We start from the raw sequence: 107,147 nt of genomic DNA, 5'->3' as shown, positions 1-107,147 counted from the left end.
GGATGCCTGTATTAAAGTGTGGAACTCAGTAAGCCACTCTGCTCCCCTGTGGTGCTGGCAAGGTGAGTACCAAGAGATCCTGCTGGGCCTGCGGTGGTGTTGGTATGAGGCCCCTGCAGAGAGGAATGGGTCGGAAGAGGAAAGAAGTTCGGAGCTCTGAGCCCTGGCAACTGGAAGAACTTAAATGTGAAGCTGATGTGTCCCTGTGTATGACCATCTGGAAGAGAACATTAGGCCTGCTGCAGGGGTCCTCAGTTCATTAACATGCAGGATAGCACATTGGTAACTCTCACAGTCAACTCCCAACATGCATCCATCTTGCATTTATCTTACAGGACCAGCTGTTGGAACATTGACTGAATGCAGTAGTTCTCAGTCAAACCTTGTAACTACACTGTTTCAAACAACTGCTTGACACTCATTTTCTTACCTTCTGTTGGAATGTTGAGTTCCCAAACAGCAGTTGTCGGAGATGGAACAGTTTTTTCTGTGTGGAATTTCTGCAAAGTATACATTTTTCATATAATCTTTAATAGTGCCGTGCTTCAGCTCTTTAAACAAAAAAAAAGTTGCACTGATATTCTTCTGTACTGCCCTCAAATCCAGTAAAGTCCAAAAATAAACCAGTGGTACAGAATTCAAGCCAAGTCCTGGCAGGTTGTGGTCAAAATGTTGCATAAACGCTCTCAGAAAATGAATATGATGCGGTTTGATTTGACTCTATGAAAGATCCTCGCTGCTCTCTCGACACCTTCCATGCTCTCCCACTTCTCTTTACCCGGCGTGTAACTGAAGTTCTTTTCATGACGAGGATCATAAATTAAACATTGCCTGGGCTTCCCTTGTGTGTGTGTGTGTGTGTGTGTGTGTGTGTGTGTGTGTGTGTGTGTGTATGCGTGCGTGTGTGTGTGTGTGTGTGTGTGTGTGTGTGTGTGTGTGTGTGTGTGTGTGTGTGTGTATGCATGTGTGCGTGTGTTAGTGTAAAAATAGCTTGGTTTGGTGCACAGTGTGATGCCCGTGCACAGCCCCCTGTCTTTAATGAAGTGTTGCCATAAAAAGTGCTCGGATCCTAGTCAGAATCTGTGGCAATGGTGTTCTGACTTTCTCAAACTCCCCAAGTGGCTCTGAGCTCATTTGGTTATACAAGTGCTCACAATTACCCAGAGATTTGGACGCAAGGACATGGGATATTTCCATATCCCCGACGGATGTTATCTTAATTACACTGAAGTGCTTGACTTTGTGCTGTGGATTTACATGTTTTTCTTCTTCTGTGGATGCAAAGGGGGATTCTCAGAAGATTCCTCTATTGTACTGAATCTCTTATTTATTGAGGCCCCTGGTGTCAGACAAAACATCTGGTAACATATATGGGAACGCATGCTCCCTCCCTCTGAAATATCTGTCTGCAAACCTACGAGGCATAGATATATTTTGACATGTAAAGCACAGCGACAGACAAAATTCAGATGAGATAGACGAGAATGAAAAATGAATATCTCTCCTCCCTCTCGGAATATGAAACACTATTTTTAGATTTCAAATTCTGTGCATCATCAGAAGAAACTAGAGCCATTTCCAATCAGCTTCATTGTGAGATCCTAATTATATTTGATTGAGAGAAAAAGAGATTACACATTGAAACAGGCGAGTGAATCTACTCTACAAACATAAATGCATAAACACAGCTGATTAATTTCAGTGATAATGTGGGAGGAGGCAGCAGGTGTCAGGATACAGATGCTTTTTCTCTGCAGGATGCTTCCTGAAAACAAATGTTTCGTGTGTCATTGCAAGTGAAATGTGGCACAGCAGGATGTACTCCTGATGTGAGAAAGTCTGTTTGGATTCATGTAACTCCTCAAGCCTCATTCCGCTTTAAGTTTTGGGGGTAATGGTGTGCATACTGTACCCCGTGATGAGTGACAGGTGGGAGTGAAAACCCCTTTGCAATTTAGAAAAAAAAAATCCCCTGAATGTTTCGTGAATGTTAAGGCACAAATTGACTTCAACATTCTTCGCAAATGCCACCAGCCTTACACATTTGGACACATCATGGCAGTTTATCTAAAGCCAGGAGCAATTATTAGAGCCGGGTGGATTTGCAACTCCTGCGGGCAGGAGCTTAATACTCCACACTGAGAAGTGGACCCTGTGGTGTTGTTTATAGTTTTGTTAACAGAAGATACGTCTTTTCTTTTTTTCTTTGAAATCACACAGGTTTCATCCGCGTTCCTGTAAACAATTACCATTTGTTAGCTATCATACCTGAGCAATAGATTCATCTTGAGCAGTAATTTGAACAGCTGGGACAGTTTATTCATAATAACCTAATATAAACAGGGCTATTTAGTAATTAATGAATTTCCCCTCATGGGTATATTTGTTATACAAGTTACCGGTTGAGTTAAATGGATCACATGCAGGAATGGTTCCAACTATAACAAGGACATGCAATAGCTCAGGGCCCCCAATTGACCCTGGGTTGAGGATGATATGCAGGGAAATCAGCTGTAGTAAAATAAAAGCTTTCCTTTTCAAATACATTTTGGCAATTTGGTGCTCAAAACTGGAAGTTGAACTTTTAACTCTATTCAGAGGGAAAATATTAGGCTGGTAGGATCCGCTGGGCTAAATACGAAAAATGAAACAGTTTTTTTTTAATTTTTTTATTTGAATTCTGGGAAATAGCGATGTTCATTTGACTAACTTTCTACATAATTAAACAAATGGTCCATCACTTAGATTTGGGTTTGTTACAGTGGGCGTCACATGAAAATCAATGCTCTTCCCACCATCAACTGAACTGGATTATTAATTCAGCTTGAGTAACTCCAGGCTCATGCACTACGCTGCACTGAGAACAAAACTCAATCTTCAGGCTACTACGTTTCCAGCACGTGCAAAATGCATTTAGAAATCAGTGTAAGCAGCAATCGTGTATCCATCCCTGCAGGTCAACAGCCAGAGAAGAGAAGGGGCAGCAGACAACTGCAGCGTGGATGCTTCATCTTCACTCCTCTCCCCCACACACTGCTCTCATTAAAAGGTATGTGACTAGCCCACTAATTTCTTAAAGTGATACTTCACCAAAAAAAAAAAAGGAGAAAGACTTTGAAGTAATAAAAAAAAAGGTGTCTTTATCTTATAAAGATGGTTCCCACCTACATCACTTCTTTGTGACTCCAGAATGCTGGAAGAGCAAGCCATGTATATTTAGCTTGAAGCCAGTGGCAAATGATGGCTAACAACTGTTACAGCAACAAAACAACAGTAAAACTATTTAAAAAAAACCCTTGTTCACAAACCCTCCAGTGCATCTTCTGGCTTAATCCACATCTTTCTTTGCCGTGTGCTCAATAATTCACACACACTTTGATTTGTACTGAGAACAGATTGTTACGCTTCCTGTTTGACACTTGAGGAAATCTTTTCTTTTTCCTATCATTCAGAACACTTTTCACGGTTCATAGGCAATGATGGCCACAAATATGAGTCAAATATTACCCCGAGATCATCCCAAGCCAATTGGGCAGGTTTAGTGACACATGTCTTCTCCTTTTTTATATTTCTGGCAGAATAAACACAATGAAGGAGGTTTGCTGCTCTCCAGTGGTTGTTCATAACTCTATTTAACAGCTAGCCAAAAGCCAAATCCTTGAGAGTCCAAGTTTATTTGGAGACTACTGCATAATCTCTCTCTCTCTCTCTCTCTCTCTCTCTCTCTCTCTCTCTCTCTCTGTCTCTCTCTCCAGGGAGGACCCCTCACTCTAATCAAGCCCCCCAGAGTGCTGGCTTGGATGACGCCCCTGTTGTCGCCCAAAGCACGGCTGCAAACGTCCCGGCGGTCCGTTAAGTCACCAGAAACACGGCAAAAACCGGATATCCGGTTTCTTTTCGCAGTTGTTTTTTTTCTCTCCAAAATGACACGCCGCGTCTGTGCAATAGAAGTATTAGGGTACTCAATAAAAAAGGGGAAAAAGTGCGATAATAAGCACGAAATGACTTCAGTAATTGGGGTGTTATTCCCATGCATTTTGATGGGACCACGTTGCCCCCTCCAATCCCGCCGCTCCATCTCTCTCTCTCTCTCTCTCTCTCTCTCTCTCTCTCTCTCTCTCTCTCTCCCCCCCAATCTCTCTTTCTTAAATTGACATTGGTCTGGCTCGAAACATGATAACAGAAAAGCTTTCCTGCGCTCCGCGTTGTCGGGCTCTCCTCATCCCCGACTACTTGAAACTCAAATAAGCAGCCGTACGGAGGAAAAAGGATCGGACAGTATCCTGTCAGCGGGTGCTCAGAGGGAATAACAAGAGACCTTTTCCACCGCACACACACTTGTATGTGCTCTTGCGCATCGTAGATCTCAGAAAGTGCTCGCGTTCAACTGGTGAAAGTTAACATGTATATGCACGTTTTGATACGCGCAAGCCTGGGATTTGTAGGTTTCTGCCTGGTCGCCTTTGTCCAACAGTCCGCTTCAGGAAGTAAAACCACTCAAGGTAAGTTTTCAAACACTACTGTTGATCGGGAATGAGCTGCTATTTTTTTATTTTTATTTTTTTTTATTTTTTTTTTACGTGCCTGCTAATTAATTTGTTTGTTAATGCAAAGCTTACAACGACTGCTTTCCAAGAAGATCAAGATCTAAATTCATTTAAATGTGTTGGATGAGAGGTTTTTCTTAAATTTATTAAGCGTGTTTTAAGTTTAGACACTTTAATTCAGTAAATATTCTCACTGTCGGTGCCTTCACTAATTTTACAGTCGTAATTATTTACTCGTGTCGTAAAATCGCAGTTTCACTTATCTCTGAGCACTTAGTGAGACAGAAAAAGAAGGAAATACGTGTGAAATTTAGTTTTTTTGTTGTTGCTGCTATCAGAAAAAACCCCAGTTGTCTTTGATCTTCAAACAGCATCAGTAGTGTGAACAGTTATGTTTCATAGCTACTCCTGCAGCTAATTGTAGTGAGACTACCAGGAGGTATTTGTCACAGTCCAGACAAGTATTTGACACCAGCCTGTAACACACACATGAGGAGTCTCTGTCTGTCAGACACTGCAGCTACAGAACCATCCTGCCCAGCCGGCTGCCCTCTTGCTCTCCTCTCTTGTGAGAAATTATTCAGAGCAGACAAGGGCGGCCTGAATCAAAAAAGCTCTGGCACCTTACAGGAGCAAGAAAGGCACAGTGTTACTCACTCTATTTCGGATCCACTCAGCCCTCTCTTGCAGGTTTTCATCACTTAATTTTCCCACAATACAAATGCCAAGCCGGAGCTGCCAGAAGTATTTGCATGCAAAGACACATCATGGTTTCTGTGTGAGTGTTGATTGTGGTTGGTGATGTTTCGCACACACAAAAAGACATCTCTCGGGCGGTCGACAAGGCAAAAAGAGAAAGGGGGTGGGTGACTATTTTGCATCCTGGGTGGTCTGCCCCCACTTGTGGGAAAACTCAATATTTACATTTTGCAATTAGAACTACTTTTTTCTCACTTTATTTTCCACAACATCGATTACACACTTACTTGCAGTGTGGAATGCTTCTGTATGGGAGTTGGTCTATAATGGCATGCACCTGTTTGTTGGTCTCCAAGTGAAACGGCGTGGACGACCACTTGATAGGCTGCTCTTCCAGTTCCTGTTTAGCAGTGCAAGGAGAGAAACTCGACAGTGACATGTTGGTTTGTGAGAATATTTTGGGCTGAACTGAAAATAAATATTGTGTTTGATGTTGGTGGCAACTCCCTTCCACCGACAAGCAGAAAAGCTGGGACATTGTTGAAAAAAAAATAGGGAAACATGAACAATGACTTTGAAATATGTACAATTTGTCTGCTCAATACTTATTGAATGCAGATGTTACTGACAAGCGTCTTTGTCTTTCATCAGTGTCAGTCTAATCATGGCACTGTGTTTCATTGAGCAGTGGAAAGAGTGGTGGAATGAGGGAGGAGAGACTTGAGGATGTGCTGGAGAGAATGACAAAGAAGGGAAAATGAGACTGGGGAAACAGGAGAGATTAAGGGTGCAGAGGCAGAGAGGGAGAGAGGAGGTTTCTTAGAGAGGGAGCAGCGACAAGCAAGGAAAAGACAAGGAGAGGAAAGAGGGGAGCCATAGACGTCATGGCAAATCACTTTCCCTCGAACAGAGTCAGGAGCTCCTCGCTAATGCAGCGGCACCAAGGCAACGGTTGGTGTGGGGCTGACATGTTGCTGTGGTTGGCTGTGTTGGTGTAACCTCTGCTCCGGGGCCTGGGGGTCTAAAGACACAGGGCTGCTTGAGCAGGGAGGAAGGCCAGATCCAGGCCTGGACACACTGTGGGAACCAAGCAGCCTTGGCAATATGAGGCCCAAGTGACGGGGAGGCTTACCTAGAGATGCTGCCTGCCACTCCACTGAGTGAGATGGAGGGAAGAAACACCCCCTACCCCCAACACTCACTCACCCCTTTCCTTTTTCACCAAACTCCTGCTTTGTTTGCTTTGTCCTCGCTTCCTTTCCTTTGCACTTAATGAAGTAGCTGTGCTTTTTTCTCTGTCAGCCATAAGCAACGGCCGCATTACACCCAGAAACCTCCCTGTCAGCCAATGCGCTATTTATATTTTGCATCAAAAAAAGATGTGCACAGCTCCCCCTGGCCCCTTTTGACACTTTCTCCAGTCCTGTCCAGCCCACATTTGTTACAAGAAAGAAAGCTGCATATGCTGCAGGTCTGTGAAAGCTTGCAAGTGTCAATGTATGTGTGTGCATTTACGTGTAATTGGGACAGTGAGAGAGAGTGTGAGCTGTATCTGAGGTAATTTAGACAGCTCCTTGAAGCTTTATGCGAAGCCACATGAGGAATTTTAAATGAAGCTTTTATTTTTGCCTATCCGTTTAGCCTTCAATTTCTCAGAGTGCTTGCTATTTAGCTTGAAGAAAAGAAGCTATGGCAGGTGAAAGACTGTGGCACCGTCCTCTGTGAACATGGCGAGTCATTTCACTCGAACACTTTGACATCACTTTGGTATTCTTCTTTCATCACATCTTCTCTCGTCTGACTGTGTGGTTTTTGCACTGCCCCTGAGTCCCGACAAGCTCCTGCAGTGGTATTTGTTGAGCTGTTAAACTTTCTCCCTCTGAGACTAGATGTACCTTAAAACAAGCAGACGCAAAAGTCTCTATTTGCCTGCCAAGTTAGCGGAGTACCATTTTTGGCTAAGTAATTTTTAACAGTCTGAGAACCTAAGGTGTGCACAGGTATACTAGACAAAGTTGACTTCATCTGCCTTCACTGCCATGCTATCTGGCTTTCAGGAGTTAAGGGCATTGTGTGTCTGGTGTGACATGTCACCCTCTTTATTTCTCCTAACTATTACCTCTCGCTATAATCTGCCCAATTAAATCAGATGAGCTCATAACCTGTAAATGCCCTTTATCCTAAACAAAACGTACTCTCTTGTCATGATAAGAGCTGAGCTTGTCTCAGTCTGTCTTTTCTGTCTCTGCAGCAGGCATGCAGTGTCTGAGGCAGGTTGTGCCTCGGGGTAGCCCTCGGTCACTCGCTGATGAATGGGTGGAGGGGATCAATCCAGCTTCACTTTACCACTCAGCACACACACTCACAAAGCATCTGCCTGACAAGTGGTGCTCCAATACCACTGTACATGTTGTTACAGAGCAGCCGAGAGAGCAGAGAGATTATTATCTTGGCATTACTTGAGTGGTGAAAACACTTGATAACAATTCTGTCCATGAGCAATGCGGTATGAATCACAAAAACGACTTTGATCCATGGGTGTGTTGTGAGGACAAGTGAATGTGTATGACTGCGATGAGTGATTTTAGACTGGATATTAATGATTGCACTTAGGAGACAGAAGTGCTTTCACTTCCCAAAATGAGACAGAGAATCCTTTAAACATGGGTTTCAGGTTTATTGCACCTACCTTTTTCCTACTGTCATAGCGTCAGTACGGCCAAGCTGATACACGCTTTTGGTTCAGTTCTAAACGAGGCAGACTGAGCACCATATTTACAGGCACAAACTGCGACCCGACGCCTTCGTTCTGGACAGTTGCTCACTTTCATCCTGGCTGCTGGAATGTAAAACCTAGACATTTTCCTCTCTGCAACAGAGTGTCAAAGATCCTGACCTAAAAAAGTCTTACTTGAGGTCTTGAAGTTAGAATTTCACTTAGCGCACTTTCCAAGTGATTAACATTTAATCAATTGCAAACCTTGGTAATTTTACTTTTTTCTCTTGTAATGAGTAGCATGTTTACTAGAATCTCTTTCGTACATTCACGAGTTTGGAAAACAAAACCAATGTGATCTTTTACTAATGAAGATCAAGTTTTATTTGGTATGTTCAATAAAAATGTTTTTCAGCAGTAATATTGAGTAACATATAACCTTCCTGCATTAATATCATATATACATGTATGTATGTATGTATGTGTATATATATATATATATATATGTATGTATATATATATATGTATGTATATATATGTATGTATATATATATATGTGTATATATGTGTATGTATATATGTATATATATGTATGTGTATATATATGTGTATACATGTATGTATATATGTATGTATATATATGTATATATGTATATATATGTATGTATATATGTATGTATATATATGATCTATCTATCTATCTATCTGTCTATCTGTCTATCTATCTATCTATATGTGTGTATACATACATACATACATAAATAGATAAGCTAGTTGATGTTACTTACTTAAAGTTAATTGAAGCTCTTTGATTGGTATGAACTGACTTGACATGAATTAACAGCAACTTAAACATGAGGACAGTAGCCCCCACTCTCCCACACCACTTCACAATATCATCGAAGCAACAGAAATTACGTACTGTGCTTTTAAATCTGGTTCATGTTTCAGTAGGAAGTCTGTCCGTGATTTTGTGTGCGTGCGCGTGAGTCTGATTGTCATCTTTGCTTTGTCCTGTTCAACACATTTTGTATGCAGTGTGAATGCTAGGTGACAGCCAAACAAAACATTAACCTATGGACACGACAGATTTCCTGTTGCTCCCAGGGGAACTCACCAACTGTAAAGATCTCTCTGTCATTGTACATTTTTTTCCCTTTCCCTGCATATAAAATCACTTTTTCAGCAGCTAGCAAAGCCCCTGTGACCACTATCTGACACCATATTTTGAATGATTGCAGGGTTGACAAAGCTGTAGATTTTGTGTGTGACAGAGGGAGGAAAAAATGTAATTTCAATCCCTCAAAACTTTGCTGAGAACATCAGGACACTGGTGTGCACAACACCAATGACCAGTGGTAAAAATCCCCCCACGGCCTAGAGTGAGGAGAGCAGAAACTCTCCACACTCGCTTGTTTGTTTGTTGAGCTTTAATCTGAACAATATGTTCCAAATGAATCCTGTGATGCTTTTCTCAGCTCTGGCATTGCGGTAAAAATGAGAAGACTTTCTCCTGCTCCCATCTCTTCCTCTGCTTCACCCTGTCAGTGGCCTTTGTTCTCAGTGCAGATGCGGAGCCGTGTTGACAACATCACTGTTAGTTTCGGGGGAGGATCGAGTTCGTGTTGATGTCCCTCCAGTCTTAGACTCACCTCTTCAGATCCTTCTGTAGTGATGGCTTACTGAGGAACCTCTGTGCCACCCCTAAGCAAGCTGCAGGAGCTCTTAGATTATTAATCCTCCAACCCCCCAACCACTGAACCCACATTTGTGTTTCTATTCCATGACTCACTGACTGGGGATGCACTAATTTTTCTAGAAGATGTCCCTGTCATCATAGTGTCTGACCCATGGCTGAAGCAACACCGTCCTTCCTCCTTCTTCACCCTTTCCCCTGATCTCTTCTGTGACCTCTCAGAATAATGGGGCTGCATCTCTCTTTGAGAGTTTTGGGGGTGGGGGGGTGGGGGGGTATGGTGGTGTTCAGGGAGGGACGTCATTAGGCTAGTCTGTAGTGGTCATCCTTGTTGGAAGGGGGTTGGGGGTCAGAGAGAGCCTTGTTTACAGACTGCGTGTGTTTACATTCCTGATGGTGAGCTCCAGCTTTAGAGACTGTTGGAAGTGAAAGGAAATGCTCTTATTCTGCTTAGTAATGGAAAAATCCAACCCAATATATCAAGGAATCCAAGCCAAGTTATTTATTTGGTGGGTTCTGGCCAGTGCATTCTGGATAGAAAGGGGATGACTTCACAGATGAATTTGATATTTCCCCAATGGACAGAGGCATGGGAAAAACCATTGAACCCTGTCGTCATATTTAATTGCCCCGAGCGAACTAGAGATTTATATTTTTTGCCAACTGCTCTTGGCACTGTACTGTGATTCATTTCAAATATCGGTGGCTAATTGTTCTTTTGTTTTAAGGCATTTCACTGTCAATCGTATGAGCTGCCTACACCATTTCCCCCAGTAATCACAGTATCTGGTAACTCTGTTCTACTGCCGGTTGGCATTTGCTGTATTCTTAAGCTATTTTTACTGCGATTTTTATGACATTCCTGAACTGCTGCAAGAGATACGTCTCTGAGAATTTGAATGAAAAAAGAACACATTGATTAGAAAACCCAGACAGTTATATTCCTTGCATAAGTCAGTAGTCTAGAAAAATTGGAGTAACTGAAAATTAAGATAAGCTTTTGAAAAGATCTTCTATTTTTTTTAATATATAATGTCAACACAATATTTTTTAATCATAGGAGTATATTTATAGTTGTTAGACGTGTCACGATGCTGCACCCGTTAATTACTGGGCCCACTCAAAATATAGTCTATAATTCAGGTGATTATACACAAACAAGTCTTCCGAGACTGTGTTTGTTGGGGGCAGACTGATAATTTGATGAGTGAATATGGAAAAAAATGACAAGGAAGCCTGACATCTCTGTCATTAATCATGTCTGTGATTGTATAACTCGTCCTTAGTTTTCATAAATAATGAACTCTGATGATAATTATTTAAACAATTGTATCATGAGAACTTTGCTAAAACAAATAATCACTTTGTAGCCAACACTATTTGATTGTTTCAATTTTAAATTAGGCAAAAGTATCTTTAATTGCTTCCAGTTTTTCCACATATGATGATTTAATGACTATTTTCTTCTGTGTATGTGACTTCAAGACTGCTCATTATGAGATTAAGGCTCTGTAAAATGAAATAATATTAAAAAAAATGTTAAAATATTTGTTAGCTGCTGCTCCAAGTCAAATCAAACATCTGAAAAGATTTGGGGCGCAATACATTTGATTTTGTGTGTTTTCTGTGCCCATAATTTTCTCTGACATGTTTGTCTCCTGTCATCGAAAAGTAAAACTTGTCACTCTTTATATTTTCTCTTCCAATGTTCTTTAGCCTGACGGAAGAATTGTGCAAACAGACATTAAACTCTCTGTCCATGTGAGGGAAATGTTTGCATTCAGCGATGGTGCTGTCTTACAGCTTTTAAATGAACCACATTGCCAATTCTAGCCCACTGAACTTCACATTTCTGAGCATTGGTTGCTAATGCCTCCCTCAGAACTTAAACAGAGTCCCATTCACTTTATAACTCAGTTTGACAGGAAACAACTAAAAATATCACACTTGTGCTGTAATTGCTATGTTGCCATCTTTATAGTTGTTACTGTATCTGGCTAAAGCGACCACCAATGAATGTAATTGCTGTGTACTGAGGGGAGAGTGTCATGTCAGTTAGCTGTGGTTATATAAATATAAGGTGTACAGCTGGACTAAGTGCCACCCTTCCCACATAAAAAAATATGCTGCATGCAGGTCATTAAAGAGGACACATGCTAAGAAGTGAAAAATCCTTTTTAATGGAACAAATTAATTTCTTGTCATTCTTGGTCTTAATGGTAAATGATTACAAGTTATGCTCAATTATTCAGTGTGGTATGTATTAAACCTCTGACACTTTGTGTGTCATGTCACTCTCTGCACTCTCTTAGTATTACTCTATGATTCACTTAATTACTGTAATAAGTGTTTTCCTTCTGGAGGTGGTCCGGAGGTCTGTGAGTCATAGTCTATTAAGGCCTCACATACTAAAGAAAAAGCAGAGCACCAGATGCTCGGTCTATGGTCAGAATCAAAGAGAGTGGCCACTACTTATCTATGTGCAGAAAGGTTTTTATAAATGACTCAAAATGAGCCCACCTAGTCTTTACTCTGTCGTTTCCGAATCAACTGGTCATAAAGGTGTAAGCAAAGCAGACGTCCAAGTCAAATTGATCTTATTAAGATAATTTCAGGTCACAACAGAAGTTATCTCAGATAAAGCAGGTCAACCTTGTCTTACACGGAGAACCTGTCTTTGATATGAAGCCACTTTGAGTAGAACCACACTCTGGGTTGGCAACCATCTGCTTTGACTGGTTGGGTAACATGAGGAGGAAAGAAAGGAGGAAAGGGAGCGATAAACTGGGAAAGGACAGGAGGAAAGCAATCACAGCACAAGTTTAACATTGAGATGTTGTAATATTGATAATAGTCATTAAAAAAAAAAAACAACCTGAGGCTTCAAAACATGACGTTGACATCAAATTTGTTCTGTCCACCTCTTATGTGGTGTTTGATCTAGACTGAAAAGCCCCCGGGCAGAGATATCTACTGAAAAAGTTGACATTAATAGTATTTCGGATAGAAGAAAGCTGAACAAGAACTTGGAGGTGCGGTGTTGCTGTCACTGTTTACATCTGTTTTGTTTTATTAGAATTTAAGAGAGGGAAGATGGTAACAATGACTCTTTTGTTGCATTCCATAATCTCAGACTTCTCAAAAATGGAAATTATGGTTGAATGGTCTGTGACATAGTCAGAGGTGTTGAATGAAAGAACAATTATAGCAATTATACCTCTTTTATGTGATTTGATTTGTGAAACAAGAACACGCAGAAATTGAAATTAAGATACGAAAAACACAAGTCGTGACGGTCATTATCCGCTGCAAAAATAAACAGATAAAACACAACAACATACTAATCCCAGTGCTTTGGGTATAAAGAAGGGAAAAGCACAGATATGAATGTCTTTCTGCTTGTTACCATGATATTTCTCTGCTAAAACTGAGCTGGCATGTTCTTGTTCATTTTCCCTTCATGGTTAGTGGACACAGGCAGGTCAGGAAAAGGTGTTTGAAGTTGTGATCATGGTTTTTGAAAGCACAGGATCAGTCAGTGGTCATCATTCCTAAACATTTAGAGTGTGTGAAGGATGAGTGTAAATATCCCCATTGGAAGCAGTTGATATTTTTATTCACAACTTTTAGAGGCTTGCTGGACAGCCAACAGTGTGTCCCTTCATTAGCTCAAGGGAATCTGGACAGGAGGGGGGCAAGATGCTAAATTTTGTGTTAATGTTGCATTTCATCAAAACCAATTTTTTGGGGGGAGGGTTAGCTACTCTGTTTGCTTGCACAGTTTAAAAATCCACAAAATTTTATCAGCTTGCTGCAATAATGTGACAGCCAACCATTGTTCCTGCCCTTTCAAAAACATTGTCCTTGCTTCATCTCACTACTCCAGATTTAAGTGCATCAAATTGCCTTTTATTAATTAAAAAAGTTCAAAATATTAATGCAACACATTTCAGTTCGCTGAAGTAGTATCCTTTGTGAGTTCAAAGATCCTCTCCAAAATTGCGAGCATATTTTTTTCTATGATTAGTCAATGCTTCTCAACCTCAGAGATGATCTATCTATTTCACAGGTGCAGAGTCTCACCAGTGCTGATTTGAAAGCCATGATTAAAAGTTTAGCGTATGATAAAATTTCACCAAGTCCTCTGGATCTGTGGCATTTGAGCAGGCGTCGTGTAAAGCGACATCTTGATTTCCTACAGCTGTAAATGTACATGTACGTCATGATTGGAGAGGCACAGATGAATCCTGTTGTCTCCTCTATCATGCGTGTTGGCGAGCTGATGGAAATGTCGGTGGAGTTGCCCGTGTAGCTGTCAGTCGGAGGAGGCATATGTCATGGACATGAGACAGAGCTGAGGATCATTCAAGGAGACGTGGTTGCAGTTTGATACCAAGACAAGGCTCTGTGTTCATTTTGTGCTTTTCTCCTTTGACATAAAATCATTTTTTCTACAGTGCTTGGCCTTATGTTGTTAGGTTGTGCGCACAGTTCCTAGATGATGCAGACATCTTTGTTCAATGGTTAACCAATTCTATATACATCAAATGATTACATTTTGAACATTGAACACTGCCCCCTGTCTATCATAATATTGGTGGTTTTATGATAGTATTTTTTGGGGGGTTGTCTGTAATTGTAACTGTATTTGTTGCATATTGTTGATTTCTTGTACCAGCTTTATTTTGGTTAGAATGTTTGAACCAAAAATACACAAAATGTTTTTAAAGCTTAAGTGTTACATTTATATTTCTGTACAGTGTGCAAAAAAGGCTCCCAGTGAAGCCTAGATAAGACTTGTTACTCTGTGTTCATACAGTGCAGCCATTCAGACTCTGCTGCTCTGTACCTAAAGTAATTATCTGGACCTTAACCCCATCCTGCTCAACCGCAACCCTAAGTATAGTGTAAGCGTGGTGCTGAGATGGATAATTACAATACTTGTTCCTTTGTAATCATACGCAGCATGACAAACACTCTGATCCCAAGAACACCTTGTTTTGGTGTTGAACCCAGCACCCTTCCTCTCCTCCAAGAATTTTTTTTTTTCTGAAAGTGTTTGTGGAATAAGAGTGCTTTGTCTCCAATGTGGAACCATAAATGTCCAACTGCTGCACCAATGCTTTTTGTATTGCAAAACAAAGCGACCACTTTATCTTTTTCACTGACTGAAAGCACCACTTGGTCTACTACTTACTATTTAATCCTGTAGTTGGCTGCAGGCAGCTACACCTATGGGTGTCCCAGCTCCTCTCAGTCTATTTCTGTATCTGAAGGAAAGGTGATGGGTTGGGGGGTGGGGGTGGGATTTGGGGTGGGGGTGGGCAGGTTTGGGGCAAAGCAAACAGCAAGGGTCTCAACAGTCAAAGTAAACATTACCCTATGTTTGAACTACACACCTTCGGTCCTACAATTCTCCCACACACTCACGCTCTCCCTTCTGAGTCTTATTCCTGCTAACACCCCCTCCAGTCAGCCCAGCTAAATACACCGCTTATCCCAGGGCCTTCTCATAAATCAGGGAGGAAAAGCACCTCTGACAAGGTCTCACCTCCACGACCAGCAGCCCTCAGCCGGCAGCTCTGACTTTCATGTGGGACTACTTTGTAATAAAACCAAATCCCAAACGGACTAATGGCTTTTCAGAGTAACTTTCCTAACAACCACTTGTGAAGATGTTAGGATCTTTTATCCAGCAAATTTTGTACGATTATGATACATCCCATGTATAAGTCTTAGCTTTGTCACCCTCCTACCTTCACCCTGTAGGATGAAAAACCTGCTTTACCGAGTCGAGCATGCAACAATGCATTTTGGGATTTAGAGGTTTAACACATGGCAAAGTTTAAAGTTTTATTGAGCATACAATAGACCACGAAGTGAATTGGTTTCAGGGGAGAGAAAACATGCTTCGTTATTGTACAACTTCATCCAACAAAAAGATTGTATTCAGAATTCCGAGAATGTCAGCGGGTTTAAACACAGTCTCGAGCTATTTGTGGCTTTAATATGTTAAAGTGCATGAACCAGAGGAGAGCTAGAGCAGCTTCATCCAAAATGATGCATTCCCTAGAGGAAACTATTTAAACATTTGGGCTTTGCCCAACATCCCTTTCTTCTTTAGTATTTTTGTTTTGACTTTGTTTATTCATCCTTGTCCTGAAGCGTTGGCTTCATCCTCCACTGGCCTAACTTGTTCCCAACAACTGTGATTCCTCAACACAAAAGAATGAAAGAAACTCAATGAAAAACACAATCTTTTCATCTTGGGCATGAGTCAATTACCAGAGCAGCATAACTGAACATGCTGCATTTCTTGCTCCAGACTGAGCGATGGATGTATTGACTCTGACATGTTTATTTCCATGGCAAAGGCATGTTGGATTTCCAGCAAGACCAGCACATGTAACTTTTGTTGTTCATGTGTCCACTGGAAGGCTCTGTTTTTTGGGTGGATTTTTAAAACAATAATCAAGATCCCATTGTAGTTTGTGGTTTTCTATTTATTCTAATTTGTGCAGCCCACACACCAAATGTGATGTGTGTGGTGTTATATATACAGATGGGCGACAAGTTAAAGGAAAAGCCAACACATCCGTACACTCTTTCCATTCTGTGCATTCTGACAAAGTATATTCTCTTGTTTAATGTTGAGATGTAAAGAGCGCTTTCAGACCAAAATCATCCTTAAGTGTTCATTTGAGCTCAAATCTGGTGACTGCAAAGGTAAAAAAACAAAAAAACAAAAACATGATTTGGATGCACACTCATCAATTTATCATAAATGGGTTCATTGTCAGCTTTTTTCCTTCAATCATTTATCAAGTTTTTCCTTTAATTTGTCACTCATGTCTGTTTGTGTCCCAGTTACATTCCAGCTTATTGTTAATGTTTTTCATTGTCAGCAAACAGCACAATGGAAGTTAGATTATTTTCCAAATGTTGATATTCATTGTTAGTGACATTTTGGCTTGTTCCTGGTGTTTCTTTCTGCTACATTTGTCAAAAGCTGTAATGAAGAAAGACATAGTTGAAGTGCACATTTCATGGTTTTCATTAGATGGAGGGTGACTTTTTTTTTTTTGGATGATTAAACAGGTTTAGGATTTACATGATTTCGCTAGTTTCACTAAATGTTTTTTGGTTTTATATAAAAAAACATAAATACATTAGTGAGACGTTGAGTCGTGTAAAATGTCACTGATATTATTTAGGCTACTTAAGCAGGCAAGTCAATTGAAGAAATGTCACAGTTATACAAGCTAACCTTTCGGCTAATGTCTGATGCAGTCAGTCTTTAAATTAAAATTGTAGTTTCTGTCTTTGGAAATGTGTGAAATGTGTGAGTGTGAGCTTGAATTTGTGAGTGTGAGACCTTGCAGACTGGAAGATAAGTGAAGTGATGCTTGAGATGATAACATTAATAACAAGAAGACAAAAAAAAATGATCATTTTTGGGGAGTTTCTGTCATAATGAATGCTGTCAGGGATATGCAAAATTGCCTAGGGAGGGAAAAATAACAGCTCTTGATATCTGTTTAATTACATGACAATAAGGTTGAAAGATGAAGTATTTAGCCTTACACATACAGTATAAATACATTTAAGGATGAAAAGATACATATTTTTTGTTGTTTTTTTTAGATTTTTTTTTTAGGGTTTCTACTTTATCTGAAAGGACAGGAGAGGCAAGGGAGGGCGAAGGGATGCAGTCAGATTTTTGAAACATGGGATACACTCTACCGCAGGGGACCTACCAGGGCACCAAGATAAAATGTGTTTTTCAAACATAACCAGACAAATTGTTTGACAGTGCTTCAGGGTAGAGTTGTTTAGATACAATAATTTCCCCTCCTGATAGAGAATCTGATCACTAACGGGATACAAGCGTGTTAAAAACAACAAGAACATACACACACACACTTATATACACACACACACACACACATATATATATATACACATACATACATACATACATACATACATACATACAGCCATTTTCTACTGCTTATACCGTTAATGGTTGAAGGGGGGCTGGAGCCTATCCCAGCAACTTTCAGGTGTGAGGCAGGGTTCACCCTGGACAGGTCACCAGTCCATCGCAGGGCCAACACACATAGACAAACAACAATTCACACTCACAGCCACACCTACGGTTAATTTAGAGTATCAATCAGCCTACTCCCCATTTGCATGTCTTTGGACTGGGGAGGAAGCCAGAGTACCCGGTTCATGCCCTGGGTCTTTCTCCGGGTACTCCAGCTTCCTCCCACAGTCCAAAGACATCAAGAGAGGACGAGGCTGATTGATACTCTAAATTGACCGTAGGTGTGGCTGTGAGTGTGAATGGTTGTCTGTCTCTATGTGTTGGGGACTGGTGACCTATATGTATGTATCTAACCCCTATAACATCATTGTTGTATGACTTGGCTCTGGTTAAACCTTTCATATATCTTTTTAGAAGAAGAATTAATTTCTCAAATGGAATATTATTTAGCTGGGATAGGCTCCAGCCCCCCGACCTTTAACAGGAATAAGCGGAAGAAAATGGATGGAAGGATGGAATATTAGTTAGAGATAACTAGAAGCTCGAGCTAACTGGGAGGTAGCAGGGTCTTGCTTCAGTTAATAAATATCGGATCAGTTCCCAGACAAGCACTCTCTTGTACTAAACCTAATTTTTTCAGCCACCATCTGAGGCATTTCTGATACCAGCATTGGAATCAAAGAACTTTACTTCAAAGTAGAATGTTTTTCTTGCAGAGGTTGACCTTGCATAGCCAACATAGAAAGAGTTGGTCAAATCCATGCCAAAATGTGTCCTCATCTTTGGGTGTGATTGAGGAGCATAAACACAGACAGAACCCTCCTATATGAGAACAATAACTGCCGAGACTTGGCAGAAACCTGACAATAAGAATGATATTTTGTTGTGATTAATAACCTCTTCTATTGAAAAACACTTCCTCTTAGGGCTGTTCTTTTCCTGGAAGACAGCTGACCAAAGACCGAGGCTTCTTATTGTTCTCACATAATATAAATCAATAAGGGACTGGAGAGCTCCTGCATTACTAAATGGCCTTTTGGAAACTTGGCAAGAGAGGAGCCACAACTGGCTCAAGTGCTTGCTGAATTCCATGTTGCACAGAAACTAAAATGTTATTCAGAGAGAAATCTTTGGGCGGACGATGAATACATCTTTCCGAGCATTTGGAACCTATATTAAGCATTTATTGTAATTTTTCCTGAAACTATGCAATTAATCTGTTACCACAAAAATAAGAGGTGACTCAATAATGAAAGTAATTTCTCGTTGGGTCCCATCAAACTGCAGCAGAATAAACAATGGACACTTCATGTAGCATCAGCTTCTCAGAGGAGTTTAGAGTTAATAACTATTGTGTTGATTCAACCATATTCACAACAAAGTCTTTGAAATGCTCGAAGCAGTAAAACGTTATGATCTAGATTTTCCATGTAACGTTATCATGTATTCACCATCATCAATGCCATCACATCCACAGCAGACTTCATGTTCTGAAGGAATAGATAGATATAGGCAATATGCTAAGATCAAAGGTTTAGGTTGCAGGTCATTTCCCAGTGGGATCAGCCGGCTCCTGCAGAGGGTTTGTGATAAGGTGGATATTGGAAGCTATGTAAACCTTATTAAGCTGCCCTTCCCCTGTATGCAGGGGGGTAATCCTAAACACCTGGGCTAGTTAACTAGGATTTGATGGGATTAGGGGCTCCACAAAGTCAGACTTGATCATGCATCTGGGTAAATCCATTTCCATGCTTATCTTTTCACATTCTCTCCCGTCAAAATACAACCGGCAGACAACACTTTTACACTGAACTGTTTAACCTCTAACTGTATCAGTTATTTAGAGCCCTGGATCATATATTCGACTGGCTAGTTTTCTGTCCTCTCGTGGGATTAAATTTCAATTGAGTGTTAAATAATGAAGGTTGCTCGTCGAGAGATTTTTTAAAGAATTTATTAGATTAATTTCTGTGGCCCTGTCAGTAGAGATATCAGTTACTTCTATTTCACAGACGTTTTAAAGGAAAAGTTCACCCAAAAATAAAAGTTCAGTCATTATCTACTCTCTCTCATGCTTGAGGTGAAGTTTTGAAATTCGCTAAACTCTACAGACATTTCAACGAAAAGTTGTAGAAATAATCTCATAAACAACTGAAGTGAATGGTGACAAATTTTCAATCGGGAAAAAAAAAAAAACAAAAAGCGATGATAGAACCAAAAAAAGGCCTCCGTACGGCTCGTCACCATTCGCAGCTGCTTTTCCTGTGATAATCCAGCAGACCTTCCATTGGTGTGAGTGAGTAATGACTGAATCATCTTTTTTTTTTTAACCACAGTGCAGAGTACAAAAATAAGACGTGAAATTATTATAAATATTTACAACTCACAGCACTTACTCAGCACTTTAAATGAATTACATTCCAAGCTCTAGTGCACATTATTAGATTATCTTTAACATGATGGACTAAGATGTGAACAGGGAAAGTGTTTTGTTTACCTCTCCTTTAGCCAATAGCTGATAGCAGAAGGATAACAGAGTATACGGAGAGACAGACTGTGACATACAGGTCATTGGCTGGACCTGGAGTGTTGTTTTTAGGCATTCAAATTGTTATCGATATTCAAGATATGCATGAATGCAATAATGGCATGGATCTGAACTCGTGCCTTTATCTTTATTCTGTTTGAAAACTTTCCAGGGTCTGAGATATTTCTCCAGCTTTGAGAGACGCGTGTCCAGTTTAATGAACAAGAGTGCATTTACTCTTACTTTAACCTCACAGATATGGCAGCATGATTCATATTTATTTTGACTTTTCTTCTCATATCCAGTGTTTTTACTTGGAACAGTCAAAGTCAATTATGCTTGACGTTTCAGGAAAACCTTATTATTTGTGGTGTAAATGCGACACCATCATCAAGAGTGTTTTAGCTCCATCAACTCTCTCCTCTTTTCTTCTTTCTAGACGTGGATGAGTGTGCAGAGGCGCTTGACAACTGCAGCATCGATGCCATCTGCCAGAACACCCTCAAGTCATACAAATGCATCTGCAAGTCAGGCTATAAAGGGGATGGCAAACATTGTGAAGGTAAAAGATACTCCTTGATATATGCACTCATTTTCACCTGTGGTTTGGAGGTGAGGGTTCTTACACTAGGGTTAAGTAAATGACTCATTGATTTGCATTAAACGTAGGCCAAGGGGCCAAGGAGAGGTTTGATAAGAGCTTGTGTGTTACTCAGCACATCTCATTAGTTACAAACTCTCTACAAGAGGGAGGAGAGAAGAGGGAGGACAGTGGATGGAGGAAGGGGAACACCAGGTGCAGAGTGCTTCTTTGTGACAAGATGAAATGAAGCAATAAATTTCCTACACGTTCGAGAGAATTAAGATAGCAGCTGAAATGGCGATGAGTGGCCCCGCCAAGTAGTAAGGGTTTTCCACTGCTGAGGCCTTGTAGAATGTTCAACATAGGCTTTTGCCTAAAGCCTCTAGATCGGTATATCCCACTATTTTTTATTAGTACTGTTACAAAACCATACTTCAAAATGTCAATTTTTCCCTTTGCTATTATTATTCTTTCATAGACTTGACTGAGTGTTTTTCATGGCCTTCTGCCTGTAGGCCATAAAAGTTTGGCTTTTTGAATCAATTGTGAAATATGTGTCAAGGTTTGCTCCTAGAGGCGGACATATTTGTAAAGCAAAATTAAATATGATTCCATAAAATAAGAAAAGTAGCCAGTGGCCAGATTTGTGGTATGCTGTATCTTGCTGTATGCTGAATGGAGTCATGCTCCCAAATTTTCAAAGTGCGGTTTTTCTAGAGGCTGGCAAGAAAATCATGTTTATGTTTGTCGTGCCCTTTGACTGGATACTCTTTGAGTTTTATAAAGTGCATACGCTTGCCCAGGTCTTTAATTTGTCAACAAAAATCTTCGAGATACAAGAGGACACAAATGGACAGAGAGGACATGAAAAGCACTGAATCGAGACAAATTCAAAGCCACTGGAAGAGAATCACTTCTGTGTTAGCATGTTGTGGTCGTTGTAGGCTTGGAGAGGAATAAGAAAGTGATGGGTGATGCTGCATGGTGCTTTGGGAATGACAGAGATGTGTGGGAAGAGCAGTTGCAGGGAGCAGAGAGTGTCTCTTTGTTTCTGTCCCATCCCTCTGCTGTCAGGTCCAATTAAGACCTGACTCGGGCAGCCTCTAAGAGCAGCTGAACGACTAGCATCATAGGACCTAAATGGGCCAGTAAGTGCTGAGTGGATGTGCACTGCTTTCTCAATCCATCGTGTCTTGGTCTCCTCAGTGGGGGCCCCTCAACCATCATCATAACTCTATCAGACACCACCACTCAGACTGTCATACCAATCTGCAATATTATTTATAATTCTATGCGCTCTCATTTATATGCCAGTTTCTTTGTTTTAGCTACGAGAGTTTTTTGATAGATACATTTAAGTTTCTGAATATATACATTGATGGAACTTTAATCATAGGTGATTTTGAAATGAATAGTTTGTATTTTGAGGATGCTCTGTCATTAAACCCTCTTCATCTGTCAGGAATTCTTCCTTTCAGAGTTTTTGTATCAAGAGTGGTAATGACTGTGCCGCCAATACTGCAATTTGTTTTTGATTGACATGTTTGAACTTTTTATACTTTTAAAATGTGGTCAATGTATCCAAATAATGTAAACATCTGTCTTGACATCTGTGTGAAACTGGCTGAATATCTTGATATATTTTTCTCTCTTCTCTGAAGTATAATATTTAATGCTGCTACATTAGGTTATACTGATGTTTGAGAAAACGTTAACTGTCATCTTGAAATAACAGCATTAACTTGGAATCTTGAGTTAACTTTAATAAATTGTTATCATGAGAAAACATTCGGAGATAAAGAGTTAATTGGCACATGATTCCCCATTTTAAAACTTTCGATACTGTTTATATTTAAACACAACAGTTACAATTTTAACATAAGAAACTTGATATAGATGTGATTCCAAAAAAGGAATTAAAAAACAATTCCAGGGGCGTTTTAGCCTATAAAGTTCATCTGAAGGTGCAGTTCAGCTTCAGGTTTTTAATGAACAGCAACACAGTGCTGCCTCTGTGCACTCCCCCCCCCCCACCCCCCCCCCTTGCATTCACACACATCACCACATAATGCATCGGTGAAAACAACGTGTGTGTTGACTTCATTTATTCTGACCAGAGGTGGACGAGCTGATGAACGCCTGGTAGGAGAAAGTAACTTTCCTCATCTATTAATTTCTCGCTGCAAACATTTCGTTAGACTCACTTGTCGAAGTTGTTGAGTGAGACCTAACAAATGTATATCATTTCTAAGGCAAAATCATAATTTTGCGTGGTGAATAAAAAATGCCATTTGAGATTATGAATGATATTGAAGGAAATGTTAGGACAAATTAGAAAATGGTGATCCGGCAGTATACTGACCATCATTTCCACTTTTTCCCATATTGTAAAGACTTAAAATACTTTTCCTATTTGTACATTTTCCATATGTTATCATAAACTTGATACCGTTAAAACAAAAAATCCAAACTTTTACTTTTCTTCTTCATCACAGGTTTGACCTCATGATATTTCAAAACTGAATAGACAGATTTTGATGAAATTTATAGGAAATAAAATGCTGCTCTAGACCATTGGCAGGGTATAGCTAATAGCAGTATTTTTGGAAATTTCAAAGACAAATTTCGATCACATTCCTTGGCAATTCAAAATCTGGAAGAACTATTTTTGGTGGTTGGAAATAAAATTTATCAATAGATTTTGATACCATATCCACGGAGCCTCCTCGGCGGAGGAATGCGCTCTCTGGGTGCTTTCTAAATTTCCACTGTTTCTGAAATTGGAGCAAGGAGGAGGAGGAAAGAAGGACTGTTTCAATGACGAATAGCAGCACACTATGCCAGACAGTTCCAAGGTGTGTTCTCCGAATGCTGGGAAGAAGTCTATACTCTGGCCTGTAGCTTTTGAAGGTCTTGACTTGGCAGGAACCTTCTTACCAAGGAAATATCATTGCCATTGAGAAACACCCATAATTCTCTTGGTTATGGTTGAAAGGTTTAAATGTCCGGCATTGGACAAAAGACTGTTTCAGAGACTGTTTCAGAGTTCCTGCACATCCTGCCAATAATAAAATTCCAAAGGGAAGAAGCAATCTCTTTATTTGAATGGTCAAATTGTAGGATATTAAAAATGGCATAAAATCAATTACAGGCTTCCAAAACAAAACAGCATTTTATACCGTTGAGATACAAAAGTTACATTAAAAACAGGTGAAGCAACTTAATTACTGCATGTTTTGTCCCATCCCCATTTACCTTATTAGTGCTCTTACAACAACAGAACAGAAGAGGTATTCTATGTTCTCTAAAAGTGTATGCAGTAGCCTTAAAAAAACACCAATTTTAGGCCACTGTTTCCATTTTCAATAATACACAGTAACTAACTGGATCTGGATTGCTTCAAGTTTTCTGAGAGCCTTGTGTTTGTTCGTTTGTTTATTTTTCCACCAGATGTTGATGAGTGTGCAACTGAATACAACGGTGGTTGTGTCCACGAATGCATCAACATCCCAGGAAATTACAGGTGCACATGCTACGATGGCTTCAGACTGGCGCACGATGGGCATAATTGTCTAGGTAAGTGTGCATGCGTGTGTACGTGTGGAGGGATAAATGGAATTTTTATTGCCTATTGGAGGCCTTTTCAGGGATAAACACTTGCAGTTCCCTGAGTCTTCGTGGGTACCAAAGACCAGCTCTAATGCAGCAAAATGTAATTTCTGAGTTCTTGGTTAAGGTAAGGGTGAGGCATCAATTGGTCAGGGTTTGAGTTAGGCTGTATGAATGAATATGAAGTCAATGGAAAGTCCCAACAAGGATATCTGTGAAAACCACTGTGTGTGCGTGTGTGTGTGTGTGTGTGTGTGTGTGTGTGTGTGTGTGTGTAAAACTGAACTTTTTCTCTCCACTTTCAGCAGCTGACTTGTCCTTTCCTTCATTATGCAGGACAACGTTGTTATATAAGGGTCTTTTGTCAGGAGAACATATACATTAACCTGTATGTGTCAAATTTCTTACTCAGCCTGACCTAACCCATGCGGGTGCATAAATTCATCACTCTGCAAGTCTAATCTCACATCATAGATGGTAATATATGTTTCATGGTTGAAATGAGCTCTTATTAGACCGCTACATGAGATATTAGCTATTTCCTCATTTCACATAGCAAGTATTCTCCAAATCTGTTTTCGCACAAGAAAAAAAGGTTTTTCTTTTTTATACCCAGTCTGACAAAAAAGAGATGAATTTATGAAGTGCATGACCCTGAGCTGGGAGCTCTTGAGTGAGCCGTAAGTATACTGTACTTTCCCATGGTTTAATATTTCACCAGTGTGCTATTCAAATTAGCCTCACCAAGAAATAAATACGCTCAAAAGGTTAAGACACAGCTCTTCTTGCTAAACAATGGCATCACCCCTGGCTCTTTCTACCCACCCATTTTACATTCCTTTGTTTTTGTTTTGAAACCCCCAAGTCAGACCCTTAAAAATCATCTCCTTTCTGGTTACAACCTCAGGATGTTTCATTTCACTTGACTTGCTGTAGGGGAAAGTAACCTGCATCTTGCTACAGTGGATCTCCTATTCAGGTGAAGTGATGACAGAATAACTTATCAGCACTCAACGATTACTCTGTGTGCATGCGGGCACACAAGGCAACACATCCACATCAATCCCACATTTACTTGATGAGCTGCATGTAACGCTGGGATTAAGGCAGACTGGAATGGAAAACACACATCTTTGATCGATAGTAAACCTGTTCTGACTTGACGATCAGACGTCATATCTTCCCCTCTGCTCTCCTCGCTTTTATTTTTTGCTCATGCAGTTGTATCTACAGCTTATTTTCCAAGCCATTTAGCAAACTGCGTTCAGCTCCCGACTTGTGTGCAGGTGTGTAATTGGGTTTGAGTGGCTGCTGCTATTATATCAGACACAGTTGCATCCGTCAATCCTTTTGATGTAATTTTTCATAGTGAGGTAGGAGCAATCAAACGCAGAGAGAGCATTTACTTTTTCTCTGCTGCTGTGTTTAAGTTTTATATATTAAAGATGATAAAAACTTAAGGTTTAGAAAGATTAGGAATTCTATTATTTCTGTGAATGTGTTGATCAGTCTTTTTTTTTTTATCTCAACATAGAAAATGTCATGGCATAAAGAGGACCCACTGAAGGGTTTCTGACAATTATAAATCCAAGCCTTTCCTTGAGACATGAAAGGAATCTAAAAACTTCTTTTTCTGGAGAATTCTAAGAGAATAATCCTCAGCACAAACATAAGAGAAAGGGAGGAAGAGGTATAGCTGAGGTTTCATGTTTAAGGCCCCAACTTCCTCTTTCAGGTTTAAGCTCCTTTTTGGGCCCCTGAGAAAAGATTAGTCCCCCTTGGCCCCGGAGTAGAGAACCTAAGCAGCTGGCTTCCAGACAAGGTCAGACCCTAAGAGCCCTTAAAGACCAGATGTGCCCGGGGCTGCAGAGCAGGAGACATTCACTTGATCCTCAAAAGTTCACATTGAGTTCAGTGTGAGATCTTTAACGTGCTTCTCATTGGGTTTTTTTTTTTTAAATTGACAAATCTCCAGCAATTTAGTTTAACCCTGCTGCTTTTCATGTTCACACCAGAGAAAAACCCCAGTGGTGTCCATACGTTCCTCTTAGGCCTTTTAGTTAAACACAAGCGTGTGTGACTGTCAGATCAGGGTCTTCTTTTTGCGTGTGCGCACACAAACCTGTCAGTGTATTCATTTACCATGGCACGTGCCACGCGACTCCTTGTAATTGGATGTGTTGCCAGCATAATGACATTGGGCGGTGGCAGAAGGCGGCAGACCGTGAAGCAGAACGCTGCCTTGTGTGTCTCAATGGGAACGCTCTGGTTTCTGAGGTCTCCCCCATCTGCCCTAAACCTCACAAAGATGTCAGGAAGTCAGCAAGGTGGAAGCAATGTAATATCACAGCACACTGCTCCTGTCCGTGCAGAGGAGATGTCACTCACTTTATAATTTACCCCCACAGTGATCTATTGTACCCATTCAAACCTCATGCTGAAGAGAGGTAGTGTGGCGTACAAGAACCTGATTACATCTTTTATAACCGTTGTGACTACTTTCCTGCAGAGGTGAGGGATGGTAGTTAATCACCACATGGCAAAGCTGTAAAGGATTTTTAGTCTTAGGAAAAACAGAGGAATCAATGTCAATTTAATCCAAAACACACATCCTCTTTACAATGAAAACCAGATGCAGGAAGGCTATTAGTTCCCCACTGTAGCACCACCGTCCCCACATTTATGACCTATGCGTTTTGGTTGAGGTCCTTCAGAAACCCAAGTATCCTCTTATCATTACTGTTTTTTTTAACTCTCTTGTAGCTTAAACATCTGCACAAATATGTGCACAACCACAAATCACAACATTTCACTCCTATGAGGAACTAAAAAATGACGATATTCTTTTTGTTCCCATAAAAAAAACAACAACAACAAAAAAAACGGTATGCCACAATTGCATGCAGCCTGAGTGACTCACTAGGAAAAACAAAGGCAGGCTTGACATAGATGTTACAGATGTTCGACAGCGCAACCATCCTGAAAAGATAATCTTCTATCATTGGATTGTTTACTGATATTCTCTGCTGTGCCAGTCAGGACATGTTGCTCCTTGTCGCCAAAGAACTGAGGTGAGCATGGTGGGACTCCATGCTACATACGCACACACACACACATACACACGCTGGTAATTTTCCTTTGATTTCTATTGACATGTTGCTCTTTGACGCCAAAGAACGGAGGTGACCATGGTGGGACTCCATGCTCCGCACGCACGCACACTGGTCATTTTCCTTTGATTTCTATTGACCAGCACTGATTCGGTTTGTATTGATTCAGCAGAGCACAATTCCCTGCACAATCAATAGGGAAATGAATGGCCTTTTATACTTTAACCTCCCCCAAAGACACAACATGATCGTTGCTGATCATGTTGTGTCTTAGTGTCTAAGTCATTACAGCTTCAAAATCGGGATTTGAAGAGCAAATAGAAAAGGTCCCACCAGTTAACAACATATAATATTTTTCTAATGGTTGTGATTGTAATAATTGCATAATTTTGTTCTTATGCCAATCACATTGAGAGTGTCCCTCAAAGTCTTTGTAGATGACAGGCTCATCTTTTCAGTCCCTGTCTCATCTTGTGTCTCAGCTCTTGTACTCCTCTGAGACCATGTTGCAAGGTTGGCTAATCAAACAGAAGCTTCCAAGCTGATGTATTATTGACCAGCATCAGACGGGAAAAGTAGTCATCAAAGAATGTTCCGAGGACCTGATCCGTAGCCTTTGCTATCCTCTGAAATTAATTTTCTTGAAGTGCTTTCGACCAAATCTCAAAACTAAAACAGTGAGTCTTAAACAAGTCCTAATGCATTCTTTACAAAGGAAAAAAATTTTTTTTTTCAGTTCAGGTCCATTAAAACTCTTATTAGTTTGATGTTGAATTTAACAGAGACAATTTTTAGAAGTCTGACACACTTGAATGCGGCGGGGAGGATTTAGTTTGCTGCTCATGGAACTTCATTTGTGCTGACTGATTGATTCAAGGTGAATCTGTATCCAGGGAAATTAAGTTTGCTTGCTAAATACTTTTTGTACAAAAAAATTGGGATTTTGGAGATAATCAAAATTTTCGTATTATTAAGCTTAAAAAAGGTAGGGTTTTCTTTTTAATATTTGCATTTCAAATCAGTTTTGTAACTGTGCACCAGCAAGCTTAATTTATTTCTTTGAGTTTTGCTGACACTTTTTTGATCACTATCCACTAAAAGTGTAAGTGTTTTGGAGATTTTTTTTCAAGGTGAGTAAAAAGTTGTCAAATTTTCCAAACCTCTGCACTGCACACCCTTCAAAGCACTGATGCTATGTAGCCTCATGAAATATTCACATGATATTAATCACAAATGTCTAGCAACACCAACATTCAGTGTGCCTGCACAAATCCTTGCAGTGAGAGCCTCAAGCAAAATGTGGGACATATATTTTATTCTTAGTGGAAAATGAATATTTCAACATAGTTATGAAAGAGATGAAGATCTGGATAAACAATACAAAAAAAACATTTGGTTAGGGTTAAAGAAAGTCATGATTAAGGTTTACATGTACAAAAAAAATGACTTATTACTGCAAATCTGATTATACACACTTAAACATGGACAGACTCTGAGTTCTTCTGCGTTGCATAATATCAATGGGAGCACAGCAGGGTGTTTTGTTTCTTTCCACCTGTTTCACTGCCTCAGTTTGTGCTGTGGGGAATCTGCAGGGCCTTGGTCTCCCAGCCTTGGGTTCTGAGAAGTTTTCTATGGCGGTATTACCGGGGCACTTATTGTCCCCGGATGTTCAATATGCCACATACATGATCAGATCCTCTGCTTGATGTATTTTAATACAAGATCACTGATAGACACAGATTTGAGGTTGCAGTTTCTGTCATATATGCACGGAGGACCATGTTTTCTTGTAATGAGGGAAAAATAGACCAGCGGTAAATAAATAAATTGATAGAATACATTTTTAAAGATGACAGATCTACTGAGTTGTCATGTACTTCACATGCTGATCTCCATAACTAACGTGGTCAGTGTAGCTGACATTGTCTACTGATTGCAACGACCATCCCTACACTCATGGCCTTAGCCTGGATAAGGTGCATTTGTCTCCTACCGTTAACTCCTAAACAGGTTGGATGGAGTAAATTAACTCTTCTCCCATCATATCCAGGGGGGGGGTTCAGGAATGTGCCAACACAGTTGGAGCTTAGCTCTAACCTTCCTCCCTTCCCTGCTGCAAATGCAAACACCCTGTTCTATCCCTAGTGAGCAGTCACTTTGCTTTTGTTGTGACATGCGTAGATCGGGTTTGGACAAGAGTCTCTCCGCAGCTCAGAGGAGAGGAGCAGGAGTGATGAGTTAAAGGATGGTTTTGAGATTGGTGCATTAGCTGTCTCCTGAAGACTAAATCAACAAACACTCTCTCACTTCTCTCAGAATTGTTTAGCCCCATCCGCCATGAAATGAACAATTCCAGCTGAGCCCACTGGCAGTAGGGCTTTAGGGACACTCAAGCCTGAGATTGGGTTTAGGGATGTAAGTGCCTAACAGCTTGGGAGCCATCATTGTGAGGACCTCTTGTCTTCTTGGGACAGAGCTATCCACCTAAACTCATGGGGTTACGTTCTTCAAACACTTCCAGGTCGATCACAGCTTATCTATTTAATGCAGGGTGCTTACATCCGTGTGTATTCCTCTATCTAAACGTAAAGATACCGGAACATAATTTTTGGCATAGAAACTTGTATGACCTTGGGGGAAAATGTAGCATAGTGGCTTGGGTTTAGCCTGAGCACTTTGTAACGTGCCATCCCCCAACCCCCCCATGCATATCCAGCCTATTTGTGTCATCATTTCAAAATAAAGTGGTAATAAATAACGTGTTTTTTTATCATGAGAATTAGTCACATTTCTAATTTGTCATGTAATGTGTAAAATCCTGTCATCCAATTTACTGAATTATTCATTCTGAGGGAATGGTGGGTATCCCTTATTGTAGATTTTATTTAGGAAAGAACTCAGCCAGAGATTGGATGTTAAACTAAGTCTGCCTACACTGACATGCACTTTATCAGGTACGTTTGTAATGGGACCCATGACAGCAACTCTGCCATAAACTCTGCCTTTACATGAGTTTTATTGAAGTTATTGTGCAGTGGTGGATTACATTACATTTAAAGTTGTTTCTAATATTTTGGCCACCTCAACAACAGTATTGCCAAAACTGAATATCCATAAGGTTTGAAAAGGAGAAATCATTCACTGTATTGGATTGAGCAGGTGTACCTAATGAAGTGGCCATTGAGTGTATTTACTGTAGCAAATTGGTTACATGGGAGACAGGCCAAAAGTCAAAAAGTCTGAGTTTAATCAAAGCTGTAATAGTTCTGTTTATGTAAAAACAAAAAAACACAACCCTCACTGCTGATTTAAGAATGAAATACCACAGCAAATAAAGGTTTTATTCATAGTTGCCAAGCAGACAGGAAGCACTGGAACTAATAAATTAGTCAAAGCCAAATAGTATAAGTATCTTCATACATCGACTTCCAGTTTGCAAAAGTCACTTACACCTCTATGATTTAAGAGTGTCTGTTCTGTAGATCACAACTTCCTGCAACATTTCAATTTATACAAGCTCTGCTGACATTTGTAAAACTAAAGCTGAGTGTTAGCACTCCGCTGTCCTCTCTGGCAGGGTTCAAACCTGCCGTTGTGGTCACTGTGTAGTCCCGTGAGTGAGGAAATATGCTGTATCACCGAACTGCAGGTGGGGTAGAAAAAAAAAATCTTCTGATCTTGTTTCTGGTAAGAAGGGATCTTGTGTTTGGAGTTTGCAGTGTTTGCACCACTCCGACTTCAATGATGCCCAGTCAAGCTTCAGTGGTGCCTGTTCATCCACCACAGTCGGCCCCTGAAGTCCCCCAGCGTTTTTGCTGCCTGTCACTGCACATGGCTCCGATTTGCTGCCTTATTAAAGAGTGTTTGCCTCCTCAGCTCCTGTAAATGAAATGCCCAAAGAGGCCAGTGTCCTTCCACTCACCTCCTTGTCTCTGGTCTGTCTAGACCACAGAGACAGTTCTGTCTGCTCCAGACAGAAGCCAAGCAGTGGGATGGATGCATAGACAGCTTTGATGACAGACAGCAGTTGTTTTTCACTCACCCCCAGTAAAATCTCTGGGTCAGTAATAAATGCCCTCGATGCCGCTGAACCTTTAAGAAAAGGAGAGTAAAGGAGTTTCTCCAAAATAAAGATTCAGGAGTTTCTGTAAGGCAACCGCCATGTTTACATGGCTCTAAGCTCTGCGCAAGGCCAAATGTTATATATACAGTCAAGGCTATCTGAGAAACCAGCGGACATGGCCTCCGCAAACACAACCAATCTCTTAATCTCTTTCTGTTTGAACCTTCCTTTTCCCCCTGTTTCCCCGAATGAAGCAGGGATAGGGCAGAGACATGTCTCATTTTTTTCAGAATTGAGGCAGCCCTTTTAACTTGATTAAGACATTTTTTCCATCCTCTCAAGAGAATTTTTAAAAAATGTTTTAAGACCAAATAACATGAGCACTTCTCCTGGCCATGCCAGAACCCCTTTCCGCTTGGAAATATTTGCTTTGGACGCCAGCCTTGCCCAGCACACAACACAGGCAATTATGGGAGCTATTTTAAACAGGAGAGATCTACTGACAGGCGACGCCTCATTTGGTGGGATGAAGGAATCAGGAAATGAAACCTTCATTGATGCGCTGAGGGTATGGAAAGAGAATTCCCTCAGGCCCTTTGAGGCTGGTTGCATATCTCATTGGCATTTTGTTCATGCACTAGGGACTGTTGTATTTGTGTAGCCTAAACATGCTTGAATTTTCATGGAGAAAGAGAGACTACGGGTGCCCCCTGTGAGTTTGGGAGTTTTGGATTTTCAGTGCCTGCTAACAGATTATCTGCAAAGGTGCAGCTGCAGGTTGCTGGGAGCTGGTCTCTCTGTTGCTTCTACTTTCATGAGACCATGAGGTCAACACCAAAGCAGCCACACAGTTGAATGAATGCCTGCCCAACTACTTCTAAGTTGTCCTCCTTTTACTCTGAATTAAAGTTTACATGTTCAGTTTGCTTGGCAGTATTTTCTGCGAGGAGTGCGCTAGCTTCACCTGCCTACGGAGTGATGCTTTTCTCATTGACCTCAACTGACATGACTCATTGTTTTTAGAGGAAAGAGGTGGAATGTAAGAATGAGACAGCAGACTTGGCAAACCGATGAGGGTCATGAGTGCTACCTGCTACTGACCTACTTATCAATCCCTGAGGCTTTCTGTCTAGGCAGGTGCCACTTTCTGCACACTATGTGGGTGTTTATGCCGTTTTCTTTTTTTTTTTTTGCATCTACATTTCTGTGTGGAAAAAGAAGATGGAGTGAAGTTAAATTTCTAACTCTGCTGAGCTGAGAATTCCCCAGAAAGGAAACTTAACCTAGAGGCCTTCTCAGACTGGACAAATAGACAGCAAATTAGTTTCGCATGACGGTTTATTAAAAAAAAGCCTTGTGTATACAACAGATTATTGATGCATCGAGCAGAGGGATGGATAAGGTTCCAGCATGGTTGGTAGTGAGGGACAGAGCTCAGGTCTCCGGGGGTGAAGAGAATATGGAGTGTCACCTCAAGAGCTACTCATGTCAGAGGATGCCACTGAGCCCTGCTGCCACAAGACAAATAAAACCAACAAAACTGAAATTGTGTAAGCTGTTTCATTTTGATAATAGACAAATATAGTAAAAGATGAATAGATTTTCCTCTCCTGTTCATTTTCTCCTTTTTGAAAGTGGCATTTGAAGTTAGAGAAAAAATGTTCTGTACCATTTGGACAGCTGGGAGAGCAACTATTCATTATCAGTGGAAATGAACTCAGCAACTCTCAGTTGGGGCCATTTCCCTGAAACAGAGAGAGCGAGAGAGAGAGCGAGAGAGAGGACTAGCACAGCAACATCTTTCTAAATTCTTTGTGTGCACTTGATGTGGATTAACATGGTTGCTTGTCACCCTCCTGCACCCCCCTCTATGTCTCATACTCCCCCCCCCCCACCATTGTCCCCACCTCCTTCCTCCCACTAACTGCATTCCTCACACCATGGGGCTGACAGACACTCGTCATCAGCAGGTACTCTGACCCAGGTGGATCAGGTTTCTCACTAGCCAGGGGCTTGTGCTGCATGTGCATTTTTATGGCTTATGCTTGCTCAGTTGGAGGTTTTTAGTGTGACTCTGGTGTGCTGCCATGCCAGATAACCATTAGCACTGACTCGACCTCCACACACAGCTTAAAATAAGCTCCTTTGGCTTCTTATAATGTCCAAAGACATTACTTTTGTGCTGTGCATTTTCCTTTTGTATGACATTTGCACAGTTGTGAGTTTATCCTAAATATTTTTTAAATCAGAAGATTTTTATAAATTAATTTGAAAATGTCATTAATTTGTATCAGGGTGAAAAGGGACACTTAAGAGTACATGGTGAATCAAATGAAAATAAACGATGGAGGGAATATTGGGCTTTATAATTTTTAAATTCTGAAATCTGAAATGAATTTTTAACAAAACATAAATGCAGTAAGTTGGTTAGTGTTTCCAGCTCAACATCCATCCATCGTCATCTTCCACTTATTCCTACACATTAAGGGTCGCGGGGGGGCTGGAGCCTATCCCAGCGTCAACGGGTGAGAGGCAGGGTACACCCTGGACAGGTCGCCAGTCCATCGCAGGGCCAACATAGAGAGACGAACAACCATTCACACTCACATTCATACCTACGGTCAATTTAGAGTATCCAATCAGCCTAGTCCCCAATTGCATGACTTTGGATGGTGGGAGGAAGCCGGAGTACCCGGAGAGAACCCATGCAGACACGGGGAGAACATGCAAACTCCACACAGAAAGATCCCATGCCCGAGCCGGGACTCGAACCCGGAACCTTCTTGCTGTGAGGCCACAGTGCTGACCACTGCACCACCGTGCAGCCCTCCAGCTCAACATATTCACTGAAATATCTACAGAACCTATAAAATGAGATTTTGCTGGATGAATTATGAGAACTTTGATCATCACTAAACCTTCCATCTAGCCTTAGCAGTACAGTATATCAAAATTTCTATTTGTTGTTCCGCCAAGGTCCATATAAAGGTCAGGGCTGAAGGAACTGAGGGAAGATGTATGTTAATGTTTACATAAATTAACATTCTTCTTTTTTTTACACCCGATCATTTATCAACTGTCAAGCAAATTTATATATCACAAATAAAAGGAAATGAGGGTCATGTAGTTCGTATTGGACAAGTGATAATATTACATTCTGGTGCATAGACCTTTTTTGACAATATCAGTGAAGTACAGTGGCAGGAACAGCCATTAGAGTTAAGGATTTTCTATGCTAGAACTTAATTGAAAAAGGGGTTTCCATCTCCTGTTTCACATATTTACTTTTTCAAAAAAAAAAAAATCAAAAAACACCTTGGGCAAACATAAAACCATTTCTAATTATATAGTTGAAAATATGCATCAAAATAAATAGACAGAAAGCTTATGGAACTAAGCGGAGGGAGGCTTCTTGAACTCTTCTTGCTTACTGAAAAGCCATGACTGCTATCACCTCAGTTTTGATGCAGCGTTATTATGCTATTAGCACTGTTTCCCTCCTGAACAACCTGGTTTCACTAATCATTCCGGTCTTGGAGGTCATGGAGTGAAATGCGTGAGTGTGAGCGTGAGTGAGGTAGTTCAATGGTGTGAAAATATAACATGCTTGTTAGAGGTAAGTTTCCCACTAACCTCAGCTCTAATTGGATTTTGTGCTAATTAGTAAATGTTAGCATGCTAATACCATAATAAAACAAAATGAATATGCTTTGTTACATACTACTACGTCATATGAACGTCATTTTACAGTGTGGGTTCAATACAAGTTTGTTTGTATCATCTCTGCTTGATTCTGATTTACAGGTGTCTGCTTGGTTCTGATTTGATCCAGAAAAACAATCCCCCTGACACTCTTTAATCGATGTAGTATTTGCTCTGTCTTGAAGTGATTTCATTAATTATGCCTTATGCGTCTGTGTCTTGGCAGATGTGGATGAGTGTTCCGAAGGAAACGGAGGATGCCAACAGATTTGTGTCAACATGATGGGCAGCTATGAATGTCGCTGCAGAGAAGGATTCCTTCTGAGTGACAACCAGCATACCTGTATCCAAAGGCCTAAAGGTTTCTTACGCATGCACATACACACACATGCAGTTGATTTTTTTTTTTATATATAACATTCACATGTTCAGGCACATGCATTTCTGTATTATAAGAAGGTTAAATTGAGAGTGGGGATTGGTCCTAAATGGTCAAAAAGAAAGTGGAGGAAAGGTAAGTTTCTCCAGTTTGCAGGGGACAATGAAGAGTGGAATAAATCGCTTGTTGTTTTCCTCCCACACTTTCAAATTGATCCAATCTAGTGCTTGCCAGCATTTTAAGGCATCGGTGGTATGAGAATGGCCTGCGGGGTGCTGTGAGCAGAGAAAACAATTAAAGGTGTTTTCTGGGTAAGACACACCTCTTGTTTACAGAATGGACATCAGACAGGAGACTATGAAGACACAGAAGCACTGCATAAATACACAGAACATATTATAACATCATAGCTGCGTTAGGCAAGTTGTCAGACAAATATCTCTTTTAACATATTGTGTTAAAGGGAATTTCAACCTTAGCACAGCAACTGTAGCTCGAAACAGGTCTGCTCCGGTTTGTTTAAAATCATATCACAACTGATAAATGTCAGTGTCTTTGCTTTTCTATTTTTGAAAGCTGTAGTTTTAAAATAAAGAAGTACATGACAATTTCTGTTTATATCACTAAAATTTAGGAGTGTTCAGAGTTTTGTTTGTGACATTTTTGTAACATTTTGTACCATTTTCACACAACAAAACAAAACAGATTGTTGTTTTTTTAATCCTTTTTATTTGGACTGTTGTAAATTGTTCTGGTTTCTTGTAAATTGTTCTGTTCTTTCCATGGCTTGTGCCAAAGACAATTTTGATGGTAGCGTAAATAAATAATTTGCTTGACTTAGTTAATGACGAAGGTAATGTTCATGAGGAACCTCATTATCATCCTCACGTACACAGAACAGTCCAAACTTCAATTCCTCATGTGCTCTTTAAAGTGAAAATCTGGGTTCCACTCAGTTTTTGGTTTGGTGAAACAATAATGCTCCTGAATTGTGCATGTACATGAACACACACACACACACACACACACGCGCACACACACACACACACACACACACATATATATATATATATATTATATATATATATATATATATATATATATATATATATATATATATAATATATATATATATACACACATATATATATACATATACATATACATATACATATATATATATATATATATATATATATATATATATATCAGTTTTTTTGTTGTTGTGTGAAAATAGTATAAAAATGTAACAAATTCTTAGCGGCCTAAAACCTTTTTTCGACCTCTAACATCAAATGATGTAAGCATTTTCCCTTTGATATGACTCAACATACAAGGCAGTCGAAGTAGTTCAGTCATCAGCATCCCCAAATAAGTTTATGAGACATTTAGGAAGATGCTGACATGCCAGGGGTTTTTAGTGCTGGTGGCAAATGACAAAATGTTCAAAACAGTAACAAGTATTCCTGTAAGCCTGACCTATTTAATCATACCTGACTTAGTTGTTAGAGTACACAGAGCAGTGTGCACTGTAAGAAAGTCATTCGTGGAGTGTTCCTACTACAGAAGGCACTCAGCGTGGAAAGATCAGCTCCCTCGCCCAGTCAACTGCCCATGTGGATGTTGGAAATGAAATGATGTTAGTGCTGGCTCATATGTTCAGTGTTCATCAGAAACTAAAAAATGTCCTTCTGCAGAAGAATGTCAGTGTATTAGTCAGCACAGAACAATTAATAAAGTGTATTTTTTTTTAAGTGAAGGTCACAAGTCAAAACAAACTGCGCTGATTTCTTGGCAAAGACATTCAGATAGAAATTAAAGCAAACATCTGCAGCTAAAGATGAAGGTCGTGGGAATTTTTAATCCAAAACATAAATATAGAAAAGTTTGTTGCCAGTGCTGTTTTGTGTTGTGCTATTGCTCTGCTGTTTGTCATCCTGAACATGTCTCGCAGCTCACGTGACCTCTGTTGCTTGTTCGGACTTAAACAACAGCGAGAATAAACAGCTGTTTGACAATCACAAAATACATTTATCAGAGGAGTAATTATCTTGCAGTCTACAGGTTCCTCAGCTCCACCAGTTTGGGCAGGGATTGTTTATCTCTCTTTTTATTTTGTACTATAACCATTTGTGGTGCAAGTCTTTAGACTCTGATGTTCTAAAGTCCGCTGGATTGTGAACAGAGCATCTTGGAAGTCTGGTTTATGAGATCAGTCTGGCCTGGTGAACTGTCAATGTTTACATTTCATAAACGCAATGTTATTTGAGTGGAATGAAAAGCTGGATCATGTGTTTCAAAGGGCTACTACTATATCAGTGGTGTCAGAAGCCGAGTGTGAGCACCAGACTTGTCTCACCAAGTTCCTCAGTTTCTTTCTTTTCTTGATAAATGCCCTCAGTTCCTGTTTGTCTTCCATTTTCCTATTAATTTTAACTTTATTGCCTCCAGATGAGACCCATTTGGATCTAGAGATTACGGCTGCCATAAATCTACAAACATCCTTCACTCATCTTACTGTATAGCTGCGCTGTCTCTCTGACTCGCAGACAAAATCATCTGCTTATTATTCAACATGTCAAATAGTCAGCGGCTTCAGCTATGATGCTTTAGCTTCCCCTCAAGTGTCAGTTTTGGACATGCACATTCACTTGAAATAACAGTGCATGCAGTTCAAATAAAATAAAACAGTCTTCAGAAATGATTATGTTTTATGATGTGTGAACACTACGGTTGAGGTCTGGTTAGGTTTAGGCACAAGCATTTGGTTAGGGTTAGGAAAACATTGTGGCTTCTGTTGTAATTATTACTTCCTTAACATTACAAGATTTTTTTGTTGTATAATAACTTGTAATATCAGTGGAAATGTCAATCTCAGGCTTAGAAACAGAAAATGAGCACTAGCCATATGTTACAAAATCTTCTTAAAAACATTGTCTACATATCCAAAACGGATGCCTGATGGGTTCCTTCCTACAGTGTCATTTTGAGGGGAAGTGCCACTGACCAAGCATAAGTATTTGACAATTTGGGAGTGAGAACGAGTTATATTATTACTGCTTTTATTGGAACAGTGTGAGACTGAAGCAAAATGGAAGTGGTGAGGAAGTGGCTGTGCTTGGTTATTGGGCAATAACCCTAGCAGAATTGTTGCAAATATCAATGCCCCTGCAACTTAAATATTTTGCCGCTCAGGATTTAAAAAAAAAAAAAAAATTGAGAAAATGAAAACAGATCCAATCTCCCAGCCAAGTCTGTTTGAATTCAACTTGCCATCCATTCTGCTAGGTCTCCTCTTAAGCAGTAAAGCCTGGGGTGCAGTTTGCTCATGAGCTTTATTGTTCTCATTAAAAAGACATCAGCTTTCCTTTTTTTTTTTCTTTGAAAGATCAGGTATTCCTGTGGCATATTCTGTAGGTTTTTCTGGGGACAGTGGCGAGCTGGTCACTGCAGTGCCTGGCGCTACCAGTCTGTTTCCCCTGCTGTTAGCCAGCCCTTGTTAGCATTGAGCCCATGCCAATTAGGCAGCAGGGGTCTGCTAGCCTCTCAGCTAATGACAAGGTTGCTGCTGGCCTGTCTCTTATTAGAGTTGCCCCTGGCCCCCCTGAACACAAATAACTCCAGCCAAATGAAGGCTCCATCGTCTAGCTGGCCAAAATGTAACAGTTCATTTATTCTCTCCAAACATTTCTCCCAGTGAAGGAATAAAGCCTTTGAAAGGCCAGCCAAGGTGCTTAGTGGTTGATAGGAATGCCATTTAGGTCAAGAAAGGTTCCACTGCTTTGTATTTGATTTATTGTTTCTTTTATATAGGAGGATAACAGGAACCTTACAACTCATATGTGCGTGAGACAGGATCCAGCACATTGGAATTCTGGAATTTCAGACACAGTCAACCCACACATCCATCATATTTGTTCTGTGCATTTCTGAATATCCAGAAGGGCAATTACTGAAAGTGTGCGCTGATGGGTTGTTACGTAAGTCACGTACAGTTACTAATCTATTCCGTCATTGAAATACTCTGTACAATTGATCTAAAAGTTGAATCATGAGCTTTTTGGAATTCCAAGTTAAACAAGTTAAAGGAGACATTTTGACAACAAGTTGAGACCCCTGGATCAAATTTCCTGTCTATCAATACGACTTAAGGATGGCTCCCATTTTATGGTAAGATGAGAAATAACAGAATGGGGTGTGAAAGTTCACACCAGCTGATGGTTAACTTGCAAAGTATCTTAAACTAATCCCAGAGTTTGATGACATTATCCCAGAAGCTTGACTGTCACCCGTAACTCTCTGAAGAAACCCAGAATAAGAGAATAATGATAATAAGCCACTGCATGCCCATTCGCAATGAACAGCAAGCATAGTTTGCAGTCGAGGCAGATATCTATCATGCAAAATAATTAACTTTATGTGAAACAATTAAACTGAAAAGTGACAAAAATGTAGTCAAATCCTAACCCCCCCCCCCCCCACCACCACCACCAGTTTCTTTGATCAGACAAATCCCTGTGACATTAAATTACTTCAGGCCTGTACGTGTTGACATTTTTAATTAGAGAAGCTCATTAAAAACACGTTTTTTATTGCAGGTGAAGAAAACCCTTGATCCACTGCTATTTGCATACAGGTCTGGCGGTGGTGTAGGGGATGCTGCAACCGCACTACTAAACCTTTTTTTTATTAACACCTGGAGGAGACAAAGGCTTTTTATATTATCCCAAAACAGAAAAAGCAGGAAAAAACAAATGTTTGGGTTTTTTCTTAATCTTATAGCTCGGATATTGGACGTAGTACCCCCCAGTAAGTGTCATCAAGGCTGTTGTCTCTTTCTATTCCTTTACATCTTTTTTAAGATATTAGCAGATTTATTGATGATTCTGTGATTGTAAGTCATGGATGTCTGTCTCCCGATTTTATGTTTTGGATTGATGAGTTTTCTCTCCCCAGTTAAATGAGAAAATCAAGCCCTGCCCTTCTTGACCCTCCTTTACTACCCAGTGTCAAAGATGCAGACAAATGTGATAAATACACAGGTTTTATTAACACATATTTTTGGATCTCATGTTGCTTCCGTGACTAAAAAGGTTCAACTGCCGCTTTTATTCCCAAGGAACATGTTCTTCTTTTCTTTTATGACAAGATTTTCTCTCTTAGAAGTTTGATAGAATCAGTTCTGCGTTGTTGCTTGCTACGGTAACCTGACTCTGGTATGTTAGCCTCATCAAGGCTCAAGGAAGAGTCAGACCCAGATAAATGATCTTTATAATAGGCAGATGTTCAGAAATGCTACTTCCCCTCTGCAGTACCAAGATCAACCCTTTCAGAGAGTTTGACCTGTTAACCTCAGTTTGTCAGTTTATACTGTTTCCTTTGTCCCTGTTTACCTTCATTTCTTTAAATGGCAGATCATATTTTACTGTTGTGCGGGGATTGTTTTTCTGCACAGACTGCTCAATTGACTTCTGATCCTTGGGGTCTCAGAAATCACTCTTATTTCCTGTTGTTGATGTAGTCCATGAGCGTTTCATCTACTTTGTATGATTTGCGTGTGTGTGTGTTTTTTTTATATCCTGCCTGCAATCCAGTTTTGGGAGAACTGGATTGTAAAGATGCTGAGCGTTGATGATTGTGGGCTGTTGCAATAGTATTACTGAACTGTGGTTACCAAAGCAACATTTTTATGCAAACTTTACCATTGTTCTATATCACCTGGCTGTACAAGCAGTGTTCCCTGTAAATGTGGTCTTTCAAGGAATCATTTACTTTGTCAACCAAATCCTCTCCTCATGATTACAATGTTCATTAGGCTCCTAAGGGGTTCATTACACTTTATGCAGTTAATCTCTTTCTCTCACTCAAAATGAAATACAATATGATCATGTTAGATATATTGACCTATACACATATGCCTGCATGCACATACCTCAGTGCTTTAATTTCAGTCCTGCTCGAGGCACATTGAGAAATGTTTTGCCATGACATTTACATTCAGACCGTGGCATATCAACTTCAGGAAATGTGTTTTCTCTGCTGCTCAGAATGGCAGCAGTTGCAAGGAATTTTTCAATAAATGTAATGAAATTCCATATATAAATTGTTACATCATATGCTCCTTTAGTTTTGCTTTGCAGCCACAACATTTTGTCTGTTTGAAATCAGACACAGGGTCATTGAACTCTTTTATTGTTTAATTTATCATAATTCAATAAAATAACCTCGAAGTAATGTGCTGCTTTAGGGCCAGTCTTCATCATTCCAGTCACACAAGTATTGCACAACTGAATATGTACTATTTCTGATAGGGTTTTCATTGGTTTTATGTATGTTTGTGTGAAAAGGGAGAGCTTTGCCAGTGCTTTTTGTCCTACTGTGCAGGACCCAACTTGGTTCTTACATGTGTCCCAGTTGGTTCTTAGCAGGCATGCTAGCCTGTCTGTGCATTTGCCACAAAACTGTTTTTACAAGTGCAGAAGTCACTGGTCCATTGCTCTGCAGCCCAACCGTATAACCAGGCTCTTTTCCTATTCTAGGGAAGTGGAGCGAAGGGAACGCCTCGTGCTCTCTTTGCAACCTATTAAGTCTCTCCAGTCAGTCCAGCATCTCACACATAGGACACTTTCCTGTCCCTCATGTATGTCACCGTCCACCTTCCTTCTTTCCCCTGCTTTCTCTCCCTCTTTCCTACATTATCTTCCCATCATCATCCCTTTATGTCCAGACTTTCACAGGCCCCATGCCCCTAACCCCATTGCCCCCATCCTTGAACAAATATACATCAGTGGCTTGGGCTTTAGCAAATGTTGGCTGCTGAGCCACTGAATTCTCCGTACCTCATTTGAGACGGGCATCCCTTTGGCTTGCGGGTTTGTTGAAGGCCATCTCTAAGCTGGCCTGCCCAACGTTTTGCTGTGGACTGCCTCAGTGCCAGTGGGGTTTTTCCACTAACACTTTGCTGTCATGGCTATAACCAGACAGCCAGACTGAGCTCTGTGCAGATATATGCCATCTTCAGCTATGTCTCTGTTAGATTCTAGAAATGTGACTCCGTAATAACATTCTGCTCTATCTATTATATTTCTCTATTTAAGAGAGCTAGCCCCCTTTGTTTGCAAGGGCATGTAGAGGAGCTTGTGCTCTGCAGTGTTTGCCTGTACCTTGTTCTGTCGAGAGGATGCTGGCTCCTTGGGGACTGCACAGTGAGGTGACCCTGATAGAATGGGAGGAGGAGTGAAGGGGAGAGTGGCACATCCTCAGCAGGTGCGGCACAAATGTCTGACACAGATGGGCATACTCACAAAACAAGTATACATTATGCAGATAAACCTGTGGTGATCCATCCAATATATATATATATATATATATATATATATATATATATATATATATATATATATATATATATATATATATATATATATATATATATATATATATATATATATATATATATATATATACACACACACACACACAAGGATGTGAACACACATGGAGTTCCTACAAATGCGCATACAGTAAATTGCACACTGTGACTCTCAAGAGGATTTCATGAAAAACTCTAAATGTGGGTCTGAGTCCCTTTTACTTCTGCTACTCACAGTCCTAAAAATGCAAAGCTGCTACCTGCTGCTACTCTGTCTCTTTTTTCTTTTTTTCTTTTTTTTTAAAGGGAGAGATTAAAGAGTCCATAGCAAATTAGTGTCAGGGCTTAACAAATCACTTGCACAACTGTGCCCTGTTGATCGTATTGTAACGCCTGGCTGTCATATTGGTTGAGGTTGACAAAACACAGTAAGGAAAGGATCTGCATTTAATTTGGGCTTATTTTGGCAGATACCATTCAACTAAAATATGCCTGATTTTTTTTCCTGATTAGGATCCTCAGAATCAGCTCAGAGCTTCTCAAAAATATTTTGGAAGACAGCATATTATAACAGCAAGAGCTTTGTTGCAGTCTCAGGAGCCTATATCATTATACAAAATGTGAAATACATCCATCCAGAATGCTCTCGGCAGTCTTTTCCATTCTCTCTGGTTGTTTATGCTTTCAGTTGCCTCTCTCTGAATAAGGAGAAGTGAAATGAGCTGCTTCAACAAGGTCTTTTGGAGCTGGAGAAAATCGCACAACACACCAAACAGTAGCGCATGGAGGGATTCTCTCTGCGCTCTATGATGAGTGTTGGTGAGGATGAGTTACTTCCTTGACCGGCTGGCTGCCCTGTTGCTCTGTCTGACCATCTGCGTCGCAGCTCAGCCCAACCCAATCCGATTCAGCTCCTTTCCCATTCTCCTTTCCATGTGCTGACATTTTTATCCCCCTATTAAAACTTTTAAGGGCCCATTATCTAAGAGGAAGGAATGTTGCTTTAATAGTGTGGTGGTTCCATGCTTAGGCCCCTTCTTTTCACTTTGTAACCAACCGACACTAGCTAGCTGCTTAATGTTCTGCTATCAGCGTCAAAAAGCAAGGACAGTCTCTCTTCTGAGACATTTGACAGCAGCTCAGTTTGGACCATGAGTCCTCTTTTCACTTCCCCAAGCACTCAGAGCAGACTATAAACTCTTGGCATGCTTTCCACTACTTCAGCCTCATTGTTTCAGTCTCTGCACTACATGCTTCTCAGGTTTAACAGCTTGCAGTGCTGTGTTGAGAATTGTGGCCTGCTCGGATCTTTTGTTCCTGGATCACAGGAGTCTGCATCTTAGCTGGAGCACCCATGTTAACTTTTATTCTCTTGCACAGTTCCTGATGTGACGTTAAATTGCTGCTCCTTTGTTTACTGTTGTTTGTTGTCTTGGTGGGTTCAGAAGGCAAGCTGAACAGAGACTATGCTGTAGCTTCTGTGTATAATTTGTAGCCCAGCAGAGACTCTTTTCATGATATAGATTTTGTACTGTGTCAGAAAATAGGTTTTCAGTAAACTGTTTACAATGTTTCAAGAGCTGTTCGGGTTCTGAGAGAGCAGGAAAAAAGCTAATTTGTAGACCTTGCTCAAAAGCTATTTGGTTTAAATTGCGAGGAACTGCCTGAGATAGTGATTTGAGCCCCAGTCAATCTCTGCACACGGCTATCCGTTTAGACTGACTTGCCCTCAGGAGTTGCCATCATCAGTAAATCCTTATGTACCTTCACCTTTTTTCTGTTTTCTGACCTGCTGGCTTTCAGAAAGACAGCAGTGTGTTGTCAACTGGACTTAATGTCCTGCCGGGTATGAGACTGATCTCACATATAAAATCAAGGACATGAACACCGTTTGTGTTTCAAGATGTGTAAAGAGAACTCCCTTTATCCAGAGGAAAACTGATGTATTTCTTAAGTAAGAATAGAAAATATAAGGTCAGAATATATATGGCATTTTCATCAAGATCAAACTGAGGATCTGCTGAAGTAAGTGTATTGCTTTTCTTGATGATTAATTCTGACATTAAAATCAAAGTGACCTTAATTTCTGGCAACAAATGTATCTCATCAATCTTGGCATGCAATTAAAGAAGGCAATTATCGTCTGTAGTGTTATGCAATCAAATTTAAGCAGGAAATGCATGAATTCTTTTTCTTTTCTGTCCATTGTTTGATGCAGAGATTAATATCTGTGTCATGGCTTAATGATAAATATGCAGTTGGAGAAGGTTAACTCACTGATGCCTTCTTCTAAAGCTTACTAATTAATGCTGTGCTCAAAAAAGGAAAGAAAAAAGTTTTCTAGAGTGGGCTTTCTAAACAAACAATATAACAATGTAGAGCTGCTCGTAGGCAGATTTGGACAGAGCCACATTAGTTGTTTCTGTCCGTATTGAGTCTTTGCGAAACTAAGTGGCTGCTGGCTACAGTTTCATGTGCAAGTGGTACTATACTCTCAACATTTAGTCCCCCAAAATATCAAACATAGTCAGTAATACATGCAGTTGCCTACACAAAGGGAAACAAAGAATTTATTGGCTTCTAGAAACACCATCACCCCTTCATGTTGGGTACAGAGGTCATGACCTGTCCTGGGGATAAAGTCGTGGTTACTGTGCAAGACGAACCACTCCTACTTGTTTTCTGGGTTAATTGCGGTGTTCTCTTGCAGGAGTTTGGATGACTTCTGGAAGGTGTTGACCTCTGCAAAAACCCGCTTTGACACATAGTTTGTTCCTCAGTAGATCTGAAAGGCTCTTTCTCTAGTCCAAGACTTTGGACTCTATGTTCTGTCCATTGCTTTGCCTATAAAGTAGCCTGTGATACTTTTTATTAGTTTCTACATATAGAGTTGTGTTTTATGGGTCAGCAGATTGTTTTAGTGGATTGTGGTGCATATCTTAAGGTGTTTTTTGGGGGGGATTTTTTTATTATTATTTCTTCCTTTCACTTTCCCATCCACATCCACATTAAAGGATGTTATTCTTTCTGCTTCCCACCATTTAGTAATGATAAAAACCGAAGGTCTCTGGCAGCCAGTTAGAGGGAACTGCCCACTGTGTATGATAGCTGGGCCTAGCCTGGAGAAAAGGGCCATTGTGTCAACACTTTGACTTTTATTGGTCCTCAGAGAGATGAAGGCCTAGGTTCTGGCCCCAGACCGACATGCTATTGATGGATTGGTCTGTAGCATTCAGGTAGAGGGGCTGCATGAAAATGAAGGGGGAGTGGGGTGAGTTTTGGGATGCATAATAGAACCTCAGTAAGTAATCTTTAGTCCAGTGGGGTTACTTAGGTGGGAATTCAATCCTCTATTAAATTCATAGATGCCTTCTCTTTGCTCTGGCCTCGATAGACACAAAGCAACCTCTGAATTCCACATCCTACGTAAATATCCACATGACTCACTATGAAATTTGCAGTACTCTAAAGCAACTTCTCTGTTGATGCTTATTCATGGTCACTTCACTCAAGCCTGCTGTGCTTTTCCTCTTTTTGCCTCAAGAGCAGTTTTCTCTGTACTGAATCCTTGTGTCGCTGCAGTTAGTGTCTGATAGCTGTCTGCAAGAACTACAGAAGCTCAACAGTAAAGGCTGAGAGGATTTTATGACCTTGTGACACTTCTTGACAGACTCCGTGATGGAAGATGTTTAACCACGGGTCAGGATTGTCTATCTCTCTTTGCCTTTTTAGCTCCTTGAAAAGACTCAAAACAGATTTCTGACATCAGTTGTGAGTGGAAATGTAGGTTAAGTTTTTGGCAAACCATGCGGAAAACAAGAGGGCATAATTAAAGGAGTTTATGGTGGCAGGAGTTAAAGTACATAAATAAGTAATTAAGGGTGGAATGATTTGAAAGCGTGTTCCTGTCAAACTGAGATTGTTTTGTAGCCCTTGAGCTCCAGCTAAATAGAAACTATATGACAAATGCTCAACTACAGAGAAAAATGCACATATGAGATTCATCAGGTGTCGACAGCTTTGCATACACGTGCAAGTTATTCAAATTACTGTGAAAAGTTGGCTTATTATGAAAGTTAGACCTCCAAACACCCTTCAGAGCGACAGCAGATTTAATGAGACAATAATGGAGATGTCTTCTTGTTCACTGACTCCCTGTTCACCAGAAGAGGAGGAAAAGGAGAAGAAATCTGTTTGGTTTTTAATGAGCCAGGGAACTGGGGTTTGTCACTGCATCTGTACCAGTGATGGTGGTTCAGCAAGAATAAGTCAAATATGAGTCTTGCCCCGGCAAACGCAGCTGTCTTCATTACAGCGAAGAGCTAAGCAGAGGGAGGTGTAATAATTCATGGCATGAGGGTCTCAAGTCATGTGGATTCATGCTGCGTGCCTGTTGTACCCAGTCATCAAGCATTTATACATCACACATGCCTCATTTTTTGACTATGAATAGTTAAGTTGTGAATAATGAAAGGCAACTTTTCAACAATGTCTTAGTTAAGTGTTTTTTGGGGGGGGGTTCTGTCAAATTCTTACTGAAGTGCTTCAACCTTGATGACTCGTGAAATTGTACACTGATGCCCTTGTTTTGGTTTCTTTTGATCTCCATCTCTTCAGGGAGAATTTAACCATGGCTTTTTTTCTTCCTCTTTCTTTTCTTTATGGGGATTACCTCAATTAAAATTACAAGTTTATGGGATCAGCTCCTGCTGGGAGTTTTATCCTTTCTGTTGGCCGCCTCTTTTTTATAGCCTCAAACAAGTGAGCATGTTCCAACAAGTGCTTGAATCTTTGTAAAGGGGTGCTGGGCATGTCAGTCACCAACAGTAGGCATATTTGTGATTGATGGCAAGAATGCGTGACAGGCATTTGAACATTTTTGCTCCACTAACCATCTCGGTGATAACTAATTTAAACCATAGTTTAACTTGGTTGAAAAAAAGTGATCTTACGTGTTAAAGATACAAACTCCAATTTTGTTTTTGTTTTTTGCTCATCGACAGTGCGACCGGAAGGAACAAAGGAGGGACCCACCTGCATGGACAAGAATCATGGCTGTGCTCACATCTGTAGAGAAACGCAGAAAGGTGGCATCTCCTGTGAATGTCGACCTGGATTCCAGCTCACCCGTAACATGAAGGACTGCAAATGTAAGTCATAAGTCACAGCTCCCTTGCATGAAAGACAATCAGACACACACTCACACTGAGGAAGGAAAACCAGTATGAGGATTTATAGGCTCCTCATGAAAAGGTGATTGGTGTTGGAAACCTGCCAGTGATGGATAATTGCACCCATTCCACAAATGCCTTTCAACAAATTTAAAGTCGGCTTCTGACATTTACATTTCAGAACAGTGACTAATCTTCTGAATAGTTCTCGTAAAGAAAAACATGTTTATCAAATAAGGAATGATCATTTACACAACCAGGACAAGTATGGAGGTTACTCGAAGGGGACTCTTTTGATGGACAGCGCACACTTCCTGTTGCCGTGCAACGGAGATCATCCTGTCAGGGCTGGGGCCAGGGCTGATGGGGGATTTGTCTGTGTTTGGATAAGGATTGGAGAAGTGTTATTCTATAGTTTTTCTGTGACAGCCCAGGAAAAGGGCAAAAGGCGCTGGGATGGTAGGGTGCAGACAGCACGGCGGTGGACGCCTTGGTTCGCTGGTGTTCTTTTTCACTCTGTCATCACAGGTGTTTTAAAAGTGCCAAGGTTAATGCTCCCGTCACCCGCTAGCGCAGAAATGGATTTGCATTTAGAGATTTGCAAAGACACAAATACATGAAGCAGAAATTTTCTTCTCGTATTTTGGGGGGGGGGGGGGGGGGGGCATAACTCGTGTGGTATTTAAGAAATGTTGTAACTCGTTCACTTTATCTCAGTCTACTCTGCAGTATGACTGAACTGCATTCTCCAAAGCGTAATGTATATGATTCTCTCCCTGGTTTGCCAGGGATGTATTCAAAACTACTCGTTTACAAATCGATTGGTCAGTTAAGAGGGGGAATTTTTATCTCCAGCCTATGTGTAACATCCACCATTTTACTCTGCCTTCGTTTTCGACTTTTCAAGATTGGAGGACGCAGCAGCAAACTCTTGTTGCCCCACAAAGTCTGCTGTAGTGACCAGGACAGTCAGCCGCAAAGCAGGTCTGGAAGAAAAGGTTCAGTAATTTTGTAGATGTGGGTCACAAACAGACAGCACACAGCACAGCGGGACCTGCTGTGACTGATGTGGCTGACAGCAGGGAGAGGAGCAGCCTCAGGCAGCTGTATGAGGCCGGCAGCGCCAGCTGTTCACTGTTCAAATCACACAGATGAAATGTCGATTGCACAGGACTAATATTAGCAGGAGTTCTATGTTTTTGAAATATTGCTGGTATCATGAAGTGGAATTTTTATTCAACCAATTATGGAAACTCCTGATGCACACAAAATTAGGATTGCAGATGATTTCTGCTATTATTTGTAACTGTTCACTAAAAAAAAAAAAAAAAAGATCAGAATTTCTCACGTTTGTCCAGCCACTAGTCCCATGCTAAGCAAGGCTAAAAAAAATGTAATACATTTTCAAAATTCTAAAATTTGAAACCAAATGATATGTTCAACAAGGAATTCAAAGGGTAAATGGATGATTTGTATACGGTACGTTTCCTGGCACTCAAAGCGCTTTTGCACACACATACTGCTGGTGGAGGTGAATGCAATGGGCCAACCTACTCACCAGGAGCAGTTTGGTGTCAGTATCTTGCAACAAGGTCACTAGGGGAAGTGAGGATTCAACTAGCCACTAGAAAGCCACTGTACTTCAGCGCCATGCTGCAAATTTAAACACTGAGCGAGAAACACTCTGTGAGCATATATCCACCAAGCAGGCTACATGAAGGTAGAGTACATAAACATATAGTACCATCAAAATTCAAAAATATGTCACAAAGGAATTTAATCTATATTCCCCTAAATCCAGACATACTGCTATTATCTGTGCATATCCCGCCAATAGCCTACTACCTAATCCATGCCATGTCCAAACATTAATCACTTGATTCTTTTAATATTACTGTCTTTCCACCAAATTACATTTGAATCTATCCCTTACTTTTTGAGACATCCAGCAATAAGCAGACATGCCAGTGATGATTGTACCTCCTCAGCAGGTATGCAATCTGCAAGGCGGCGAAATAATGGATTAGTCCTGGAAGACTTTTGAGAGGAGGCTGATGTCTCCTTATGTAAGAAATATCAGAGTCAACCAGCCAACCAAAGGACTACAACACTATTCTCTTTTTTTGAAATGGTAAAATATCCAAAAACTACTCAGTAAAAGAGTTTTCTGTTAATTTTGTTCCCTTTTGTTAGTGACGTGTAACTATGGAAATGGGGGTTGCCAGCACATCTGTGAAGAGACGGACCATGGCCCCAAGTGTTCGTGTCACATGAAGTTTGTCCTGCACACCGATGGAAAGACTTGTGTAGGTGAGTCATCTCACCCCGACACAACTACCGTGGGCTAGAAATAATGGTTTCTTGAAAGAGGAAATGGAGAATAACAAATTATTAACTCAGTACCCAATTTCTGACTTTAATTAAGATTTGGAATAAGGTTTATTGGTATAAAATGCAAGTTGAAATGCAGGCCTTGTTACAGTAGCTGTAAGCCTTTTTCTCTTGATCTGTGACATACAAGGACAAAAGGCTGCCATCCACTGTGTTTTCCCCTCTGCTGCTGCTCCAGTAACCTCTCAGTCCCTTGCTTCTGCTTTGGCTTTTCCTCCTCCTCCTCCTCCTACTGTTCACTGGATACTGTGCAGCATCTCCCCCTATCCTTCACTGTTTTCCCCAGCCATGACACACTCCCTCTATTAGCTCTTGGGTCAATTCTTCTACTGCTTCCCTTTGGGGATTAACTCACACACCTGACCTAACCTTCCACTGGCATTTATCAGTGTTTGCCTCAGTTGACTTAAGTTGAGTAAAAATCATTCAGCTACTCGGGCATATTGAACCATTCTGAAGGGCAGTTTTCCATCAGATGGGACCTGCAGGCACAGAGGAGTCAAAGCACAGGTCCTGGTAAATGTGGGTGGATTGTGTTTAGCCATGCGGAATCGTGCATTTCATTGACAGTCATGGAACATTAACAGATAAGTTAGTCAGGTGTAATTTTGACTATAACTGAAGAGAGGCCTTTGTGATATCAGTTTATCCTCAATATTTTCTACACACATCAATTCAGGCAGTACGCTGTAGTGTCACTGAGCTGGTGTTATGATGGATGGGATGTTGTTTCTTCGTCAGGAGCACAAACATAATAATAGAATTAGAGGCTACAGCTGCAGAGCAGACTGATGAGGTGCTTGCATGGTTTTGGTGGCTGTTAAGTTTGAGAGCTTGGTTTGGGTCGCGGCTGATTACCTCAGTGTTTCTGGTTCCTCTTTTATTACCGCAGAGCTGATGAGAGCCAGACCTATGTCAAGATCTGGTCAGCTAACCTGTCATTATTGCTGTACCCTGCTAGACCAAGGGGATGCCACAAAGTTGACCACAACCAAATTATATGTCTTAGCCAGTCTTATCCCAAAGGCAGAGCAAATGTACAGATGGTGTTCCAGTTTAGGAAGCAGTCAGCTAGTTAAAATATCTGATTTCTGCCACAGAGTCTGGGACTCTCTCTCCCAGACAGTCGATTAGTTAATAAAACCTCAATAAAACAAACAATCTGCCAAATTAACAATTGATGAGCCAGTGAGTGACAAGAGTGTTTGCACCGCTACTTTGGTCAAGAACTTTAACAGCTTGGAATTTCCACCTTGTTCTGTTGGAAAATAATTAAAAATAAATATTACTTCATACAGATTTGACAAAAGCTTCAAGGACAGTGCAAGATATTTCATCTTGGTTTATTTCAGGACATAAAATAAATGGCACCAAGAAGTTGCATTCTTATGTTGTTTCAAATAGATGCACATCGCAAACAAGGTAAAAATGTCTCACTGGTATTTTTGTGCACTGTGTGCGTGCAGTGATAGTTCTGGGTAACTGATGCAGGAAGATTTGTAAAATACACTCCTGATCAGCTTCACTGTACATTTGGAAAAATCTCTCCTTATTGAATCCTAAAGGAACATCATAGCATATGATAACTGAACCGCTTTTACCTCGTCAGTGGTCGTTATTCTGGTGGGGTCTTTCAGTATTCTGTTGCTTCACTGTTTAATCCATCTTGTTGGATTTTTCATATGCATTCTGCCACATTTTCATTCATTTTGTGGTGTCTCCACATCCATTTTATAATCATAAACCATATGCTGCTCTGCCTGGAAGTGTTGGTTCTTCATCCTCTCTATCTCGCCTCTGTTGATACTGGCCATTCTTTATGTGGGAATTCAAATTCAGCTGGATTTGTAGATAGGTGGCTCACATGGGCCGTTCTCTCTTTCATACAAACACTCAAGCAGACACATGCTCGTTGAGATATTTGTTCAGTCGCCTGTTCAAACGCATGTTTGACTGAAACGTCAAAGTCAGGTTTATTTTTGCATAAAATGTCTGTGTATCAAGTTAGAAGTTAGTTCAAATATCAGAAAGGAACAGCAGCCATCATGTGGGAGTGTTCTCACTGTTAGTGCAGCAAATCATAAACATTCACAAATAGCAGGCAGATGCAGGCCTGCTCAGGAGTTCAGTCATCTAAAGAGTTGGCCGCCATATGACACACACACACACACACACACACACACACAAACACACACACACACACTCAAACACTATGAATCACAGAAAGACACAGCTAGAAAGAGAGACATATTTTCTAATACAAGCAGAAAGTGACACGAACAACCACATAAAGATAAAGTACATTTCCAGTATGTGTGCATCACATGCACATAAACACATGTCACTTATGCACGACTCCATCCACAACATAAACACCACTGCAGTTCACATTAATGCTGGCGCGTTCAAATTTACCTCACACTGGCCTTTCCCTTTATTGCTTTGAACAGTTTTTTTTCTGGGTGTTGGGTGTTGCCACTGGGACATGCTGCTCGACGTTGGCAAACTGCATGTGTGGGGGTTTCTTGATCATCCGCTCTTTCTACTGGGATCTCAAAAGAACTCGAGTCCTGTGGTCATCAGGAAGATTCAGTTCAAGCTTGAATAAACATAATCATTACAAATACAGTAGTATACATCAACTATGGTTGAGTCTGCTTGATGTGGTAGTAATCTTAATAAAACCCACTGCTCCTTTTGACACACCTACACAATACAAGGCAATTAATTAATTAATTTATCTAAAAAAAAATAGTCTAAAAGTAATTTAACAGTTAGTACAGTTGTCCTCATATTTTGTCAACTCTGATTCAGTTTGAAACAGGATGGACAAAATATAAAGGAACACCTAATAGTTCAATAGCACCACAATTACAGCATCCATTTAGATAAATCAGCACTTCTCTTGAACAGTTTCAATAAAAAACAAATAGGTTCATCCTAATAAAGGCAGGATTTGTTGTATAACTGTTATTTTATACTTTATACCACACCGTTAAGTGCATTCAATGTTGTGGCTGATCAGTATAGATTGATTCAATGGCTTTATGTCATAACATACCTTTGAAGTGGAGAATCGGTAATTTTAGTGATGTAATTTTGTATTATTTGTTTGAGCAGAGAGAGAAAATCATATCTTATCACCAGGTTTGAACTTGATCTTAAAGAGCCACCAGGTAGATGTTTTGCCATATAAAATAGTTGGACAGGTAATGGTGGATACATCCACGTAAGGTGCCAACCTACTCATCAGGAGCAATTCAGGGTTGAGTGTCTATATCCAGGACACTTAAACAGTCTCCAGGTGAGCTGAGGATCCAATAAGCCACCCTTTAATAACTACAACCCCTGCTGCCCCTGATAGCTAGACTGGCTGCTTGTTAAATAGCATCCTAAAGAACTTCCTTCATGGCATCATTCAAAACTGCTATCTCCTGAACTTTGAGTACACCTGTATTCTTATCTTTTCAGTAACATGGGCTAGAGAGTTGCTAGAGAGTCACTGAAAAAACTGCTCATCCATTTATTTCAAATTCGGCACTGCACTTCCCTAGATTGCAAGGAGAACACACTCACCTGGTCTGAAGTGGATCAGATGAATGGTTGTCAAGCAATGATGCACACATACACATACAAACGTATTCAGTATAGTAGTGAATCAAAAGTTGCTTTCTTACAGTGAAATAGATATACTATATAAATATACTTTCTGAAAAAGTCATGGCTCCAGATAAATTGCAAAGCAGGGCCCCTGACAGTATTTAGAGTCTTCACAACATTAATTCTGAAATGATCTAACTATAAAAGACACCATAAAGCACAGCCATGAATCTGGTTGTCCCTGTCTTTCAGCTTGCAGCACTAACCACCACTCGCTCTCTCTGTCCAGGCTCGCAGCACTAACTAGCAAAAAGCTCATACACAAACAGCAACAACACTGTCTGCATTGTGTGTGTTTATTTGCACGTATGCATGTTGCGAGGTAACACTTTTGCCTTGACATGTCACCCCTCTAATTTCAAACGAGGCGCTGTCATCATTACAGATATGGAAGATATAATAACCTCGGCCTTTGTTCAGTTGTTGTTTTTTCATTTGCTACAGCATAATGTCATTCTGTCATGTCATTGTAACCTCCTGCATTAAATGGACAATGATGTTTTACTCAGGCGAGATCATCCATTCTTAGATTGTTTTGTGAAGCTCAGATGATTTGCACAAAACAGGAATGCTGCAAGTGTATGGAGAACTAAAGTGGTGTTTCTACAATGTGTGCGTGTGTGTGGGTGTGGGTGTGCGTTTGCATGCAGGGGAGAGGAGTGTCCAGTCCCAGGCAGCCCCACAGCTGTTCCCCAATGGTAAATATGTGTTCCTCTGACTCCTCTCTCTGGGGGTCTGTGGGTGTGGGGAGTAGAGGAAGCTAACCTAGCAGACACTGATCAGGCCCTTCCATTCCCAACAGGGGCATCATCCTTCTGACCTTTGACCTCTCACTCCCACCCCTCACCTTCCTCTTCCTTCTGTGAATGCCCTCTCAATAACAACTGCTGCCTGTGTCCGACCACACCTTTTCAAAACACAGCTGCAAACAAGGTTCTTCGAGTACATAGATAAATAAAACCAAAAAAGAAATCCTCCTATTTGTTTGATCTGGGATGAATTAGCATGTGGAAGGAAAATCCCATCAATTTAACTGTGACGGCTTTTAAGATACAGGCCAATGACTTTGGTTTTATTTATGTTTTGATTTGTGTGATATGAGTGAAATTAGGCTTGTACTGTTGAAACACTCGGCCGTAGTGTTCCCTAAACTCCATCTTCACGGCCTATTAGCTCTGGTGAGGGGTCCATGATTCATCGCTGCAGCAGCAAAGATAAAACGTCTGAATAAGTACAGATGAAGTAGTAGTAGTAATACTCAAGTGCAAACATTTTCTTACTGAAATGTAGTAAAAGTGGTCATTAAACAAAATGACTCATTGCTGAGAATTGTTTCGTCACGTGTTAGATTATTATGCATTATTATTATTATTTTCATTATTTCATTTCATTTCCTGAGTCCCATTGAGAGTAAGAATCTATTTTTTGTGGGCTATCTGGCCAAGACAGTCAGCACACTATCAGACAAAATACATTTAACAAGGACTGAAATTTGGAATAAAAGAGCAGCCTGAAAACGTTGGATCCTGTGGACCCCGCCGACAGCTTTATTTTAAATTTAAAGGCATTAGAGAAAAAGAAGAGATATATTTTTACAGCTACAATATTGTTCCTTTTGACTGCCATCAACCCTCTGGCAAACAATGATGTGAAAAGTGATATTAAACTTAGTTTCATAAATGTGTGCTCATTTAAAGGTAGTGCTATGAGGAGGGTCTCCAAAACAATTTAGGATGTATTTTTGATGGTGATGTCTTTTCTTACATAAAAGGGGGAATAAATAGCTACAAAAACAAAAGAAGAAAAAAAAAAGTATATGAACATCTGCTGTTAGATAAATTGTTATTTTAAACATTGGTGTCCGCATCAATCTTTCAGCATCGGTTCTAGAGTCTATATACACCTGGCTACTTTCCACCCCTGAATAAACACAGACTCTCTTTTAACTTTCTTTGTCATGCACATTTAAGCACATTCCCTAAAATGGAGAAATGATTAATTGCAAAGAGATGTTTGTTGTTCCAGTTCAACCAAAAGCAATTAGCTTCACTACATTTGCATCAAATGGGTGATGTCGCACAACTGGGGAGGAAAAAAATATTGAAACTTTGCATATGTATTTTTTTCTGTCATATCAAAATAGCCCAATTACAAGGACCAGTTGTAATGCAATAGATGATGAAAAAGATACCAGAGAAAATAAAATGATAAACCTGTGAAGATGCATCAAACCTTGATAGATCAAAGAGATCTACGATGTAATTATATTGTATAAGAGAGTGAGGCTCGAGGGAGGAGGTTCTATCTCAGAGGAGTAGCTTGTTCAAGGAGAGAAACGCAACAATGGGGTGTTGAGTTAGTAAATTTTACTACTGTATCCTCAAGAACAAGAGCTACAATTTAAATGTCTGACCTATTTCAGGATTTTTGTGTCCTAGTTTCTGATAGTTTTCCACAAAAATAGAGACATTAGGAGGAAGAGGCATATTTTATCACATCTGTATTTCCTCTTAATGGAGAACTATGAAAACAACAGTGGAGATGGCTGAAGGTTACGCGAGAGTTTTCATTCTGGCGGTCCAATACATCATTGTAAACGAAGCGTGATCATTTTAAAGAATATGCACTGAAAGATCTAATTATAGATGCAAAACAGTGCATTTTTAAGTTTTTAAAGATTGCGTCCTCCCTCGCATGCCTCTCGGTGGTTTGATCCACCATCCCCCAACACACACTAGCTCGTGGACTTTGGGCTTGTTTTTCTGCCCTGTCTTCTGTCTCACTTGCACTATGTACGTCCATGTAAGTAGAAATGCCTTAGAAATTATCTTTAAAAGTGCTGTTGATGAATCAATTGCCAAACGTGGTCCCCTCCGTCCCCCTGCTCCCCCCTTCCCAAAATACAGTACTGTGGGTCAATTAGTGAGACATTCAAATAATAAATGCTCAGTTTGTGGAGTTCCTTTTGCTACTTCGTTAACAATGCAGGTGTTTAATTGGCCGAAATACAGAAGTGTCATCCTTGAGGCTTGCAAATATGGAATCATGGTCACAGATTAAAACAATAAAATGTGTTTTCAGCAACGCCTTTACTTGAAGTTTCATTAACTTTTATTTTTTTGGTGGGCTGTTAGTTTCTTCAACTTCATTTGAGTCAAAAAGAAAAATTCATGGCGTAGCCTACTGATGAATATTACTGGAAGGGGATACAATTTGTTTATTTAACAGAATAAAACACACAATTAAGGAACCAGACTACATTTTGTTTGTTCTGATACTTGAATCTTGTAGGCTCCTTGTTCAGTATACAGCATCAATGCACCTGTCAGCTGTGTGTATGGCATTAGGGGATCTAGTACCCACAGTGAAAATCATCTTAAAATGATTATGATTTTCTTTAAATAAATATTAGACATGTTTATGATACAATATCGTTCATTGAATGACATAAAATATAAATAAAATAAATATAAAATATTCATAAAATATGAAAGACATGCTGAATTGATCATGTTATTTTTCTAATTCTATTGTTTGAAATATGTTTGTACATCCCTCATGTTGTTGAACTATCAATTATCCAATATATTTAACATCCAAAAGTTATTCCTCTCTATGCATTTGAAATAACTCAGCGTTCTCTGTATTCCCATTAGGAATATCCCCTTTTTACAGCAGCCATTCTGAGATGTCATGGGATAAGATTAATCAATTATGGTCCCATTCCATTAGGTGTAGGTGTATCATTGAGGGCAACCTTCCCATTTCAGTGAGCCAGTTTGCACATTGATAGGCCACACCTAAATGGAACAGGGCCATCATTTTCGATCAAAAATGTGTTAACCATGATTTAACGTTCTAGAATGGCTTCTTTTTCAACACTGAAATACCATAGTATCCTGTTTTGGTTGTGGTTTTCTTCGACAGTTGCACCCTGAGAAAAAACACTAGCAGGTTATATTTTCTTACTTGTGAGTTATTGAGAGAGCATTCACCTCTTGCGCCTTCTGAGTAACTACAGTGGCACGTTTGTTGTTTGGTCAAGAAAATACAACTTTTTCTCTCTCAAAAAAATTTTTTTTTCACAAAAGCCATTTTTGTCCAGTGAACTGCACACTGGAAACCTTGTGCCATATTCTAAATTCCACCCACCCCTTTTGACGTATTTTCTTTGCGGTCATTGTAAATTGCCGATGACAAGTTGCATCGAGGTTGTTTGTCAACGCTTTTGATGCACAGTGAGTCAAGAAGTGCCGCAGCTGGAAATCCTGTGGCTTCTGTCAAAAGGAGGGTGCATACTATCTGAACCTCATTGCATGAAACCTATACTGTAGAGGCTCAGCATTAGACCAAACACCCTACACATCATATTGGAGAATATTTACAAAAATCTTCCCACTGTCAATTGCGGGTCCCAACCTGGTACACTGTAGATGTGGCTGGTCTGCTTCCAAAACACACAAACCCCAACACATACCAGAGTGTGTGTCTCTCCCCTGTCTTCACAAAACCATAATGACAGAAATATTTCTTTGCTCTCTTAACACATGATCATTACAGCTTGGTGAGATGGCTGTCTAAGCGTTTTGGAGGCATGTCCTGACACTGTCTTATCGTCTTGTCTGCCAACTGTCTCTGCTCACACTTGGCAATTATGTGAACCCGCAGTGCTGCACTCTCGAGCCTGGGGTTGGGGCTGGGGTATTAACTGGAAGGCCTGCTCTGCCCAACTCTGTCGTGTTGAGCTTTCATTCTCTAGCAGAGGATCAGAAGCAGAACCACTGTGCTCTATTGACTACGGGAGCAGACAAAATAATGGGAACACATCAATCACAGAGAGGATTGAAACTCTTTACACATGTTGATCAGCACAGCATTTTAGCCTGAAAGTAGTTGTCAGCTATTACAGGCTGAATGTATTTGCAAATATTTGATGTAACTGATGTAAAATGATATCCAAAAGTGCAAAATGATTCAGAGGTGTCCATTCTATTGTAAAAAAAAATCAATGCAAACGATGTTTACATGTGGTCTTTCTCTCCAAAACGCATCCTTCATTCCTAACAAACATCTTGAATGTATTTCCTGTGTGTGTGTGTAACAGTGTAAAACCAGTGGCCCACTTGCTCACACACACGTGTGTGTGTGTGTGTGTCTTTGTGCATCAACTTTGCTCCATCGCACTTCTGTTTGTCATAAACAGCAAAGGGTACGTTTCAAGTTATTCAGGGTAACAGTCTCATAAGGTGCACACACAAAAACAAATGACAAAAGGGAACATCAGAGAATTGTTACGCAATCTAAGGCAACCCCCTTTTTTAGCTGGAGTTTTTATAGTGTTGATTTAGTTGTTTTCAAGTCCAAGCCCTTTTGAAGCCCCCTGTGTATTAATGGGTACCTGAAATCTGTCCCAGTATATCAATGCATCATGTTCGGCCTCAAGCTGCAACATTCAGTGGATTGTTATCATCCGTTGTCTATGAAACCACTATAAAACAGTAAATTACATCGCTGTTAGCACCTGTTTTGCTTTGATACCTAATTTCAGGTTTTTATTTGGACGAAAGAGTGTAAGAAAGTTTCATTATTGCTGCTGCAGGCAGTGCAGTTTTAGATTTAAGTGAAGAGGATTAGGTGTTTCCCCAAAGGGATCGTCATTCGCTGTAAAAGCTAGTGCAGCTGCATTTTGGCTTTAGTGCCACATGTTAGCAACTATCTTCCTGCCAGTGGGAAGTCTTCTTCCAGCCCAGCTGTGCTGACTCCTCCAGCAGCATCCCACAGCTCATCAGACATAAATGATGAGCTTATGGATGACCTGTTGCCTTAGAGCAAGTTAACATGATTGTTCTAGGTCAATACTTTTTATTTATTTGCTCTTTGTTCTCAAGTGTTTGAGGCTTTCTATGAAGCTGCCAAAAACTATCAGGGCGCACACTAGTCTCTCTATAGTCAGAACAAGTGTTGTTTAAAATGAAATCCTTGTGATAAATTTGTCACTGAAAACTGTCCCAGAAAAGACCAAGCTATCTTATCTTGACTGACTACCTCTCTTTTTTTAAAAATCAGTCCAGCCAACACAGGGGCCAGGTAGCTGAAATTGCTTTTTTATCCCCAAAATGCCCAGAAGGTTTTTGTCAAAACAGGAAAAAAATTGTAGTTTTGTCCACACCTGTCTGGAAGTCAAACCTGGGTGCCCCTGATGGAGGAGAGGTAGATGTCCTACAATACAAGAGACCTTGAGCAATGAAACCTGTGAAAGCCTATGTTTGGCTGTGTTACTCTTCTATCTCTTTCACTTCTTCACAAGCGTCTCTTCAAATCACTGTTAATCTCATTCAGCTGCTGCATCTATACCCTGTTTTCTATCATCTTCATTTCTGTATGCTGTGAGCTTCTTTTTGTTTCTGGTCGACACAAAAAGAGTGCTGCTAACATGGGGCCTTCTAATTGTTCTATCACACCACCGTCTGTGCATGTATCAGTGTGTATGAGAAGGTAGCATCAACAGGCTATTATTTTGTCTCACTATGTGTGCCTGTTTCCCTGCAGAGACCTGTGCAGTGAACAATGGTGGCTGTGATAGCACATGTCATGATTCAGTGACAGGAGTACGCTGCAGCTGTCCTGTTGGCTTCACTCTGCAGCCTGATCGCAAGACCTGCAAAGGTAAAGCATCATCTACACTCCCAGGCAGCGTTCACTCGGCACCTTTCCAGCTGTTGCCAAATTAATCTCCCATTTGTCGCATTGCCAGGAACACTGAAGCTTCCCTTTCCACCTGGATCTCACAGGAACTATCATCAGTTTCTTTGTGTGGTTCCCACCCTCTGTGTTCACACCCTTTCAAACCTGCTAGTTAGATTTTCTCCCTACTGTTTTGCAGGTGCCCCTGCTCCTGTTCTGTTTCCTTGTCCCAAATTTCACACTATAATCTGCTTTTCAGCATCATATTTTGTGTAATATCATATCATGCCACCAGTTTTTCCACTGCCATGATTCTGTCTTCAACTGAACCAACCTACTATCGCAGGTTTTATATATATCAACTCTTGTTAAAACTACAAACTTGAGAGTGAAATTATATCAGACGACTGAGCGGTAGGTCGGGAAAATGAGCACCCTCACTTTCCAGAAAAGTGGGATAGAAATATGTCTGCTTCCTAAGGCTTGCAATATTACACTAACAATTTGGTTAAAAGTACATTGGCTGTTATGAGTTTGGTTTGAGAGGAAACAAGAGGAAACTAAGCTCAGGCGGCTCTGGTGCAGTAAGACTGGCTCACTGTGAGCCAGGCACCTCTGAAGTGGGTTGACAGAGACGGAGCAAGGAAGGGATTATTTTATTCAATTTTTGATGCATGTATTTAAACAGATGATGAAGACTCCCCCTGGAGACTAACGCCTCATTTGTGATGATGACTCAGAATTAATCAGAATCACTGCCAAACTTGCCAAGGCAGAGCACCATCAAAAGCGGGAATGAACACATGATATATCGATTGGATATTGGCGGCAGAAAAAAGAGCTATGTAATCGGAGGGAGATGGATAATGATGATTTACAGGCCTCACTGCCTTGAGGTTTCACTGTGTGAGAGCTGCATCCCATTATGGCCTCACGCAAACTGATTTGAGCCATTCTGAGGGCTAGTAAAGAAATCATTGAAGCTCATTTCCAGTTTATGCAAGACTGTAGCCAGAAGTTTGTACGATTATTTTGTGCTTTTTATCCACCACATTGTTTCTTTCTGAAAGACATGTCATAGGCTTTTGTTAAGCTGTTGCAGTCAATATTTATAATATATTTGAAGATTATCATGCTCTGTCAGCTCATTGTTGGGCTTTAGTGCAGCACGATGTTGTTGTTTTGGTCCACGTTGCTTTTCAGCAAGTATGCTCTGAAAAGCTGCTTAAACGGCACCAATAGCTGACAGACAAAGTTGAGAAGTATCTGATGAGCATATTGAAGACTTTATCAACCTAAGAGCCAGCTATTTCAATCACGTATCAGTAGAGACCAAAAAACAAAACTAAAGGGAGAATTCATGTTGGAGCATGGACTGCACAAGAGGGTTGCTTCATGAAAAATAGTAATCAGAAGGAGATGGTAAAAGAGGTTAAGAAAATGTCAGTGTAGTGTTCAAAGCTTATTTACAATTCCCCCGATTTGCAGAGGAAATCACATATTTCAGTGCCCTTTTCATCTTGAGCGAGTGATTTGACTTGTCCACTTTATGATGATTTTCGGCCCCCAGACATTGACGAGTGTCGTCTCAACAATGGGGGGTGTGATCATGTGTGTCGAAACACAGTGGGCAGCTTCGAGTGCAGCTGCAAGAAAGGCTACAAGCTGCTGACCAATGAGAGAACCTGCCAAGGTAGGTAACCTATTTATTGATTCACCCTTTGCCACCTAAATAAATCATCTTTTTCATCAGAACTTCCTCAAAGTTTAGATTTTAATGCATTTTTTAATTGAGGGAAAGTTGCACAAGAAATAAAGTACGCAATGGTTGAACACATAAATCAAGCCACCACAGAAACATCTGATGAAAGAAGACAGGGAGGCCAGAACTGCGAAGCCTCATTCCAAGTGGAAAAACACATGCTATTTTTCTTTCTCGCTTCTTTGTTGATGTGGTTAATCAATATTGCAGGCTGGTGCACATCAATGTCATGCGTTTGCGTTAGAATTGCTGCACTGAATCATACCACTCCACACACAAACATCATATGTGGTAAATAAAATAAATAACGTCTTTCTGCCACTTCCTTGTCACTTCAAATCTATTTTTGATGGGATGCCTTGCTCTCGTTATTTGGTGCCAAACACCAAATTCACCCCGCCCCCCAAAATAACAGAGATAAGTGAGAAAATGTGGACAGTGCATGTAGGAATGTAAATCACAGCTTGTTTTCTTTGGCACCATGCTTTAACCAACTGAGCCATGTGCTGTGTGGGAGCACGGGGGCAACTTTGGAACAATGTTTTCCTTGTTTAGTGCTGTGTGTTTTGTCTGAAGAGGAGCATTGTGATAAAGCTGAGTGAGGTGATGCCAGGCTCACACACACACGCACGCACACGCACGCACACTGCGCTACTGAGTCACCTGTCTGCTCCTTATCCTCTCCTTTCATTCCTTTCATTTTTCCCACCCGTGGAATAAGAGCCCAGCAAAACGAAGCTCTCAGTTGAGGTTCTATATGATTTGTCTTCTGATTGGCCCGGCTGCTGCTGCGATCCTTGGTGTTTTACCTCTGGTATTAGTATGCACATATATAATTTAAGAAGTGCTCTGGAGATTTATGGCACCAATGTACTACATCAAAATTACTTCATGGATGGTTGAATAGCTTCAGTACCCCCCCCCCCCCCCCCCACACACACACACACACACACCTTTCAGTGTTAGAACTGAACTCAATGATTTCTTTACAAAAAAATCCAACATTCACCCCCAGTTTGGACTTCTGTTGAGCTCTTTTTCATTCGCTTTTCATCACAGCTGGAAAATAACTAGCTCTTTGGCGAGTTGCCTTCCAACATGGTCAGATAATACGCCAAAGAATGATTTATTTTCCAGCATAAGTCGGCCCTTGGTGTTCCATAAAGTTGCACAAGAGACAGATTTGAGAATTGAACAGTCAAAATCAGCAGCAGTAGCTGAGATATCTCAACATTTATCCCTTCATTCTGGATCCCCTTGCACACAATCCAGCTAGATAGCGTCTTTTATGAGTTCGTCCTACCTAGCAAATGCCCACATCTTTCATATTTTAAGTATATAATAAAGGGATTGTGTAAAATTCAAAATAATCTAAATTACATTAGAATGACACACATCAGGGTTTTCTTATTAATGCTCCTCCAGAAGACATCTGTTTTCACATCAGCAAATATTCATGTATAAAAGGATCATCATGTGTTAAATCTGCTGGAGCCCTTTTAAATTTACCAGATTTAACAATGATCTTTCAGAATCCTGAATTTGTTTGTATAATTTTTTTTTTTTTTTTTTTTTTTTTGCTGGTGCTCGATGGTTTGCTTTTGTCTTTAATGACATCATTTACAACTAAATAGTCTCACTTATTAATTTTGCCATCTCCTTTGGGTGTTTTGACGCGTAGACAGAACTCAAGGGTTATCTTGGTTTAAATAGTCATGGTGTTTCCCCGCTGTCAGTCGACCGTGGTCCGTAATACAGGATGGGGCATGACTGCTGAACCCTTGCCAGCATTCCTAAACCCTCAACACCCTCTAAAGTCTCCCTCTCAAGTCTCTTTCTCCCTCTTAATCCATATGAGGGCAGCTGGGGACATGTTCATCAGATCTCTGGGGAAAAAATCTATTGTAGAACTTGTCTCAGTTCTGTAGAACCACAGTGACCTTTTCTTTTGTTCAAATTTAATTTTCCTCCCTATGTTTTTTTTCATTTTGAGAACGAGTGAAGGCTAAAGTTCTTACGTCCAGGTTAGTTTAGTGCAGCAATTGAGCAAATTAGACAGACCAAAGAAAGCAAGAAACACTGATAATGTGAAAGATGAAACATTTTGAATAAATCTTTTTGGGGTCTGTTACGTACTGGGTGAGCTTGTCTTGCAAATAGACATTGACTGACTTAAAAAGATATTTACAATTGCAAAAATACATAAAGTGTGACCAATCCTTGTTGTCAGTCACGTCTGCATCTGTAATATGATAATACAAGAGCATACCTATGACAGTTCTCATTGTATCATTATTAGGTGCTATATTTTTTTCATCAAAACCCGGATAGTTCAATGCATTTACACGTAGAAGGAACCCACATTGTGTAAAGAGTCCGTCCATCCACCACATCTTGTGATTTCCATCTTCCACTCTCAGCACAAGGACTCTCTCACCTCATCTCTCCTGCAAGTACATCTAATCATGATGTAGTCTTGCCCAACTCCTGCAAACTTCCCCTCAGCTGACTGATAAATATGGGTTGTAGGAGTCACGGATGTCTTCACACTTATACTCTGCAGCATGGCACAACACAAAATGACATAATGATAACCTGTAGATGCACTTCTGGCATCATTTATTGCAACAATTTTTGAGGATGAAGTTAGTTGCCACACCTAATTTACGAAAAGGGGCTAACCTACAAGTGTGATGAGCAAAGTTTATGATGCCTAAAGCAACTGCTACTGCAATGCGCCGAACAGTTTGTTTCCATTGATTTTATGAACCACCTGGGGTTACATTAGCCAAGGCTGTATGAGTTTGTTGTTTTTATAAAGGTTGCACTCTGTGTATTTGCTCTCAATTTTGACCTCCCATGGAACCAGTATATCATAATCTGAAAGATTTTATTTGATAAACCGAAGTAGTTGTCCATTCACCTCTTGGTAATAAGAGTTGGTCCATGTCTAAGTAACATACAGTTTATCTCTGAAAGATTCTGCCCAGTAGGAGTATGGGAATGTTTTGTGCAGTGCTATAAATCCATGCAAACATTTCAGTCTGTCTTCTCGGTATCTTCAAGGTAACCCATTATTTAAGTGAACTCCTGTAATTGCTGTAAAATACCTGCGTCATCTGTTTGATGCTGGCTGGCGCTGCCTCATAAGCCAGAGGAGGTTCAGATGTTGCAGATGAAAGCATGTTATTCCTGGGAAAATCCTGGGAATGTTGCTTAAATTAGCCAATTATACATCCAGCAAGGATGTAACACATTCCGGTTTTCTCCCAACATGTGCTGCCAGGGCTTGACACAGATTATTGCTAACATTAAAGGAAACCTTGATGGTAAGAAAACTAAAATGTCATCCACCTCTTGTAGTTTCACATATCAATCCATATATCTTTGAGGATGTGACATTTAAGTGACTTATCAGGATGTATATGTAAGAGAGCAGAACAAAGATAAGAGAGAGATAGAGGCTACTGACAGGCAGGAAGGAGCTGTGCAATGTGGATTCACAGGTGTGACAAGACTGCCAGGGTCAGACGACCAGAGATGAAAGAGCTATCATCTTATCAAGATTCATACGCAGACTTGTCAGGTGTGACATTGGGTGCAGGACTGGGCACACGCCCTTTTATGACTGGCCCATCAGTAACAAATGGTTCTCAAATGTCTTTTTAATCATGATCTTTTGTCACATTATGTTCACTTCGACAACGTATGTCTAGAAGTAACAAAATGCCATTTCTTTCTATTCTCTTTCAAAATCCAAACATTTTTTTCTCCTCAAATCAAAATATGATGCATTGTTAAAAGAATGGATTTAGGCTACGTAATTGATCTAAATTTAATCAAGGTAATTAGCTATATTGTTTAAAAATCATAGAACCCTACATGGCATCAACCAATGATATCATGATAGCCACCTGTAATTAATCAATCTTTCATAATTTATAATTAATGTACATGTGTGGAGACTCAGTCGTAGCTCAAGCAAAAATGGCACGTTGGTGTGTTTTGGCTATTTTTGGGGTTAATTTTTTTTTTATCAATTTTTAAGAAATCCCATAAATATATTCCATCGGCACCTCATCTAGTGCCATGTTATTACACAGCCAGCTTTCAGCATTCCAGTCAGATTCTATTGTTCCCAGCCTTTCTCTCCTGTTTCACTCTGAAACGCATAATGAATCACCAGTTACATACTTGTCAACTTTAAACTTTAAACTTTATTTCTACTTCATAAAATATCTACCTCTCTGTCCATCATATCTTTTGCTAAAGAGACAAATATCCTTAGGTCACTGTGTTGTGTGAGGTGTGAATCATTGAATGTTGACTCACATGTCACAGTATCAAGGTTATTCAGCAGTAAACAGAAAACTAGCAAATTAAAAAAAAAAATTATATATATATATATATATATATATATATATATACATATATATATATATATATATATATATATATATATATATATATATATAAAATATTGTGGTACACAAGAATTCTGTGTAAGAATTAATTTGATCCTCAACTGTCTGTGCCACTAACCATCACCATTGCCACATAAGAGTCTTGAAATTTTAGATTAGGAACCTTGCAAGTATGTACTTGGAAGGTACTTTAACGTTAATCTTAGTAATGTTATGTCTTAGTTATGCAACACTGTGCTGGCTTTAAAAAAATAAAATTAGCAATTGATATCTTCTCTGCCCTCCGGAAACTGAAATCAAACAGACACAATGTTCAAACCATATCATCTAAACAAAGTTCTCTTCAAAATGTTTTGCTAAATGAATGGATGCCAATCCATAACAGAAATAAACATGATGGAGAAAATGTTTCATAATAACACAATTTGAGTAAAATACCGATATGTGCCTCTGGTAATAGATACAACCTGTCAGGGGTAAATAAACAGCTGTCACTGAAAAGGGGTTTTATAAAGTACTTAAAAAATGTCATCAACCACAGTCACAATTATCACCACAGCCTGTCAGTCTTTTTTATTGTATCGAGACAACCAGTTGGAAACTGTTAAAGAAAGGCAAAACTCCTGTTGCCAAAATTACTTTAGCCCACCCAAAATTGGAATCCTGGCTGCACGCCTGGGACATGTTTATCTAAGTGGAATGATCACTGGCTTTAATAATGGTATTTTAACAGATTATATTCAAATGACGTCAAAATAAAAGGGAGCAGTTCCACGTTGGGTTTCTAACAATCCTTGGTCACTTGTGGTAGTGTGGGGGAGAAAAGTGAATGTGATTGGCAGGCTCTACTTGGAAATAAAAAACAGCACTTCAGCTCCTGTTATCACAGAAAGAGCCAGCTTTCTTTTGACTCCCGCTGTGGCCGCTCGTTATTTCGAAAAATGCTTTGAAAATTCCATTTCACTGCATCAAAATGGATGTAAGACTGGATGAAAACATGGATGACTGTAAGAGCAGGTCAATCACTGTACCAATCACCAACACAAGATTTTTTTCTCTTCAGAAGACACCCCTTATGTTGTTGTGACTTGTGATTTGAAACTATTAAAATTTATGACAAACAATGAAAACAATACAAAACATAACAAGTTGAGAATGTGCTATTGTAGAACAACAATTCGGCTTGAAAAGCTTTTGTTGCGACTGTTTTGAGGGGTTTCTAACAGCGTGTCTTTCCATCTATACAGATATTGATGAGTGCTCTTTCGACCGTGCCTGTGACCATTTCTGTGTCAACTCTGCCGGCAGTTTCCAGTGTCTTTGTCACAAAGGCTACGTTCTCTACGGCCTGGCACACTGTGGAGGTGAGCCGATACTTCTGTCCTCCCACGTCTTGTCTCCTCAAATAAATCTGTCCATCACTCTTGCTTCACATCCCACACCTCTGTACAAACCCTCCATTAGTTTCTGTAATGTTTTCACAGGAACACGCTAGAGAAAGATTACCTTATCCATGTTGATAAAACATTTTAACACCCTTAACAGGTTATGTCTGTTAAATGTTATTTTGATGTCATTAAAGGATTATTTTAATGTTACTGAGGATTTTTATATACGATCAAGTTTTAAAACTTCAGTGTATACATTATGGGCAAGATGGCCCTAAAACAGTTGTTATTGTGTTGAAAATACTGATATGAGGAAGGACCACTATGAAAACTTGTTGATGTGATGAAATCCATGTGGTAAACTGTGTGAACATTGCCTGCCCTAACAGGAGTGTGTTGAATGTAAGAATTGAGTGTAAAGTTATTGCTCGTCTTCACACTGGCTTACTCATTAATCTGGATGTTACAGCATCTGAAATATCAACACTGAAAAAGTCCCCACATGTAACTGCATCCTAAAAGAAAAACTTGATGTAACTAAATGCTCACTTTGATGGATTACCTATCTCCAGCCAAGTTTAAGTCTCTGCAAGTTGATTTCCAAATGGACTGAAATGAGCTGAAACAGGTGGCTGCCTGGAAGGCAGGAAATCAATCTAAAAACTTGTGCTACACTTGGCAGCAATGTAAAGTGCAGATGATTTGTGCTGTAGTTAATGGACTAAAACATAAAAAATGTGTTCTGCTCCTTCAAAGTGGAGTATGACCATGTCCAAACATTAGCAGGTACCTACTGTACTCTGGTGCAGGACAGATAGCAGAAACAGCCTTTGGTGTCAGGAGGAGGTGTGTTGGGGTGCGTTAGATCTGCCCAGCAGGCAGCGAGAGGCCTGCCAGAGCACATCAGGGTGTTGCGGCGACCCTTTGATTGAGTGCGTATCGCCAGTTAGAATCTGCTGCCGTCTACAGTGCCCCAGGGCCTCACAGTAGTTGCAGAGAGACAGCATATGCACTCAAAATACATACATCTCCAATGATTTGTTCTTTTTTTCTGTCGTTTGACAGGTCTACTGATCAGGATGTTGCAAGAGAATGTAGAGTAAGAAATGTTACTGACAATAGAGAGCAGTATCATATAAATGTAGGGGATCATTGGGTCTGCACAAACACAACAGTGCAGAAGTTACACCTTTGAATAAAGTAAAAAAGATGGAATGCGTAACATATTACTGCAACATGCTTGGTTCAAACCTGGAAAGGGACCTTACATTTCACACATTTCTCCTGTATCCCCCCATCTTTTCTCTATCTCTGTGGTGACTGTATAATACAGGAAAATGTCAACGTGAAAAAGTAAAACAGGCAAAATATTGAAGTTTCTAGTAATGATTGTGCCACATACTGGAGGAGCACCATGAATGTTTTTTTCTGCAAACCTTAAATTTATGCAGAAAAATTGACCCATCAAAGACTTCCATCTTTGTGAAGTTCATTTGATACTATCATGATATTTCACCCCTGATAAGGATTAAAAGGAAGAAAACTGCCCTCTTGGAGAGTTGTCCTGTCCTTTTTTTTATCAACAATTATGACGGTCTGCATTCATTTTCTCCCTCTGCATTGCTGTTGTTTCACATGTCGGTGGTGCAACCATTTACACGTTAGGGTGACGTTTCGGTAATCAGCTGTCTGGTTAAGAAGCGTGTTGTGGCACGCTCTATGATCCAAGAATATGATTGGGTGTTAATGAGCAACTGTGGGTGAAAGCACGGTGTTTTTTCCTGCAACAATGTCTTTCTTTTTGTGCTTTTATGGGGGGGAGGTGGGGTTGCATTTATTTAATTAAATGATACAATCTATTTTCTATCGAGCAAATTTCACATTGCTTTTGATAATGTGGCTGTCATTTACAGTATATGTACCTCTACAGCTATAGGCTGTGATGTTTTTACTTTTTAATCAGATATAAGGTTTAACATGTCATCCTCCCTTGTACAGTAGGGTTGTTTACTGTGTTTTGTGTAATTCTCTAGGTTCACAGGATCCATTTCACGCATAGGCAGTTGTATTGCCTGGCAGTTCAGGGAATAAAAGCACCAGAATTGGATTTGTAAGGCTTTTACTCACATGATGGACTGTGATCAGGCCACACTGAGCTGCTGAGAGGAGGAAAGACGGTCAGGCATAAATGAGTCTCAATACTATTGTTGAGAGGCCGGTGATGAATGATTTCCCCTCGCTTTTCATCGGTGCTGTCGGAACTATTAGATAACCCCAGAGATTTATGGTCATCCCTGTTGTACTTTCTCACTCCTGGCTATAACCAAGATTAAGTTATTCCCTATGTGGTTTATCAACTGAAATATAGCAACCAAGCAATCCAGAAAGCTGTGCCCAGTGTTAAACAATAGACTCACACCAAACAAAGTCAGTCAGGTCAGTGACCTGCTGTCAAGCATTGTGCCGAGGCATGTCAGCATTCCTCCCAAGTGAGAGTATATCCAGTCATTCTCCTTCTGAGCAAGCAAAACAATCTGCTCTTTTTTGCTTATCTGTAGCAAAATAGTCTGAAAGCAGTTGTGACTACGGACTCCCTGAGTATTTTCAAAGTGTGCCTCATTTCATACAACCAGCAGAAATGCGTCCTTCTATTGAGAAAATATGTGGGCACACAAAAAGTCCTCTAGATCTGAAGCTCTTCAAGTGGCACTAAGATGATTTCCAAATAGAAGTAGCCTGTTCCATGAGTAGATCTTAAGATAGTGTATGAAGTGTAAAATCAATTTAAATTGGGATGTGATTAAACAGGGCTTTTAGTCTGTGTGCTAAATACATTTTATGGCTCAACTACCTCCGGGAATAGAGGGAGTCACAAGTCTATAGCACCTTTATTTTGTAGTTTGGGGGCTGAAATACTTTGGAATCCTTGCCTCAGATAATGCCCATCTAGGATTTTAAAAGTCTACTTTTTTCGATATTGGTGAATTCAAGAGAGGATTACGCATGCTAATTCTGAAGAATAAGCACGCACATCATTGAAATTTAAAGATCTTTGAAGTCAGTCTCTTTGACATAGTCAACTGTTTCTAAATGTCAATTTGTCATTTATCGTTCCGTCCTTTTCACTCTTTATTCTGCTACATAAGAGCATGCAAAGACTCAGCCTAAAGGGATCTGCAGAAAGGTCAGCGTAGATCTTTTTGATTATATTTCAAGTATGGGAAGAACAAAGAAGTCAAAACAACAGTTGCTGGCGGATGAGCTCCTCTTCCATCAGATATTCATTAGAGTCCTTTGTCCTTTAAATTGAATGCTTTGATGCAGAGGATAAGCAGCACATCTCTCTCAACATTTCCAAGCAGCTCTGGGCTACACATTGGCAGGGCGCTGCTGATGAAGTCATCATCTTCATCTGGGAGTTCAGAGGCACACAGACTGTTTTTATTCCGGGTGAATAATTGAATGAGACAACGAGGAGCATTTCATATCAGCAGGCCAGATCATCAATCACTGCCATTATCTGCATCTCTTTCCCGGTGTCTCCACCACTCGTCTGCAGCCGGCCCTATCCTCAGCTCGAGCCGCTAAACTCATTTTCTGTCTGGCGTCAACGGCAGCCAGGCTGCATCTGCTTCTTTGATGCGTTTAGTGGTTTTTAGCTCAGCGTTTGTTTGAAAAGGTGATTATAATTGACTGCCAACCACAAGTCGGCTTCAGTGAAGACCAAAGATGTTTTTACCATGATATCGAATGTGGCGACATCAGAAGAAATAATCACTTTTGTTTACACTTAAACACGTTTTTCTCTCTTCAGTTTGTTGGAATGAATTACAGTGACCTCCTTATTGACAGCTGTACTATTTTTTTTTCAAATAATTTAAATATGACTGCCAGTTTGCTTTTTTGCTCACATACTGTTTTAGTGTGACATTGACAAGGCATGCATGTGAATGAAGTGCTGCTTTTGCCTACCCACTTAATGTCTACATGTAAACATATCTATTTACAGATATTGATGAATGCAGTATAAATCGAGGAGGTTGTAAATATGGCTGCATTAACACTCTGGGGAGCTATGAGTGTACCTGTCCACCTGGGTACAAGCTGCACTGGAACAAGAAAGACTGTATTGGTATGTAGCAGCACTGCCTCCCTGTGGTAAACACTCTAACATGCATGCAAACCCTCTCACATTTTGTGCTGCTGCTGATTTCTCTCTCTGTGTTTTTAAGAATATATGACTTTAATTTTCTTTCAGAGCTGGTGAAATGTCCTGCTGGGCTGGTTGCACCAAAAGCGACTCTGACCTGTAGTAAGATGGGCAAGAAAGAGAGCTGCTCTCTCACCTGTGCCTCCAAGGCACACTATCTGGCGGGTATGTTGCACCCAAGAAATCACGAAACACCAGAAAGGAGTAAATAGATTCAGAGTTATCAACATGTTCCTTTCTTATTTTATTTTAGAATCTGATAACAGCTACTCGGTAAGCTGTGGTATCCCCATTCTCCGAGGCAAGTCCCCAGCCAGGCTCAACTCCAGCAGTAGTCAGAGCTGCATAGGTGCCACTCTTCAGATTGTTTTGAACAATCCAATATTTTAGTCACAACTGCACAGATGTGTGTGTGTGTGTTCGCTGTGATAGCACTGTGATGTGTGTTCCTACTCACTGCTGTTTTTCTGTAGAGACTTTGGCCCCTCCAGTGAAACAGACAGCTTCTTTCAAGATCAAAAATGCCAAATGCCACCTGCACCCGAAATTAACTGGCCGGACAGAGGACAGGGGGCGGACTCTAGGACCAGGTGAGTCTTAATCTTTGTGAGTTGCTATACACATACAAAAAAATATACAGTTATTATTATGATTTATACACTTTGCTCCATTCCATTCCAAAAATTGAAGGAGGCGGGCAGCCCTGCAGTAACTGCCTGGTGACGTTTGTCAATCTCAAATGTGACTCCTCCAAGAAAGCTAAAGGGCGGCGTGCTCGCAACCCCTCGAACAAAGAGGTAACACGCATCACTCTGGAGCTGGAGGCTGAGGTCAAACCCGGAGACACCACAGGTCAGGCGGCAATGTGTTTATTTTAACTGTACATGCAACACAAAGCTGTCATACTTTAAATTATTCATTTCATGTATTTATTCATAACCAGGGAGTTGCAATCTCAGCTGCCTCAGACAGCGTATGGAGAAGCAGGTTAAGACTTACATTAAAGCCTTGAAGAAGTCCATCAACCAGGAACGATTCTTGATCCGAGTTGCTGGTTTGGAATACGAGGTGGCCCAAAAACTTCCCCAGGCTGCTCCCATTCAGGAGAACTGTGGTCCTGGCTGGGAGAGGGACAGTGGCCGATGTGGTAAGACTAGAGAACTTGACCAGGAGTATTTGTTTCACTACGTTGCTGATAAGACAGAATGTAGAATTAATTTTTGTGCAATACAAGGTGATGTGAGCTGAAAGTTTTACGTCATCTGTAATTTCCAGAAATCAGTGCACAAAGGTATATACAGTATGTTGCAGCATGTATGTAATTTTTATACATCTATTGAGTTGTGCTAACTGAATGATTGTGTGCTTGTCCCTGACTGGAGCTGTTGTGGATGTTTTCTCAGTCAGATGCTTGCCGGGGTCCTACTACCACGGTGAGCAGGAGCGATGTGTCCAATGTCCACCTGGCACCTTCCAAGAGAGAGAGGGGCAGCTGGCCTGTGACCTCTGCCCGGGCAGCGATGGCCACGGACCTGTCGGGGCACGAAATATCTCCTCTTGTGCAGGTAGCCAAGCTCAAAGTTCCTGGGACTATTTTGAACATACATATTCCAGGTCCAGGGAAGCGCTGCTATGCTTTAATCTGCTCTCTGTGATCCACTAATGAAATCCAGGCCAGTGTCCCACGGGGTACTTCTCCAGTGATGGCTTCAAACCTTGTCAGCCGTGCCCTCAGGGAACGTACCAGCCAGATTTGGGACGGACGCTGTGCTTTCCGTGTGGGGGAGGACTGAGCACCAAGCGAGAGGGTGCAAGCTCCTTCCATGACTGTGAAGTCAAAGGTTTGCTTCTGCTCTTTATTTACAGAGAGTGGAGGAAGCATCAATAATCTGCAGCACCTCACCCACTTTATGTGTCCTTGTTTGTACGCTGTAGTTCAGTGCTCTCCAGGTCATTACTACAATACCACAGTGCACAGGTGTATCCGCTGCCCTGTGGGGACCTATCAGACAGAGTTCAGACAGAACTACTGTATTTCCTGTCCTGGAAACACCACCACTGACTTTGATGGGGCCACCAGTGTTTCTCAGTGCAAGAGTGAGTATGTAAATGACTCTTTGAGGTTTTCACATGTCTTAAACATGGGTGGAATCTAATTAGTTTTGTTTGTGTACGTCTAGACAGGCAATGTGGTGGTGAGATGGGCGAGTTCATGGGCTACATTGAGTCACCCAACTATCCCGGTAATTACCCGGCTAATGTGGAGTGTATTTGGAACATCAACCCACCCAGCAAGCGCAAGATCTTGATTGTGGTGCCGGAAATTTTCCTGCCCTCCGAGGATGAGTGTGGAGATGTGTTGGTTATGAGGAAGAACTGTGAGTGTTTCTTTTCCTGGAGATTCACTGTTTTATACACACAGTATCTAATTGAAGTATATGGAGCAGTTCTCAAAACACGATTCATCATTGTCCATTTTGTTCCCCTACAAGGGTCTGCTACATCCATCACCACCTACGAGACATGTCAGACGTACGAGCGGCCTATCGCCTTCACAGCTCGCTCCAGACGTCTCTGGATTAACTTTAAATCCAATGAGGCAAACAGTGCCAGGGGCTTTCAGATCCCCTACGTTACTTATGATGGTATGTAAAGTACTCATTAATAACGTCAAAAATGATATTTTGTACACTGAAAAACTGTGGATGTTTCATGACTCAGGGCTAAAAATGTAACAAGAACCATGAACCAAGAATTATCCTTATTATACCACTCAAAGCCTATTTTTAGTTATTTAGATGGTACATTTCCAGCTTGACGTTCAGTAAGATTGTGCCATTTTTGTTTCTCTAAATTCAGAGGACTACGAACAGCTTGTCGAGGATATCGTGCGGGATGGGAGGCTCTATGCTTCAGAAAACCATCAAGAAATCCTCAAGGTTAGCACTTTTCTTTTTTCTTATTCTGTTCATTATTGGCTTAATTTAATTTTTGGCTCTTAAGACCACCTGGGAGAGGTTATTCAATTAAAGATTAAAGTTGCATGGCATTGTTTTGCTAAACAAGGCTGTTGCTAACAAACATTGTGTGAGTCAGATGTTGCATTAATGTTGGAAAAATGTATTAATGATGTGATGTCATAAGCATGGATTCCAGCATTTTATATTTGCTTCAAATCTGATTCAAACTCTTATTAAGGACCAAATATGTGTTTGGAGATGAAAAGTTTACATCTGTGTGTTTTTCACCACAGGATAAAAAACTGATTAAGACTCTTTTTGATGTGCTGGCTCACCCAAACAACTACTTTAAGTACACTACTCGGGAGTCCAACGAGATGCTTCCACGCTCCTTCATACGTCTCATAAGCAGCAAAGTCTCTGCTTTCCTGCGACCATACAAGTAAACGTCACACATTGCTGAAGCACCGGATCGTGACCCCCCCCGGCATCCCCCTCCACCCTACAGGCTACATCCCGCAACTCTCACAGGACTTAAAAATAAACGCAAAACATACCAGTATGTTTACCCTCTCTTAATTTCCATAGGCTTTCTACAGCAAACATGATGCAGACCTGAGAGATACTGAACATTTATGTTTTTTTTGGGGGGGGGGGGGGGGATTATTGTGTTTTTTTGTTTTGTTTTGTTTTGTTTTTTGGTCAGTTTCAATTCAGCACAGGTCTGCAATCCCGAGCTCAAGCATTTAGTTGGGATGTAGAGTATGTGAGTGGGTTTGGCTTCTATTGTGTTGTGCAACGAAACCAGAAACAATAGAAATGCCTATTTCACAGTAGGAGTGACGTTTTGTGTGCGGATTGAGCTTGATAGAGCTTGTTATTGTAATTCCTTAAATGACTGGTCTGAATTCCAGCTCCAACTCCTACCATTAAGTATGACTGTAAGTGTTGTGTAAGTGTTGTGCAACCCTGGTTCCATCTTATGTGTCTGTGTGCTGTCCTCCAGGAGGAGCGGTTGGTTAATTCATGTCGCAGCTGTGTTCCAGGTCATTCAAAGCCTGACTGTATTGAGCTCTTAGAGCAGTTTCCAGGAGTTTTACTGTTAAAACAGTTGATCTGTCTAGACTGCGCCACCGTTTTCCAACCTTTTGATAATTTATGTTGCTTCTCATCAAGGCAACTTACAAAGCAAATACAAAAAGGTGATTAATCATTCCAGGAACACAGTCGACATTTAGAAAATGAATAACAAACTAGTAAATGGGAGAGCCACAGAAATGAGATAATGTGATGTTTAGTGGAACATGTCTGTCTCTGAGCGTGATAGAGAGTAAAATGTCTTTGAGGGACATTATGTTTGCTGCTTCTTGTAAAAGGTCACTTTAATTCTTCAATCTCATATTGTCTTTCTGATGTACTCGACACACTAATAGTCTATAGGTTTAAAAATGAAAAGGAAGCTGAGAATCTGAAATACTTTAGTTCTTACACACAGTAATCTCACATTGCCTGTCTGTGGACTACAAGTTTTATTGTGTTTTTAATTTCAATCTTGTAAATAGTGAAAATAATTAGACGAGGGTTGAATTCCTTAATCCTAATTTGTTTATGCAGGACCCCAGAATCACTTCTACCCCAGATGTCCCACCCATCTCAAATCCAAAGACACCCAATACCCCAACTCACATTTTGGTCTGTCCCAATGAAGACAGCTCTTCCAAAGACTGCCCAAAAGAGGGCGGGTCACATTGTTTTGTGCACTAGATTTAGAACCCATCATTCTACCCTTATAGTACAAGTGCAATGAATTGAAATATCACACCCCATTGTGACCCACAACAAATCTTGTGAAGTGTTGGGCTGCAGCACTGTTGACTCGTTGTATTATATATGTATCACTCGCTATGAGCAGAAGATTTGGTGTCAACGTGTAACTGCTCTTTTCCTGAGTGATTCTGAAACTTAGTGTCAAAATGTAATGAAAACTGAGTACTTTGTGCGTAGAAATATTCTTTGTGATTTCAAAACAATGACCACAACAGGGTAAAATAATTTAACTTTGATTAAAAATAATCTAACTTCGGTTCATGATAGGATTTTATAGTTTTGTGAATTAAGCCTTTTGGCCTTCTTGCTGAGACTTAGATAAGAGTCATACTTCTCATGTTGAAATGTGGTGCCACAGCCTGCAGGTGGTTAGCTTACAATGATAACAGGAAACAGGGGAACTGTTAACCTGGCTGTTTAAACCTACCTAAAGTGTTATTTCACCTTAAACCACATTTTTTTTTCCTTTTAAGTAATTACAATATGTGCCCTGAGCTTTCAAAGATGTCTTTTCTTCCTGTATTAGCTACTTCTTTGAATCTCCAGAAAGCAGAAAGAGTTGAAAAAAGATCTTTAGTTTGTAGCTATCCAAGTCTTCTTTATCCAGTCAGGATCAACAAACACTTTGATTTGAGCTAAAAACAAACTATAACCCTTTTGACGCTTATTCATGGTTGCGCAACCATCCGGTGCATTTAATTGAACCAGCTCGCTCACGATGGTTCACACTTGTTCATGGGAGCGTCGAACCAGAGGTGATATAGTGTGCTATTTGCTACATTAAGTGCTTGTGGATTATCGGGTAAACATTTGGAATAGGTAGACATGGATTATACCAGATGACATGACAGAGTTTATAAACTGACATTCGGGGGCAGTGATGCTCTTGTTTCTTGTTGGTGGCTATACAGCACCATTAGCTTCAAGCTAATTACATGTGGCTCGCTCTTTCTGTATTTTGGAGTCATTTTTGTGTGAGCTCTAGATGCCTATTTATAAGTACTTAAGCAAAAATACACTTTTTTGGGTATGTGTTACTCCAAGCTCATTTACCTTCTTTTTTGAGAGTTGGAAAGAACATTGATAAGATAAATGTCTGAATGATAAATATGATGCTGCCAGCAGTTGATTAGCTTAGCATGAAGACTGGAAATAGGGGAAAATAGGCTAACCTAGCTGTTTTAAACCTACTTAATACAGGTATAAAAGCACGTTTGGTTATTTAGCTCCTAAGTGATACTTCACTAGTTGCCAAGTGAGATGGTAAATAAGCGTATTTCACAATGATTTACAAGTAGTTATCACTTCTACTGCAGCCATGCAGTCTTATGCGTTGAGACATGACTGCATGGTCAGCAGGCCAGTGATAATCCCAACTGTATATTCAACCTTAAAAAAAAAAAAAAAAAAAATCATTGAATTGATCCTTGCTGTTTGATGTGTTTATTAATTTTTTGGGGAAGAATTTTTTCTCCCTATTTATGTAAAATAAGTTTTGTTTTGTTTTTTTAAGAAAAAAAAAAGTTGGATGATACTCTTAATTCACATACCATCAAGAATCTTTACATACCCAAAATTCGGGATAACAAAAAAGGGATTTTTGACCACATTGTCAAACTTGAGGGTGATGCTGGGCCATGTCAAGAAGAATTCACTTGCAGTCACCAATAATTCACATAAACTCTCACTGGCCACTTCACTAGGTGCAACCGTGCATGCAGACCTAACCAATAAAACACGAATTGTAGCTTTCATTTTAGATAATTATACATTTTTCAGGAGGTTTATAATTTTACTATATTTTTGATTTTATAGTGGTGGTGGTGTGCATAATGTAAGGTATGCAAAGGTGACTCATTTTTTGCCCCTCTCAAATTAATATTAAATGCGATGGCCAAAGTATTTGAAACTCAATATACTGCAATACAGCTCGATATTCCTGCAAACTACAGCCTCAGTATAAACATGGATAAATTGAAATCTGACAGTCAGAATTTAAAAAAGTCTTTGAAAAGACAGATTTTATTGTATAATGGCTCACATTACCTAATGAAGTGGTAGGTGAGTGTTTATCTCCATGTAGATTCCCACTTGCCTCGCGTCCCTTATTCTCCCACACCCCCTCCCACAGAGTCAGCTTCTGTCCTGCAACCTGATAATTCTTTTGTTTGTCTGAATTGTTGCCTTTTAAAACGAGAGTTTGCTATGATGTATCAGAGTTGATAATGATATTTGCACTTGAATTGTTATTGCTCATGTAAATGTCTGGATTTTGTATTGTCTTTTTAAAATGAATGGAATTGGTGTTCTTATTTTCTTGTAGCTTGTTTGTTCATGAAATGCTCACTCACAGTTTAGTCTATAGAGATGATACACGACATTATCAACTGTAAAGACAAATGTACAGAGGTGAATGAAACAAGTTTGTACTTGTTCTTGCCCAAAAACACTTATTGAAATAAACATACTGTACTTCAGCTTCATTTCAAAAACATTTTAATGTCTGTAATGATGTTATGTTTGTAATGTTTTATGAGGAAATGATAGATAGCTTATTAAAAAAAAAAACAGGTTTTAAAACGTAATCTTCAGAGGCCATTTTTCCCCATCCTGCACTGGCTTCTGTTGAATGGTCTTAACTGCTTAGATTGAATCGTTTCACTCTTCAGATGACAGATTTCCTCCAGCGGTTAGAGCGAAATGCTGAAAGAAAGATGAGATCATCATTCAGAACTGTTGTATAAAAATATTAGTCAAATTACAGAGCCCGCTGACAAAGAAAAGTTGCCAGAGAGCAAAATTAATTATTATTCTTATTGTCATTAGCAGTAGTAGTTTTTGTCAGAGGATAAAACTTGTTTCAACAATTCAGTTTGTGGACACAAGATATAACTTTTCTGCCCAAGCATGGATTAATTTTTGGCCAGAAGATACACCTTGTTCCCACAATTTTAATTTGTACAAATTAGTTTGATGTAATATGAATTTGTATTTCATGGCCACTCCGATATATATTTCTTTCAACAGTCACTGGAGAGCTTTGTATCAAGTCAAACATTTGTAGTATACTTACATTTCCTTGTGCATCGGGGAAGACCAGGGAACCATTGGCCATGATCACCACAGGTAATGGTGCTCGGACCCATCAGTGCATAACCATGATTACACTCGATGGATATTGCGTCCCTGTACTGATACAGCTTGGTCTGAGATCCCACCCAGGAGGCGAAGGGCACACTTGGAGCTGGGCATGTCAGTTCTGTGGAGAAAGGAGAGGTTTGTCCCATTCCATTCATGACAAAGTTTAAATAAAGTTATATTGAGATTAGTGTGTCCTGACCTTTGCACTCAGGAGGGGTGCTCCACATCCTGTCCTTTGTGCACCATATCGCCTCATTTCCAATAAGGGTTCCGACACGACACTCATAGAGAACTATGCTCCCGTATGTGTAAGGTGGCTCATGTTGGCCCTTTATCTCTGCATTTATCACCTTTGGAGGCTCTTCACACACCTCAGCTGAAATAGATACAAAAGTTTTTTTGTACAACTAAAGAAGGAAAATTGAAAGCCAATAATGTCTTGTCGCTAGTTCACCTTCGCAAACAGGAACATGTCCATCCCAGCCATTACTCATGCAGTTCCTGGTTGCCCGACCAAAAAGATTGAACCTGGTGACATTTAAAGTCATGTTTAGTAATAGGAAGTAAAAACCTTAAAGTAGCTTGTAGCAGGAAAGTGTAATAATTGTTAATAATAATCTTAATCTTGGTGGCACGGTGGTGCAGTGGTTAACACTGTCGCCTCACAGCAAGAAGGTTCTGGGTTCGAGCCCTGGCTCAAGTACGGGATCTTTCTGTGTGGAGTCCCCCCTGCCTCTCACCCGAGAGCTGCTGGGATAGGCTCCACCCCCCCCCCCCCCCCGTGACCCTTAACAGGATAAGGGGTAGAAAATGGATGGATGGATGGATCTTACCCTTCATTACAGACAGCTGTGGCAGTATCTCCAAACTCTACTCCAGTATACATAAACTGTCCATTGAGGATCTCCCCCGCAGAGCCACACAGTTTACCTTTCAAGAATGAAAACGAAGGAAGTTAGTGTAACATTTGGAGAAAATAATGTCCTTTTTTAATGTTCAGTGGAAAGAAGGCAACACAATGCACTTCACCTGAGCTCAATTTATAAATTAAGCATTCTGTGCGGTTACATCAATATAACTGATTCATTTAGGTCAGTTTTAAAGGACCTCAGACATGTAAATTTATAAAGCATTAAACAAACACTTGCCTGGCAAGGTTTATAAAAGTTCTTACGTTCACATCTTAGCAGCAGTGGCGTCCATTTTCCATTGATACACCTGCGATATCTGCTGCCACCTGCTTGTGTGTATCCAACATCACACACGTAGTGAACTCTCTCACCAGATGCAAAATTTGTCCTCTTGATGTACTTGCCAGCAAGTTTGCTGTTCAAGTTGTTGATGTCTACCGGCGCATTACAGCCAACTGTTGAACAGATGGGGAGAAAATTATGTGTTTGAGCTGAATATTCAAATGTAATAATCCAGTAAAGTTAAACACTCACCCGTTTTATCAGGCAAAGGTGGATTTTTATTATCAGGTGAGTGCTTGCACTGTGGTAGTTTGGGTTGCCACTGACCAGCAGGGCTGCAAGTGATGTGCTGAGCCCCTTCCAGCTGGAAACCAGGGCTGCAGGTGAGGCTCACGTTCTCTCCCACACGATACGCAGAAACATTATTAGAGCTCTTCACAGAGTGGGCCACTTTAGGGGCAGAGCAGGTGGGTTCGCCCTCTGCAGAGATCAAAATAGCTGTTGCAGGAACTATAAATGGGAAAATATATGGTGTGTGTAATTTTTAGATATTATATATCCATCCACCCATTTTCTTCCGCTTATCCTGTTAAGGGTTGCAGGCGGGCTGGAGCCTATCCCAGCAGCTTACGGGCAAGAGGCGGGGTTCACCCTGGACAGGTCGCCAGTCCATCGCAGGGCCAACATACAGAGACGAACAACCATTCACACTCACAGCCACACCTACAGTCAATTTAGAGTATCAATCAGCCTCGTCCTCTCTTGATGTCTTTGGACTGTGGGAGGAAGCTGGAGTACCAGAGAGAACACACACAGGAACAGGGAGAACAAGCAGACTCCACAGAGAGAGAGAGATCCCTTGCTCGAGCTGGGGCCCGAACCCTGAACCTTCTAGCAGTGAGGTGACAGTGCTAATCACTGCACCATCGTCCCACCCCTAAATGTTATATAGTTTAGCCTATTTTAGATGATTTAAGTGCAGTGAAATTCTGAAAAATGAATATTTTCACAAATTATTCCCAAAAAACAGATTTCAAATTCTGTAGGTGTGGCTGTGAGTGTGAATGGTTGTCTGTCTAGGCTCCACCCCCCCACGTGACCCTCAACAGGACAAGTGGAAGAAAATGGATGGGATGGGTGGATGGATGGATGAATGAATGGGATGGGTGGATGGATGGATGAATTAGATACAAAATGAATGTCTAGGAAGTATATTTACTTTAAACCCTACAATTTTTTTGTCATTTGAATGTGTACATAAGTGTACTTCATGATACAGATATAAAATGGAACATTACAAAATTTTTAAAACAAGTTTTTTTTGCCATTGCACAAAACTGATATATATTTCTGATATGTAAATAACCAAGGTAGACAACCATGCTTGGGTGGAATTGTCTTGTCTGTATTTCACAATGTTAATTATTTTCATATATTTTTATATTTGATGCAAATTTTAATTTAATGAAGTGTAACAGTACTCAGTATTTCACAGCAATGAAACAAAACAAAAATTAAAAAAACAAACAAATTTGTGACTGATGCTGCTTTGCTAAAGTTTCCCACCTTCACAAGAAGGGAAATCACCAGTCCAGCCAGACCTCTTGCAAATCATGTAGTTGAGTCCTTTCAGAGTGTATCTGTAACATGGTGAAACTTAAGTTTAGTGCATAGTTCTTTTTAGGCTTTAGATATATTCCTACAAGTTCAACTTACCCCTCGTTACAAACTGCATAAACCTTTTCCCCAAGGTAGGAGTTCCCTTCATAATGGAAGAATCCATGAGGCAGATCCCCGGCATTACCACATGATATCTCTGTTGGAATGGAGATAGTAACTAGCCAATCAGGGCAGGAATCAGACGCGTAATGCGATTAACAGGGTGGAAAAAAATGATACGCATTTTGAAAAGTTGCAAAACAAGACACAAAAAGCCATTGCAAAGCCTCACCAACATCCACGATTCAACACAAGAATCTGGGAGGGGTCCTCTGGGAGATGAGTCACAGACAAACTAAGAATTGTCTTAAATTCTGAGTACTTCTCCTGCTGCTGCTGCTGCTGCTGCTGCTGCTGCTGCTGCTACGAAGTCTGAGGTAGCAGTGATCCTGGAGCGTAACAGCTGCTGTTGCTGCTGCTGCGTGGTGTCCTTGAGGGGGTTACGCTCCAGGATCACTGCTACCTCAGACTTCATAATAACACCCAATTGTGTCACACTGGGATCCAATTATTTGAAAGCCTGGTGATGATAGAAGATACTAGCCACTCCTTACCAAATATTTAAAATGGCTTATTCATGCCTGGTTTGTTTTTGAAAATGTGGTTCTCATGTATGCAACCTGATTAAATGAGTCATTCTTGGGCAAGATGAAAAAAAAAGATGTTTGGTGCTATGAAAAGGTAGAGAGATGAACCTGTAATTATTGGATTAGTACATAAACTGATACAATTGTTGGAAACGGAGGAAAAGCGAGTAATTGTTGAGCTTCAAGCTAAAGGTCAATGCTTGCGACCCTCTTGCAACCCTAAGGAGGCCACCCTAAAGCAGTAGAAATACCCAGTACCCCTGAGGTAGTACATGGTGTAGGAGCATCAACCATCTCTCACAGTGACAGGGTGGATGGACCACAGGTAGAAACTCATTGAAAATAAAAAAAAAGGTGTTTTGGAGTATGACATTTTAATCTCACTTGAAGAGCAATGAGAGTTTCACTATGAATTATTGAAATGTCCAACTTCTAGTGTATTTTGATATTTTCATTTTATTTAAACAAATCAAGGTCACAGAAGATTTTTCTGAATGAATGCTCCAACAATCTGACTAGCTGTTACAAATATAACAAAAGTAACATTTTTTAGACAGGAATAAAGAAAAGTCACAGATGGCAGACAGGCCAAACTATGTGAATTAATTTTGAGAAATAAACTTGACAACACCACCACCTTGAGGTCAATCTGTGTCATGAGTAGCAAGGAAATTTGCAACTGAGCTTGGCTGTTATTTTCTTCCTGGTATTTGCTGCAATTTAAGGGTTTGAAAATATTAACTAGAACATCGAGAAAGCTTTGTTTTAGTTTGGCTGCTGGAACCCCAAAATGTAAACCCAGATAATTCCAATTACCTTTTCTGTTCAATCAGCAGTGGGATAGTAATAGTAACAGATCTCTTAGAAAATCTCTTAAAACCAGTATTTCATCCCTAGATGGCACAATATTAATTTTCTGTTTTCTTACTAAAGGGATGTAAACCACTATCACTGATTTTCCTTTCAGATTTATTAATCGAATCTCAGAAGCTTAAATAAAAGATTAGTTTACTTGAACAAAATGACTCTTAGTAAATACATTGCTGCTACAGTATAACGGTAGGTTTTCTGCTGACTGTAAGATTAATATAGCTATTGGTACTCCTCAAATTTACCAAATTGAACCAAAGGTGTAAGTCTCTCCTATGGGCGCCAGAGGGCGTCGTACAATTTTTGAGCTCGACTGTAAATACTTGCACCCACGAGACAGTGACAATGAAATCAAGCATCATTTAGTAAAAACAACGTTTAACTTGGTGTTTTTTTTAGTGGTAGTATACAATTTGAAATATATTTAATGCTTACTTTCGCATTTTAGAGTGAGAGGCGTCCATCTTCCCGCCACACACTGCACAGCTCGGCTGCCCTTGTAGGGAGTGAAGTCCTCGGCGCAGTTGAAATACACTTTCTCCCCGCTGTTGAAGCTCTTTTTGCTGGCAAACTTCTTGTCGAGTCTTGTGGACGGATATTCCAGCGGTGCCGAACATTCTCTTGGAGTCTTTGCTATATTTTGGTATAAAGGACCACCAGTCAAAATAGAAATAAAAGATTCAAAAACTGAGAGATTATTTATCATTTACCTGAAGCTAGAATGACGAACGGTAAAATCAAAACATTCCACATGCGTTTTCTCATGTTTGATGTTCTTGTGTGGGTAAACTAGTTCAAGACAGATTAAAAGGACCAAGAGCAGGATCAGAGATATTTATAGAGGAGGAGGAAAGAACGGAAGTCCCCCTGGTGCTTGACATGAACCATCAAATGCCAGACGAAGCAGGGCAGGGATCAGGGTAGGGTGAACCAATCCATCCATCCATCCATCCATCCATTTTCTACCGCTTATCCTGTTAAGGGTCCCTTGGAGTCGGGAGCCTATCCCCACTGACTTCGGGCGAGAGGTGGGGTTCACCCTGGACAGATCGCCAGTCCGTCACAAGGCCATCACATGTAGGCAACCACTGCGAACCTGGAACCTTCTTGCTGTAGGGCGACAGTGCTCACCACTGCACCTGCACAGAATAAAGTAAAGGATCTCAAAGGATGGCACATCAAGAAAAAAGAAGTCGCTCATCAATGGTTTATAAATGTATGTTGGAAAGTGCTGTTGTTAAAATCCTCTAATCTCATGAAGGGGGGGGGGGGGGGGCAGGTAGTTGGGCAGACGATCCAGGTGTACGAGTTTTTGTTTTTTTTAGCTAAGGCTATATGCACAAACTCTCTCTCTCTCGCTCTCGCTCTCTCTCTCTCTCACACACACACACAGACGCACACACACGAAACTTGGTGACCTATCTGGAACCCCCCCCCCCCCCCCCCAGTCGCCTTTGATAAAGAAATATTAAAAAAAAAAAACTTTGGTATGGTATTTTGCAAGACTTTTGAATAATGGTACGATCCGATGAATGAACTTCAAAGCCCTTAAATAACCAAACCTTTTTTTGAGGACTAGAAAGTCACAGAGGAAGAAGAAGCTGATCTAAGAATCTTGCTGCGTTTAAACTGAGAAGGTAAAATCTGAAGTGTCTTTTTAACAATAACATATCAGCACCTATATGGCAAATTTGATGGTATTGGTGACTGTAACTGTAGTCTCTGAACTGAAATGTCATCAGGCCAATATGCATTAATGTATATGGGGTGCCAAACCTTTCCAGTGGAGGACTAAAACTAACATGCAGTGGGCATCAGTGGGCCGCATGCAAACACATGTTGTGCTGTTAAAATGTTACAAAGATCCTAAGTGCCTCTTTTTGAATATAAATTACCCCCCATTTTTACCCCCCAAAATAGGCCTGTTGTTACGATGGACCTGCTATGCTGTTGTTAATGCTCTACCTTTTTGTGTGTGTGTCCAGCTAATTCAGCTTTGACAGTTCGGTTAAAATCAATTAAGACTGAGTGTTCCAATAGACAATACACCTGTGTAATAAAACACACAAGGACCTATGAACAATTTAACCATTTATTTGAAAAAAAAAAAAAAGCATGTGTGATGATGTCACTGAGAATGATCAGCACCCTGTGATGCTTAGTCACGGTCAGGATAGTCAGGTTAGAAGAAACACAGGTTTCTTCTTTTGGTGGTGTGTGAAGATATCAGCGACCTTGTTTGTGGCAACTGGGATGTCCCTCTCAGTGCAAAGCAGTATTAGACCAAAAGAGAAGAGGCCACTGGTAGGTGGGGGTCTGGTTATGAAGGTGAGTCCTATGGAGGTCTTCTCCTATTTATTTACCTCAAAATTGTATTCATTATATTTGCACTGGTTGATGACGAGACCTGAAAAACCACCATCAAGGTGTAACATACCCCGAAGTGTCTCCTTTGTCCCTCAGAGATCAGGTGACTTTCCTGGGCCTCGCCGGAGCCAACAGGTCAGACACATCATTCAGATGAAATTCAGAATTTTCACCCTTCAGAGTCATCTATTACACTATTGGATGACTCTTTGGCGTAGTTGGTAAGTCTCAGGACTTCACACGAGTCTCACTAGCTCACCTGGCACACCAGGCCGTGCACAAGAGCTTCAGGTTGCAGCTGCGTTCAAAGTCTCTGAATACCTAGACCTCTAATGACACCTCTGGTAAACTCTGTGACTTGCAAACTCCCCCATGTTACTAGAGTAGCTCCTGCTGACATCTAATTATTTGGAGAGTTGGTACTCTAAGAATATAACATCAAGAGACATGTTTTTGACCAAGCCTGCTACACTGTGAGCTTGTCATTGCTGTATAATAAATAAGAAAAAGCCTTGACATATTCTTGCAAATTAAATGCCAGAAAGAGCATTTTTATAATGCAACTGGCCTTCCAAGAATAGACAATTAAATGGAGCCAGTCTTGCAGGGCAAACATGTCATGTGTTAATTCAGTTGTCCAATGTCCCTTTGCCTATTTTATCAAAGTCAGTATATGGTTCTCGGGGGGGGGGGGGGGATATCATGCCCACCCCCCCACCCCCCCCCCCATCTCAGCTTTTTACATTCTGGTTATTTTTCTGGCTATTTAACACTGAAGAATGGTTGAACTTCCTGCCAGGGTGGTTGCAGTGTCACTACTGAGCTCTGTCATTGTGGGTTTGAGTCACTGTGCTGCATCGCAGCAGCTGCGATATTTGGATCCTTTAGTAAAAACCACAATGTAAAAAATCAGAAATGATGTCACTTTGAGGATTAAATCGTGGATTCGTTACATGCAGGGATTAGTTCAAGTTGATACTGTTCAATCACTTGATTCTACATTTCAGAGCACTTGTTCCCTTGAAAATAATATAATAATTAATTATAGTTGCAATATGGCCAACTGCAATTTTCGAATCACAGGAAGATCCAGTGTTTGTTAAAGGCTAATTGTGTGTCAAAATACCATTTTAAATAAGATATCGTGGTGCTACAGATATGGCCTGCCTACAGGTTTTCATTGAAAATGAGAATGAAAATCTCACAAAATATTAGTCAATCTAAGGCCTTTGTACCGCTATAATCTTTTGAGATTCTGACTGATTGAGAACAGAATCTGATTGATTGATTGTTGATTGATTGAGTGATCGGTTTTCCTTCAAGTCAGAACATTTTCTAGGTTAATTCAGTTTTCTACATGTTCTGAATTGACTGGACTGAAGTATCTGCCAGCTGTGCAATTTAACATATTATGGTGAAAGTAAACTAATCTTGTTTTTAATGTTCGTCTATCATTTTACCAGCATGGTACGGCAGGTAAGAAGTCTGTAAACTAATATCTGGCCCCCTCTCTGAAACATGGTGATGTTTCACCTCAACAGTTCGGCAGCTCATCCCTCCAGTTATACCTCTCATCCTGTCGAGGGTCATTGGGGGCTGCAGCCAAGATAGGTTTCCTGTCCATCATAGGACTGATGTGTGGAGTGATTTAATAAACCAAAGCTGCAGGTTTTTAGGAGGAGGAAGCCAGACCACCTAGAGGAGACCCATACAAGTCCAGAAAAATCATTTAGCAGTAAAACAACAAAGAATGACCGCTTTTCAGTAATCAAGAGTTTAAATGTCTGTAATCATCGTGGTAATTTCACAGAACTTTTATCAAAACTTGACTCATTCAAGGATCATTTCAGGCATCAAAGCAACCAGTAGATTAAAGTCTCAGGAAGAGAAGTGATACTTTGAGCCTGTTTGTCCTCTTCCATTTCCATGATGACTCACTCTGTTATTGATGAGTTAGATATGTTTTAGCTCTCAGCGAACAAAGTAAAAGGATTTAATCATCACCCAGAATGTTACTAATCTTTATTTTGTACAGTGATTCAGAGATAATGACGCAAACAGACCTGCACGGTAGCACTAAACAAGTTAGATTAGTAGAACTTTTGTCAGTAGTACAGACAGAGTTGACTCACGTCGACTGTTTGGTTTAAAAATAAAAGCTTGATTTTTGTCTCTTTCATTCTTGGAAAAATAAGCTTGTGGTATCAGATAATTTATATTCATTACATCAACTATCTTCCTCACAATGTTAAACATGTCTCTGGAGGTCCGTGTGACATTTACACTGTGTGATGTAAGTGTGAGAAACTCTTCAAGGACGGCACAAAGGAAGGTTACTCCCAATGAGATCATACTCCTTGGTCACAGTCACCAAATTATAGGCCTAATGTCACAGTAATGATAATACCCTGTAAAATAACTTAAAATCAACATTTTTTTTATCAAAACATATACAGCACAATGCAATAATAAATTATTGTCAAGACATCCCAATAATAAGGCCATGTCATTCAGTTCAAGTTAAACAAACTTTTGCTTGTCATCTTTGTGCTGAAATGTTTCAAAAGGCGCATTTCAGTTTATGTATTCCAAAAATTACAATCCAAGTCATCTGAATGGATAACATGCACAGACACACTGAAATACATCGTTGTATTGGAGGTCCACAGGAGATTTGAACAAACAAATAATTCTTTACATTCAACAGAATCGATACAAAACTGTGACACTTAGAGCAAAATGATGCAGTTTTGTTGCAGCAGCACCCTCTGCTGCTACCATGTGGTAAAGTACAGAAACCTAGCAGATCTGAATCAGTTAATTTGAGAATTAGTGGAGTGTGATGATATTGTAACATCACTCGAAGTAAATCAACTGTTTAAGCAAAAAGACGGACACAGAGAGGAATGGACCCACCGCAGTTGAGTGCGTGTTCAAATACATCTGCCAATGGCTGTGGCATTACACTGAGGGATTTTCGGTAAGGGTCTATTTTTTTTTACTTCTTTGGGCTTTCTGGTGTGATACCTGTGCCGAGTATTCAGAGACAGCAACTCGTAGTTGAAAGCAGCTCTACTAGCAGGCAGGAGTTTTCTGTTCGGAGCTGAGACGAGTCACGAATGAGAACACCATCAATATGATACCGACACTGTCATTTTAAGCCAAAAATGCTGTATAATGTTGCTTTAAGCACTTTGCATTTGTAATATTTGCATCAGTTTTGTGGATCAGCCTTAGACTCTCACAGCGGGAGGCTGAAAATCTTTCTGTTGATTAAAAAAAATATTTCTCTTCATGAACCAGAATCATTTTGAAACATTGCCACTGCTGTGCTTTTCACATCTTTACTAAGTAACACTTCACTTTAACCTTCCCGAATTTAGCGCTTACAAGCCGTGTTTAAACTTAAAGACACTATAATGTGGTTGAAACACAGAAAAGAACATTCTGAATATAAAGAAGTGTACAATAATTGTCAACATTAATAACTGCCTACTACTTCATATTTTAGAATATGACAATGGATGTATTGTCATGGAAATAGCTGGATGCCATTATTGGTTGTTGACATGTACAATATCAAACGAGTGAAAACACATAACAATACTTCAAGGTAAACAACTACATTATAGTGTTACATATGTCTACTTATTGATTAAAAATGCTAAATACGGGAGATTAAATAAAGCGTGACCCATCAATTTGAGCAGCTTGTCTGCCTGCCATGAATAAGATTGCTACATAAAATCTTTAAATATCACAATAAAACAATTATTACATCTTGTCTGATGAGCAGAATGGGAATGTAATATACAGTAGTTGACAAATAAAAGGCTTTCCTCAAGAGAGGCACTCCCTGAACTAAAACTGAAGGCAACAACACAGTATACAATCAAAAAAATACACAACTAACGCCTTCTGTATCTCTTACAGCCTTACTCTGCCGTATAAAGGGAGGGCTAAGTTCAAGATTTGCTAAATCTGATGTGGAGGCTGTTCAGCCAAGGCATTGACTTCATGTTTTCTAAAGAGATAACACACACTAGTGAGAAGACTGCTGGTGTGTAATTCACTGCTGAGGAATGTCAAGGCTGCAGTTTGTTGGGACTTCACTGCATCCACGTGAAGCAAAATCATGGCGTGAGATATCAAAGTATAGATAATCCCTGTGAGAAATAAATCAACAAGGCCATAAACGCCTCTTTCTTTAACTGTGAACACATTCATCCGTGTCTACTCCGCTGAAACCGTTCACTGAGTCCTGCAGGGTGAAAAAAAGGGGAGAAGAGAGAAGGAGGAGTGCATTAAAGAAAACATCAAACTTGTTTAGACTGGCCTGGGTTGAATTTGAGCTAATATTAAATTAGGATGTCACAGAACAGAGTAAAGTACTCCCTTTCTATTTTTTTTTTAAACTTAAGGCAACAAATTTAACATCACTTTCACAAACTAATTTAAATGAACAATTTCTTATTCATTCTTGTTAGTTTTTTATCCACTGAACACTTCTTCATACCTGTCTTCAGTAATAATCATTGAATCACTGACCTCGCTTTGTGCCCCCTCTGATGCCTCCGAAAATTGCATGTTGGGTAATGTGGGGGCTTGGGACATGCGAGCCTGCGGAGGGTTGCCCACGCTGTAAAGACGAGGCCGTTTTATCTGGTCATGGCTGGACAGAGGAGTGAAACTGTTCCTTCGGAGAAAAGTTGGAGGTACGACATCTGTTCGGCCTTTATTCTGGTGAAGCAGAGAGACAAGGCAGACTGATTAAAACTCCTTCACAATTCTTGTTTTGTTTTAGAACACCCCCACGTCTCCATTTTTGTTTTATGCGAATGTAAGCAGTTCAAGTCCAATGGGATTACCTGAAATGGTACAAAGGTCACGGGTAAACTGCTAGGAGGTAAAAAAAAAAAAAAAAAGGATGAATGATCACAAACTCAAATCTAGTGTCAATTTTCAGAGCTCAAAAAGGGTTCAACTGGGTTAACAATTAAAATGCTTTTCATAGCAGGAAGTTTTACTTTCAGAGAAAAAGAAAAGAAAGCTAGGTTTTTTTGTGAGTTCAGTTCCTCCACCATCAGCCTGGCAGACCCAAAGCTACAACAGAAACAGCTGACTGGCGTCTTACAGGACGAAATCTTCAGGCACCGGTTAAAAGAGGATTTCAAGCGAAAGCTCTGGCAGGTCCAGTGGCAGCAGGAAAACTCAAAATTACAGAATAAGAATAAGACACTTGCCTGGCACTTGCCCTGTGTGGTTCAATGAAAATTGTGAGGTGTTCTACAACTTGTGAATGGAAGTTATGCAAATCATCGCACCAATATTTAACAAGGTTCATACAAATTTTTCACCGATACATTTCCGTACATTTCCCATGCCGAAAAGCAAAAAAAATTTATATGACAATACATTTTTCAAAACATCTTCGTATACCAAAAATATCAAAGTGTATCAGCTTACATATAAGTAAAACAATGAGAAGCTACTGTGTGTGGTTTGACATCAACATTTATTAAAATATCAACCAAACAGATTGTTCTTAGTCGATCTTGATGTTGTCAAATGTTCAGGTATTTGTGAAGGACATTTTGATGACTTTATTTATATTAATTATCCACAAACTTTTACAAGGCTGGAAGGTGCTGCGTTGACGATGATCATATGACGTCCGGTTTAACACTACTGCCTCATATGAAGTGATAAATAACTATAAAAGCTATTGTTAAGGTTGGAGTCACCCTGTTTAACAAGACTTATCCCAGTTTGTGTCTCTCAGTGTGTTTATATGGTAACACCCGCTCTGTCTAGGACTGGAGGTTGAAACACACATCATAAAACTACAACCAAACAACAAAATATAGAGGGAGGAAAGTGGCTCACAGACACGATGACACAGATGGGATTGTCACGTGTCTCAATTATTCTTGTGTGTTTTGATGTGAACAAGAATTTCAACAGTCATCTCCCATTCTCGTTGTTTAAAGTTAGAGAACAAGTTGTTTTTCACTCAGCTAACATATTTCTGTCTCTCCAAGAGTGTTTCCTTTTTTTGCCGGACTTAACACACAGAGATGTTTACTATAACTAAAAGTAGCAGCTCTAATCTCTACAGTAAATTATTAAACAATCAGGACAAAATGGATCAGGAGCTTTGTGTCGTATTAAGATAGCAATTTGCTAACAATGTACCTCTTAGCAACATAGCTACATACAATGTGAAAGGAGGTGTTCATAGTGATGAGCCAGTTTTCCGCTTAAATACCTGTTAAATGGCAGCGTGTGCTACATGCCTGAGACCTAATCAGAGAAGCGTTCATCGAACGAGACTTGAGGGATTTCTGACTTCTTATAGTGCCATCAAGCCGATGATTCACCATTTGGCTTGTTTTGTACACCAGGAGGCAGACATGGTTGTAGTCTGGCCAGGATTTACTGACTCAGCGGTGTATCAAAACTACAGCAAAAGCATTGAGAAGAACAAGAAGACCGCATGCCAGAAAACATGAATGTAAACAACCCAGGATGGAAAATACTTCAAAAATATCAGATTTGGTAATGCAGAAGGAAATGCATTTAATATATATGGTAGACATCAACAAAGAAATAGTGCATTTTGGCGTGTGCCAAAAAATGTAAACAAAATGTTCCCTTTTTAGATTCATTAAATGTTCCCATGCATATCATTATTTTTCATTTCACTGGAGGCATTTTATTTCACTCTGAATTACACAAAGGTTTTGGTGAGAGCTGTTTGTGAAGAATGAATGCCTGTATGTGGGCTAAAGCCATGCGCCATCATGTCTCACATGTTGGCTTCAGTAAAACAGTGGAACTGTGCTGCTCTTGCCGCCGTTTTCCAGTCGGGATGTTTTAGGCATTTTCCAAAGAACGCTGGACATCTAACTCCTGAAAACTGGAACAGCAGTGTCTCGTTTTGTTGGGGTGTTTTGAAAATAGGAGCAGTTTGTGAAATGTGACCAGTCATAACTATAGCGAGTCATGTACGCATTTCAGAGACTGATTCAAAGTAACACAACATCATTTAGGAAAAGGTCGTAATCTTACTAATGGTCTGTCTCTGTGAGTGTTGACAGCCTCCACCTTCAGGTCAAACATGTCCACTTTACAACCTAGAAGAGGGGAAAAACGGGAATGATGTCACAGACCTATAAATGAACACTAAGTGTAGTGGAGCCAGGAACAGCATGGCGACTTACCGTAAGCCACAGGGGTAAGTTTTAGGACAGTGTGCAGAGGACACTTCAGGTACGGTAGATCATCTGTTACAAAAAAAATCATGATTATTCTCTCATGCTATGTGATGTTGTGCTAACTGTGCAATGCTAAATGACCCAAAGGGCAAGGCAGGGGGATAACATAACATTCTGTCCGGTTTCTGCCAGTAAACTGTGGTGTTTTTCTGTTTTGACTGCAGCAGTGACCGCTTCCTCAGCTTCAACAACATTCTGTCTGCTGCTGCCTAATTATATGTCTTTGATTTTCAGCAGGATTTCCACCCAAAGCACCATCTTATTATTCAAGTTAACGCCCTTATCCACATGTGCACTCACTAGCTAATTTATTAGGTACGCCTAGATCATGCAGTGCTCCAATTTATTATGAAGTTCACATTGTTTTGGATTTTCCTGTAACCATCTAATTATATCGGCAACTATTTAGTATGATGCATCTCATGAACCGGCCTTGGAGTGTATATACTTTATGAATATCAATTTATTTTGTGGCTATGAATTGCAATAAACAACCAAGTTCACCTGTGTGTCGGATGTGCAGTGAAAACAAATACAAAAACGAACCAACAAAATATCGGCACTCACAAATTCAAGTTGAAGTGACCTGTTGAACATCAAGGTAAGATGTTCACTAAAAAAAAATAAATCTAAAAATGCAAGTCTTGTCTTGTGCAGAATTAAAAATGACTTCATTTTATATGGCATTCAAATTATCCCCTCTATGAAAATATCATTCAAACATACTAACATGTAGAATAAAGGCATTGAGGGTTTCCTGTCTTTGTTTTTTGTTTTTTTATTCATCATCTTACAATGTACAATATTCTGTCTTCAATTTTCCTTTTTAAAGATGTGGAGAAAAATAAGCAGCTGAAAAGAGGTACAATACGTCAATTTAATGAGATTTTGATGTCTTCCTTTTTGAATCAGATATATATTTCTGTGCAGGATTAAAGGCTGGTGGGATTGAGGAGTTCCTCAAAGTATTCCTTCCACCGCCCAATTATCTCCCCAGTTGACGTCAGCAGCCTCCCACCCCCACTGTAAACAGTGTGGGCAAGTTGCCGCCTTCCCCCCCTGAGGCGACGGACGGTTTGCCAGAACCTTTTCCCTGCCCTGGGTATCTCAAGGCTCTGGATGTAGTGGGGCTGTCTTGGCTGACACGTCTCTGCAACATTGCGTGGACATCGGGGGAAGTGCCTTTGGAGTGGCAGACCGGGGTGGTGGTCCCCGTCTTTAAGAAAGGGGACCAGAGGGTGTGTTCCAACTATTGGGGGATCACACTTCTCAGCCTCCCTGGTAAGGTCTACGCCAGGGTACTGGAGAGGAGGGTCAGGGCGATAGTCGAACCTCAGATTGAGGAGGAGCAGTGTGGTTTTCGTCCTGGCCGTGGAACCATGGATCAGCTCTTCACCCTCGCTAGGGTGCTGGAGGGGGCATGGGAGTTTGCCCAACCAGTCCACATGTGCTTTGTGGACTTGGAGAAGGCTTACGACCGTGTTCCCAGGAGCATACTGTGGGGGGTACTCCGGGAGTACGGGGTGGATGGCCCTTTACAAAGGGCCATTCGGTCATTCTACCGGAGGAGTGAGAGTCTGGTCCGTGTGGCCGGTAGTAAGTCGGACTTGTTCCCAGTGAGGGTTGGACTCCGCCAAGGCTGCCCTTTGTCACCGGTTCTGTTCATAACTTTTATGGACAGAATTTCTAGGCTCAGCCGGGTGGTGGAGGGGGTCGAGTTTGGTGGCGGGAGGATGTCGTCTTTGCTGTTTGCGGATGACGTATTCCTCTTAGCGCCATCGGGCCACGACCTCCAGCTCTTGCTGGGACAGTTTGCAGCCGAATGTGAAGCGGCTGGGATGAGAATCAGCACCTCCAAGTCTGAGGCCATGGTCCTTAGCCGGAAAAGGGTGGTTTGCCCACTCCGGGTCGGGGGGGAAGTCTTACCTCAGGTGGAGGAGTTTAAGTATCTCGGGGAATTGTTCACGAGTGAGGGTAAGATGGAGCGGGAGATTGACAGGCGGATTGGGGCGGCATCCGCAGTCTTGCGGTTGCTAAACCAGTCTGTTGTGGTGAAGAGGGAGCTTAGCCAAAAGGCGAGGCTCTCGATTTACCAGTCAATCTACATTCCAATCCTCACCTATGGTCATGAGCTTTGGGTAATGACCGAAAGAACAAGATCGCGAATACAAGCGGCCGAAATGAGTTTCCTCCGCAGGGTGGCTGGGCTCTCCCTCAGAGATAGGGTGAGAAGCTCAGTCATTCGGGAGGGACTCAGAGTAGAACCGCTGCTCCTCCATGTCGAGAGGAGCCAGTTGAGGTGGTTCGGGCATCTGGTGAGGATGCCTCCTGGGCGCCTCCCTCTGGAGGTTTTCCAGGCATGTCCAACTGGGAGGAGGCCTCGAGGCCTACCCAGGACACGGTGGAGGGATTACATCTCTCGGCTGGCCTGGGAACACCTCGGGATCCTCCCAGAAGAGCTGGTTGAAGTGGCTGGGGAGAGGGCAGTCTGGGCTTCCTTGCTGAGACTGCTGCCCCCGCGACCCGGACCCACCGGATGAAGCGGAGGACGACAAAGACGAAGACGAAGAAGGATTAAAGGCAAATCCTGCTTAAAATTCAACAGTCTGGGAGGTTTTTCTTTTTTACTGCTTTCAGGTCAAAACTGACATCAATATTTGTTCAGTCTGTCAACGAGACTCTGTGTTCAGTGAAATGTTCCTGTGTTCGGGTGGAGTCGAATGTTTTCATCACCCGACGACCACAACAACTGCAGTATTTCATCACCATCACTGTGTGCTGATTAACTGCACAGTGCAAATAACTTCTTTTTTTCCCCACCTAAAATCAAACACTTGAGTCATCACTGTCAGACTCAGACACGATTCTGTGCAGTCACACATTGTTCCAAGTGATTACTGCAGGAACACGCAGGCCAGCCTCTACTACAACTGAAGCTTCACCATTCTGAGTGGGCGTGCAGATTAGCGTGAAGTGGGCAGACACAAAACCCACTTAAACCTAATCCAATTAAATGACTTACGAGTGTATGGATTTCGAGAAGTAGGTTAAATGGCATGTGACGATGAAGAATTAAAGTTTAATGGTGTAGTGTTGCTTGTGCATCTGTTCATTAAGAAAAGCACAAGATGAGTCAGTTCGCAGCTCTTCAGTTAACTCTGACTCAATTGATTCAAAACTAGAAAAGTTCCTGTGTTATCTTAATCATGACGCATCCTGCTTCTTGCAATGGAAGATCACATTTCAAGGTCATAAAATAAAGAAATGGTGTACGTGACAACCAAAAGACCAAAACAACATAATCTTATAACTCACTTCAGATAAATTTAGTTGGCTTTAGGCACTGATATTTTCAGCCTCATATTTTCAGCCTCATTATATCAAAGTATTTCCAAGAAGTCAAGAGTACCAATATGGCTTTAATTTGCATCACAAATGTAATTTAACTGTATTAATTGGGTAAAATAATCATTTGAGATAGCACATGCTGGCAGACAATTACAGGAGGGCACGTTATGTATGATACCTTTACCTGCGCTCTTGTCCAGGAAGTAGGCGAGCAGGCAACGCATCACGGCCTGATGACAGATGACCAGCACGTTGCCCTGCCGCTCCAGCTCCATGATAACAGGCTCCAGTCGCTGTACCAGGTCCTGGTAGGACTAAAGACCGAAGAAAGGTACAGCAGAGATGGGTTCAATTTTTCATCCAGTTTATTTATTTTTGTAATACAATTAATACAAACGGGACACGTAAGTTGTCTAATGTCACTTGGGATGATGGAGAGGGCTTCTACCTCTCCTCCTGGGTAGCGGTAGTGATACTTGTCCTGGTCCCTCATGGAAAACTCCTCAGGGTATGTTTCCTCGATCATTTTATAAGTCATCTCTTCACACACTCCCTGCAGTACAAAACACTCACAAATAATGACTGCCTCTTGTTGTTTTGTGTGTCTGCCACTTAAGTGCACTACATACCGCGTCTATTTCATTGAGGATCTTCCACTGCTCGTAGGGAACTCCCAGCTCCTCTGCTGTTTGAATGGTGCGTCTCAGCTGGCTGGTCCAGACTTTTAGGTCTGACAGATGATGCTCTTCAACAAAACCCTTCAGTGCTGCCGCAAACTAATGACGAGAACATAAAATAAACATTTGTGTTAGAAAATGTTAGCTCAAATTAACACAATATAGCTGAAATTAGGTGATCCTTCTCATAAATGATAATAAGTTGATTTTCAGTGGCACAATTTTACTGAAGCCATCAGGGAAATGTGCATATAAGGAGTGTGTGCTGAACCGTTTGTGGTATATTTATAGTTGGGAATAAGAATTTGTTCAAAAGTTCAGATCATTTGGCACCTCTTTCCCTCGGTCTGAAAGCTCAGAGTCTCCCCCGATGCGTCCTTCCTCATTGTGATGGCTTTCTCCATGGCGACAGAGGTAGATGGAATGGGAGTGTACATGAATATTCATGAGGTAGTAGACGATTTTACTCTGGATGTAGTCCTGCACCCTGTTGACCAAGAAACGACGGCCTACATTGATGACCTGAATGAAGGACAGATTCCTGAAAAGAGCACAACAGACAGACATAACTGATTAAATACTCGTCAAGCGTAGGGAGGAAATATCCTGTTCCTTTGGTGTAGTCTAATATTGATATTTCATGCGCCTAATGTGTCAGGACAGTCTGTGCCAGCAGCTCAAGGAGATAAAGCAAATATTATATTTAAGTGCAGGAGGAAGTGCAGGATTACAGACATGTTCCTAGTTACAACTGAATCCTCCTCTCTATTCAGCCTTGGTGGGATCACTTTATTTACTCAACTACAATCTATTGTGTCTGCAAATACAGTCAAGAATTCAAGATGAAAACCCCTGAGCCCGCTGGAAAGAGTTTAAAAACTTCTGATTCCCTGGTTGGCAAGAATCACAAGCGACCTATATTTCTGACCACAACACTAATAATTTATAGTTTTAGATTTAAATGTGGCAGCTCCATAAATAAAACGTCAACGGATAGAAAACAAGTGTGCGGACCAGAAATGAGCTCTTGTTTCCACCTGCTGGACAATTTCTACAAGTGCATCTCGAACAAGGCAGTTGCAGCTTAATTTTTTTTTTCTTTTATTGGACGAATATTAAGAGAAACTAATGTTGAGGCAAAATTAAGTGTTTAAATACAACTTGTATTATATCTTCAACAACATGAACTTCTTACTTGTCATGTTCATCTGGGTCTAAAGGCTGGTAAGTCACTTTATAGCATTCTATCCTCTTTAGAAAATCCTCCATGACACTTTCTCTGTCCCTCTCTGGGTAATCTGGACTGGACACCTTCACATCCTTGAAAGAAGAGACATTCGTTGAGATGAGCCCATTAAACTTTGATCAGCATGTAGTTGAAGTCACATTTAAACCTGATTTACCAGGATATTTGCGGCGATGACGTCTGGATCATCACATAAGGATTCTACAAAAAACACCTGAGGAAAAAAATCACGAGAAACTTCCTAAGCGACGCAAAAATAAACTATCTGCACAGTTATTCATCTTCACCATCATCATTAGTGCAATTCTGACCTTGTATGCATTATCCTTTGCAAAATTAAGGATTAGCTCCCTTCTCTCTCTGGTGGTGTTGGTGGCATCAAAAACCTGTGAGAGAAAGTTAGATATTCAGGCCAAATCACATTACTATACATATATCATTTATGCCATGTTCTTTTTTTTCTCTCTTTGTTACAACTTACAGCAATCTGGCCTCCTTCCTCATTGAGATAGGCTTTGACATCCTGCAGAGCCACCAGAGCACATTGCCTGTAGAGAAGACAGGGGACATTTAAATGCATCTTTTATTGCTTGAAAATGTATGATTTTACCTGGTTTTATTATATCAAACTTACTGTCTCGAGATAATCGCCACGTACGCGACATCAAATCTTTGTCTGTACCTGTTTTTAATTTAATTAACTGATTTATGTTTGGATTTACTTATACATTTTTGGCCTGTAGTATTATAGTTCTGAGGTTTTCATCATTATTTAACGCACCTTTCAATTTCATTTTAAAAGCTTTTATATTTCTTTTAGTCTTTTTACTGGGTCACATTCCCTCATTTCCTGCCTCTGATGTTTCCTCACCGTTGATTGTGTATTTCCCCAGTTCCTGTTTTCACTTTATTTAGGCCAGGAAGTTGGGTTGGGCAGTGGGCATGAATTGTTTGTTTCAGTTTTTGTTTGCGTGTTTATAACATTTGGTGTTGCATTTATATGAAAAGTGCTATTAAAAAGTCTGATAGATTGGCTGTGTTTATGTGATTGTTATGTGACTTGTAACCTGTTCCCACAATTTAATTAATTCGTGGCTAAAACATGTTTTAAAAATTGAACAAAATAACTAATTTGAGGTAACAAGTTTCATCCAATGGCCTCTAAAAAAGAATGAAACAATTCTCTCTATTCCTAAAAAAAATGAATGAATCATTCTTCCAATCCGGGGCTCCGTAGAACAGTAACCCAGCACCTGCCTGCTGTGCAAACTAGGTTTGCCTTCCAAATAAATGTTTATCAATGAGAAAAACTCTTGTGTGGACAAGTTTTGACTTGCAGGAAAAAAAGCGAGACAAATTCCATAGTCACGACCAGACTCTCTCTGGACACAGCTGCATGCTGGGAGAACTGTGCTTGTGCATGCAGAGCAGAAACATTTCCTAACACAAGATGTCCCGATGAAGATTTGCGATGTTGTAACACTAACACTATGCAACAAAAAGACACATTAAAGACTGAACTGTTTAACTGTGTTGAAGAAAATCAACAGAATATTCAGACTTCCTAGTTTTTGTGACACGTTCAGATTCATTCGCAGGTTTCAACTCCAGGCAGCTGTGGCGCTGTGTGCATTTGCTTGTAAAGTCAATATCTTAACAGATGATTATCAAGGGTTTCGTATTTCTCTATAATGCCACTACGTGTGAACAACGAGCCTCATTCATGATGTGTTCTTACACACCAGGGGCTTTTTAACCCTCCGTTTAGTCTTACAGACAGGAAGCAGAACCTGATAATAACCTGTATCTCTTTTAATTGGCAAACAACTAAGTAAACAAAGACTTTAATGCTACAAGGGATAAACAACAGACATCAGGAGCAAGGAGTTAGAAATATCCATCATGCTTTACTTCCTGATTAGATTGAGGGTCGAAAACTAAGAAAGAGTGCAAGAACAATTAATGCACATAAACATTTCATGAACGAGGTTACTAATTAACAATCTAGAGAATACAGAATATCTGTGAGTGCGAATAAGTGTTTTTTTTAGTTTTTAGATTTGTTTTCACTGCACATCTGATACACAGGTTTTAGAGATGTCTGTACTTCAACTTGTTATTTACATCATTTTCAACTTGAACATAACTTTCTTACTAACTTTCTAATTTTCATGGCTTCTTCATTGTCGTGTCTGAAGAAATCATAGGACTTGTATGATTTCACCGCTTCTCTCCTGTAAACGCCAAGGTTAAATACTGCAAGAGAAGAAAAAGAGAGTCAGATCTAGACATGGGATTGGGTTACTGTATGAGCTCGCTCAAGGGAGTGACCAAACCTGTTCTGCTGAGTTCCATTTAGCTGATGCTGTAAGCATGCGATTATAAACAGAGCCATACAGTTGAGGTGTTGACATAAAAACACAGATGAATTCTGTCAACTTTGCCTGAAGCACAAGATTTTCACTTGACAAACTCATCAGAATATTTTCCTGGTGAAAGAAACACATCTCATGGTTTGGTTCTAATACAAGCTGCCAACGTGTGCACCACTACACGGGTTTGTGTATTTTTTAATAAAATAACGAAATAGTTAAATATCTAATATTTAGCAGGGCTAACATCTCAGTGGTACTGACCCTTCGTTGGAACTCCAATCCAGTTGAGGTAGCGGGTTAGCTTCTTAGACATGTAGGTTTTCCCTCGAGCAGGCAACCCGATCATCACGATGACGGTTGGAGAGTTGGTCATGTAAGAGGCCCAAGCTGCAGTTTACACACAAACACACACTTAAACAATGACACATGCAAGGACGGTGATACCTCCCTCATAAAGTGTATTTTGCCTTTCAAGTTTAAGGCACTTTTGCTGTTGTTAGCCATGAGTCACTATTAGCATCAAGTTAAGTATACGTGGCTGGTTCTTCAAGCATTCTGGAGTTAAAAGTAAGTGATGCAGCAGTAATAAAAGAAAACATTCACTTCATTTTTTATGAGAAGAATAAATGATGAATACTAAACTAGTTCTGACTGTAAACCGACACATAAAATGAGTTGCACAGTACAAGAAGGTTGGGAAATACTCCAGCGTCCCTGCTGCATTATCCATTTACTAGCTGGTTCACATTCAGTTTAACATTTCCTTCATACCATCATCCTCTCATGCCCTCTGGTTAATGTGTCTAAAGGTCTGGGTGCTTAGCAACTACATTTATTAATCACATTTAACCTTGTTGACTTCAGCATGACATGGAAAATGTTGTAACATGTTTCTTTTCTCTCACATTTGATTCAGTTTACCCCAAAGCTCGTCTTCACTGAAAGGAAAACGAAGCCAAAACTTGACTCAAGAGTCTATGAACAGACACAGCAGAAAGGAAGGGGCCTGTACCACAATCTAAGATCCACTCCACTGTCCTGATTACAGGACTTTGACAAATGAAGCTGACATTTCTTCTGGTGGACTCTGTTCTCTGTTGGCCTTACTCATTACAGTATTACTTAAGGTGTGTGTCGTAGGACTGGGTGTTACAAACCCCTCCACGCACGCTGCACATGTAAGGGGTGCGTCAAAGATGGCATCTAATCAATCATTGAAACCTTATCACCTCTCTTTAGTCAAAGCCAATGCCAGGAAATTGGATTAACAGAATATTTTACAATTTACAGCATAATGTCATATCTAAATAATTGATAGAGAACAGGTTCGTGCCTGAGATGACACTAGCACACAGAGGGAAACACAACCACTCACAGCACTTCTTCTCACTGGCTCTGAGGTCCGTCCTTTTAACCTCTGCTAAGCCGTCAGCAGGTACAGGTCTCTGTTGCCGCGCAGCCATGGCGGGTTTGCTCTATGTCGCGCTGTTCTGTGGTGTACGGGTCACTGATGAGGTCAGCATCTCTGTGTGGAGGACAGGAGGGAAGGCTGTAGTATCATTTCACAGGCTGACTGGTGACACAGCAGATCACAGCAGTGTCTGGGCAGCAGATGCCTGCTGATGTTTACATCCAGCGTGATACTGGAAAACACGTCTACAAGAGAAATATTAGCCTTTAATGTGTTCAAAAGAAAAAAATCCACAGGGATTTAAATCTAATTGTGTTGGGAAAAATAAAAACTTTAATTAAATTTTGTGTTGCTGCATGGATGTCCTGCTTACAAATCATATCCCACAGACATAAGAAAACATTGTTGATATTGATCCCCCAAAACTAACAATATTAAAAAAATGAAGAAAAAAAACCACCTCTGACATTAAAGGTCATATAATCATCACAATTGGAAAGGAAAGTCCCTCTAAAAGCAGCACAATATTATGTTCCCTATATGAGCTCACTTGAGCTGAGATCACGTTTAAAAACAACTAATATAAATAAAATATTTTATGTAGCCAAAAGTGCACAACATAATACTGATATACTGAACATATATATATATATATATATATATATATATATACACATATATATATATATACATATATATACATACATACATATATACACATATATATACACATATATACATACATATATATACACATATATACATATATACATATACATACACACACACATATATATACATATATACATATACATACACACATATATATACATATATACATATACATACACACACATATATATACATATATACATATACATACACACACATATATATACATATATACATATACATACACACACATATACATATACATATACATACACACACATATACATATACATACACACACATATACATATACATACACACACATATACATATACATACACACACATATACATACACATACACACACACATATACATATACATACACACACACATATACATATACATACACACACACACACACACATATACATACACACACACACACACACACACACATATATATATATATATATATACTCTGAATTGGACGACTGATTGATTATACAACGACTGATATAAAGTCACTGCAGGCCCAAATTCACAAGCATAAGTATGGTAAAATCTATGACTGGACAGGTGGGTTCATCTTTCGCAGATTATCACTTGATAACAGAGTTCATACACGCACCTGATTCAACAAAAGAAGCTGAAGTGAGTCATCCTCTCAACTGTCACACACGCCGGAGCTGCTACGTTAATATGTCAGTTTCACTGGCCTACAAAGTTAATCAATTCAGCTTTTAGCAAAACTACAAAAACAAAAATGTTAATGCAACACGTGGAAGGAAATTAAAATTTCATAAACTCACCAAGTTAACAGCAGTATTTTCCTTTTATTTCTTTGTTAAAATATCGCCATCAGTTGTCTCTCCTCCACCGCCGTCAGACACCTTCTTCCTTTCGGAGATTTTGCTCCTCCCCGGCGTCTGCAGAGGCAGGAAGTGCAGCACCGTCATGCAAAAGAATGACAATTATAACATCCGGTTTTGTTTCCAAAATAAAATATTTCAAAATTAGCGTCCCCCGAATGGCCGGAGGTCAAAATTTGAAAAGAACGAAACGAAAAGTATAAGCTGGTCAACGGTGAAAGATGCCAGCAGCAATATCAACTTGTAAGTAGAACAATAACAAAAACAACAATTAAGCTACAATTAGAATAATGCATATTTTCAACAAATCAACAAGGATAGACTGGAGAAATCACTTTAACTGTGTCACCGGGGAGAAGTGAAAATTAAACGACTCTTCGGTTACCAGACGGCCATTCTACGTCCGACCTATGTCCGGCTAGAGCGTGGAACACCGTCTTATTCGTAACGCTGATTGTAATTGTTATCAATGTCTTATTTTGAAGTGCACCTTGTGCTTAAAGTGCTCGCACTTGGCGCTTTTGCTCACGGTTCTTTGTATTTCATTCATCATGAAATCTGAGCAAAGCAGAATGGGGAGGTATTATGACGTATGCAGATGCTCGTGACAGCATCCTCCCGCATGGTTATTAAAGGAGAATGCCACTGAATTCAGTTTGATACGACCATGTCACCCGCATGCTGGGGGTAGCACTAATATATCTTAGTTTTCCTCTTATTGTGCAGTCCCACGCTACTCGGAGGAAAACTGCCGTCTGCTCATTTCACTCTTATCATAAGCAATAGCTGTAAACACTGGAATGACTATGTCAAAGGATCATCCATCCATCCATCCATTTTTTAGATCGCTTATCCGTAAAGGGTTGCGGGGGGCTGGAGTATATCCCAGCTGACATTGGGTGAGAGGCGGGGTTCACCCTGAATGGGTCGCCAGTCTGTCGCAATGCCATCAGGAGCAATTAGGGGTTCAGTATGTTGCTCAAGGGTACTTCAACATGGTCACCAGGGGAAGTGAGGATCGAACCTGCGACCCTTCGGTTGCCAGACAGCCACTTTACCTCGAAGCCTGTCAATGCGTTTTAGTAATTCAGAAATGATCAGTCATGGCTCCGGCACAGATGACAAAACAATCAAGGATGGGAAGAGAAGCCCGAAGGATCCAGCGGTTTTCATTTGTGAGTAAAGTAAGTCTCAAATGTTAGGTGGAATAGATGATGCTACATTTTGGGATCCTGAATTGATCAGGTTGGAGGTGGATGCGTTGTTTTGGAATTCAAAATCATGAAGACATCAGGACATCACACTCATTTCTCATTACTTAACATTCATCTTTGAAGGATTTCCACATTTTGGAGTCGAACTTGAAACTTTGCTTCCATTCAGTCAGATCAAGAGAGAGGCAGTTAGGTTGGATAAGGTTGAAGTCAGGGCAGGCCAAACAAATTACTCCACACCTGACAGAGAAAAAAATACTTGCTCTCAAGAAATAAACCTTTCCAGCAGAAAACTGACCTTGAAGCTGTGAATTGCTGATAAAAACGGGAAGTTGTAAGAAAAAGAAAAAAGGAGGAAACTTAAAAGCACAAAAGGCGGAAAGGAGTTCAGTGTAAACATTGCAGTCTGTGAGGATTTGAGTGAGAGCACTACTGGAGAGATGGTTAATCAGCAGCTGAGAGGACACATTTCACAAGGCTGAGAGTAAATTTTAATCATTTCTTTGTGAAGGGTTAGAAATTGTAGGACTGAGAGGAAGTTAATATACACTTTTTTTTAGTTTAAATTGTCAGGGCTGCCCTTTTGAGTGAGGGTGATCTCACAGATTCTAACGTGAGAGAGTAATTCACAAATGCATCCAATGCT

The 107,147-nt window shown here is 40.3% G+C and overlaps 3 protein-coding genes across 9 annotated transcripts; 1 reads left to right on the top strand and 2 right to left on the bottom strand.

The window, feature by feature from the left end:
* The first annotated feature begins 4,162 nt into the window (after positions 1 to 4,162).
* On the top strand, positions 4,163 to 80,030 carry scube3 (signal peptide, CUB domain, EGF-like 3). Of its 3 annotated transcripts, none has more exons than XM_086213524.1 (23): positions 4,163 to 4,502; positions 20,675 to 20,797; positions 24,269 to 24,394; positions 35,532 to 35,666; positions 48,060 to 48,206; positions 50,421 to 50,537; positions 54,929 to 54,976; positions 60,828 to 60,944; positions 62,533 to 62,655; positions 68,396 to 68,512; positions 72,546 to 72,668; positions 72,795 to 72,911; positions 73,000 to 73,095; positions 73,220 to 73,336; positions 73,437 to 73,598; positions 73,690 to 73,893; positions 74,150 to 74,311; positions 74,420 to 74,587; positions 74,682 to 74,843; positions 74,927 to 75,124; positions 75,239 to 75,391; positions 75,606 to 75,685; positions 76,000 to 80,030. In XM_086213524.1, exons 1-23 carry the CDS (start codon positions 4,403 to 4,405, stop codon positions 76,150 to 76,152), a joined length of 3,048 nt encoding a protein of 1,015 aa, XP_086069650.1. In that variant the 5' UTR covers positions 4,163 to 4,402; the 3' UTR covers positions 76,153 to 80,030. The 3 variants fall into 3 exon arrangements, with proteins under 3 accessions (XP_086069650.1, XP_086069649.1, XP_086069651.1); XM_086213523.1 differs by having other exon boundaries at positions 50,421 to 50,540; positions 54,908 to 54,976; XM_086213525.1 differs by lacking the exon at positions 54,929 to 54,976.
* Positions 80,007 to 85,990, bottom strand: LOC147255673 (membrane cofactor protein-like). The gene is made up of 11 exons (XM_086213526.1): positions 85,754 to 85,990; positions 85,479 to 85,676; positions 83,584 to 83,683; positions 83,434 to 83,507; positions 82,120 to 82,347; positions 81,849 to 82,040; positions 81,508 to 81,604; positions 81,129 to 81,202; positions 80,874 to 81,050; positions 80,607 to 80,792; positions 80,007 to 80,236 (listed from the first exon to the last, which is right to left on the bottom strand). Exons 1-11 carry the CDS (start codon positions 85,806 to 85,808, stop codon positions 80,199 to 80,201), a joined length of 1,419 nt encoding a protein of 472 aa, XP_086069652.1. The 5' UTR covers positions 85,809 to 85,990; the 3' UTR covers positions 80,007 to 80,198.
* A 3,279-nt stretch (positions 85,991 to 89,269) lies between these two features.
* Positions 89,270 to 105,348, bottom strand: LOC147255672 (6-phosphofructo-2-kinase/fructose-2,6-bisphosphatase 2-like). Of its 5 annotated transcripts, none has more exons than XM_086213519.1 (17): positions 105,228 to 105,348; positions 105,047 to 105,134; positions 103,709 to 103,858; positions 102,595 to 102,720; positions 102,118 to 102,214; positions 100,440 to 100,506; positions 100,270 to 100,344; positions 100,116 to 100,172; positions 99,908 to 100,032; positions 99,046 to 99,253; positions 98,665 to 98,811; positions 98,484 to 98,588; positions 98,220 to 98,349; positions 94,634 to 94,696; positions 94,482 to 94,546; positions 91,959 to 92,150; positions 89,270 to 91,671 (listed from the first exon to the last, which is right to left on the bottom strand). In XM_086213519.1, exons 3-17 carry the CDS (start codon positions 103,794 to 103,796, stop codon positions 91,618 to 91,620), a joined length of 1,599 nt encoding a protein of 532 aa, XP_086069645.1. In that variant the 5' UTR covers positions 103,797 to 103,858; positions 105,047 to 105,134; positions 105,228 to 105,348; the 3' UTR covers positions 89,270 to 91,617. The 5 variants fall into 5 exon arrangements, 4 of the variants coding, with proteins under 4 accessions (XP_086069645.1, XP_086069646.1, XP_086069647.1 ...); XM_086213521.1 differs by lacking the exon at positions 89,270 to 91,671 and adding an exon at positions 92,279 to 92,309 and having other exon boundaries at positions 92,010 to 92,150; XM_086213522.1 differs by lacking the exon at positions 89,270 to 91,671 and adding an exon at positions 92,279 to 92,306 and having other exon boundaries at positions 92,010 to 92,150.
* Positions 105,349 to 107,147: the final 1,799 nt, after the last annotated feature.

The sequence above is a fragment of the Aulostomus chinensis genome, chromosome 9, assembly GCF_037954235.1.
Source record: "Aulostomus chinensis isolate RoL2024-O1b breed Wild chromosome 9, RoL_Achi_v1.0, whole genome shotgun sequence".
In the NCBI taxonomy this organism is placed as follows: Eukaryota; Metazoa; Chordata; class Actinopteri; order Syngnathiformes; family Aulostomidae; genus Aulostomus; species Aulostomus chinensis.
The sequence above is the reverse complement of the archived record's forward strand: the minus strand, read 5'-3'. Positions and strand labels throughout refer to the sequence as shown.

What these genes read in the sequence shown, in the direction of transcription:
- scube3 (XM_086213523.1), top strand. Translation starts at nt 4,403, where the DNA reads ATGTATATGCACGTTTTGATACGCGCAAGCCTGGGATTTGTAGGTTTC. An exon ending in CAGTAGTCAGAGCTGCATAG is followed by an intron (nt 73,096 to 73,219) that starts GTGCCACTCTTC and finishes GTTTTTCTGTAG; the next exon opens with AGACTTTGGCCCCTCCAGTG. An exon ending in GAGGGACAGTGGCCGATGTG is followed by an intron (nt 73,894 to 74,149) that starts GTAAGACTAGAG and finishes ATGTTTTCTCAG; the next exon opens with TCAGATGCTTGCCGGGGTCC.
- LOC147255673 (XM_086213526.1), bottom strand. Translation starts at nt 85,808, where the DNA reads ATGAGAAAACGCATGTGGAATGTTTTGATTTTACCGTTCGTCATTCTA. An exon ending in TCTCACTCTAAAATGCGAAA is followed by an intron (nt 83,684 to 85,478) that starts GTAAGCATTAAA and finishes CCATTCCAACAG; the next exon opens with AGATATCATGTGGTAATGCC. An exon ending in ACATGTTCCTGTTTGCGAAG is followed by an intron (nt 81,051 to 81,128) that starts GTGAACTAGCGA and finishes TATCTATTTCAG; the next exon opens with CTGAGGTGTGTGAAGAGCCT.
- LOC147255672 (XM_086213519.1), bottom strand. Translation starts at nt 103,796, where the DNA reads ATGGCTGCGCGGCAACAGAGACCTGTACCTGCTGACGGCTTAGCAGAG. An exon ending in GAAGCCATGAAAATTAGAAA is followed by an intron (nt 100,507 to 102,117) that starts GTTAGTAAGAAA and finishes TCTTCTCTACAG; the next exon opens with GCAATGTGCTCTGGTGGCTC. An exon ending in AGGAAGGAGGCCAGATTGCT is followed by an intron (nt 100,345 to 100,439) that starts GTAAGTTGTAAC and finishes TTTCTCTCACAG; the next exon opens with GTTTTTGATGCCACCAACAC.